This window comes from Drosophila grimshawi, unplaced genomic scaffold (genome assembly GCF_018153295.1).
Source record: "Drosophila grimshawi isolate 15287-2541.00 unplaced genomic scaffold, ASM1815329v1 contig_1377, whole genome shotgun sequence".
Taxonomy (NCBI): domain Eukaryota; kingdom Metazoa; phylum Arthropoda; class Insecta; order Diptera; family Drosophilidae; genus Drosophila; species Drosophila grimshawi.
The window spans coordinates 144945-247197 of record NW_025062900.1 but is presented as its reverse complement, the minus strand read 5'-3'; the positions used below and the strand labels follow the sequence as shown (position 1 = coordinate 247197).

The 102253-nt window shown below is 36.2% G+C and overlaps 9 protein-coding genes across 27 annotated transcripts; 6 read left to right on the top strand and 3 right to left on the bottom strand.

Annotated features, from left to right (window-relative positions):
- The first annotated feature begins 1387 nt into the window (after positions 1 to 1387).
- LOC6562662 (ATP-binding cassette sub-family G member 1) lies at positions 1388 to 10944 on the top strand. The gene is given in 9 exon segments (XM_032735756.2): positions 1388 to 1529; positions 4215 to 4366; positions 6966 to 7083; positions 7718 to 7907; positions 8732 to 9577; positions 9659 to 9776; positions 9779 to 9826; positions 9888 to 9988; positions 10068 to 10944. Coding segments are annotated over 9 exon segments (2118 nt in total). The 5' UTR covers positions 1388 to 1485; the 3' UTR covers positions 10569 to 10944.
- Positions 10945 to 13484: 2540 nt separating this feature from the next.
- Positions 13485 to 20030, top strand: LOC6562663 (ATP-binding cassette sub-family G member 4). Of its 5 annotated transcripts, none has more exons than XM_001989391.3 (10): positions 13485 to 13647; positions 16885 to 17147; positions 17291 to 17414; positions 17473 to 17560; positions 17649 to 17750; positions 17919 to 18064; positions 18138 to 18651; positions 18711 to 18879; positions 18939 to 19195; positions 19256 to 20030. In XM_001989391.3, the coding sequence occupies exons 2-10, from the start codon at positions 16943 to 16945 to the stop codon at positions 19679 to 19681; spliced, it is 2031 nt and encodes a 676-aa protein (XP_001989427.1). In that variant the 5' UTR covers positions 13485 to 13647; positions 16885 to 16942; the 3' UTR covers positions 19682 to 20030. The 5 variants fall into 5 exon arrangements, with proteins under 5 accessions (XP_001989427.1, XP_032591984.1, XP_032591987.1 ...); XM_032736093.2 differs by having other exon boundaries at positions 13485 to 14007; XM_032736092.2 differs by lacking the exon at positions 13485 to 13647 and adding an exon at positions 14931 to 15032.
- An 846-nt stretch (positions 20031 to 20876) lies between these two features.
- LOC6562664 (S-adenosylmethionine synthase) lies at positions 20877 to 28195 on the bottom strand. 6 transcript variants are annotated; one of them, XM_032736017.2, is made up of 7 exons: positions 28095 to 28195; positions 27022 to 27202; positions 25263 to 25340; positions 24631 to 24753; positions 24367 to 24479; positions 21935 to 22614; positions 20877 to 21855 (listed from the first exon to the last, which is right to left on the bottom strand). In XM_032736017.2, exons 2-7 carry the CDS (start codon positions 27161 to 27163, stop codon positions 21750 to 21752), a joined length of 1242 nt encoding a protein of 413 aa, XP_032591908.1. In that variant the 5' UTR covers positions 27164 to 27202; positions 28095 to 28195; the 3' UTR covers positions 20877 to 21749. The 6 variants fall into 6 exon arrangements, with proteins under 6 accessions (XP_032591908.1, XP_032591911.1, XP_032591909.1 ...); XM_032736020.2 differs by lacking the exon at positions 24367 to 24479 and adding an exon at positions 23229 to 23341 and having other exon boundaries at positions 21556 to 21855; positions 28095 to 28155; XM_032736018.2 differs by lacking the exon at positions 28095 to 28195 and adding an exon at positions 27519 to 27750 and having other exon boundaries at positions 21556 to 21855.
- A 762-nt stretch (positions 28196 to 28957) lies between these two features.
- LOC6562665 (sodium/hydrogen exchanger 8) lies at positions 28958 to 31761 on the top strand. The gene is made up of 2 exons (XM_001989393.2): positions 28958 to 29765; positions 29826 to 31761. Exons 1-2 carry the CDS (start codon positions 29068 to 29070, stop codon positions 31087 to 31089), a joined length of 1962 nt encoding a protein of 653 aa, XP_001989429.1. The 5' UTR covers positions 28958 to 29067; the 3' UTR covers positions 31090 to 31761.
- Positions 31762 to 31797: 36 nt separating this feature from the next.
- Positions 31798 to 63982, bottom strand: LOC6562666 (mucin-5AC). Of its 7 annotated transcripts, none has more exons than XM_032735842.2 (13): positions 63759 to 63959; positions 45404 to 45957; positions 45146 to 45342; positions 41271 to 41793; positions 41152 to 41198; positions 40336 to 40821; positions 36779 to 39655; positions 35277 to 35363; positions 35023 to 35216; positions 34219 to 34444; positions 33571 to 34008; positions 33308 to 33506; positions 32774 to 33184 (listed from the first exon to the last, which is right to left on the bottom strand). In XM_032735842.2, exons 1-13 carry the CDS (start codon positions 63847 to 63849, stop codon positions 33017 to 33019), a joined length of 6087 nt encoding a protein of 2028 aa, XP_032591733.1. In that variant the 5' UTR covers positions 63850 to 63959; the 3' UTR covers positions 32774 to 33016. The 7 variants fall into 7 exon arrangements, with proteins under 7 accessions (XP_032591738.1, XP_032591733.1, XP_032591734.1 ...); XM_032735843.2 differs by lacking the exon at positions 34219 to 34444 and adding an exon at positions 34661 to 34889 and having other exon boundaries at positions 41271 to 41502; XM_032735844.2 differs by lacking the exons at positions 34219 to 34444; positions 40336 to 40821 and adding an exon at positions 34661 to 34889.
- Positions 63983 to 72590: 8608 nt separating this feature from the next.
- Positions 72591 to 77626, top strand: LOC6561793. The gene is made up of 5 exons (XM_001989395.2): positions 72591 to 73292; positions 73355 to 73551; positions 74332 to 74463; positions 74534 to 77139; positions 77207 to 77626. The coding sequence occupies exons 2-5, from the start codon at positions 73414 to 73416 to the stop codon at positions 77511 to 77513; spliced, it is 3183 nt and encodes a 1060-aa protein (XP_001989431.1). The 5' UTR covers positions 72591 to 73292; positions 73355 to 73413; the 3' UTR covers positions 77514 to 77626.
- Positions 77627 to 78417: 791 nt separating this feature from the next.
- LOC6561794 (galectin-8) lies at positions 78418 to 82690 on the top strand. 3 transcript variants are annotated; one of them, XM_032736218.2, is made up of 3 exons: positions 78418 to 78887; positions 81458 to 81573; positions 81637 to 82690. In XM_032736218.2, the coding sequence occupies exons 1-3, from the start codon at positions 78801 to 78803 to the stop codon at positions 82658 to 82660; spliced, it is 1227 nt and encodes a 408-aa protein (XP_032592109.1). In that variant the 5' UTR covers positions 78418 to 78800; the 3' UTR covers positions 82661 to 82690. The 3 variants fall into 3 exon arrangements, with proteins under 3 accessions (XP_032592109.1, XP_001989432.1, XP_032592111.1); XM_001989396.3 differs by lacking the exon at positions 78418 to 78887 and adding an exon at positions 79457 to 79875; XM_032736220.2 differs by lacking the exon at positions 78418 to 78887 and adding an exon at positions 80178 to 80775.
- Positions 82691 to 83132: 442 nt separating this feature from the next.
- LOC6561795 (galectin-4) lies at positions 83133 to 84789 on the top strand. Of its 2 annotated transcripts, XM_001989397.3 has the most exons (4): positions 83133 to 83235; positions 83344 to 84529; positions 84587 to 84617; positions 84696 to 84789. In XM_001989397.3, the coding sequence occupies exons 1-3, from the start codon at positions 83206 to 83208 to the stop codon at positions 84604 to 84606; spliced, it is 1236 nt and encodes a 411-aa protein (XP_001989433.2). In that variant the 5' UTR covers positions 83133 to 83205; the 3' UTR covers positions 84607 to 84617; positions 84696 to 84789. The 2 variants fall into 2 exon arrangements, with proteins under 2 accessions (XP_001989433.2, XP_043070475.1); XM_043214540.1 differs by having other exon boundaries at positions 83220 to 83235; positions 83372 to 84529; positions 84587 to 84789.
- Positions 84790 to 93314: 8525 nt separating this feature from the next.
- On the bottom strand, positions 93315 to 98689 carry LOC6561796. The gene is made up of 2 exons (XM_001989398.3): positions 98281 to 98689; positions 93315 to 95129 (listed from the first exon to the last, which is right to left on the bottom strand). Exons 1-2 carry the CDS (start codon positions 98351 to 98353, stop codon positions 94114 to 94116), a joined length of 1089 nt encoding a protein of 362 aa, XP_001989434.1. The 5' UTR covers positions 98354 to 98689; the 3' UTR covers positions 93315 to 94113.
- Between the last annotated feature and the right edge of the window lie 3564 nt (positions 98690 to 102253).

The following is a 102253-nucleotide window of genomic DNA, read 5'->3' as shown; positions in this document are numbered from 1 at the left end:
GATGCGCACGCTCGCTCTCTTCGTTTTGGTGCGAGCAACTACCCCGTTGTCTGGCGCTCTCTCTCTGTGTTTTTTTTTATCAGTGAGAGAATGACCTCTAGCGGGCTGTAAACAATGTGTCGGGTCAAACAAACGACAGCAATAGGGCAATGAGTTCCTGCTGATAGATTAAGCATTAGCATTTTCAGCACATGCGCTCTCTTTTTTTCATACCAAAACAGAGCTAGCTACCTATCATCACACACGTTTGGTACAAAGTCCGCTATCTATTTTTTTGTTGTTGGTTTTTGTTTTGTTTTTGGCCTGTGTTACGTGTTATTAATGCTGTGCCCACAAACAATATTTTAAATGTGCATACATATGTGTGCATTAGTATATATATATGTGTGTGTGGGTGTTTATGTATGTATGTATGGCTGCCTATTTGCCGGCTGAAAGCACTGAGCGCTAAGAACTGTAAAGCCACCATCGTGACACAAATATTAGAAGCACTCTGATAAAAAACTATAAATTCTTTTGTATTTTGTTGCCGATGAAAGTGTGAAAAAAAAACTTTTAAATATTTAGAAATGAGATCAATGTGCTTATATGAAAGTTGAGCATTTTATTATTATTATTATTATCGGAATCGGGTCTATTTTCAATATACTTACACACAAAGATTTTTTAAAGGATAGTTTAATTCTCCCTCTCGCAGTCTACTTTACGGACTAACAAAACTTCAGCACATTATCTCACACAAATTTTAAGTATCATCCCAAAAGTATGCTAAATTGAATTAATATTATATTTGAGTTGCATGAAAACGTCAAATTGAATTTCATACTTTTCGATTTTTCGAAATTGAATTTAGCATTAGCAAAAAAATTTAAACTTAATGTAACTAAATTGATTCCTTGGATAAAATCAGACAGCTGTTGCTATTATTTACATTGTGTATACGTAAATATATGTGTATGTGTGTAAAGTATGAATGCTTACAACTGTATGTATGAATCTGTGAATCTTTGTGTAACTGGTGTTGTACATTAGTTACAGCGACCGCCTGACGTAATTTTGGCTAAGCTTAAACTCGCTTTTGCACACACACACTTACACAGTTTATGGTGGATAACCGGACTAATACAGACGAAAGGCCATCGCCTCAATGTGTGTGAGTGTGTTTGCAATCGCTGCACAATTCGTCGTTACTCGCAAAATGCGTTTCCAGTTGTGTGGCATCGTTTCCAGTGGCTGCCGGTTCGAGTTTTTCTTTCGCAAGCTGCTGTTGTGGAACGCACAAAAAAGTGTATATATCAAACTGACTAAACTTACATATAACTTAATGAAAAAATGCATAACACTTGACAACGCTGCCATAAAATTGAGATTTTTTAGTTAACGCTGCCACCTGTTGCTCTAACAATCCAGTGCGACAGTTTCCCAAAGTGCTCTAAACTGATATTCCATTCCATCAAGTAAAATCATCCAATTATCCATATAACCATGAATAATTATAGTTGGGAACAGTTTTTGGAAAATAACAATCTGTAAGTAGTAATCTTTAAAACCTCAACTCAATATAATGCTTGACTTTTCCTGTTTAAAAAATAAATAAAAATCCATAAATAAATCCTGAGTTCAACATAATAAAATTGTAATTTAATTTGAATTTTCTCCCTATATGCAATATAATAATTCCATAAAAACAAACTGAACTCATTACATTGTAATTTAACTTGAGTTTTCCCTTTTTATACAATATGAACAACTCAGAAATAAAACCTCAACTTAGCATGATACAATTGTAATTCAACTTGACTTTTTCTCCTTTATATATAATATACCTTAATGCATAAATTCTAGTTTTCTTAATCCTAAAAAAAAGATTGACAGCAGCACAAAAACCCAATGGGAAAAACAACAATGTCAATGGGAAACCCACACTTTACTTGGGAAACTTGTTGCTTTGCAAAACTGGAAAACAATAATTATTTATTGGCGTGACGTTTAAATGAACTAAACTCTGTGCAAAGCACGAAAATAGATAAAAACCTTGCGTCAAAGATAGTAGATTGAGATTGCAATATATTTCTTATTGAAGACTGAAAAGTACAAAACCGGCTTGTTTTGACTATTTTTTTGCATTATTGCAAAAATTATGCAGTATGAAAATATGTCAATTATGTCGGTCAATTGAGAAAAATGAAGGGCTTTGTGGGATTCATATAAAAACTTAACTTCCCATTTTTTTAAGATTCTTGATAATTGATTGAGTTTCTATCTGTAGAAAAATTATAGAAAAATTAAAAAAACAAAACTCTACATATTTAAAATAATATTTTATAAGAGATATTTAAGTATTAATAGACTTTATATCTGTCGAAATATTATTGGGAAATTAATAAATATTACATGTATTTAAAATTATTGCAACTGAGTTATTGATTATTCTACGTCGGATTTAAGAAAAAGAGTCTAAAAGGATTTTCTATCTTTAGAAATAACTAGGAAATGTGCAACACAAAACTCTTCATATTTAACATTGTAATTTATTGTAGCTGAGTTGATAATGGTACTATATATTATAATTAAAACACCGCTAATAATTCTTATCAGATAGCGCAGTCATTAAATAACGATCCCATTAACAGTTAGGTGTATATACCTTATCGACAGTATCCAATTATCAAAGTGGACATATAATAAAATAAGCTTCGGTGGTAACTAGCCAGATGATAACTAGTAGCAAAGTCCGTTAATGTCAGTGGTTAGTATTGGAAATGTATATATATATATATATACATATATATCAAAAAAGTTTAGATAACTATGTACACATATATCTTCACTTTTTCATATTTAGAAATTTTCCTAAATCTAATATATATAGGCTTATTATAAATTTTGGATATTTTGCTGATATTATATTTATTTTCAGTTTCCATAAAAACTTCTAAAAATTCTCTGACGCATCACTTGAAGAGAGAGCAGATACGGACTTTGCTCCCTAGAGATAAGCTTACAACTGTGGGAAATATGGAAGTGTCATAATTCCTACAAGTACTAAAACTCGACATCAAAAAAGAACTTTGAATTGAGTTTGTATCAAATTGATAATTTGTTATCAGTTTCCGAAAACGTGTATTTATTATCAGAAAATATATATGTATGTTATATAGGTATATATTTGTGAACTTATGTATAAATACGTATATAGAAGACGTATAATAAATTTGTGTAGTTGTCGCTGATAAGGAAGTTGAATAATCGTTAGAAAAATGCAATGAGAGGAAACAAGATTTTTCCCAATGTGACACAAATGTGTAATTGGTAATTAGACAAAAACCCCGTTAGATATTGCATTTTTGAATTAAATATTTAAAACTTACCCATTTAGTCACATAATAACTTGACTTGTAAATAGATTAAATGTAGCTAAATAACATAACAGCTAAGCTAAAATACCTACCAATATATATGTTTACATTTATGAACATATGTGTATGTATGCATGCATGTGTGTGTGTATGTGTGTTATGTAGTACGTGTAAGTGTCTGTTTTTATGGCATAAAAACAATAAAGCTGTGTGTATACGAAAATGCTCTGAGATTCGATCAATTCAGCGATGAGAATTTATTCCGCAACCGCATCGGCCTATACATTGAACACAGAGAGAGAGGGCGAGAGCGAGAGAGCAGTAAGAACTCAGACAGACTATTGTCGTCGCACTTCTACTCTCAGCTAAGGCATTGGAGCTGCGTCCACTGTACTCGCGTCGCAACTGAGAGAGGTTGCGCTGGTGTGTGTTGTGTGCAAGTCGCTTGATTTCTGGCTTTGTTCCATTACCTCGAATGGTGGCGATTTAGTTGCGATCGCGTCGCGAGTGTGTCAAGTGCTGGAAACTCGAGAAAGCAGAATAGTAACATTTTACGCGTCCAAGCGGGTGGAAAATTTTCTATAGCGACCCCTATGCTGACGGTGGTTGAAACATAAAAAGAGCAGAAGGGGCGGCTAATGTAACCCTATATGCAGCACAGTGGTCCAAGAATACACATACACACATTCAAATAGCATTTTTCTAACTACAAAAATTCAATCACGGATTACACAAAAAAAAAAATTTTAAAAACATACGTGTGGCTGCATTTTGCAGTATTCAAAATATAAATAATTATAAAAACTAAAATAAAATGGTTACGAACGAGAATAAAAATCTATTAAACGACAACAGATTGGGCGTTAGCGGAAATGGTGGCGCCGCACAAGTGAAACCCCAAATTGTGCCCGCCCAGCCGAAGACACTGCAGCATTTACCAAAGCGACCCCCAGTCGATTTGGCGTTCCACAATCTGACATATCGCGTCAAGGAGGGCAATCGCAGTAGTAAGTACAAAATATACCACTTAAATTTACGTTCTAAAGATTACACCAACAAAAAATACATATTTAATGTATAAATTAAGAAATAAATAAAACTAAAAAGGGTATCAACACAGCAGCTGCCGTTTGCTGTTCTTTAGAATTGAATTTCGCATTTATTCAGTCTGAGTCTCTAGCACTTGCTTTTAATTTTATTATCTGCTGTGTCTCTCTCTCTTTTTCTCTCTCTCTTTTTCTCTCTCTTTGAGTATAGTACTTCAGTCCAGTTTTGTTTTTACTTGTGCTCTGTGTGCTTGTTTCTGGTTTCTTTGTTCTCTAGCTACCTATATCAGCAGTTGCCTGAACTGAACACACAGCGTTGCCACATTTTGAGCTAGCTTGGAACTTTGGACTCAGTTGCTTAGTACGACGAAGCTGAGTAATTAACAAACCCATTCCACTTAAAACGCAGATAAACTTCTCTCTGCCTTTGCTTTTGCCCCACTGTAGCCCTCAATACACGACCCCATTAGCAATGTTTTTGTTGAGCATAGAAAACAGTCCAACAACTAAGTAATTCCCAATGCGAATCATGTCTGTCAGCTCTTGCTATTGTACTCGCTTCTATATATGTATATGCAGTATACATATGTATGTACATGTACATAAACTCTTTGCGATGTGCATCCTGTTAATGGAGAGTTTTCTGATAATATTTACGTTCACCCTTAAGTACAATCTTCGCAACTAATTAGACACTATTGATATCAAGTAATGGGAGACATATACATATCTAGATAAGTACGCACCATGTACACATGCTATGTGCATCATGATAATGGAAGAGAGAGTATTCTGATAGTAAGTACATATTTACTCATTTATACTCGTCTTGTTTTACATGCGTCGACGCAACTAATTAGACATTATTGATATCTCTCAATACATACAAACACACAAATCAATAATCAATCAACGCATGCGTATGCGTGTCTAAAGAGAGGGAAATATTTATGAATAATTCCGATAAATGCGATGAATACGTGTTAGCCACAGCTGTTGTTACTCTCAGCTAATTGTTAATTAAAGAAGTTAATTAATTATATATGTATATATAATTGCGAGAAAACCGACTGCAGAATAAGGCATTCAATTTTCGCACTGACTCACAAAACGGCAAGGATTGAATGAGATTACTATGAGTAAATGTTTTTGGACTGCGACCTTTTCAAGTTCGCCCTTTCAAGTGAGTTTTGTAACGTGTCAATCAACGACGAACTTAGTACTCTCGCATTACTGCTTTAAAACTGAAAAAAAAAGTAATACTTGTCTTAAGAGTTGTAGTACTTAATGCAGTTGACAGCCATTTAATACAAAGGTCAAGAAAGCAACTAATTGAAGGTTGTTTTGCACATGTTGCGAGTGATCTTTTTTGCTCACCATTTATAAATTCTTCACACAGCAACTCAGAAATATGTGTGTGTGAGTCTATACACAGAGTATTTCAGTATTTCAACTGCAAATAAATTGCAGAAACTAGGCAAATACTGTTGGCTAAAATGTAAACAATAAAATGCCGAAGGCATGCAAATGATCAGATTTTTAATATTCACAAATTTCTTATGGCTACATTGCTTGAGTACAAGTGAAATGTATTCAACTGAGAACTAGCAATTTATATAATACATATGAACACATATGAAGTACGATACAATTACACAATCTTATGAAAAACTCTGATTCGTATCTCATGTTAATTAACTCGCCTTAAGTAAGATAATTCACATTACTCAATTAAGCTAATCACACTAGTTTGCTGCGTACTAGTTTTTGTTTGCAGCTTGTCCTTGTTTCTTTAAAACAGTTTAATGCGAAGAGATTTCATAATCATAGTGGTTATGTAGTCGTCTTCTAACCGTTTGCTGTTGAGGTTCACCGGCGAAGGCCTAATTTTATCCAGCTCGCTGAAGTGTGTAAAATATTTAATATATATTATATAAGCTGTCGAAAGTAATGCATATTATAGCTGCAAGTTTCAGGTCATGACACGTTGAGCTGTAGTTATAAAACATTTTTTTAATTACGTTGTCTTGCAATGCTTGTCAAACGATGAAACAGTTATATACTTGGCCATAACTGGGAAATAAAACTCAAGCCGACAACAACATATTTAATTTGCAACAAACATATATATTCGCATTTCATTACCGAGTTTCTCGAGTTTCTAGTCGCGTGAAAGACAATTCTAAAACTGCCGACTAATGGACTTTGCTTTGGAATCTTGACAAAACAAGTTTGGTAACATTTTGGGTGCTGTCTGATCAATCTTTTTCACATAGATAGTGCGTAATTTTCATATTGCAATATTCTTATATATGAATGTATATATATATACTTTTTTTATTGATGCACTTAGCTGCTTATTGATATGCACATTGTGATGAGCAGTTATATGTTTCTGTTATGGAGAGTAGTGAAATAAGTACATAAGGGCCATTGAACCCCAAATTGTCTATTATATTTATTTTTGACTTGAATAATTTTCTGTAGAAAATCTAAACAGCTTCTAAAAATACTCTACAAATAACTGCATTTTTAATCGTTTAATAAATTATTTTTACAGATGCCAAAACTATTCTCAAAGGAGTCAGCGGGCGCTTGCGTTCTGGAGAACTTACTGCTATCATGGGACCATCGGGGGCTGGAAAGAGTACTTTACTCAATATTTTGTCGGGCTATAAGTAAGTACACGTAGAATTATTATTGAATTGTAATATAATTTTCTATGTGTAAAAAAATGTACAGAATACATTTTTCTATAAAAATAATTATATTTAAATATTAAAAATTTGTTTTTGCGTGATAGCCATGAAACTATATGAGCGACGAGCTCGATCGCAATGAAGCACGTGTTTCCGGCGTGTAATCTGTTTTTTTTTCAGTCTTACAATTTTGTGAGGTGTGTAACGCATTGAAAAAAACGCCTCCGACCCCATAATGTATACATACTTGTTCATGTCCGTCTCACTATTTAACTGTTTCTATTCCATGGCAAAGAAAACCATTATTTCTTGTATTTTATTATCATTGCATACCAATGTACGTACATTGAGTGTACACACATTCCTAAATGAATATTGATCTAAGCGCTAAGCGTAACTGAACTTCGCACCAACCTTGTACAAGTATATGTATTTATTACTGTGTTTATGAACCGCTTCTCTACTTCGGGTTTATACGTTCTTTATACGTACGAAGATTAAAAGCAAATTTAAGCACAAACACACACATAACCGGTCACTCATATATAAACGGGCAGACATATACAAATAATAATGCATACTAACTGAAAAATCTTAAATTCCATCCCCCCAGAACGTCAAATATTGAAGGCAGCGTCACCATGAATGGTGCAGAACGAAATCTGAGCACCTTTCGGAAATTGTCGGCATACATAATGCAGGATAATCAGCTGCACGGCAATTTAACCGTACAGGAAGCAATGACAGTGGCAACAAATTTAAAGCTGAGCAAAAAGTTCACAAAAGTCGAAAAGAACTCAATGGTAAATATGAACATCATATCAAGTATACATTGTACTTTGGGCTTTGTTTGATTAAAGCACCCACTAGCCGTGTCTAGACAATTGTCAATAATTTTATCAATAGGCTAACCAGGTTCAACAACCAATTCGAAGTGATATATTAAAAGTAGCTTAGAAAATGTTTTTGAGTTTTATTTTTAACATTCAAGACAGTCTGAAAATACAATCTGAAAACCAGTTTTAAGTTAGCTTGTCGTATTTAATGGCGATCCAATGATATGAATAATTGTATACCCTGTGCAAATAAATTGTATGTGTATCGCGGCTATATATATTCGATCATACTCTTACCTGTTTCCAGTGGAAGAAGTTGAAAGTTAAATTTATTAATTTTTTTTTTTTTTAATATGATTTAAGTAGCTTAGAAACTAGTTTGGAATTGTAATGGGAAGTTGTCTTATTTAGAGTGTGTGCTTAATTACATCAGATGTCAATAGAATATGTGTTCCTATTCTTAGTTCATGCTTACATAAGACATAAAATATTCGATATTTATGTAAAATATGGTTTATTTCTGAGGAATATGAACAATTATACAAATTGATTGCGTAAGTGTTGCCTAGTCGATAACTGATTTAGGTTGTCTATTATTAGAAGTAAAAGTTCAATCTTTGATTTGTATTATTTTAAATATAGTTAAACTAATTTAGATTGAGAATTTAGTTTAAAATTGAAGCTATAAATTCATCAGATGTCTAATCGTGAATTCTCAGATAGATCATGCTTACATAAAACTCATAAATTATTCGATATACATGTAAATAAAATATGGTTTATTTTTGCAGATAGATGACATTCTATTGACTCTAAGTTTGAGCGAGCATCGCAACACAATGACTCGCAACTTGTCCGGTGGCCAAAAGAAACGTCTATCGATCGCTCTGGAGTTGGTTAGCAATCCGCCAATTATGTTCTTTGATGAGCCCACTTCGGGGCTGGATAGTTCGACCTGTTTCCAATGTATTCATCTGTTGAAAATGTTGGCCGCTGGTGGACGTACTGTAATCTGTACAATTCATCAGCCATCAGCTCGACTCTTTGAAATGTTTGATCAGCTTTACACGCTTGCGGATGGGCAATGCGTGTATCAGGGTAGCACAAAGCAACTGGTGCCTTTTTTATCCACCCTGAACCTAGAGTGTCCTAGCTACCACAATCCGGCTAGCTATGTGATTGAGGTATCGTGCGGCGAGCACGGTGATCACACCCGGAAACTGGTCGAGGCCATTGACAATGGCAAACGGGACATTCGATCATCGGCCGATTATGCGGGTCTCAAGGCACGCAACGATCTGGTCAAGGTGCAAAATCTGAAAGCTATTCTGGACAAGAACGATCTGTCCAACGTTAGTGGCAGCAAGTACGAGGATAATCTCACTCTGAATAATGGCCTGCTCAATGGCATGGTCAACGACATTGTCAAGGACACGAACGGATTGGCCCCACAGCAAGCTATGGTGGTAACCACCAATGAGAAAGGTGACGCCATGATTGATGTGGACAAATCTGACAATTGTGCCACTGCATTACTTTCCGAGGAAATCACGTCGCCCGAACGCTATCCAACATCGCAATTTCATCAGTTCTGGGTAGTTCTAAAGAGAACACTGCTTTTCAGTTACCGCGATTGGGTACGTTCTGGGAATTATAGCTATTAATACTTAGCTCACTTATGCTATTAAGATTATATGTTTTTTTTTTTTTTGTTTTAGACTTTAATGTACTTGCGTTTGTTTGCTCATCTCTTGGTTGGTTTTCTGATTGGCGCACTGTACTACGATATTGGCAACGATGGCGCCCAAGTGCTAAGTAATTTGGGCTTTCTGTTTTTCACATGTTGTTCTTGATGTACACATCTATGACCATTACGATTTTGTCATGTAAGTCGATCTGTTTGATAGAAATTGTATTCATATAACACAATAATATAAATATTTTTAGTCCCACTTGAAATGCCTGTATTGCTAAAAGAGAACTTTAATCGCTGGTATTCGCTGAAGTCATACTATTTAGCCATCTCAGTTGCTGATCTACCATTCCAGGTGAGTGTTGATAGTTTATAGTATTTATTATTAGTTTAATTATTAACTATTATTCTACACATATATTTTTATTTCACAGGCCATTTTCTGCATCATCTACGTATCCATCGTATATTTTTATACCTCACAACCCTGGGAACTGTTCCGTTTCAGTATGTTCCTCTCGGCCTGTCTGATGATTTCTTTTGTAGCTCAATCTGTGGGTCTGGTCGTCGGCGCTGCCATGAATGTTCAGAATGGTGTTTTCCTGGCTCCCGTGATGTCGGTGCCGTTCCTCCTCTTCTCCGGCTTCTTCGTTTCGTTCGACGCAATACCCGTTTATTTGCGGTGGATCACTTATCTATCGTATATTCGTTATGGGTTCGAGGGTACGGCTTTGGCCACCTATGGATATGCACGAGAAAAACTCAAGTGCTTCCAGACGTATTGTCATTTTAAGTCACCCATAACCACGTTGGAGGAATTAGACATGGTCAATGCGAATTTCACACTTGATATTGTGGCGCTTGTTGTTATTTTTGTAGTGCTGCGGGTATCGGCCTACCTTTTCTTGCGCTGGAAGCTTAAGACCACACGCTAATAAAAGTAATATTATTATTGTTTTTTTATTGTTGGGTTTAAAGCTTTCTGTATGTATATTTATGTACCCCAAATGTATCTACGAACATTTCACTAATCTGTCTTAGAACTGAAACGCTTAGTTTTCGTAAAATAGATTCATTTATGTGTGATAGTACCACAGTGATCTGAATTTAAAAAAAAATTACAAACCAATGAACAATTACATTTATAGTAAAATATCCAATTGAGAAATATATTGGGTTTCGGGAAAGAAAATTACGGATCTACATTTCAAATACAATAAAAATGTATTAGCTTAAAATCAAATGAAAAAATACGAAAATGATAATCGTATAAGGGAGTCTATTCATGAAATAAAAATTGTATCGCCATTTTTTTTTTTTAATTTTGTATATTTACACGAACAAATGTTAGTTTCTTATTTTTTATTGCTTTATAACAGTTTATATTGAATGTTTTTTGTAATAAAGTTTATTACAATTGTAAGTATTTTCTATTTACAGACATTTTCATTTCAAAAGAATATTCATTTATTCAGTTTGTAGCAACGTAGGGAAAGAAACCCTTTAATTTTAAATAAGTACATTTTGTATTTTAATTTGGTAACTGACACGAAACCAAATGAATATGGCATGTAAGTATACCGTTAAGTTCTCTAAAGCCAGGTATAGCAGGTTTGGTTTGGTTCAATTTACAATGGGGTAGACCTACCATTAAATCCGTTGGGCGAGACAGTTTCTGCTGAGTCAGCGCCTTCATGTATATTTGTGTATCTATGTGTATGTGTGTATGTACATACATAATAAGACGGCAGCATTTTGCTGGTGCATTGTAGACTAGTGGTCTGTTGGTCGGCGCTTTAAACTCCATATAGATATGCACAATTGCTCTCAAAATAATAGCATTTTATGATGATCAAATCGAGAAGTCTTCAAAATGTTTGATTTCTTATATGGGCATTTTTTAAAATACTATTCTTTTCCAAATACTTAACGTAGTTAAATATTTGTTTGTTAAATATAACCACCCATCATATCTAGTTCTTTGAAATAATATTTAGCACCAGCCAAAGCTAAAAAAAACTTCACTATTATTCCACTATTATTGTAATGATCCATTTAATAATATAATAATAATATATATGAATAATATATATTTATTATAATATAATCTAATTTTAATTTTTTTGATAATACATTTTAAAGTTATGCCAACTTTTAATGTTGATCTTTACTGATGATTCCTTGTACTTAATTAAAATGTTCATATTTTGTTTACTCTATTTTACGTATTTATTTTTTTAATAATTTTCCAAAATATATTTGTGCACTACTATTATTTTGACCGCAGCTGTTCTGTTATTGGATAAATAGTTTTGCAATACATTTGTAATGATAAAAATGGTTACACATTTTTGTGGCTTGCAACTGACTGGCACACGAAACTTACTTTAAGGGATAGGTAAATGTATTGAAATATGTGGCGAACGAAATTGAATAGAAATTGACCAGAGGCTGTCAACTCTGGACATGTAAATTTTAATTTCGTACCTCGACATAGGTAAATACAAATAAAATATAAGTCCCCATTTATTGTTGCCTCCGTTTTCAGGTTGCTTGGCAACTACTTTATGATTGTTGCCAGACAGAGCTGTAAACACGATGTGTCGACATTAAGAGCGAGAGGCACGGGAACAAGTTATCCAGAGTAATCACCTAAACTAATGAATACCATGTATTTACAATAATAAACACAATATATACTCTGTAACAACATTTGTGGATATAAGGGGTCGTAATATCAAAAATACCTGATATTATAATGATAATAATTAGCAATAGTTGTAGCTTATTTAACGTATCCGAAGTTGTCCACTTCTGCAATTCAATACACATACAGAACTTTATTAATTTTTTTATTAACAGTCTCCGCGCACAGGGTATAAACATATTGCGGTAGGTCGTACCTAAAGAAGGCTAAGAAGAAGACACCAACTAACAAAACGAGAAGATTACATAGAAAAAATGGGGAACTTTATAAATATGATAATGTGCAAAAGAAAAGCCGGTTTTAAGCAATTTGTATAATTAATTACAATTTAGCTTGCCAAATGAATGATCGATTTAACTTCCTGAACATATTTTTGTAGTATTTATATTTCAAAAGCATCATTCTGTCAAAGAGCATCTAGATGAGAGATCCTAAACTCACCCATACAAGTCTTGTTACATTCAGAAAACTAAAAGATTAGCTTTTGCCTACGTTGGAGTCCAAGTAGATCAGCGGAAACACGAATCGCCTTAAAATTTTACGTTTTTTAGATATAAATTATTTGAATTTATAAACTATCTGAAATTTTGGCACATGTCAGATACTAATGTTTATAAATAATATGAGCAACAAAAAACTTATGTTTAGAGTTGCTTGCTGGTGCACATATAAAAAAAAGACTAAAAATTATACATATTTTTTCTAAATTTTAGAAAAATGTAACTTGAAATTAAGAAAAGAGAAACCCTGGTTTTTTGAAATATACTTTCTAAATAACAAAGTTCAAGGTTTAATTGGCGCCGAAAGTAAAGCAACATTCTAAAATTCAGTGTGATCTTTTTCTGAGTGTACAAAAATGAAACTGGATTCCCGAGTAGAGCACAATCGAAGATACTTCTCTTCCCCTAGAAGAATTCTTTGAGTATTTTCTTTGTGTGCTGCGCAGATAGTATGCGTGTTTTTCTCTCAGCTTAAGTGCGCAACACGCTTTCGCGTGCGTACATAATACATATGCATTTTCCCCCCTTTCATGTGTGTGTGTAGGCATACATACACACATCGCTGGTCGTGTATATGTGTGTGTGCTGTGTGTGCCTGTCAGCCCGCAAAACTCTATCATTCTTCCTTCATTTGTTTTCAGTACATTTTCGTTTCTCGGTGCAACAAGTCATTGGTGTCGTCGTCGTTGCCGTCGCCGTCTCTGTCGCTATCCACGCTGTTGCATGCATTTAGCACACCCGCTACGCTATTGTGAAGAGAGTGGAAAACCAGGGAAATAATAAATATATATCCGAATAGAAAGTGGAGTGAGTGTAGCAGAAAAAGCTTTTTAGCCTGTTCCGGCGAACTTTGTAATATCAAAAAGTAAAATAGTGCACATGGGTTCATAGTATTTGAAATCCGTTCAATGAACTTGCTAGTCGACAACGTTGACGACAAGACGAAGTAAATCGTTCGACTTCGTACATATCTATATACACTAGTATTTGTATGCAGAGGCACAGTTATATTAAATTGATGTATGCATTTATTTGATATGCATACCGGTAAGCAGGAAAATTCATTGAATTGCATCCGAAATCAAGAGCTTCGAAGTTGAAAGGGCTCTTTGAGTCTAGTATTTACGTATAGATACATATTGACTCTCACATGAAATACTATATATTGTGAGTCATGCACTGATTTCATTTAATAGTAAGCAAAGTATTTACAACTATATTTGTCATACAAAACCATATCAGATATGCTTCAACATGCGTTGGTTCACTGCACTTGCATGCACCATTAGTCACATTTCAACAAACAATATAATAAAAATCGAATCTGAAATCACGTATACTCTTATTAAACACTTTTGTATACAAGCCTTTAAAGAAATAATTGTGAACAGTGGCACAAAAAGTACGATTTAAATATTCCACCGTACCACAAAAATAAAAATCAAAATAAATGAAATAAATATGTAAGCGCAATTCGGTGCAATGGTCACGCACTTGATCGTATACAAACGTATATTAAGAAAGACGACTGCCCAAATGCCTCAATCGAAAGTAACTGGCACTGGCACTTGTGTATACAATAAAATTGGGTTATATTTTCTTACATGTACATAGCCTATTATCAGTGAATGCAGAGATAAAACGATTAAATAAGCTGACCTTATGTTGTGCTCTAAACTGCGCACCCAACAAGTACGAAGTCGCTGGTACCAGTTAGTGCCACAAATCAGAATACAATTTCCGCTGCAGCTAAATACTGTCTGATAAGTGGATGCTAGATGGCCCCAAATACTGAGCTTATCTGAAGCTAGCACAGCGCAACGTGATAATTGCAAAAGTCTGAGCAAGTCGTGTTTTTTTTTTTTAGAAAGTTCCGAGAAGCAACCCTCAGAAATAATCAGATAGACAGACATTTGCGGTCAGTTGTTCAACTACTTTGAAATCAATTGAAAATCAAAATTCATTTTTGTATTTTTTTTTAAACGAGCTGCGCAGCGTCAGAACTTATTCGCCTCTAGTGCCGAGAGCCGAGAGAAAAAAGTTTCTCAGTGCAAAATTTGATTTCAGAGGGCGAAGGCACATTGTGTAGTTAGTCTCTGGAAGCCGAGAGAAATGTTAAGGCATTTAGCTTTTGTTTAATTGAAGCGGAACATGAGAGCAATTTAGCTCCCACATTTTTATTTCGATCACCAGTGAGTGTTGAGCATTGAAGGGAAACAGCTGAACAATATTTAAGCATATTTTCCATATTATGTGTGTGCAATGATCAAAATTATTATAGATCGGACAAACACGAAGTCACGGAAATAGAATAAAATATTTCTGTGAGCTTTGCTATAAAAAATCAAGCAATTATATGCATATTTATTTCATTTAAAATGATTTGAAAAAGTAAAAACAAAGCCTGTTTAATAAATACAAAACAGATACTACGTATATTAATTTAAACACATTTAGGAATATTGGGTGATTTCATACTTTATTATATATAAATGTATATATATATATATATATTTCTATATATATATATATATATATATATTTCAATTTGAATTTTTAAATGTCAAGCTGTTAAAATATAATTCTGATATTTATTTAATTTGTATAATATTGTGTTGCTGATACATAATTTAATGTGAATTGAATAAGTAAAAACGAAGTTCATTTACTAAATACGTCAACAGAAACAGATTAATCTGTATATAAACTTAATACATTTAAGTATTACAATCCACTCAAATATAATGGACGAAGGCACGTTTTAATTGTGATGCTGATAATTACTCTAATTACAATAGTCTTTTTACAGATTATCTGTCAGGTACACCTATCAATTAAATGTGTGAAATTAACATTGTAATTAATATGTGTGTACTTTAGTCACATATTAATTACACTGTTAATTACTTAAGTCAATCTTCTTTTTTATAAACAAAGTTGTACCCTAGCACAAGATAGTGATTGGACTGAAGCACGCAAAGGTTACCACGTCGATCATATTGTATTTTAACTTAAGTAATTTAATTGTTAAACCTATAAATTTGAAAACATGTAGGAATATTGGATGATTTCATATATATATATATATATATATATATATATATATATATATATATTAATATATATACAGTTCATTTATTAAATACGTAAACAGAAACATATTAATATGTATATAAACTTAATACATTTAAGTATAGCAATCCACTCAAATATAATGGACGAAGGCACGTTTTTTAATTGTGATGCTGATAATTACTCTAATTACAATAGTCTTTTGACAGATTATCTGTCAGGTACACCTATCAATTAAATGTGTGAAATTAATATTGTAATTAATATGTGTGTACTTTAGTCACATATTAATTACACTGTTAATTACTTAAGTCAATCTTCTTTTTTATAAACAAAGTTGTACCCTAGCACAAGATAGTGATTGGACTGAAGCACGCAAAGGTTACCACGTCGATCATATTGTATTTTAACTTAAGTAATTTAATTGTTAAACCTATAAATTTGAAAACATTTAGGAATATTGGGTGATTTCATATATATATATATATATATTAATATATATACAGTTCATTTATTAAATACGTAAACAGAAACAGATTAATATGTATATAAACTTAATACATTTAAGTATAGCAATCCACTCAAATATAATGGACGAAGGCACGTTTTTTAATTGTGATGCTGATAATTACTCTAATTACAATAGTCTTTTGACAGATTATCTGTCAGGTACACCTATCAATTAAATGTGTGACTGAAGTACACACATATTAATTACACTGTTAATTACTTAAGTCAATCTCATTTTTTATAAACAAGGTTGTACCCTAGAACAAGATAGTGATTGGACTGAAAGCACGCTAAGGTTCACGTCGATCATATTGTATATAAAGTTAATTAATTGAATTCTTAAACCTACGTTTAATTATCTATAAGAAAAGGCTGATTTTTTTCTTTTACAGATATTCAAACTATGAGCTTGAATATCGGCCAAATTCACTTGTTCTAATATTCTTTCAATTTTCCACCCAGTTAACTCACTAAACTGAGAATGTCTTTGTTGGGCACCCGGTGAGAAAGAGAAGTCACAATGCAACTTGATCATGGTGTAAAGGGCACCACATGCTCCCAGAGCGGCAGTTCGCTTGACTACAGCAGCGATATAAATGCGATTAGTGTTGAATTAGCTGACACAGAGGACAATCAGTCGAACGGATTAAAGTATTTGCCCATCTGGCCAGCGGTGAATTTGGAATTTGCAGGACTATCATACGACGTGCCTGATCAAAGGAATGGCAAGTTTTATTCGCATACCATTGGCATTTAATTAATGCTTACTGAATTTATTGGCCATAAATAGTAATCCTTATCTTCTACTTGTGGCCGTAAGCTTAGTGTCTATAATTTTTTAATTTACGTGAATTTTCTTTATGAGCAGCACAAAATATTAAACAAGTTTTGCGCGATATTAATGGTGAATTCCGTTCTCATGAGCTCACGGCAATCTTGGGACCCTCTGGTGCAGGCAAAACAACACTGTTAAACTTACTGGCAGGATTTGGGTAAGGCAGTTAACGTTTTAAATTATACTGATATTATCAGTTGAGAACTTTTTTACAGAGCGATTAGTTCAGCTGGTGAGATTCTGGTCAACAACAGTCCGCGGGACATGCGAATCTTTCGCAAAATGTCTCGGTATATTATGCAGGTATGTTGTTAATTAGCAAAATTAATTTGATATAAAAAGATTTACAAAGAATTTCATTTTGTATTTTTCATTTTTAATTAATTACTAGACAGATGTTCTCGACCTGCAATTTACTGTGAGAGAGATGATGCTTCTGGCGGCTAACTTAAAACTGGGAAATGAGTTAAAATTGCAGCAAAAGCTTGAAGTGGTAAGCAGCCCAACAATTCTTATAAATATTCCTTCATTTATAAATTTAATTTAATCTATTTTTACTTTTTGTATAATTTTTGTATTGACTGGTTTTAGTTGACATAAAGTAAATAAATAAATAAGAAAAGTATTAAAAACTACTAACTAGCTCAGTTCTACATTGTAGATTGATGAAATTTTGTGTATGTTGCGCTTAAAAAGTGCTGAGAACACCAAGACAGAAAGGATATCCGGCGGAGAGCGCAAACGGCTGTCAATTGCGCTCGAACTCTTAAACAATCCACCCATATTATTTCTGGATGAGCCGACAACGTAAGTTTAAACCATTGTGTGTGTCTACCGTAAAGAGGAGATAACCAATTATTGTTTCATCTGATGCTTTCAGTGGCCTCGACGATCTGTCTAGTTCCCAATGTATTGCACTTCTCAAAATGTTGGCATCCGGTGGACGAACCATCATCTGCTCAATGCACACCCCATCTGCAAAGATTTTCGAAATGATTGACAAGGTGTACGTGCTCGCTGAGGGTCAGTGCATCTATCAGGGGAGTGGAGAGAACATTGTGCCATATATGAATCACATAGGTCTGTCCTGTCCGCTCACCTACAATCCTGCGGACTTTATAATCGAAGTGGCATGCAACGAGTACGGCAACAATTATCACGATCGCATGGTGCAGGCAACAAGCAATGGCAGAGTCTCCCGCTGGACTCCAGCCGTGGCCAGTGGCAAGGTGACACCAACAAAGTCGGATACAACATCGGGTGCCTCCTCCTACTATGAAATTGAACAATTCGAGGAGGAAATTAATCCAAAGCTCCTGAGCCCGAAGTCCACGTGGTGGATGCAATACAAATTGCTGCTCATGCGAATGATGCTCCAAATGTGGCGCGACAAAGTGAGTAACTTTTTGAAGAAAATCAATCGCTTTTACTAAATAGAACTGATTTTTTGCAGTCGCACATCAAACTTAAGATTTATATGAATATAATTCTGGCCCTGATTGTGGGAGGTATTTACGTCGGCGTGGGAACACATGCTTCAAAGGCCTTATTCAATTTTGGCTTCATGTTCACCATTGTCATTGCTTATTTGTATCTGCCCATGATGCCGGTGTTATTGCAATGTAAATTCATTTCGCTTAAGTATTTATTTTTTTTAAGTGCCCTTTTTTTCTAACTGCAGTTCCCACGGACATCAAGCTGTTGAAGCGTGAATATTTCAATCAGTGGTATCGATTAAGCTCCTATTATGCCGCTATGATCTCTGCCAAGCTGCCGCTAATGTTTGTCCTGGCCGTCATTTATTTGACAATTGTGTACTTAATGTCCAGTCAGCCCCTGGAATGGTTTCGATTCGTCATGCTCTTCACAGTCGCATTTTTAACGGCCCTTACTTCGGACAGTTTTGGCCTTCTCATATCCAGTAGACTTAGCTTGGTGGTAAGTGCGAGAAATACATAATACAGTTTTACTTATTAATAATTATTATTCTCTATTTAGAATAGCATGTTTATGGGACCAGTTCTGGCTGTTCCCCTAATTTTACTTTCGATCTATGGCATTGGTTTTGGCAAGGAAATCTATATATCACCCATAATGCGATTTCTGATGTCGCTCAGTTTTCTACGCCATGGTATGGAGGGTTTAGTGGCTGCTCTATATGACTATGGACGAGGCGATACAATTTGTGATGCCGAAATTTTCTGCATGTTTAAGAAGTCGCAGTTTTTATTGATGTTTCTTGGCTTTGAGAACATTAACTATTTATGGTCTGTGAGCTGTTTACTTGGTTTCTATTTTCTCTTCACGGCTGCGGCCTATATAATGATACGACATAGATTGAAAAACTCGGTGGCAAATCCGATTGCGACTTTTGTCTTGCAACTGCTGGTAAAATATTTCAATTTTACTTCATATAACTTCTAAAATATTTCGTTTGGAAGCCTCAAAACTATTTTGGTCATTGGTTTATCATATTTACGTACAATTAATTGATGTGAACAAGATCTGGGAATGGAAAAATTATAATACACATAAAGAAAACCCTACACACAAAAGCTATGAGCTTAACCAGATAAACCCCTCTGCCGCCCCTCCACAACCCACCTCATTTGCAAACAACTAAGTACGCTCCATTGAGATAAGCATATAAATGAATAGAAATATATATCATAAGCAATAACTTTATTATATTCAATCTTACGCCATTTACTTTAACTAGGATTAAAATGTATAAATATAGAACGGCAGAGCTCGTGATTTATTTTAAACGGCACTTTTATTGTCTAATTGGTGAAAATGTGAAAATGAATTTATTTCCCAACAAAGTAATTTTCGTAAAATAATTAACGGTAATATTTTACTGTCTACTTTGGCTTACTTTTTTTAGGCACCCACGAAATGCGATCGAACAATACGAACTTGTTAAATATATTTATTATTACATTAATTTAATTAAATCTGTTGTGCGAAAACTTCTTGAAATATCATTTGTGCCGCGCTTCTTATAAATTCATTGAGCAGCACTTTATGTTGGCATTTCGAATACTGTTTGTAGCGTGTCGAAAACTGGCTGCTGCAATACTTAGTAGTCAGATGTTATTCACTCTCATAATGGTATCTGTATCAGCCAGACATTTGTCATGGCCTTCTTACGATATTCTTGCCTTTTGACTCTGAAAACGGCTAGATGACGTTTTTGGGTTTTCTTGTCTTGCTTTGATTTACATGGAAAAGTGAACATTTTAAAAATGGTGTGTTTGGGTCAAAAAAAATATACCTATTTCTAGAGTACGTATATATATGTACATATTTATTTATACACATGATGAACTTACTATGCTTAAGCGCAGTCCGAGATTTGTAAGCTCTATGCTTATTACATATTCTTTAAAAACAGACGAGCTAACTTTCTCCTTCAATAATTTTAGAATGTTTCGTAGTTGCCAGATAATCTAATACTTTAAATAATCAAATATCTACTTCTAAGTGTAATATCAGAAATATTTAGACCGAGAGCAGCTTATGCAACATTCTCGCGCCACATCCTCGCCGGTTTGCCGTAATAATATAATAACAAACAACAATAAACAAAAACAAATAACAATTAAAAACTCTATAATTGTATTCAAAAATATATTTTTGTAAAGGAAAATACAGCAAATACAAAACTTGGTAAGTCTAAGTAATGTACACTTAAGTTGATTAAAAGTATTGGTTAAATACCAAAATCGACAAGACAAAATAGCAATTAATGAACAATTAAGAATGCTCTACATGACTACAAGATATCCTGTACCCAAGTCCGGCCTGATCTACACAAACTTGCATATATTACGAATAATTAAATAGACTTAGCAGGATCGATCGACTTTGTTTCTGATGCGTATCAAAATTAATTTATATTTTATAGCATACAATTGCACAACGGTCCAAAGTCTATTTTATGCCCATTTGATGGCACAGGATATTAAAAATTATATTCAAAGCATCCGAAAAGTAAATAATTATTTAAGTGTACAAAAAAATATTTAAAATTTACAGTTCTTAAATGAAAAATTCAAAAAAATTAAATTTAAAATTTTTTCTGATGTGGTAAATAACAAATTGTTGAGATAAAACAGATGCTCTCGAATTGGTAATTGAGCTATATTCGCTGCTACTGACAGATTGTACACATGTATATATATATAGATATATATATATATATATATATATATAGATATACATATAGATAATGAATATGCAGATTTGACCAGTACAACAGAATTGTATAAATGGCTGCATACACACACAATATGTATGAACTATAGAAAGTTTATTTATTATAGCTTAGCAATGAAAAAGCCTAAAAAGCTGTCAAGCCTACTGCTGCCTGACTTACTTTTTAACTAATAACTAAAAATTACGTTGCTGTTGTTGTTGTTTCTTTAAATGTCCTTCGTTTTTTAGTACACGGCGACGACTCCGACGACGAGGCACTGTCAGCGTCTAGTCAATTGATATCTAAAGGCTTTGCCTGCTCCCAGGAGAAGCCATCGCGACCGAAGTGGCCATATGTGCTGGTGCGCTGGTAAATTGGTTGGCGCAGATTTAGGTCTCTGTATGGTAAAAGAAATAAATATATAATTAATATAAGTACATTTTAGATACATGATATAATGTGAATCTTGCACTTACTTTACGATCATACCGGGTCGTAGATCGAAGTTATGTTTGATAATGTGCAGAAGTTCTTTTTGTGACTTATGGGAGGTGCCGTAGTCAAAGACGGTTATGGAAAGCGGCTCGGCCAAACCAATGGCATACGAGACTTGTACCAGGCAGCGCTTACAGAGACCAGCCTTGACCAGAGACTTGGCCACCCAGCGTGCTGCGTATGCCGCCGATCTGTCGACCTTGGTGAAATCTTTGCCAGAGAATGCGCCACCGCCATGTGCACCCCAACCGCCATATGTATCCACAATAATTTTACGGCCAGTCAAACCCGCATCACCCATTGGGCCACCAATAACGAACAGACCGCAGGGATTTATATGCACAATGGTATTGGCATCAAAGTATTTGGCGGGAATAACAACTTTTACAACTTTCTCCATAATCTCGGAGCGAAGAGTGTCCAGCGTAATTTTGTCCGAATGCTGCATGGACACAACAATTGTATGCACACGCTTAGGCACAGCCGATCCCTGATTGAACAGATATTCGCAGGTGACTTGTGTCTTGGAATCGGGACGAGCCCACCAGAACACATCCGAGCGACGCAGCTCGGCGATCTTTTCGTTTAGCTTATGCGCCAGGACCACCGTCAAAGGCATACATTCCTCAGTCTCATCGGTGGCATAGCCAAACATAATACCCTGTAATTAATCGAAAGATCGAATTAGTAATGAAAATTGTGTTATGCAAAAGCACAATAACATTAAAAAGCAATGCTTTAATTTTAGTACATTTAGTTAACTTAAGTAAAATATTAGATAATTTTGATAAAAGGTTAGCAAGCAACAAATATGGAATAGATAATGTAATCGTGGCTGGAGGGAGAGTTACGATTAAATTACAAATTTAAAAATACACCAAAATGAAACCATGACATAAATACAGTACGATGTGTCGATAATGTCTCATAAGATTTGAATATGAAAAGGTCAACTTGGATATCATATACGAGAATATTGTTCAAGCTATAACAGCGATGTGTGCGATATTACACAATTCCGTTTCAAAATAAAACGCATTGATTTAAAAGGAATTTTAGGCATTCTTTTAACATTAGTTACGCATATAAATAAGAAAGAAAAAATATGCAACACAAGTGGTACATGTGATTATTAATTACACTCTTTCCATACGTGTTATTTAAATATACTGATGATAATTTTCCGTAACCGACAAATAGATATTTCTTGGAAAGGGCATATTACACTCGGCCAGCCGAGAAATGAATGAATTTCTACTTGTTCTTAGTTCACACCTGGTCTCCGGCACCGATTTCTTCCTCAGCACGATTAACATGCACACCGGCAGCAATTTCAGGCGATTGTTGGTCCAATGCCAAGAGCACGTTGCATGTTTTATAATCGAAACCTTTTTGTACGACGTTTATAGAACCGTTTGCGAATTAGGTATTATTAGGTATCAATATAAGGTTAATGTATCGTGTGTGTTTTGGTTTTATATGAAACGAAAGAGATAAAAAGTAGAGAGCGCAGCACAAATTGGAAATACATAAGTAATGTTTTAGTTATGAGATTAACCCCTTTTAATACTACAACATATCGCATCAAATTCAATTGCTGGATTGTATATGAAAACATATTTTTAAACAAGCACGACGACGACACCATTCTTTCTGCTCGACAAAGGTTTGCTGCTGCAATCCTAGCTGGGGATTTGATTTGATTATAATAGCCACAAATATCACACTTTTCTCCTTGAGAGTTTAACGCAAAGGGAATTTTCTTTCGCATGCAACTTTTGTATGTAATTAAATGGCATGTTCTCTGAGATGTTGTTAAAATGAAGATTAATGTGTATATAGTTAGAAGTCCCAAAATTTATTTCATAAATGCAGCCCAATCGAAGATAACTTGTTCAATCAACTTCTTCAAATCATCATGAATATGGATATGCATTAAGATCAAATGTCGTTTGAGCCCCTTTAGATGATTATACAAAACAATGATCAATAAATTTTTGTGATGAATATCATTTTTTTAAATATCAAAACAAACTTTTCAATCCATATACAAAGAAGATCGATTTCAAGATTTCCTTTCAACAATTAATACTTTTAAGCAAAAATCTGAATTTTAAAAAATATTTTAAATTTCCTAAAATTATAATTTATAAGTTCTCTTTGCAGTTAATATTTTAAAATAAAAACAAAAGAACATTTTCGACCTAGAGAACAATAACAAGAATATGGGTTTTGGTTTGGCCTTCAAGCGAAAAAGTAACTATGAGATAAATATATGTATGTATATAATAAACGTTATGATTTAGAGAATAATATTAAACGCAATGTGAACATAATAATAATAACAAACAAACGCACACATTCTTCGGCATCACTTAGTCGATAATTAGGGTACGGATATGCTTTGTTATACCTGGTCACCAGCGCCGACATCCTCTTCTTCGCGATTAACATGAACGCCGTTGGCAATATCGGGAGATTGTTGTTCAATAGCTACGAGCAGATTCAACGTCTTCCAATCGAAACCTTTTTGATTTTGGGTTGATTTGGTATGGTATTTCATTTAATTATCATATTTAACATATGTTATAGTATAACACGTAATTGTTGTTCAATTGTTGTTCGCACACCCACCCAAAAAGGAAGAGATTTTCCTCAACTTGTAGGAGATACTTACCCTTCGAAGAGTCGTCATAGCCAATGTGCTGAACCGTCTCACGGACTACCTTCTGATAGTCGACCACCGCCTTCGATGTGATTTCGCCGCAAAGTAAAATCATACCAGTCTTTGCCACAGTTTCTATTTAGAATAAACACAATTTAAAAAGGATTTTAATTAAAGATCTGGCAAATGTGGATTCATATGTGACACTTCGTTGTTTTAGCATTGTTTGCTTTCTTATTTATATTGTTATTACTGTGACTGTTGTTGTTTATTGTTTGAAATTGTCGCAGCATCAAAAACGCACCTATGCTCGGCTTTGTTCCGCTTATTTATTATTCGTTTGCTAGAAATTTTAGCTCTGAGCAGCCTTGTCATGTTTACAATATTTTGTGTTATACTGTTGCGAAAAAAGTAATAGTACCAATTACGCACTTTATAGAAATCGCTTATTTATTTCTAATTTTCTTAACTATAAGTGCACATTTAAAAAACGTTGCTATAATTTTGCGCTAGTTTTCTTCCATTTTCATAAAATAAAAGTTTTAATTTTAAGTTGAGAAAATTTCTTGTGAGAGTTGTGCTATTATTATATATTATTTATCTCATTTAATTGCTTGACTTTTTAAATAATTTTTTATATTTACCACATGCCACCTTGGCGTTGGGATCCTGTCGGAGATGGGCATCCAGGATAGCATCACTGATTTGATCGCACATTTTGTCTGCAAAAGATAAGAGTCGATTTAGAATTAGAAGGGAGGAATTGTTGAAAGAACTGTGCCCAGGCAATGCCACCAACCCCACTGAAAATATAAACCAGACGCAGGAAATTGCTGATAATTTGGATTTTCATTTTGCGAATGACAGCGAAATTCAATGCCACTTGAAATTTTTAACACGAAAATTATGTTTGGGTTTCTGGCGTCAGACAAGAAAAAACCCTGTTTTTTTTTACAAAATGCCAGAATATATATTAATGGTGGCCAAAGATCAAAAAAAAAAGTGTTTAATCATTTAAATGACAATCGCATTATTTTGATTTCGATGAAATCACACATGTTAATGTATGGCATGTATGTGAATATTGTTAATCTAAATAAAAGTAATTAAGTTGAAAGCAATAGGCGCTCCTAGCCCTCGTGGAGATGCTGATAACCCCACATCAGATCACGATGTTTACGGACACGACGATTGAAAAATGGAAAAAAAAATCTCTAAAGAAAGTGCACCATCATGTCCGGTGGATTTTTACAGATCAATATTTAAAAATTTAAGAGTTTCAGAATGCTTTGTTTAATTTGGCCTTAAAAGCTTAATACTTTAAACATATTGATATAGTAGAGATAAAACTGCCATAAAACCTAATCCATCATAATCAGTGGAACTTATTTTATGAACTGTGACATAATCTCTTGTCACATGTATTTTCACCATTTAAGTCGACTTAATTAACTTTACAAATGGTAAGAGCAATCAACGTGTCGGAAAAAAAAGGTCGCTCATCCTTATCGTTAGTCTATAATAATATACAGCATGTGTACCTATATATCTACATATATACATAACAATATTCAATATTCATATACATAACAATATTCAGATATGTATTTCCAGTTGTGTTTGAGAGTTCGTAAATTGGAAATACAAACTACACGCAACAATGCTAGATTTGTGAGAGACGAGTAGCAAAACACGTGTTTCGCAAACTTGAAGTGCGTGCGAAAACAGTCTATATGTATGTATGTATTTATGTACACACATACATAACACGTTGCTGGGTCAGCCTCTCTAAGCGAGAGAAAGGGAGACCAGCTGGTAGTTTGTGTAAAATATATGGCAGCTGATATGTGTATTTTCATATTAGTGCATTCAGTATATACAAATATATATCTGAAATATGTACATAACTAAGAACGCATTTGCACACATTACAAGAACCCTCGCTATTTGGAATATTACCAAAAACCGATGTTCATTTTGGGCTAAATTTGTTGATGATAGCTGGTCACACTATACCGCTGTCTAGCTGCTGCTGCGTAAACAAGCACGTTTTTTCAATGGAAATATCCATGACAAATAATGAATATCATTCATATCAATACGAGTTGAACAATTAAAGCAACAACATTATCGATATATTTTTCATTACAACTGTTATAAGCTGTCATACTCTGCATTCCAATGTAAAAATACATAAATACACACACGCACATACTTATGTATACATACTTGTATGTAGCATGTATGATGCAATAAGGAGGTCGGTTAAACGATTTGTTGCGAATTGAGCTGAGCGAACTGCAGATTGTAGCTAAATATAATAGTCTACCTGCCTGTCTATATGTATATATACATATATATATATATATATGTGTGTGTGTGTGTATAGGCATAGGCACTTACCTGGATGTCCCTCGCCAACGGATTCGGAAGTAAAGAGGAATGTTTGTCCATCTTCCATGTCGTAGGAGTTGCCATTTCCATTGCTGTTGCTATTGAAGCCGTTGCCGGTGGCAGTTGTGTGTCCGTTGGTCTTTTGCGGCATATTTGAAATGTTTCTCTTGGCTTGTCAAATTTGTTGTGACTGCAGCATGAAACAAGAACATATACATTTATCAATATATATTAAATATGTAATCTATCAAATGTGACAGAGAAATTGATTTTCCTAAGCAACAATATAAAAATGCCAGCTGAATCTGAATTTTCGCCTCGTGGTGTTTTGCCTGTTTGCCACTTTTTTCGCGTCTTTTCTTATGCTTTGCATTGAGCATTATTTTTATTTTATTTTTATATAATCAAAACGCATTTTACGATTTATGCTGTTTGTTGGCAAACACACTAACACACATACACTAGCACACGAATAGTTGCATTGCATTTCATATTTATGTACATACATGTATGTTTGTATGTGTGAATGAGAACACACGAGTCAAGGAAAAGACCAACAATTAATGAAAGAATATTCAGGTTTTTTTGGTTTTGTTTTATATTTTAGATTAAAAAATTGATGGCAGTCAGAAAGCAGCACTGTTTTTTTTCTTTTCTATATTTTTTTTAGCCGACGGGCAATCGAAATAGCGCAACTAATACGCACGTCCTATCTCCGTGACGGTATTGTTGAAAAAGAGCGCACAATTTTTGTTTGCGACAGAATTTATAGCCGTGAAGAAGGAGCGCACAACGCGAGAAAAAAGAGAAAGCATATTCTCTTTCGCTTGTTGTCGCAAATGTACACACATGCGCGCATGTGTGTGTGCCTTGCTTGCTTAGGCGCTCTTATTTGGCAGCGCTGCCAACAACTTCCCTACCGTTGTTAGTCTAAAAGAAGCAACATCTCCACGTTTTTCACGATTGTCCGCAAAAACAGCTGTTTTGCACTGTCGTGGGCGGTTGGCGTTGCCACACAGTTAGAACATTTTTTTTGAAAACGGTAATACCAGAAATAAAAAATTCTACAGATCACAACTTACATTACAATACTGCTTATTCACTGTGCAGTTTTTCCTTTTTTTTTTTAATTCGTTGAAACTTTTGCTCTTGACAATCGCTCGAACAGCGTCTTACTGAGCCTGTTTTTCAAAAAATGTAATTATTTATAAATATTTGTGGCTCAATCCGGAAAGATGATTAGGCAAACATTTAGGGTCTTATCTTTAACAAATCCGGAATAAATTTGCTTGATGAAATTTACAAACACCCTGGGTATTTCCTTTAAATACACATAATTTAAAATTAATATATTTAATATATACATACATATATATATATTTTTTTTAACCATTTTTGAAAAATGTTTACATATATTTTAATATTCCTATATAGTCATACATCCGTCAATATAAATGAATGTAAAATTATATATTAAGCTTGTAAAAAGAGATGCGTCATTAATATGCGCTCGACAACAATTTTGGCGATTTTAAATAACAAAAAAACAGAAGAACATCGTGTGATGCTAATCACAAAACAAGGTCAGCCAAGATCAAGGAATAATAAACGCAAAAATCTATTGATAATAGCTGAAATAAGAAGCAGCATTATCTTTCAAATTTTTTTGACCCCCCGGATAGAATTTTTGGCTGAGCGTAAATAAAAAAAACATATTTTGGATTTCTATCACAGCTCTCAATCTATTGTGCTTTTCAAAATGCGCATTTTAAGCTTAATGTTATCAGTACATGACGCTTTGTTATTTGATATGAAGGTTAAGCGAGACATTCCAAGCACACGATTTACACTCATACCATTCCCAATTAAAAGTAATTTACAGGCATACCCCAGTTGTTGAGCCCCGGAACCAGTGTGCTAAAACGACAACAACAGACGTAGCCCAATGATAAAACAGCTGTTCATGACGTGTTTTGCAGTTAAATAGAATAAAATAAAATCGAACAATAAAAAGAACTGCGATTCGTTTGCGAATGTTTGTCATTTAAGTTCAAAATGAACAGGCAACTGGGACCATTGTGGATTATAATTTTACTTGCATTTCAAACATCCGCTTTGGACAAAACAGATGCCACGGGTCAGATTATTGTACAGCCAGAAGCAGCGGAAATAGTGGAAAATAAGACACAAATTGAAAATGCAACAAATATAAATAATATTAGCAATGTCACAGCTAGAATTGAAAGCAATACAAGCGTCAATGCAACGCCAATTGCTGTCGTTCCACAGGAGAGTGTAAATACGACAAAGAATGCAACCACGACTGTTACGGAGCCATCGTTAATTGATCCACATGCTGTAGAACAGGAGCACAATTCATCGTTGTCACTCTTCTTTGTGATCTGTGTAATTATGCTGGGCATTCTCTTGATCCATTCCATGCTGCAAACTGGCTTCCAGTATTTGCCCGAGTCCATTGTGGTGGTGTTCCTTGGCGCATTCATTGGCCTCTCTCTGAATGTGATGTCCGGCGAGAATGGCAGCTGGAAGCGTGAGGAGGTCTTCTCACCGATGGGCTTTTTTCTTGTTCTGCTGCCGCCTATCATCTTTGAGTCGGGATATAATCTGCACAAGGGTAACTTCTTCCAGAACATTGGCTCCATCCTGGTCTTTGCGATTTTCGGCACAACCATTTCTGCTTTGGTAATCGGAGCAGGCATTTACCTGTTGGGCATGGCTGAGGTGGCATATAGGTGTGAATATATTTATTAACATAATTATCAATTATATATTATATTAATTCTTTTTTGTAGGTTAAACTTTTCGGAATCATTTGCCTTTGGCTCACTCATCTCGGCCGTGGATCCTGTGGCAACTGTGGCCATCTTTCATGCTCTCGATGTCGATCCAATTTTGAACATGTTGGTTTTTGGCGAAAGCATCCTCAACGATGCCGTCTCAATTGTGTTGACGGCATCGATTACCATTAATGCTAATGCGGATGCAGGCACCGGCGAGGCCATGATGAGCGCCTTGAAAACATTCTGCGAGATGTTCTTTGCCTCGGCTGGCATTGGCGTAATATTTGCCTTGATATCAGCATTGCTGCTCAAGCACATCGATCTGCGGAAGCATCCCTCTCTGGAGTTTGGCATAATGCTGATGTTTACCTATGCACCATATGTTCTGGCAGAGGGCATCCACTTGAGTGGTATCATGGCGATACTCTTCTGTGGCATTGTCATGTCGCATTATACTCATTTCAATCTGTCGACTGTGACACAGATCACCATGCAGCAGACGATGCGCACATTGGCCTTTATTGCGGAGACCTGTGTATTTGCCTACCTGGGATTGGCAATTTTCTCGTTCAACCATCAGGTGGAATTGTCTTTCGTCATTTGGTCCATTGTACTCTGCCTGATTGGACGTGCGTGTAACATTTTTCCACTCGCTTATGTGGTAAATAAGTTTCGTGAGCACAAAATCAACAACAAGATGCAGTTCATCATGTGGTTTTCCGGCTTGCGCGGTGCTATTTCATATGCACTCTCCCTCCACTTGCATCTGGATAGCCAGGAGAAACGACATGTCATCATTACGACCACGCTAATCATTGTTCTGTTCACAACCCTCGTTTTGGGTGGCTCAACTATGCCACTTTTGAAATATCTGAAACCAGGAAAAAAGCGTCGAACACGTGGATCTTCAAGAGCCTCCAATGGCAGCTCGCTCGCTCATACGACCCGTAAACGCAGCAAGTCCATATCGCTATCGAAGACTCGCGAATGGGGACAGGCCATCGATTCCGAGCACTTGTCAGAACTGACGGAGGAGGAGGATGTCTCCTTTACCCAGGCACGCGATCGTTTCGGTCGCTTGGATCGCAAGTATTTCATTCCATTCTTCACACGTCGCTTCAACAGCCAGGAGCTGCACGAATGCAAATCCCAAATGGCCGATTTGACCAACAAATGGTATCAGGCCATACGTATTAGTCCTTTGGATTCGGATGAGTCGGATGATGAAATTGGACTCTCAGCCACAACAAGTCAAACGAATCTGGCGCGGTCGTAGGTCGAGCCTAGTCTATTATTTAGTTTATATTTGTAATGCGGCGGCGAAGGGGATACTAATCAAATTTTTTTCCCTCTTTTATCGCTGCAATCTATTTATGATATATATTATAATGTGTACATTATTTCCTTTGTGATTTGGTGGTGGTCGTAATTATGTCATACTTATTTGTAATACAGCTTGTTAGATAATTTTTGAATTCGAAAAGGGATTTTCTAGTTTATGGTTGTTGCTTGTTGACGTTTGCGTTTCAAGCAATATTTAATTTAATACTAATTAGTGTTAAAAGTATTAGATTGTGCCATTTCTAAATAGTATATTGGCCTAAGAAGGTATGAGACAGTGGAGGCTATATAAAAATCAGGTATCTTCGTTTTCTGACTTCTAATATTGTTGTACACTTAAAAATGTTATGTGAATACCTTACGAAAACCAAAAATATTTGTATTTTATGCGAAAAAAATTGTGATATAATAAATTGAATACAAATTCGATGCTATTTTCTGTAATCATTTGCTGTAAGTCTCAATCACGACAAAGTTATTATAATATCTGCAGGGGTATACAAATATGAGCTCCTAAAATATAGTTACATAAGATTCAAAATCAACAAAGTCAAAGACATTCAGGGCAGTTTCCTCTTCGAGATTAAATAATAAAAAATAAAATTTTTTCACTTATTAATATATTTTATTTTAAGCATAGATATTATTTTTTATTTTTATTAGCACAAAATACATAATTCACTCGTTGTTTCATTACAATTCTTTTGCTGCGTAAAGTTAAGCAAACATTTTTTTGTATACATATATATACATAAGTTATATAGTCACGCAAGTTAATAATTTCGCATCTTGAGATTGCAAAAAAACAAATCCATCTAATACTTTCGTATGATACTAATAGCTTAGTTATTAAAAATTCGGTGTTTTAGTATTTGCATTTTTTGTTGCTCTTCTCGTTGCAAATGTCCGATCATTAGATTTATGTAAGTATGTAATTTCATGGTCATAACTGAATAGTCAATGACGTAAATTCATATTGCTTAAATATTTTATCTAGTACCGCTAAGCTAAAATGCCATAAATCATGATATAGAATACAATGGTAAGCAGTGGAATGAATTGTGAAACTGGTTTATGAATATATTTTTTATTTGATATTTTATTATTGTATCATGTACAGGAGAGTGGTAGCTTATTACGATTAAGAATGTCATCAAAATTAAATCATATTTAGGAAATATAGAGTGATAAATATACCCAAGAGTACTAAGCTAAAAACCCCTTCACCGGATTCCAATTAATTTGAACTTACATACAAGGTTGGAAATAAAAGAGTATTATGCTACGATGATTGCAAGTGTTAAAAAAATGTTGAAACCTGTTTTGTGCCTGGAGCTCGTTAATTGGTGGAATCTGAAGACACGCACATTTTTTTTTTAGTATTTATCACGTAAAAAAATGCTAGACGGCAATTTTAAAGTATTGTCTGTCAGTTTTTAAATGTACTGAAGCACGCACTTTTCTCTTTTTTGTTGTTGTTAATTTTAAGGTGAATCTACAATTATTAACTTTACATATACAAAAGCTTATGCTAATATTGCATTTGAAGAGTACTTATAAGAATTTCCATATAAGTAGCAAACTATAGGAATATACAGTACACATACATAAGTCTATCATAAGGGAATAAATAATTTTGAGAAACATGCTCGAAGAAGTTAAATAAATTTAGCGATGCCCTTCAACAAATTAGCTAAAATATATAAATATAAAGGTAGATGAAGAACATTTTAACGAGTGAATACCGTATTTTGGGCTATGGTTTATGACAATATCTATCAATGCATCCCAAAACAGTGAAATTTCTTATAACTTAAGCATGGAATTTACTATCATGTTGTTTGGACTGTACAAATTTAGTTTTACGCCGAAGGTTCCTCAACTTCGTTGTCGATGCGTGACGAGCGTATGCCAGATTTCCCAGTCCATGGATAAATGTCCGGACAGGGTTGACACGTCTTCATGTAACGAACGCCAGATTTGTGCCAGAGATTGCAGACTTTTGGATTATTGCAACGCTTTGGTCGATCCTAAGTTGGGGTCAACAACAATTGGGAAGTGTTATTTCCATAAAGATTTATATTTACTTGTATATTTATAATTAATTATTATTTTATTATTATTATTTTGTTTTGAGAGCGATTATCACATACCGAATAATCACACTGGAATGGTTGGAACGAATTGATTCTCGAGGTTGGTGTCGGATCGCGCACCCATTGGAGAGCCTGCCAATTGGTTATGATCCAAACATCTGGCATGCTGTTTATGGCATCAAGGAACTTAATGAAGCCTTCCTTGTGATGCGGCTGTGTAAACCATGCGGCATGATAAAACAGTCCAAAGGGTGCCCTAAAACAATGACCGTTATACCGTTAGACACAATAAGTTGTAAGAGAATTACTGCAATATTGACCTGTTTGTGGTGTAATGTCGCTCAAAATTCTTCATTATCATTTTGGTTACACCTTCAGAGTCACTTGGATTCGAGCAGGCATCACCCATAGAGCAACGTCCGCCATTCAAATCCTGCCACATAACCATCGGCACTTGCCAAACACCCGGATAGCTACGGGTCGGACATGGCGGAATCATACAGTCGTGGAATATCTTATAGTCCAAGGTGTATGGCCATGAGGGCGGCCGGTTCTCATAGACGGGCATCGATGAGTCGTAGGTGAAATTCGAGTCATACAGCATCTTATACATTTTGTTGCCACCAACCGAGAGAAATGGGGCACGCATGCCGCGCACATCGGACAACTTAACACCACCGTAGGCAGCGAGTATTTCCCGCTGTCCCGCTATTTCTCGGGTCCATTTTTTTTGGGAAAACTGCTCGCCAAAGCTGTGACTGTGAAAACAATAGGTAGCACAAATGATAATCATAACTCTTTGATTTTTTTTATAGGTTAGCTTGATTGCAAACATAAGCGTGAATATTTCTTGGTGTGTGTGAGTGATTTAGTGGCAGTGATTCCAAGTTGTGTTTTCTTGTCTTTTGCTGTTGTCTTTAGCAATGTATCGCCATGTGTGATTGTTGTCTCAGTCGAAAGTTACTTACGAAACTGTGTGCGATGCCATTTCATGTCCATCGGCGTAAAGATTCTGTACTTGACTGTAATCGGTCCATTCGTGGGAGACGTAGAATGTTGCCGTGATTGGGCAGCCGTTGGGATTGACGCGCCCCTTCTCAAAGAGGTCCATGTACAATTGCTTATTCAAATCATTCACAGAATCATCGAAGGTCAAGAGTACGATTTGTGGTATGCTTTCAACAGGTAATTCGCCTAGCAACCATGACGATGAATTTGTTGATGAATAGGATTGGTGGGGATGATGGAATGTAGAAAATTAAAAATATAACGTATATGATGTGAATAAACAAACCAAGCAGAAATATGAGGCAAAGAGGAATAAAGAGATAGCAATCGCTACATGTAGTTGATGTTGCCATGGCCCTATATAATAACTGACTGAAGCGAGAAGAACCAATCCCAACTTACGAAACTGTATGCGATGCCATTTCATGGCCATCCGCGTACAAGTCCTGGACCATGCCGTAGTCCGTCCATTCATGGGATAGATAGAAAGTGGCACGCCAAGGACAGCCGTTGGGATTCTTGCGCGACTTGTTATCGAATAGCTCCCGGTAGATGTCAATATTAATCGTATTGATGGCGTCATCGAAAGTAATTAAAATAATTTGCGGTGTATCCGATACATTCAAACCTCCTATATTTTTGTGGGGCAGTGAGTTTTTTTTTTATACATTTTTATAGCGACAAATGGTTCACCAAGCTCGGCGGAACTTGCCCATCCATGTAGTCAATCTTATAATCTAGCGAATTTGATGTTTAGTACTCACCGGGTATATCCTTTCCACCACAATAGCAATCGGGTAGTAAGCACACATCTTTGCGGCACTTGGCAGCCGTCTTATCCGGAGTAGGCTGTGGGTATAGCGGATCAGGTCGAGATGGTGGATTTCTGTAAACGTCCACAAACTCTTGGGCCTTCGATACAATTGTGCCAGATGGTTTGAGCGTTGGACGTGTCCGCCTGAGAAGGGAACATCGTACTTAAATTATGTACTAATATGACTCATCAAAAGTTACTTACGGCGGATGTGTGCCTCTGTTGGGCGTAGTCACCGTATCGCGATCTTGATTGGTGTAGATGGTACTGCCACGGTTTCTATTGTTGCTTCTAAATGTAATTATTGTATACAAATGAGTTTATTTTATTCATTGTGGGGCAGTTACAGCTTTGCTCTTTGCGAAACGCCAACCAATTATTTTTATGGACTATTGCTACACAAATAGGTAATATCATACATATTAAGTTAAACTAAGTGCTCGAAGTGGTTAGTGTTATTTAGTTAGTTAGTATCTTACACAACCCTACACAAAAAGATACAAATATATATGTATTTATGTACACGTGAATAAAGTATCGTTTAATATAAGCAGCCAATTCGTTATAAATTAAGTGAGAACCAAAAATGTATAGTATACTTATGTGTTTGTGTATCGGGATTGGGCTGTAAACCTATGCTGAGAATAATAGATAATAAAACAGTTCCAGTTGATATAGCTTCGATTTGTAGCCCGCTGAGAAATATTCATATTCATTTGCATGTCTTCCTAATAAGACGATTAAGGTTTCTGTAGCATATGTAGGAGTGGATTTGATTGTTTTTAGCTCGAACAAATGCTGAGCTTAATGCGAAACACATACAAATTTTTAGTGCAGATTTACATAAAATGTGTTGACATTTCTACACTCAGAGCTTAGAAATGTTTGCTGTTGAGAAAAATACTTTATTATAGCTCAGTAAAATGTGCAAATGTATATATGCAAATCAAATTAAATTAAATATCATTTTAATTATAAGAAATAATGATTTACCATCAATATATGCACTTAGGAGCCGCAAAACACAAAAGTTGTCAAAAGTGAATTTTTAACTATTCAGCTGTACATACATACATATTGTCAGTATGTATTAATTACGTTTATGTAAAAATAAAAACACAAATAATAATGTCGCTAAAATCAAAATACAGTAAAAAAAAACTAAAAAATGATCAAAATAATAATAATAGACAACAAAAGAATATGAAAAGTTAAACGGGCCACCACCCAACGGTTACTATATATTTACGTACTTATGCTCACCGTTTTGTACATTTTGCAACATTTTACAGAGCAGGTACTAATGTTTAGTATTTATGTATCTTTGCACTAAAAATCAACTAAAAACGTAATAGCGACAATCGTTGTAGTCTTAAGTGAACTGGGTGTTACGGTGGTCAGAAACATAATTTTTTAGACATTGGTCGCCTATTGTTGGTTGTTTTTATTCAATATATACTAAAGGCATACTAGAAAGCCAACAAACAACCAGAGTTATACAGAAGTAGGTGAATGTGGGTAATGAGAAACGAAAACTACATAAGAGTACATAAGATTTGTTGGGTTCGTTTTTTTTTAGGAGACTATATCTGTGTTGAAACAAAATACGGTGAATTTGTATAAAAAGAGAGGAGAGTGATAAATGCAGAGGTAACGGTAACAGCTACTAAGGAGCGTTAAATAGAAATCGCTATTTATTATTATACCTTGAAGGAATTTCGTTGCACTTGGGGCTCAGTGTGCTATCGGAGCATTTCACCGAGACGGCAGCAACAGCGGCATTGTTGTTGTGGTATTGGTGTTGTTGTTGGTTGTTGTTGTTGTTACTGTTGGGTGCAAGGCCATATTGGAATTTGTTGGCTCTACCCCCTGTCATGTGATAGGTGGATGAGGCGGAGCCCGGGCTAGATGATTGAGCGGCAGCAGCGGCAATTGATGACTTTAAGGCATTGTTTACCCTCGAAACTCGTGTTGTTGGTGGGGAAAATATAAATACAGATGACGAGGAGGGGGTGGTTGTTGTTGTCGTTGTTGAAATGGCAGGTGTGCTACCCACATCGGGGGAACTAGTATTTTCTACTGTTGCATCTATGCCTAATATGCTAAACGATGAGGATGGGATGTGGGATTTGGAAGGGCTTCCTATTGTTTTCAGTGCAGAAAGTGGGAAACGTGTGGTTGGTAGTGATGCAGATGCAGAAATAGCAACAGAAGCAGTTGTTGATCTCATTGTCGTTGACGTTGTCGACGTCGTTGTCGTCGATCGGCTTATTGGAACATCTGGTTTAATCTCATTGACGGCGGCTTTTATTTCAAAACCGGCAGTTTCATCGACAAACTGTGGTGATCCACTCTCATCACTGTCGCTAGCGGCGAGAAAATGCTGCAGTTGCTCCAATACATTGTTGGTAGTGCGGAACTTACTTCGACCATTGCCAGTTGCAATATAGCCGGCATTCTGCAGACTCTCCGCCAGAGTACGCTCTGCCGTCTGCTGACGATATTTGTTCGAGTACAGGAACTTGACCGGGGGACGGTCAGTGACAGCAACAACATGTTCTGTAGACGTTGGCAATGTCTCCGTGCTGATGCTCTGCTCAATACTATTATCCTGTTTACCCTCGAGTGGCTGATGTGCAATTAAAGCTTCCGCCCGTGGTGAGTCTGCGATTGTGGCTTCGTTCTCAATGGGATTATTTTTGAGTGTATTTGTTGCCTCAGCAGATATCGATCTCGAAGTGAGCAACGGCAGTTGATACCTATAAACCGTGTCTTTTGCCTGTTGAGCTGCCTTATAAGTTTCATATTTTTCTCGTGACTTAGATGCGGGCTCGGACATCGTTTGCCGATGGCCGCTGACAACTCGAACACGATGGGTCTTCCGTCTGGAATACGGTATAGATGCGGAGTTCCTCAACTCATTGCTGTGGAACAGCTTGGGTGCATAGGTGGTTGGCTCGTCGACACCTTCTAAATTATAGTTAACGGTAGCCGCAGTGTACCGTGATCGACCACGAGGATGGATTGGCATTTCAGACACCAAGATTGCCGACGAAGTTACTACAGCGGATATGATTGGCGCTACAATTGTTGGTGCAAGAGTTGCCTCTGTTGGTATTTTATTTGTGGTTGTAGTTCTGGTTGTCGTTGTAGTTGTTGCTCGCGAAATACTTGGCATTGGTCTCTGTGGACTGAATGTGCTCAAAATTGCGTCGCTTATGCTGAAATTACGACCATTGCTCGTAACCATTGCTTCAATTAGCAGCTCGGACGCATTCTTTTGAGGCGTACTTATAAGAAAGTAATTTCTTAAGGACTTGGGCGTGGTTTGTAGCAACGATGTCTGAGCCGGTGCATTCGCATATCGCGATCTTGCAGTGGTTCTCAGATTGTTATGGGGCAGGCGTTCATCTTGCAGCAGACTTTCAAGACTCTTATAGGGTGACACAAACTGTGTGCCGGAATTGCTGGTAGCACGATTAAGGTTGTCTTTGAAGAGATTGGCACGTGCTGTGAAGCTTTGACCAGAGCTCGTTCGTTCGGTACTAGTGGCTGCCTTTGTTGTGACAGTGGTTTTAATATTCAAACTGTTGGCCACGTCTGTGATGCTCAGGCTCGTTGGCCTGCTAGGTGCTTGTTTAATGGTCGGGCGACCGTTGCGCCAGATACGCAACGGGGCATATGTTGTTGGTACAATATCTTCGTAGTCTGCGCTATTATGATAAGCTTGTGTGGGTGCTGAACGGGATGTCGTTGTCGTTGTCGATGTGGTTGTTGTTGTTGTTGTGTTGGGATTAACATGATGCCCACTGTCAGGTCGCTCAAAGAGTGGTTCAGACACGTTTTCCTCGTTCAATGACTCCTTTGCCCTTAACGTAAATCCATGTGATCCACTTTCTAGACTATATTCGTATGCTTGGTTAGGTCGCGTTGTAGTTGGGCTTGAGCTAATTAACACTGGTCTGAAACTCTGGGGTTTCACATCGGAGAGCAAATAGCTTTGAATACGTTTGCTTTGATTTTGTTCAGTGACAATTGTTGTGTTTTTCTCATATCCATTGTATTTATTACCGTCCCTTATGTATGCGGTCTGAAGTGCCTTCTCGGCGGGTGTACGCACCAGGTTAGCTCCGTAGGCGGCGGCATTGATGAAATCTAGGAACTTGGGCGAAGTGCTTATCTCATAGGAATGACTACTGGGTATCTCTGCTGATTGGACTTGCACGTTCCGACTTTCATTGTAAATCGTTTCAACAATCTTTTGAGTACTACCATTTGCACTGTCATTTACCAACGCCCACGATTCGCTGATTGGAGAAGGTGTGACTGTAGTTGGGACTTGGGTCTGAGTTTTTGTGTTATTTCGATTGCCAGCCACAGCACTAATTAGGGTCTTTGCCAGAAATTGTAACTTGGTTTTGAGAAAGGGATTGGAATTGTATGTAGGGTTTGATGGTTGCATCACTGTGCTTGTCATAGGGGTTGTTATACTGGGTGCTAGTGTGGTACGTGGTGGTGTTGTGGTTGTCTTTAATTTAATTATAACATTTTGCTTAAAGTTTTTATTGGCATGCGCTTTTGAGCTGTTGAAGAAATGTGTATTTATAATAAACAATCACATTAGTGTTAGTAACAAATCCAGTTTCATTATGTGAGTACGTTTTTTTTTTTTTAATAAAAGGTCGCTTCATAATCTTTTGGCTCTCAACACTTGACAACACACAATTAAATATATATACCATAGATTCGGTGAATCAATTTTTGCAATACATCTTATTTAAAAGTACATGCCATGCGAACTTCGCGAAGCCATGCATGAAAAACCTAATAGCTACATTACACACTTGCAGGCATATATAGATGTATCTGTAAGTATGATTGATGATCATGCAATGAGTTTGAGAGCAAGAATCGCATTTTTGAATATTGGTCGTAATCACTAACAGAGAGCAAAATTATGAAAATTGTCTAAATATCGCATATATATAGTTCAGCTAACTTTGGTTGCTTTTCAGTCAGAACAATTAGCTTTAGCGCAGTATAAATGTGTAATCTGTGTAATGTCGAAAATCTTATGGTGTTTTGCAGTTTAAAGTTGACAACTAATGACACACTCATAAATATTTCGTTTGCGAAAGTAAGGCAGACATCATTGCGAAAGTAAGGCAGTCTGGGCCCCGCAGAGAATATAGTAAAAATGCAACTAGATGACGCGTACTAAATATGTGGTACAGAATTTACCAATTTTTGGCTTAGAAAGTACCTTGTTGGTTGAAGTGTGGTTGGTGTTGTTGTTGTCTTTTTTGCAGGAGGTCTTGTGAAGGTTTTTGTGGTAGTTGAAGTGGTTGTTCTGCTTGTACTCCTGCCTGTCACTGGAGATACGTTTGAGATCGGAATGCGTGTGGGTGTCGCCGTCGTGGACTTCCTAGTTGAAAGAATTTTAAAGGCTGATGTTGTCTGCGTCACATCATTGGCGATCAAATAATAATCGCCCGTATCTACTGATTTGGGTGTTTGAGGCTTGGGATAGATATTCTTCACCGTAGTTGTCTCGCTTTGATAGTAATCCGCTGGTGAATTCGGGGCAAACTCTGCTGAACTGGAATAGCTATAATCGGCCTCTTCATAGTTCATATTTGGAGTGGTATAAGTACTGTAGAAGTTGCGCCCATCAGGTCTTGAAGCTGGCCTTGAAGTGGTCGACGCAGTGGCTTGCGCATCCAGCGTTCTGATGGTCACCTCATCCGGTCTGACATACAGATTCATTGTGGGTAGGATTGGTTGTTGGCGTTGGCGTGTTGTAGTTAAGAGATGAAATTGTATGTAAATTTTGGTGTATGTACTCTTGTATGTGTATGCATGTATGTTTTTGTCTTTGGTCTGTGTGTGTATGTGTGTGTTTGACAGGACACGCTAGCTAACTGAACTTAAGTTTAACCACTGACTAGTTTGGGCCACGCACTTAGACTCTTTTGTAAGTAAGATTTAGCTGCGAGCTAGCTAGCTTGTGATGCATGATTTTTAAATGTTTTAACTAGATGCTACCAAACATTGATTAAAAAATTGAGAGAGTACATACCGTTGCGGTGTGGCCGTAGGTTGACTGTACACATTATCCTGCGCGATCTGTTGAAATTTTGTAAATTGTTGCATATTCATGTATGTAAGTGTTGCAGTCATTATTATTAACAGACTTACCTGTCCACTGAGATCATCATCATATTCCGTATTGTAGCTCAATGTGGGTTGGCTGTTAAAGTTTGGCCTTTGTGCTGGTGTCGGTGTAGTCAATATTTCCAACGGTCGATAAGTTGATTGCTGATTTTGATGTTGTTGCTGTTGTTGTTGTTGTTGTTGGCGCACGTTAGGCTGGTAGGACTGAGGTTTCTGCTGATGCCGTTCTTGATGCTGCTGTTGATACTCAATATCCCTGTACAAATCAATATCGTCGTCGTAAACAGAATAGTATGATGAATCATAGGGGTTTGATAAGGCAGGAGCCTGTTGCTGTTGTTGTTGTTGTTGCGGTTGTTGGAATGGTGACGGTTGTTGTTGTTGCGCCTGATGTGGTTTTTGGTAGCCAACCCCATGATTGAATATGGATGTGTTGTAGTAGTTACGATTAGATGCAAACTGTGGCTGTGAAGCTTCTGAGCTTGGTTGTACAAATATGTTATCGGAAGTTTGCGCCGTCAGCGATGACGGTGAAGATGACTCAACTCTTTACACACAATTTTTTGTATGTGGTGAGTATACGGCGCAAAATTATTTACATTAAGAAGTATATAAATTAATTTTAATTATTGATGCCAATTTATAATACATATGTACGTAAGTGTGTAGAGGTAGTGACAGTTTTTACATATATTACAAGGGGAGAGAAATGCAAAACGAAATCAAATTGTAATTAAAACTCAGAATGAGAACACACATATATATATATATGATGAATGTATATTATGAACCAGTTTTAGTTTAGTTTAGTTTCGTTTAGTTTAGTTTAGGTGATGAGCTATAAGATATGAGTTAAGTAGCGATTGAAATTTTGATTACAGCACCCCCGTCCATAAATAATTTATTTTAGTCAACTGTACAACTTTGAGTTCCAAAGCTTTTGGGATCTCTTAATAATGGGTAAGGTCGGAACGTAATCGTATAAACCGTAGCAGCTTTTGGGCAGTGACATTTTATTATTATGTACATGTACTGCTCTCTATTTATGTGTATTTGTGTAGCGGGACCAAATAATTGAACAGCACACTCTTATCGGCGACATTGTATAACTACCTTTGCCTCTCCGTATTTGAAGCGATGTGTATCGAATTCAAGTGCAGGCCGCCCAAATCCACAGCGCCTGCACCGGGCGGTTTGACATGGGCGGCCCCACGTTCGGTTTCATTTGTTGCATGTTGCACGTTCACTAATCCGTCTGGGTGTTTCGCAGCCTGCACAGACTGCCACTTCTGCTGTCCGCGCATTCGATGTGGTCGCACCGTGTAACGGATCCGATTTGTTGGGGCTGTAGGAGTAGTAGGCGTTGTTGTACTTATTGTCGACGTAACCCGAACGCGAGAAGTAGTTTGGCCATCGGCTGTGTTCGTTCCTTGCAACTGGGGTAGCCGTTGCTTCAGCTCCTGAAATATGTCGCTGGGAAAGCTAATAAAGGCTGGAACTCCATTGCCTGCGTTGGGCTGATTAAGTTGTGAGAAATGTGGAAATGGTCGCCTCGTTGTCGTTGCCTGCATGAATCCAGTCTGAAAGTTTGGGCGAACAGTGGGCGGTGCTTCGGTTGTGACCTGTGGCCGTGGTGGTGCCATCGTCTCTGACATGGGCATATAGGGCGGCATGAGAGATGGTGGAAGTCGGACTTCGTCACCTCCATCATCGTAATCCTCATCGTAGTAATCGACAGCACTCTCGGTTGTCGTTGTCCTAACTTGATTGCTTCTCGGCCGTGTAGTTGTCGTCGTTGACTGATTTGCGTTGGAACTTTCCTTACCAATCTGACTTTGTATACTCTTTACGAAAGTTTCATAACCCTTAAGGATGCGTGTAGTTGGCACTGGCGTTGTTGTGGTAATTGGTACTCTTTTCGTTGTCGAATTATATTGCCAAAGAGGTCGGAATGTTATTGGACTTGTCTCCGTCGTTGTAGTCACAGGTCGACGGAGTACTAATGCATTACGAACATTACCACTGCCATCATTGCTTACCTGCTTAAAATACTTGATTAAAGGGTTAACTGCCGGATTAAAGCTCGCTAAGTCACTTGCTTTTAAGTTGGCCATAAATTCATTTATGTTAAATTGAAAATTGGTCAACGGCGGCTTGGCTGTTATCGGAGATTTGGTTGATTCCAGTTTGGGTGCTACAGTGGAGCTGATTGTTGTGGTAAAACTCTGATATGATTCTGGTATAGTTGTATTCGAGGCGTAGCTGATTCCCACTGGCAGGTGCGGCAAATTCTGGAAAGGTATCTGCTGCAGGTTACCTGGCTTACTAAAAGCCAAATTGGGTGCGGAAACGATACTGAAGTTGGGAGTGACATGCAGTGGCGTCACGGGGGGACGCACCTTGCCTGCGGCATGTTCAATTTGATTCAGCTTGGCAGTATTGCTATATACACCCTTCATCTTTTGATTTGCAATCATATTATAATGGAAGTAATTGTTCTCAGTGGTGCTCTGTGGTCCTTGACTTTGAGAAATGCTGTACTGGGATATGAGTTTGCCTGGTGTGTTTGGGGTATACTCCGGTTTGTTATTATTGTAAAATCCACCCATGGTGCTGTATTGGGCGTAGTGACTGTTTGGTGTCACTTGCTGTGTCGGCTTAATTGTGGAATAGTAGTCAAACGAGGGCCGCGGTGTTGTGGTCGGATGCACAGTGGATACAATGGGTTGATTATCTAAATGAAAATAGGCAAAGTTTTCAGTTTGTATTTGTTTCCTTCGTTCCTTCAGCTCCTTTAGCTGTTGTATAAGGTATGGCAATAAATCGAGCTGACTCGTCTGTTGCCGATAGCCACCCGGTGGAGGCCTTGAGCTTGTCGAGCTGGCTGCCCCATAGTAATTGCCTGCAATCGGTCGAAAGTCATCCTCCAAGGAAGGCGGCGGAAGCGCCAAATTATAACCTGTGTAGACCAAGGTGGGCTTTTGTCCGCTTGTCAAAGACGTTTCATGTTGCTGATGCTGCTGCTGATAGGATTTATAGGCAGTGCCTGGGCCCAGTTGATTGTAGTTGTGATTGGTGTGAGTTTGCTGACTGGGTGGCGTAAGATAGGGATTAAAGCTACCAAAACTGTAGCCATTTTTCTGTATGTAGGGCTGGTGAACGGGTGTGTCAATGGAACGATAGTTATGTTGCGGCCATTTCGGTGGCGCATTCGGAAAAGGCCGTAATTGCCGTGAAAGTCGCTTTGATTCTCCCACAGTAGTATCATTGGCGTCTTCAATCAATTCTCTGCAGACAGGCTCTACGTTAGGGGAGCCCATCTCAGCGTGACTGATTTTCGAAGAGTATTTCTCCAGCTGGGCGACAGCTGGCGCTACCTCGTCATACTGCTCTTGTGAGTTATTCGAGATATTTGCCGCTTCACTACTTCCCAATTGGGCACTGCTTTCACTATCTGGCTCCGTGACCTCGCTAGATATATTAGAATCATTATTCGTTAATGTCGTCGCTGCTGTTGCCGCAGGCGTCGTCAACTTTAGTCCACTAACATCCCGTCGTTTGCGTACCCTGTCTAAATCAAGTCGATTATGTGACAGTTCGTGTTTAATTGTTATGTCGTCGTCCAAGCTTTCGCTGTTTGTGTACAGAGTTAAGCCAAAAAGCATTTTCAGTCGGTTGGTTTGTCGTTTGGAGTAAATAATAGAGAGATAGTGCAGTATGCATTGTATGAAATAAGAGTAGTACAATGAGTTGAAGAGAATTTTTAATTAGGTTTGCAATTTTTTCAACAAAAAAACTGACAAAAATAAATTACCATCAATAGAAAACGAATTTGAGTTTTGAAGAGACGGCAGATGAAACACTGGATTTGAATGTTAACCAAACGGCTTATAACTTACCTGTAAGCTGTCCCAAATGTGTAGGACCCGATTTTTCCGTGATTGGGTATGGCATTAATGCTAGCCTGGTGGAGAATACCATCGCGGTCCCGTTGTACTTGGCTAACAGTACTTGGCTGTCCACGATAAACACGTTGCTGGCGATCATTTTCCTCCTCTTCAACTGTTGGCAGTGTTTCCTGCGCCTCGGCATAGAGCTTTAAATAAATAAACGTACAATATTTGTAATCACGCTATTGCCTCCTACCCGTGACTCACCTTGGCGATGTCTTCTTGCGAGTCCAGAAGCGATTTTGGTTGTCCACGTGACGTGACCAACGGATTTGGTGGCGCCGGCAGCTCTGGTGGGGGTGGTATATGCTGCACCTGCGCCTGTATTATCTGTGGCGGAGAACGATGATACTGTGGTGGCACTGTTATTGTCTTTTGTGTAGCTGCTGGGCTGGTAAAGGCGGATCCAAAGCGAACTCGACTGGGAACATGCTGCTGTGGCTTGTTACGTGAAGCGGCACCACCTCCCTCGGTAGAAGTGGCGGACGTGCCACTGTCCACCAGTTCGCAGCCCACGTTTCTGGGCCAGTCACAAGTCTGCAGCTCATGGGAGTACATAAGACCTCCAGTGCAGCTCTCAAGTAGTGCTCCTCCAAACACGCATACATAATACTGTGTACAGTCCGTGGGATGAGGATAATATCCAAACTCTTCGGGGCAATCAAAACTGACACCATTCGAGCTGGTTGACTTAACATTGGTGCCAAAACTGCGTGAGTTGGTGATGCGTGGTGCACGTTTGCCTTGTGCATTTATCGATTCTGCGAATTATAAATTGGAGGTTCATACGAGGATCAGATAAATATATGACGTTTCTTTTGTTGGTTTTGTGCATAACATTGTTAAGTACGACAGTAACCTGAAAACCCCTCCCAAAAAAGTGATCCTGATACCATTAGATCTACTGCATTATCATTGCTTTTGAAAATGGGTTAAATTTTGATAACGGTTTCGAAATGGAAAATTCTATTTGGAAGATATTGCTTACATTTCTCTTTCATTCTATTGTTCTTTTTTATAAATTATATATGTATATTTTGCATCTAGTTATTTTCAGTTTGGAAACGCAGTATAAAAACTCAATCATTAACAGCGCCTGTGCGCTGAAGAGGGTAAACCATTGTGCCTGGTTTTGCCCACAAAATGCAATGCAAAATCAAGAAAAATCTCAACCAATCATTGAAACTGATTAGCAATTCAAACTATTGAAGGTGAATTTGAATTGAAACCAATTTAATGCAATCAAAGTTATTGCAATTCAAAAACAAAGCGAACATAATGCAGACAGCCTCAAGCAATTGGCGCGCCCAATCTATGGGCGCAATATATAATAATTGGGGCGGAAGTTGTTTTGCTCTTATTGCTTGGCATAGCTTTTGGGCATACATCTACTTCGTACTGACAGCTAAAACCACAAACTAATAAATTAAAAAACTTGCAACACATTAAAATTATGCAAGGAGTTAGCTCGAGCACGATATTCGTCAACCTTCGACTTGTATTCTGATTGTGGCTTTAAAAACTTCAGCTTAGAATATGAGCAATAGTAGCAAGCCCGAGTAACAAAGCAGTTTTTCGGCTGTGTGTACCTAATCACTTTTTGACCCACCTACACGCACACACACACACACAGCGAGACAAACATACACATATATTTACAAGGCACGGATTGAAACTGAATATTATTATGCTTCACTTTAATTGTAACGTGAGCATTTTACAAACAATAAGAAGTTAAAAAAAAGAAACGATTCGTTAGTTGCACTTTTGACCAGCCATGAAATGGCACGAGAGGTTCCTTATGTTTTTTAAGTAACATAATGTTAGCTTGTAGAGACACCTTTTCTTAAACAAAATTTACATTTACTTTTTATTGCACCTAAATTAGTTTCTAAGCTAGGTGGGGGTCTGTCAGTCTTAGCTTTTCATCTCTATTATTATTGAGCGTAGATGAATTGTTAATTCATTGTGCACCAGTGGCAACCTGCACTCTAGTAAATACATATAAAGCTAAACTTATCTGACCGGGCCCATAACCGAATATAAAATTTTATGACTTGTGGAACGTTGTGTAACTTAAAATTGTGTAAATGTAGGAAGCAGACAAAAGAAGCGGTCCCAGACCGGTTTAATTTAATGGGTTCCTTATCAGCACCGATAATCAATCTCGAATTATCCTTTATGAACGCTAAGATAAAAAACTGCATTATTAATTATTAATTTTAGTATGCTGAAATGATATACCCTTGTATCTCCATATGTTGAGTTATTGCAATGATTTTTGATACATGCCTGTTTTAGAATGGCTATCCGATAATGATGATGTTAGTGCACTTAAAACCTTAATACTGTCGGCTTCTCAAGAGAGACAAGCGCATTCTTTGTTTTTATAAAAAAGTTTTTTAATCGTGTCAAGGCTGCTGGATAAAATCTATTTAGCATGCCGCACGCACCGCAAATGGTGTAATTATCACACAAAAGCGTCGCAAGTTTCAGTCTCGCCTGACAAATGCAGCACTGACCGACTATCTGAATGAGTGATTTACGCTGGTAGCTGGCAGTAGAGCAAAAAGTAAGCTAATCACGTGCCAATGGCAATTGGCCATGCAAAAGCCTAGAGCCGCCATCGCCTAGGATGACATTTGTCTTAGCCAGTGCCAGTGCCAGCACACTCTTGGCAACACAAATATCAATTCAGTGTGCTGTTTTGTGTACTTTCTGCTCGACTTAACAAAATGTGTACGTGGATTTGGTTAGCCAGAGTTAGAGCGTGGCTGGGTCGTTATGCAATGCTCAGTAATTCGGCCATAAGCCTGATTGGCTTTATTTTTTTTTGTGGATTTCTTCGCCGCTTGTCGATTGTATTGCTTTTTGCTGCTCTACTTGTTCGAAAATAAGTGCAACACATTACGCGACTTTTATTGAAAGTGAAGTACTATACAGTACATAAAAAGGCAGCCCGACAAATACCCAGACAATTTGAATTGTACATAATATCCATTGATACGGTTTTCTGTCACTTGGCGGGAATTTATGTGGCTTTAGTATACTTACGACTTCCGGGCTTTGGTTATTTATTTTTTTTATTTGGGGCAAATGCCTTATTAAAGTATTTTAACTTGCTCAGAGTAAGTACTTATAATTATCAACACAAAAAGGGAAAGTTATTTTGAAGTTTGAACTCTTCGAATTATTTGATTGATAGTATAATATGATAGTAAAATAATACATCAAGGTTTTAATAGCAAATTGCTTTTGGTTGCTGTGGATATTTTAAGAATGTCTACTGAGACTGTTTGTAATTATAAATGGACTATTAAGTCTTTTGAGTCTCACTGTTGTTTCGCTAAAAAACTGTTTCATTAATTTCTCATTGAATGGTATTGTTTTATGTTTTAATTAATTCTTTCAATCTGCACTTGGTCGATCTACAATATTATTATGTTATGGCCTACTATAAAATGTTTGCTGAGTCTCCTGGTTGGCTAGGTGCGGTGTACAATTATTTGCACGAATCATTAATAAACTAATAGCCATTGGTCAGTGTTTAATCTATTGCAAAGCTCAGCGAAAAGGTAAGATTTCAGCTAGTAACCAGATTTTTGCTACATTTTTAGCTCTCGCCGTATCTTTTGTTACAAACAGTGGAGCTGAACAACAATCGCTTTTGCATGGGCACAGGAAGTTTATGATCGTCATTTGGGATTTTCCTTTCTAATAGAGCGCCGTTACAGTCACTTCCTGGGTGTAAAGCCATTGAAAACGCCTTTACACATAATATGATTATCCTAAGAAGCACCCGATTAACTAGTTAGCCAGACATCGTAAATATAAGTTGTAAATAAGTAATAATAAGTAAGCACTTTGATTTAAAATATAATTCAGCGATGCAGAGAGATATATTGTTTATGAAAATGCAATAAATTTCTGAGCTATCGACCGATGGACAATAAATTAAATAATTGATTTGCATCTCGTGGTGGGTTTCGATATAATTAAAGATTTATGGCCTAGTAAATTGTGGTAAACTTGCACAACTTGCAGATGACACCCTTACTGAATATAATTAAGTGTAAATAAATTACTTTAAGCTGTCAAGCCATTATTTTAAGGCAATTGTCACAACAATAATCAAATATACTCTGGATACCTTCGGGCAACAGTATAGTTTGCTTTTGTTTCGATACCTGATATTTAAGCTAATATGCAATGGTATGTAGCAAGCGCAAAAGTGAGAGCTATATATTTTGGAACCCACTATATTATGCACCACAAACAGGAAATATACAGCAATGCAGCAGTCGCCTGGTTTTCGACTCCAGCTGTTGCTCCGGTCAGCTGTGAGCCTCTCTCAAAACATTTGTTACACTAGAGCTGCACAACTTTCGGGAATTACGTAACAAGGCTCTTGGCTAGCATTGAATTACCACATGTAAACAATTTCTTTTTGGCTCTGTTATGCTTTTTACCAACTAATTGAGTATAATATGATTGTGAGCTTGAGAACTGTGTACAGGATGAATTCTGTTTAATCACTTTTACAATTCCACCAGCCATTTTTCATATCTACTTATTATCCCTTATTAAATGTGATACAATAAAATGAACCCATTGGTTTTTCATTGTGCTCCTGATTTTTACTCCATTTTTTAAATATATTTGGCTCAAAAATTCATACTTTTCCATGCCTAAATCGGAAAAATATTTATCACATCGGTATTTACAGTCAAATTTTATTATGGTTTGTCGTTGTTGTTTTGGCTGTGACGGCAATATGACACTTGTGGTACTTGATTTTTTATTACATTTGCAGTTTTAAACAAGAGAGAACGTTGCAGTCGAGCGTAACCGACTGGGAAATACTTTGATACCATAAGTAATACCAGCTGATGACAGGTAGCAAATAACAGAAATACCTTCCAAGTTTGCTTTTCAATATATAAATATATATATCTGTGAATTTTGGGCGCTGGAGTGGGTGTGGCCAAACAAATTGTTGGAAGAGTTTCCTAGTGACCTTTCTTCCAAGTTTGGCAACTATAGCTCTTAAACTACGGGAGATATGGGCTTTTGTAGATTTTGGGGGCTGAAAAAATTCGTAGATAATGTTCTTGGTAATCTTCCTTCGAAGTTTGGTAACTGTAGCTCTTAAGTTACAGGAGATATAGGCTCTTGAAATTTTGAGGCGGGAGTGGGCATGTCTGAAAAACAAAATTATAGGGAAGGTTCCTAGTAATCTGCCTTCTAAGTTTGGTAATTTCAGCTGTTAAATTGCGGGAGAAATAAGCTAAGAAAATATAAAAAGGTAATTGGCAGCCAACTGGAGAATAGCTTAGCTTATTTCTATAGACAAGATTTTGTATATCTAATATTTGATCCTAGTATATATATTGTACTTACAAATACACTCTAAAGTGCTTCGATTAAATTATTTTTGGTCACAGTGAATGTTGCCGAGCAACGCCAACTTCGACCGCAACAAAAAATAAAACACGGCTAGTACGAAAAGTGGGTCAAACTGAGAATATTGCATAAGATGTAGACACAACACTCACCAACATAAATACACACATACAAGAGACAAGCTATTTCAAATCTTGCTGCTAGTTTCAGCAACTAGACCACGCGACGTCGACATTTCTACCAACGACAGCAACCAATGCAAAAAGCGACAACGGCAACAGCAACTGCAATGGCCTAGTGTGGCGCAAGGCTTGCAGAGCGCATTTTAAATGCGGCGAGCCACGCCTGCTTCAAATCGATCACTTTCGCATACTTGTAAATCGACTCAGCCAGCTGGGCTGCCACAGCAATGGCAATGTGACCTGCCTGCTGCAACTTTATACGGTGCAATGCTAGATGAATTGAGCTCGAATGTCGTATTTGCAATGGGTAAGCAACAATGCCTGCTTCGATTTACTTTTTTAGTCCCGATTGGTAGATTGCCATTACGGGAGGCATGCGATAACGAGTGATCTGCTCCATTCTTGTTGACTGAATTTATTATTATATCTATATTTCTCAAAATGAATACGAAGTGGATTAAAAATCTGATTTTTTTGTTCGCAAAATTTGTTATTGAAATGAAAAAATTTGGAAATAAACAAAAATTTGCATGCGAAAATTAATTCGATAGAGCTTCTATGACACTGACGGATTTTTCCGGTCACAATCGAAGCAAAAACTGACTCTTTGCATAATATCAACAGAGGTCATTGTACACAGCATACCACACAAAAATTCTGAAAAACCAGTAAACCATAAATTTCACGAAAAATATAAACCAAAAAGCACCACTAGCATAGATGAAGAAAACACTTATAAACTCGCGGAGTGTGACAACCTAAATTTACATACAGTAAACAATTTCAGCATTTACATACAGAAAACCATTTCTTAGCACGATCCACGGCCATGACGCTCATTTTTCAGTTCAATTAAATTTTGAAAGAAAAACGCCCCATTGACTCCAGCGGTGGAGAGGTCAAGGTGCTCACATCAGTCTGTGGTGAGTGTGGCTTCTTCATTACTGCAGACATAGGTGATGTTGCCAATGGTAGTCCCAACTATTCGTGCAGCTGTATTTTCTGAAACATTTATTATTGAAACTTTTTTGAATCGCCGGATGCTGCTGAATTTCAGAGGTAAATGCATAAGAGATTGTGTTAAAGGTTCATTTTCGTATAAAGATATATTTATACAAATGTTAATATGTACTTATTTTCTTACATATGTATATGCATAAATTCATTTTGGGCAAATGGTATTTCTTGTAATTTATTTTCATTACTTTCCGTAAAGTAACATTAACGCAGGCGTTTGCTAAATATACATTCACCATGGAGAGATAATACCACTGCGAATAATCGTAACATTTAAGCAAATTATCTTAAGAAACCGTTACTCTAATTTGCATATCTGAAAGCGTGTGTGGGTGCGAATGCAGTCATCGCAATTGTTAACAGAAATAAAACACAGGTCTTCCTTGCAGGTGCGCGGAAGTCAGACTGTGTTAAAAATAAATTAATGGTCAAATTGGCGAACATTGGCAAGCTTGCAGTATGAATATCTATATTTATATTAGTAAGAAGGCCGCTGATTCGTCTGCGATCACAATTTAAACATCAACGTAGTCGATACATAAAACAACAGGTGGCATAACTTATTTTAGCTGAACAATTTTTACCAGGGACAATGCTAGAGCCAACAAATTATGAATACATACACATCGTGTTAATTGGGTCACATATAATCTTGATATATTTTCTGTGCATTTTACTTTCCTTCACAAAGCTTTACCGAGCTATAAAATAGGTAAAATATAATGTAAATAAATTACTTAAGTGTATATACTTTCACCATGTGTCTATGTAAAATTTAATGTTTTTGTGATGACAAGGCCCGATTGAGTCCGATTTTGACTCATCTTTCCAAACCCAAATCACTTATGTGCGTCTATACCACGCATGATTACGTATTTTATTTGGAGCACAAATACAAGCATACTTCAATTCAATACAATACAACATGAGCACTAAAGTCAATATTATAAGACTTCCGCATTGAAAATAAAAGATGACCAATAGTTGCTGTAGGTAAAATAATAAAACTTGCGAATCTGTCAAGAGGATGAAAAGCTCGTTTACATGTTATTGTTATTATTATGCATGACAGCAAGACAAATCTGTTTTAGAGATTGGGATACTATAATGACATATATACATGGAATACTTTGTTGTAACTATTATCCACCTTCGTAGCGGTACTGATGTAACACATAATTCGCGTTGTAATGCGTGGTATCGTTTTGCCTACCACAGTCTGTGTCTGGTCCTGTAGGCTAAGATTAAATAGTTTCGGCGTGTTTTAACTTTAAAAATTCGATAGACCGAGCTACAAATCGATGATCTTTTATATAAGCGACGAGCATCAGCAAATGCTGTTACCATTGCACCATATTTAAAATGTAGCTTATAATTAACATTCATCAGTGACTTTTCAGTAGCTGGGTACACGCTTAGGAAAACATATTTGAAATTCAAAGTGTTTCACATTTCGCTCGGTCTGCATTGTATAGGCTAGGTTTTGTGAATATGAGAAATGCTAAATGAATCGTACAGCATTGTAAGTCTACATTTCTCATGCTATGCTTGCATAAAATTTTAGTTACGTTGCCATACATTTTCGTTGCCCTCTTTGAAGTGCGCAATTCGAACACTTCAGTTAATAAGTATATAGTTATGCTTTTAAACTTTTCGTTTCTAAAGCGGAACTGTAAGACATGCACAGCAAGTTGTGTGCTATACCTACAATGCAAGCGGTAACAACAGGTTAATCCACTCCTTATCCCAAATACCAAAAGTCAAACAAAGGCAGCACCCACCCGTTCAGCACCCCAAATCGAGAGAATGATCAAATCGGCTAGCCCACGCCCAACCCGATTATTGCAAGAAACAGAAGTAATTACCTCAAATGTTTGTAAATGCTTCAATTATTCGTATATGTATGTGGTTTGTGAACGGATAGAAAAACTAAAGCTGCTGTTGTCTAACTGTTAGACTGGTTTCCATCAAGCTAAACTGCTTTAGCCTTGTTTTTTTTTATAATATAACATTAGCTTCAAATATAAGTAAGTACATATACCTATTCTTCTTATACATGCATGCATATATATTTCTTTATTTATTTATTTTACATTCAACGAAAAACTGGCTGACTTAGCAAAAGAATTGAAAGTGAGCGGAGTATTTGTTGTTTTTTCGACCATGTCCGGCCTAGCGCTTGTGGGTTTTTGTGGCAACGACGATTTAGGTGTGCCGTCCAAAAACGGTTATAAATCCAATCCATTGTACGTAAATTAAAATATATGGTGCAAACTTTTTTTTTATATTTATGGTGTGCGATTCAAAATCATAATAATCCTATTATATCTGACTCTAAGGCAATGTACTGCCTTTGGGAAAAACTACCAAAATTTTATGTAAGTATCTAGTCCATTAAATTAGACAGAGGTACGTATAGACTTGGGAATGCCGACAAAAGTCAATGATTTGCTTTAAAGCACAAAGTAATCAAGTAATCAGTATCAGAAGGCAAATTTACTCAAAACAACTGCACAGTCAGAATGCCTTTACTGGTCCCAAACCCTGCAAATTAAATGGCATTTTAATTATGTACACTTAGTTTAATTTACGTTCTTAAGCCTCAATCTAGAAAACAATTCAGGGTCACTAGACGCCTTAACAAGGCAGCTGCCGCCTATAAAAGGCGACCCGTCGCGACGGTTGCTGCTATTGCGCAAAAGTTTGACGCCGACAATCAGATAGATACAAATACAATTATTGTTTCTTAGTCGGTCGGCTCGAAGTACACGTCACAAGCTAGGTTGAGATAAAAATCATTATAATAGAAAAAATAATAAAAATTGAAACCAAATCAAAATGAAAAATGGTATTAGAGCTAATTTAAATTTATGTCGTATGCTTCGCCCGGTTATGTTATATGCATTCAAATTCTATTTTCACTCAACTTTGTAATGCCAAAAAAATTGCTTTTAATATATACGTTTCTCAACATGCAAATGACAATTTGTATATGTAAAGAACCATTGAGGAGTACAAAAATAATATAAAAAATGAATGACTCAAGCCACAAAACTTGATTTTTAGCTTTAAAATCAACATAGTGAGACCGAGCTCAGCCAGCAAACTGGTGCATTTAAGTATTTAATATCTTAAGCTAAAGTTGCCAACCTTCACCTTATCGTTAGTTATTTAAACAAAAGGGTGAAACAATAAGTTACGTTAATTTACATCAAATCAAACATGTAATCAAAAGGCTTGGCTGCAAAAAAATCATCTGGGTCACATAAAATAACAAAACATAGATGAACCAAACCTTAAGCACCACTTCCTATGATATTAATACTTCAAAATGATTTTCGAGTAACAAATCTTCATAATGGGAATTTCTCAAAGCAATGAAAGTGGTTGCTTACAGGTTGCGGAAAATGAAGTTGTCTAGAGTACACACGAGTCATCAGTAAAACAAGCCACACCTGTTTGTCGGTGTTGCCGATGAACTTGAATAGACGCCACACATATGGCAAGTAAAAGCAAAAGCAACTTCGAAAAAATGGCAAAAGCACACACAACATTTCTTGAAAAGCTAAAATATCGTAAATAACACTGACGGTATCAAAATTTAACGGTATTCGGTACTCTAGACTTTGCAAAACTCCACATCAGCAATTGTACAATTTCTCTTCAGTTGAAATATCTTTTGTTATTTTCCTGCAATGGCGGCGATTAAGGCGACGATAATGTGCCGATCTAAACCTCCTTTAAACAATGACATGACTGTAATACTGAATTGCTGTGCAATTAACTAATTTGAAGATGCTTTTCGGCACTACTGTGCCTTAAGAAACAAAAGGGGGTTTTTGTAATTCGCTTTGAGGTTTCAAATGATGGCCTTGAAATGAAATTTTGAAAATGTTAAAAAATTGTCACATTTTCATGTTTGCAACAATGTTGACACCTTTGGTTACAAAAACCGGAATGCTTACGAAATATTTCAACAAATTAAGCATTAACCTAATACAATTCACGTTGTCGCACATGTTTACAATCACGCCTCCGTAGACCAGAAAGCCCCATAAACAGCTTTTAATAAAACTGTATAATGGACAAAGCAAATATAATAAAGGTCACAGCTGCGCAGACAACTTAACTGAACAACTAATTAGCGAAGTAAAAAAGCTGAATACAGTGCAAGATAAATTAATAGGAATGGCAACGTTGGGCAAGCGATTCAATCTTTAAATATACAACTTATATATGGAAGTCAAGAGTATACATGCATTAAAATCCCCTGGTTGGATTGATTGAAAGATTTAGCAGACAGGCGTGTGAAAAATCAAAGTCAAGGTTTAGAGAGGTTTCTTTTACAGGATGTAGGGTTAATTTGAGCTTGCGAACTAGAGTTGGTTTCTTTCCGCGAATATGATTGGTGTTTTTGAAAATGCGCACAAGCTTGAGAGTTGATACTTTAAAGAGTTGAATATACCACATACTTCCGATATCTCGTTAGTTATTCTAGTTATTTATAACACCTCTATAGTCTTGTCAATGTTTTTCTTCATAACAACAGGATGTTTCTGTTAGGGCTTTATTTTGTTATTTCGGTTAATAATGCTGTGACTAATAACATGTTTCGCAGCGTGCTCGCTTAAGCGGATATCATTTGTTTAAAATATTGGTTTTTTTATTTTTATCCGGTTTTCATGATTGTATGTGTGAGTCTAAGATTTTTTTTTAAGTTTTTGCTAAGATAAGTGTGTTAAGAAAAGAGTTGCGTTAACTGATTGTTTGATTACAAACAGCTACTGACAAAAAATAAATCGAAGGCCAATTGCTGATTATGCGTCAACCAAAGCTAAGCTTTAAATACCTTTAATATGATTTTTTTGCCTTAGGCTATGGTAGACCTTAGTTTTGGTACTACCCCTTTACTAATAAAGTAACAAAAAATATGAGTATGTATATGAATAAAAAATCATCTGTCTATCCACAACATCAAAACTTATATTTATAAAAATACACACATTATTTTTCAAGTCAGTGTCAGCTAAAAACATTTATTATCCACGTAACATGTACGAGCGACTTATCGGTGTCACATCTATTATTTTGAGCTATGTTAATGTCAGGACATGCCGCATGACAAGGATAGAGAACAATGAACATGCTAAAAATTATTGTTGCCGTGTAATCAGCTGAAAAGCATCTCCTAAAGTGCAAGAAGGCGTGTTGAAGACAACGGCTGCTGAATCTATAGAGTCTGCGTCTGCCTGTAAAAAAATAATGTAGTACATTACCAGTGAATCCTACGCAGTGTTTAAGGCACTCCGGATACCTGTGGCATGTCCAACATTCCCTATACTACGACCGTTCAAATTTATAGCATTTTTAAATAACCTTCGACGTATATGTGTGTACTTTATCACCTATTATATATCATTCAGCGCGACTGCCTGCATATTTGATCATTCAAAGTAAAACTTTGTGGTCTTCTTAGTTCGTAATTGCTGATCATTTTTGTCACAAACAGCCTATAAGACAATTTCTTGAAGTTCAACTGACGTTCTTTGATATTTATTGCATCATGCGCTCTGTATTGGATGACCATGGAAATTACTTATACTGCTTAGATGTTATTAACTTTTTACTAACAACCGCAACAAGCGGGCACACAGTCCAAAGCAATTTATATCGAATGCGCTTCAAAAATATCTTGTGCTTTGTAATTTTTTTTTTTAAGAAAAACAAGTTTCTACTCCTACTGACAGCAGACAGCGTGAGTAACCTTCGAATTGTGCATGAACCCATTGGAGAACAACTAGTGCCAATCGATTTTTATATTGCTATAAAATAAATAATATTACACATAAGTTCAACAAAGATAAGTTGGAAGTTTTGTATTAAATCAATCAAATTGAATTTTTTCAATAAATAAAATTTGTTCAAAAATTGATTTTTGAACGTTCTGTGTACATTACTTTCCAATCGATTAAATAAATAATCGCTTGTCAAATACCGTTAATTTAAATGAACATGTGCCTCTTTGCATTAAACAAAAAATTTAATTGAAAAGAAATAATAAAAAAGGTCAAAGAGCAAACCAAAACATATTATTGAAAACAGTGTTTGACTTACCGAGCTGTAGGTAGGGAAGTGGCGAAATTTTTACAATTTAAATCTTATATCTTTGTGCTGATAAACAAAATAAAAATAAAAAATATATTTACATCTATTTTCGTAGTAGGCAGATATATATTGCCTATGAATTTAACATTTTTTAACGCGCCGAAATAAATTAAGATGTAAATGATTGTCAAAGGCGCCAAAAAAGTTCAATGACTTGGGCTACGTTCGTTAATGTATAAGATACATGAATTGTGCGCCAACATTCACATACAGTTTTTATTGCCAAGTAACATTTGGAAGCTTAGGTGAAGCTTGTCTTGTCGGTGGCTTGAAGTAGTAAAACTGCATCAATAAATTAGTTTTATAACAAATAAAGAAGCGCAAGCCGCTAAAGTTAATGTCATCAAACTGCACATTGTTATTGAAACCAGTTGTTAAGTGATTTTCTTTTTCTTTTTTACGTCTCCCCCATCGTTTTGGCGGCATTGAAAATGTGTGACAGCCACATTCACATCAGGTTCCCGCTGTGATTAACCAAATTGACAGTGTTTTTTGCAATGAACCAAACCACAAACCAAAAACATGAATGGCTTTACCAAGTAACTGACTTATATGGCAACAACAGGAAAATCACAAACTTTAACAAGCTGTGTGCTGATAAAGACCCAGAGTTCAAACATATAGTGTTAATCAACTTTTGTTGACCCAGCATCTGACACAATTTCGATCAATGCGCTGCATAGATACGATCGATTGGCTAACCTGACAGCCCAAGCTATTTGGATGATTAATCGTCTGTTGCATGTAGAAAACAGAAAGGCATTTATGCTTAATCAGTTCAGTCTGTCACTTATAACATTTTCTTCACTTAATAGAGCACCTTACTGACAGACGATCGACAGTCAGTACCTTATGTAATCAACGCTAGCATCATTAATCGATAAATACGTTGTCACTGTGGTGTCTACAGCGCTAAAACAGCGAAACTAGTGTGCTTTACTGCCTAGTGAAAGTGAAAGGTTAACACCATGCACACAGCTGCATAATAAATAAATATTTGAAAATTGTGTGAGAGCTTATAATCAGAAAAGATGCGGTTTCTGCCTGTAACTGAAAAGTTGCCCTTGGTGGCCTTGAATATAACAACTGCCTTCACATCACGTGAGTGAAGATAATAACAACAACGAATAACAGTCATATTCGGACTGCCAATGTAATACCCTAGTATTAAGTCATCCTTATGATATATAATTCTATTTTCTTTAATAAAACTTCAAGTCAAACAAACAGACGGAAATGATTGTACCCGCTCTACTTGTCGTTCTGATGAAGTATGTATTTTAAAATATATATTCGTATTTTGTACATGCACATTCTTTGCTAAAATTGTAATACCCTTTCTAAAGTTTGCAAAAATATACACAGCAAGGTCGTATACATCTGAAGGAATCCAGTTTATCAATTTGCCAACTTACAAAGACCTTAAAGACCTTACACCGCGCCATGCGATTGCAAAATGGTAGCTGAGCTATTACCTCTTGAATGTACACATAAAATAATCAAACAAAAAACGATTCTCGCTCCGCGTTGGTTATGTCGGCCAGAATGCTAATATGTAGTTTTTGGAAACATTACCAATGTTAGCACGATATAACGCGCACCACTTATACTGGACTGTATGTGTCCTTGCCGCAATTGCACACCCAAGACCCATGACGGTGGCATAATTATTTAGCAAAGCCTGCCTTTCAAAATTTTTGTGTCGCAGTTACAACCTTGAATGGCTGGTTCTCATTGTGGCTTCAACATGTGTAGATTGTACCACACAGTTATACTTATATTGTGCACAATGGGTAATGCTAATAAAAAGTCAGAAAATACTGGAATTCCATAATATATATAAGATGTTCGATGTTAAGATGTAACAGTGATTTTATAAAAGAGTAAAATAATATCGCTAACATAAATTTTTACAAAAAAAAAAACAACAGAGATTTGATTTATTACTTTTTTCACTTTTTGAATGTACAAATCACTTTTAAAAATATACATATAGTATGTAAAAATAAGGTTATTATGATAGTTAAAAAGAAAGTAAATAGCTGTAAAGGTATATCTGTCAAAACAGATATGTATGACAATGATGCATGGCATATGTGACTATCTATTAATTATAATTGCCCCATGCTCTCGAACTTATATAAATGTATATACCGTATATGAATGCATATGGATTTGGTAATTAAGAGTAAGTGAATAGAATGTCGGGTACACAGCCTGCTCAATCAATTACAGAGGCCCAGTGTGAAGATACCTTAGTTCACATGTTACTGTTACGGGTGCCCGCCAGTGTCAGTGAGCGTATGTTAAGACCAACGAGCCGTAAATGAACCACGCATAAAATAATCATAAAAATTAACAGTTTTACGCAATCCCAACTGGGCATTCAACCATTAGCTACAAGCCGTGAGTGAAAAAACCTGGATGCAGAGTCTTGGGCAGAGACAAGTGTTAGAGTGTTAAGTAGAGCAGACGTGTCAGTCAAGGCAACTTGCTATTATTTCACGATACGATTTATAGAGATGTCAAAAGATGTTATATATTTTGTTGAACATGTTGAGAGAGCGAAGCCATGCTCTTTGCACATTGAATGTTGTCTGCAGACAGTTAATGTGTACCTGTTGTGTGGACACAATGAAATAAAAAGAAAAGTAATTCAAGGTGAGTTGCGCCATTAAAAATAAATTGCAAACGATCTCATAGGAAATAGGATTGGGAAGTTTTGGAGCAGCGGGGTTTCGTATGTGTGTATGAGTGCTCAAATTTTTTGGCTGATACTCTATTCCACTCATGGTAGCAAGCAAATTGGATTCACTTTTTATCATTGTTCAAAGGTAAAAAGTCATAGACCCTCACCCTTTTCAATATTTGCACTACATAGGCCAATTCAAAAGATTTAATATATACGTGTACGTGTTCAAACTTATGAATATTCGTCGGGCGTTCGCATAGTTTGTTGCCTAAGTCTTTTGTTGCACTCAGCAGTAAGTGGAAAAACGAAAGTGCACACTGACTACTTGCGTTGTAAGCTGTGTTACGCCACATGTGTGTATGCACATATACAGTACTCTCACATTACATTAGTTAAAGAGTAAAAGCAAGTCACGCTTATGGCTTGTGGCTTGTTGCTTGTCAACAGGTCTAATAATTAAATGACGCCCTTCCGGATTTTCAACATTTTCCCACGGTGTGCATTGACGCCATCTTCAGTTGTGTATTATCTGAATACCTGTCACTGAAACGTTTTGTGAACTTTTAGTCTAAGTTTGAATTTGACATTGACATTTATTCCCAAAAAAAAGGATCAGCAATTTTCGAAAAGTTTAAAACTAGATATCCTTGCAAATATATATTTCTATCGGATATCCTGTTGTAAATTTGCAATGGTACTTTATATGATATCGTTAAAAATATTGTTCCGTTTAAATCAAAATTGATATGCAAATAAATTTATTTGTCCGTACAAATGTGCTTACTTTCATAATCATGAAATTGCTGTATACTAATTAGCTGGCAGTGGATTTGGATGTTTTTTTGTGACACCGAAATATTATACTTGTGCTTGGATCGCTTTCTTATTACGGATCGTACATTTTAATTTCAGCGCCAATAAGTAATTATCCGATTGACAATAAACAAAGAAAACTGACAAACTACTTACAATCAACAACACTAAAGTCTTGGAGTCTAGATAACACTAAAATAAAAAAAAACCCCTACACCTAAAAGATTTTTGGAAAATGAAAGTTGAATATGCAGTGCACCACCGCACATACTAGTTCAATAAAGGCAACCAAAACGAAAGAAAGAAAAAAATCAAAACGTGCACATAATTTTAGATTGTTTTTGCTCATTTATTTTTGTCATGCTTCCAATAATATTTATTTATTTATATACAAATCTTTTATTAGATATGTTGTAATATATATATATATATATATATATTATGGTGGTTACATTCTAATTTCTTTTCTGCTATGCCTGTATATTGAAATATATGTATATATTTGCATATATTTACATATGTATGTAAATTTAGTTTTTGCATATTTCTATTAATTGTTAGTTCAGAAAACATTTAAGTGAGCCGTGTTGCAAATTATTAACAGTTATTAAACCCGCAATTTGTTTGGTAACATACACACACTCACTAATAAAAAAAACACTTTCAATTCGTTCATGGCACTCAAGTCGCAGTGTTGTTGTGTGCAATTAATATCTGTGCCATAAGCTGGCAAGCTGATTGGCATAGCTTACATAAGCCTGATATCTTATGTTTCGTTGAGTGGACAACGCAAGCTGACCAATCGCTACGGTTCGTTGTTATGCTTGAAAATTATTATGTTACATATTTTTCATATGTATGTATATATTCATTCATGTTGGGTAAATAGACCAAGTAAGCCAGCATGTCAACGTACATATTTACATTGATATTTATATTTTAGCTTTAAGCGACCTTCAGTGACAAATGATTAATTATATGTTTTATAAACAGCATGTTGTCAGTTTTTCTTGACGCAACAAGTCTAAGGAAATTTCGACAAGTAATATTTTTCCCAATAATTTTTAATTATGGTCCTGCACATATATCATTTCTTTACAGATTTAAAAAATCTGTTTTACAAAAATATTTGGAGCGAAAATCATTTAAATCTAGTTCACTTTGTACTCATATCTTCACGCCTGTTCACATGAACATGTAAAATTTCATCATCTGAAAATTCGAATTAAGGCTGTGGATTTAAATATGTTATGACTGTAAAAGTTGCAATTTCTTAGGAAACAATTTTTAAGTGAGCTTCGACCAAATAAGTACACATCCTATAATACATTCAATCCTTTCAGTCGTGGCGCACCTCTTATCGTTGGGCATTCTTAGCTGAGCCTATTGAACATATTCTGAAATGCTGTACTTAAATATGATAGCCTGTCATCTATACGTAATAAAATACAGGTTATCATTTTGCTATCACGCACATGAATTCAGAATATGCATGTCTTCAAAATAACTCGCTAAATATAACCAAGAACAAAAACATCCCATAAGTAAGTAACAAATATCGTGGTCCCTAACCATTGCAAATGTAGAAAAATCGAAAGCTGGTTTTAAACATTTCAATCGACAACACACTTAATTCAGATTTGGTATATTGTATATTTTATTAATATCAAAACGAGTTTCGTTCCTTCAGCATTTCTGTCTGTGACTAAAATACATTACCATAACAAAATGTCTACAATTTTTAGGCGTCATTTTCCATGTCAAAGATACAATGAATAAAGTCATGGTGAGCTAACTAAGAGTTAAATTATGTATTCGCCAACTTAACATAACATGAGCTGTTTCTTTCATTGACGCCATTTGAGTGATAGTGGTTGTTTTACTAAAAATGCATGTGTTTATTCAATGCTACCCTTTATGATTACGGGCATTTTTTATTTTTTACTCAAAAAAGATTTTCTTAAAAGACTGGTGAATTATTCGACTGCTCGACTGGTGAATTATTCAACACAATTTAAAGGTCAAAATGATTGAGCTTGTGAGATTTATATAAATCTAACAGTGGCTAAGTGTTAATATTAGGCTTAAGAAAAATGCTTTATCTGGTTCAGCTTAAGAACTGTTAGAACAATCTATACTCTTCCAGATAAGGTGACTCAGCTATCTTGCTATTCAAACACAGTTCAGTTGAGAATAACTATCAAGTCGACAATGTCGAAGATTTCTGAGTAACCAGTTTGTGTCTTAAGTCATTTGATTTTTTTGAGCATGATGTCAAATGGCAACTCACCTGTTTCGAATAACAATAGACATAATCCCAGAAGCCAGTACAAACTTCGTCGATGTGTTGAAAACTGCATGTTGCTGCTGTTATTGCGCATCACTGTAACTGTAACTTCAAATTTTCTTGTTGTTGTAGTTGCGTTTTTTAGGTTAATTCACAGAATTTGAAATACCAAAAATGCACAGGCCGACAGTCAAACGGCAGCAGCAGCCAAAAAAAAAAATTCCAGTCTCTACTGCAAACAAAGGCTAGATATATTTTCGTGTGTTTGTAGATATGTAGACACGTAAGTAAATAAGAAGACAATGTTGTAATCTTTCAGTTTAGATTTTTTTCGTTTTCAAGCTTTTGTGTTACAGTTTTCTTTAACTGCTGGCTGGCTTTTTTGTTGGCTGCGACTGCACTTTAATTCAGTTTTGTATCTGCTGCAACTGTTGCTGCTGTAGCTGTTGACTACCCCCTATAATTCGCATATTCGTTAGATTTTAGCACACACAAACTTAAATTTCAACACTTGGTTTTTTCATTAGTTTCAAAAAACAATTTTTCGGATTTCTTCTCTGACACGCTGCAGTGACCAACAGTTTCTAAGAAAACCGTTAAAGATACATATGTATATACGTATATATATATGTATGTGTTATTAAAACTAAAGAAACTAAATCGGTCAGTTAGTAGTCAGATTTTAATTTTGCACAAGCTTTTCACTGTCGCAATACAAAACCGGAGCAGCATGTACAAGCGAACAAGTCAATGTTTGGCGAAGAAAATGTGAACCGAAATAAAATAAACAAACAACAAAACTTCAGAGTTTTTGTTTTTGTTGATGTTTTTCTTGGCAAAACTTTCTTTTTGACGTAAAGCCAGTCTGAATACGTTTGTTGTAGCTTTTTCGCGCACACACGCGCGTTTCTTGAACTATAAAATGCAGTTGTGGCTGCTTTCTATACGTGGGTTAGTTGACTGCAATAGTCACGAATTACGGCTCGTTGCTTGGGAGCTCATTGACACATTGATTGGTTGCATATCTGCATGTGTATGCATATTTATTTAGTGTGTTGAAACTTGGTTTTTGAACTTTGCACAAGTTGTTTTTAGGCATCCAGCTGATTGCAATATTCCAATTTGGAGAGTCAACAAAAACTTCTTACCGTGCGCTCAAGGAAACAACACGTCCTAACTGTAACAACTAAACAACGCGACTGTGCGCAGCAAGTGCTTGAAGTCAGTCAGCTGGGCCATACCAAAGCCAGGTTTCGACGCTAAGCTTGGCATGAGCTCTGGCAAGCTGTTAGTTAACAGTGCCACTGTTATAGTTACTGTTATTGTTGCTGTTGCTGTTGCCATCTAACGGCATGGTGGCTTTGACGGTGTCTCTTAAGCTTTTGAAAGTAAGAGTAAAACCTATCTTACTCACAAAAGCTTTGCTAGACCCATACATAGAAAAAAAATCAACGTAAAATAATAATTATCTGAACTTAATAATTTATTTCAAATTGTGACAAAATTTGACATCGGAATAAACTCTCTGTTTTTAGATTTGAGGGAAACTGGTGTGCTCATCGAGGAAATGAAATAAAATAAGCTGAATATATTATGATGGTTACTTACTGAAATTAATATCAATTCATTTGCTATACCTGTACACGATCAATCTCGTCCTTCTCTTCCACGTCAGTCAGTTACTAACATTATGCGCATAGGCTAACCCTTTGTTAAATTCAACGTCATTGTTAGGCACAGAATTGAAAGTGAAACCGTTGAAAAGCAACGGCAACGGACAAGAACTGGGCCGAACCACTAGACCAAAACCAAATCTCACAAATATTTAAAACGCAAATAGACGACTTGCTAATAAGACTGGTTGTATTTAGATACATACACACAATTAAAATGAAACCCAATGTGATTACATACCCTGTACGAGTAATGGGTGAGCTCGGTTGCGATTAAAGTATTGAAATCTGTGCAGCTGTCAAACTAAGACATATAAATTTATATCTGTGTATATATGGATTTAAATATAGCCGATAGAAATTTCTATAACAACTCTGCCGACTTCCCTTTTTTGGTAAGTACGTATATTTTTTTATAGAGTTATTTATGTCAGGGCGTTACACATTTCGCGATAAAGATATAATAAGGTTATAAATGATTCTTGCAAAAATTTTGCATGGTTTTCGACTTTGGGCTATAAATTAATAAAAATAAAAACAAATGTGCCAGTTCGAATAATCAGCATTTATACCTATTATTATTATTATTACTAGGGGGGAAAACTGCACCGCGACCTATTTGATATATTCCATCAGCCCCCACTCCCGCACGAATACGAGGATTTTTGTTGGGTTGAGGTCTTCTATGTCTTTGCACTTCAAAACAAGCGCCTCTAGAAGGCTGCTTCTTCTTCTAGCTAAGGCGACACACTCTGCCAGGATGTGTGAGGATTCCTCCTCTCTTTCACAACACCTGTACAGGTCGCTACTATATATACCCAGTTTTGCTAGGTGACTCCTTAGTCTACAGTGTCCTGTCAATAGACCGGTGAGTATCCTAAGGCTGTTCTTTCCCATGGTTGTAATTTGTTTAAATCGTACAAAATTATAACCACCTAGGAGACATCTGGCTTGTTGGAGTCCCACTGCCTCCGACCAGCTCTGATGCCGTCTCTGCCTCTCCTCGTTTCTAAGTTCTAGTCGTATAGTGTGTCTCCCTATGCCACAATACGGTTCTGGTCCTGTTAGGGGCCTTCCTGCCCCCATTCTTGCTTGCTTGTCAGCCGCCTTGTTTCCTGCTATGTCCCTGTCGCCCGGGACCCATCGTAGGGTGAGCCTGTTATGAGTCCCGAGTAGGTCTAGCTTTGAACGAACTTCATGGACTACCTTTGATGTTATCTTGGTCCCCATTATAGTTTTCAATGCTGCTTGACTATCGTGCTATATTGAAGTTCGCGCATTTTTAATGAACTTAAGATCATTTTCCTTTGTCTTGCCTCTTCGCAGATTAGTGGAATTTACAATCAATGTGAAATGTCTGAGTTATCCAACTGACCAAAATTTGGAGATACACATTTGGGCCAAATGGTATATGTTGTACCTAAAATCTTTTTGAAATTTCAACAAAATAAGTTAGTCACAATTATCCAAGTATACAAATACGTCACAGTTTCCCCATAAAGATATTATGTTTAATGCCCAATTTCATAAGCGTATTATTATTATTGCGCCCTAATGTCTTAATTACAAAATTCAACTAACAGTTGATGCTCAAAATCGTTGTATCTACTTATAAATGTTTTCGTCAGTTTCGGTTCCATATGCCATTGCAAAAAACAAAATTACTGGCAGTGCCACTTAAACGCTTGAAGTTCGAGTTGCACATAATCGGTAATAATATATTAAGACTTGCCAATCTTGATAATAATGGAAGATAGTATACGTATTTATATATGTTTGTATATGTGTTAATACCCTAAATGTGTGCATGATGTATATTCGCTTATGTATGATTATTCACATATTTTAACATTTTTATGAAGCAATTTTTAACCCAAATAAAATATACACCTTGTCACGCTCCTAGACTACAGATATTCTTACTCTATGGCCTTATTTGTAGAATACTTTATAATAGTGTGATTTTAAAATGAGCGAGCAATAAGGCAATAATTGCTTAACACGGACTGGTGTTATGCGGGGCATGGAAGTCCCTGGTAACTTACTTAAAGCTATACACAATCAATTTAACTACATATTGAGCATTGACAAAAATACCGAAAATATGTGTGTGTGTATATTAAACCGTTAAGTATTTAACCTTGATAACTTCCCTATTAATGTTTTTACTGAACATTGTATTGTAAGCTCAAAAATAAACATACATACGTACACACTTATACTCACATACACACAAATCCAAATTTGTAACGGCCTTCAATGCAAAAATTCATTGTATCTATGTACTTGCTGTGGTCGAAATACTGATCTATTGTACTCATACTTTAGCCAAAAATGGGAGTGTTGCATTTAAGAAAAACTTACCATCGAATGGCCCTGATCATTTAAAAAGCTGTAGTGAAATAAGCTTAATAACTCAGGAACTTGAAGTACATCTCTTTTCTTTAATATTTTGAATTGGTAATTCAATTTTACGTTTTATGAATTTCACATTTTACTTTAAGTCCATCGTATGTATTTTATTGTAAGTTATGCTTCTGAAAATATTAGTACAATGCTAAATAATCCTGCTTCCCTTCAATAAATCTTAAATTGGATGTTTAACATTTCAGAGTCTTACGAAATTAAATTACTATTTTGATTTAAATTAATTAAAAACGTATTTGCGTTATTAGTAGAAACAAGCTGTTTAAAAACTTGGAAAAACTAAATAAATTGGAAATAATGTGCATGTTGTAATATGTATGTAGGTATTTACAGACTAGGAATATACTGCCTGTTTTATTACACGATATTATTACTAGACTAGTAATGTGAGAAAAATATGAACAGTGCTCATATTATGTACATAAACTTGCTTCAAATTCCCGTTTAAAATTAGACTCACCCACTCACCAAGGCAGCAAAGCAGCAAAGTGAGCGTTTCAGCCACAGTTAAACAATTCAAAATCAGAACAGTGTCAGAAACAACAGCAACACCAAAAGCAACAGCAGCAGCAACAATGTGAATGCAACGACAACAAAGGTAGCAACCGACTTGCTGACCTTCTCCACGCCTTGGAGTGACTGTTTCGCAATCAGCGACTGGGCGGCTTCTCAGCGCTACAGTTACTGTATTGGGTCCCATAGAAGTATTGGTGCCGGTAATGCAATTTTTTTATGCATATGGACGCAGGCGAACGAGCACGACCACGCCATTTAAATTGTAGCAAGAAGTAACTAGAATTTACGACAACTTGCTAATACTTTTATACATATTTTCCATAGGAACATATTACGCCAGCTGCACACAAAACCCAGCTGACTAACCAAGCCTTGCTTGGGCACTTTTTATTGTTTCGAATTTAGATAGTATAGTACTGTTCCTGAGACTGACTTGCACTTATTAGTTTCGAGTGCCATAAGTATATTTTGTAGCCTGTATGTACATGAGAAAATAAGTTTTATATATAAGAGAATCAGGAAGCTTGATAATATTGTCACCCACTGTAGCTCAATATAAAAAAACTAAATGCTCAGGAGCACAAGTTAAAACCGGATTGAAAACAAAACTTTACCAAAGTTCAACTACAGTTTGCGACAAAACATTCGACTTTTTCAATTTTAACAAGACACATATGTATTTCTGACTACGCCCTTATTATCTATTATTGAAACATTTATATTCTTTAAACTTGGCCAGTTATTTCTTACGATTAATTCTTAGTAAGGTTTTAAGTTCATATTTTAATTACTTAACTTCTAAGCCTTGATATTAATTATATGCCAACATGCACAAAAAAGGACAAACATATATTTTAAGCACAGTAATTATTCTAACAGGTATTTTGTACATAATACATTTTTCGAGTTTTCTTCTTTATTATGTTACATGCTTAATTAATTTAACTTCAAATTTATTCCATAATACTCACCAATGCACCGTCGATACAGTCGTGAAATTACGATGGAGCTTGGGACACAAAAGGTAATCACTATTTGACTACCAGACATGGCTTCGAAATCACTAACACAATTTAATGACAGCAGTCAATTTCATTGTATATGGAAGCACATAGTAAGATAAAAATATTCAACACGCCTGCTCAGTATATCTTGCTCGTAGATTTATTCAAAATATACTTTCAAATAATAGTTAAATCAAATAAGAGCAAAGCAACATTCGCAAAAAATAAAACAATTTATTATTTTTGCTATACCTAAAAATAGCTGTGCTCTAATGGGCACTTGTAGCACTCACTTTGCCTTTTTTCCTAAAAGTAAAAGTGCTTGAAATGAAAATTTAGCTACTTTTTCAAACAATTAACAATCGACACACGAACTAGAAGTATTCATCGCTGAAGTTAAATGTCAATAAATCGTCAATAGTGCATGCAGCTGTGACCTTAATATTTTCTGCTATAAATTGGCATTTATTATTTGGGAGACACACCTAGGTTATATGGCTTGAGTTGGTTTACGTTTCAAATAATTAACAATGAAACCGCATCATCACAGTCATTTTCATTGCGATTTGAATACATTTAAAAGTACAATAATTAAAAAAGTTTGTTCAACAATTATTGGATCAGCGATACCTCTGCAAATGACTTACGTTCCATAGTTATACAACATTACAATTTTATTTATAAATTAGGATTTATACGTTCTTGTATATACAAATATTTTCGCGTTTCGTTTTGACTTGAGTCATTTGCGTACATGAGTAACTGTGCCAATTCGACAAGCGGTTATCAACGTTATATAACGCCGTTTAATTATCAAATACAATTCGACTTGCCGTGTTTGGCCTAATTGATGCTGCAGTGAATGCAGTTGCGAGAAAGAAATTTTAGTTGCTTTATTTTTCTTCTTCTTATTCTTACGTACATATTATGAATTTTACGAAACAACTTTTCAGTCACGGTGCTCATATTCATGTACGTACATGTATTCTGTAAAATAAAGTGCTTTTAAAACAACTTTTTTTTAAAAACATCTTAAAGAAACTCCTCGCATCCCACCAACCCGTCATTCGTATTATAGTTTCCATTTAAGTGTTAGCCCCAAAGTATGCCATATATTTTGCTAGGGCTTAGATGCGAAGAATGTACTGAATATGCAAACATCTTAATTGGTCGCAGTAGCTGTAGACTTTCTTAGCACTGCTGATAAAATTCAGTAGCTTTTTCCTTAACATTATTAACTTTTATATTTTGCTTTCAAAATATTTTTAATTAATATTGCGAAAGTAATTTGATACTAACTTTCTGCCGAACGATATTCAGTCATATCCAACAAAGATACACAAATACACACGTTTTCTGCTTCGATTGCCAGCAAGTCTACTAAATCATTTTATAAATCGCACCAAATAAAATGAGTAAGAGTACTTTTCAGGAACTGGCAAGATTTGAGTATTGCATACTTTCATGCACCACAATTTAAGCACGTCCAGAAATATTTGAACGTACCGTTTTTCAAAATTTAAAGTTCATTGCTTTCCTGTGCAATCCTAAAACAACTTTAAAAAAATCATACAGGTTCAGATGTTGCCTTCATATTCCTAAAATGTTGTATTGGATTTTTTTATTGTTAGTTTCCTTTTTTTATTGCATACTTTAGAAAGTAATTATTAGCAAAACTGTATTGTCCGTGTATAGGTATATTAAAATCTTACCCTGTTGTGGATGCATACACCATATTTGTACCCATTTTTACAAATGAAATGCACAGAATATTTATACACCTTTGTCTATAAAAAGACACGCACATACACATATACATACAAAGTACCTACATATATACATATGAAAATACATATTAGGTTACTTAATGTCTCTTTGATCCCTAAAATGTCACTATACAAATGTGCAAAATGCTGAACGCAAAACATAATACAGCACCAGATAAATAGATACATATACATATACATATACATAAACATAAGCATATACATATACATATACATATACATATACATATACATATACATATACATATACATATACATATACATATACATATACATAAGCATTTACATACACATATACATATACATATACATATACATATACATATACATATACATATACATATACATATACATATACATATACATATACATATACATATACATATGCATATACATATACATATACATATACATATACATATACATATACATATACATATACATATACATATACATATACATATACATATACATATACATATACATATACATATACATATACATATACATATACATATACATATACATATACATATACATATACATATACATATACATATACATATACATATACATATACATATACATATTACCGTATTTATTAATCACATCAATACATAGACAATGCAGATATACATTCATAAATATGTTAATTTTTTCTTATAAACAAAGATTTTTGGCCAAAAAGAAAAAACGCATGAAAGGAATGCTATACAAAATAATAATTAATATTCGAGTGTGTGTGACTTTGTTAAGTGGTGTTGGTGCGTGTCGGTGAGGCAAGAAAAAACGTAGAGGAGAAACAGAAAGAAAATAATGATCACATACACACACAAACCCATACACACACACACAAATGAACACACAAGCTGATAGTGAATGGTGTGCGCAAGCGAACGCAAAACCTTCTAAAACATACGTTACGAGAGAGAGACGAGAACAAGTTTAATACAAAAATAAAAAACCCCACTAAAATACTACAATTGCAGAGAATAAAACCAAGTATAGCATGTATACATTCATAAATATTCATTATATACATATGTGTAGACGTACATATGTTGTATGTTTGTATATACACACATACACACAAAAAATGTATGTATGTATCAGCACAATTCCACAGACACATCGGAAAACTGGCTGTACGCCATCAAAATGTCTGCAACACAGACACACACCCATATGAGCACACAAAAACAAAATATCATGAACACGACAACGTAGAGTATAAAAAAAAATACGTGTGCATGTATGCGTGAGCGTGTGTGTGTATGAATGTAATAAAAACAACAGACACGCACGCACACAGTGAGCGGAGTCAACGCAAAGCGTTCACAACAAAAACGACGTGGAATTGCAGTGCGAGTGTGTATGTGTGACAAGCCGTCGAAGAGTATATGTATATGTTTTTTTCATTTTTCTTTTAGTTTCTTTTCGCTCGTTCGTCGGAACGCAAGTGTTGGTGAAGCTAACGTTTTATGTAAAAAGGACTGACCACAGAACGAATAAAAACTTTTCGTGTCAAGCAAAATATATTATTTTTATATTCTATAAAGGCAAGAGCTAATAACTAATATTGATAAACAAATCACTCTCTCTCTCTCTCTCTCTCTCTCTGCTATTAAAACAATCGAATGTATGTTACAAGGAGCGAAGAAGAAATCAAAATACGCTCTCAATTTGAATGTGGCTCTCTTTTGATCATTGGTAGCTTCATATTCAATTCTCATTGCAATTGTGTTGTGATTAGTATTGTATTTTGCCATTTTGTGCGGGCTCTCTCTTTTCTCTCTTTCTCTCTTACGCGCTCGCGACTTTCACGAAACTGTAATGGTACTATAAAAATAAAAATAAATATAGTAAACAAGGCAAGCCACATTGTATTGGTGCACGTGTGTGTAAGCGTGCGTGTGTGTCTTGTGATTGTGCTTGTGTGCAAATTGATGACAACGAATCGTGTGTAAAGCGAACAGTGCGTAAATCGAGTGCAATGAAATAAGTTTGACGACTTTGCAGCATTTACAAAAGAGTGCAATTAAAATTAAATATATGTGTATGTGAATGCATATAAAATACACACATCCAAGCAGAATCTGCCAACTATTCATAAATTTTATCTCAAGTCAAGTAAGCTAACTAATAATAAACAAAAAATAAATTTATAGTTGAGTATTTCTTCCCATGTCTAGCATGTCGAATCTAACGGATTAAAACTGAAGTTACGTTTTCATCGATATCATTGATCAAAATGGATGCACAATTCGAACACCTGTGTCGTATTTGTGCGGCCAATACTAAATGCAAAAACAATTCTGTGGTCGAAAGTGTGTTTATTTTCAAAACAAATGGCCTGAAGGACAAAATAGCTCGACATCTCTTTCTGAATGTAAGTTAAACGTTGCATTAAATTAAATTTTGCTTTAATCTAGCTTTTTGATGTACGTGCATACAAAGTGATGTACAATTGTCAATGTTTCGTGTAGAAATACGTAAAGCGAATAATAACGTCACGTAAAGAATTCTAAACTTATGTGTGTATGTATGTACACATGCATACGTTCAAATGTATGTATGTATGTACACATGCTTACGTTTCAATGTATGTTTGTGTGCTTGCGCTCGTGCAAAACAGTTATAAGAAAGAGGCAACTAAAACAAGCCTACACTCAAAGAAAAAAATAGTGTGTGTATGTGTTGATGCATACTAGTGTGTTTGTGTATTATAATCTGGTATTTGCGTGTGGGCGGTTTGAACAAAGTAGGCAAAGAAAATTTTTCTAGCAAAAAGCGAAAAAAGGCAACGCTCGCAAAAGAATCTCGTTTGGCCATTTCAATACAAATGAATGCGGCTCATGTCAGTGTGCGTGCGTGTTTCTACATATATATGTATGGTTATGTGTATGTGCATTTTTGTATGTATATAGGTTTGTATGTGCAATAGCAATTTAAGAAAAAGCTGAAAGGTAAAAAACATGATGCGTGAGTTTTACCTCCTGCATGCATGAAGTGGTTTTCTTCTGCTTCTCACATCGCATGTATAAGCGCACATAATTATACACGTAAATATTTAAATATTTATGGTGTGTGTTAATATATAAACAGATATATTTGATTAGCTAAAGTCTAAGAGATATGCTTAATGCTAATCTATTCTCTACACTTTTAGGTTGCTGAAGAAGATCCCCTGCCAAAAGTGCTCTGCAAATCCTGTTATCGTCAAGTGGAAGCGACTGCCTCGCTTTCTAATATAGCCAAGCACACGCAGCAAGTGTTTCGGGATTTTTTGCTTAGCACAGTGGTATGAAATTAGTTTTATTTGCCTTAATTTTTAGTATATACAAATATATTTATACCTTTTTTCGCCTCAGCCTAAATATGCGCGTCAAGCGACGGAAGCTCTTCATAATGAATCTCCAGTAGCGACAGCATCAACTCAGGACATTAGTGAATCCAACAACAGCAACAGGAACAACAATGCAAAACGCTATTACAGCAACTTGGACAATAATGAAACCTTCCATCCGATATTGCTGACACGTCCGCCGGAGTCGAGCGTCGCACCCAGTTTGCAGCAGAAACACGACGATGTTGTCATCAGTTGGACCAATAAAGACATTGAGCTGCGACAACAACAGCAGAAACAACAACGCAAACAACCAACTGCTGCAACTACGGATCACACCAGCAATCGGAGCAGCATTAAAATGAACAATCTAATGATCCCGGCTCGGCGCAGCAGTGTGTTTGTGGATACGCGTTATAGTTCAGCACCAATGTCGATAGCGCAGCGTTCGATGCAACTGCCGCCATCCTTGGCACCCATTCATCCGGATGTGTCGCTTTCCAAAGTCACGAAAAAATGCAATGAGAAGCGGAATTCACCTGCAGGCGTTATTAACTTTATACAGACCCACGGACGAATCACGGGCAGTGCACCAATTATTTCAAATACTGGCATTAATAAGGGACACCATGATGAACACACCAATAAGGTCATGCATATCAGAAAACCCATGGCTGTTGCTGCTTCTTCTGCTTCTGCCTCACAGACGATTATCAGTGCCGCCGGCGTACCCAATCTGCCCAGAAGCGTGCTTCAACAGAAGCGTCGTAATCTTAAAAACGCTCTAAACAACATCAGTGCCATACGTGACGGGCAAGTGTCCCTTTTGAAATCATCCCATCTGCAACGCCCGATTACAGAGGATATTAATTATCGACCTCTGGTTACGACGACGGTGGTGCCACACCAATCGCTATATGGCGTCGAGCCATCCGTGGAGGAGGCGCTCCCAGAACATATCATAATAGCTGCACCTAAAAAGAAAAAGGAAGAACCAGCTAGTCTGTCCAGTTCAGATCCACCTAAGTTGCAAAAAATTGCAAAATTGGTTCGAGCATCTTATGCATCTGACGGCGGCTGTCCTCCAATCGGAGAAGCTATGCCTGCTTCCAAGTCGAAGACACCACCCAGCATAAGCAGTCTTACCGATGCAATTTCACTGGGCAATGTCATTCGAGATCCCGATCTACTGAAGCTAATACTTAAGGCACTGAAATGGCCAGTCACAACTGGAAATTGTGAAGAACAAATGGCACGACTGAAAAACTCAAAATTTGCTGTGATTATGTCGGACAGCAATCTGTTGCAGGATACCGATCTGACGCAACTATTGGGTCCGTATCTGGGCCCAATGATGGCTGTTGTTCAGCAGCAGCAGAAGCAATCGTCCGCGATAGCTACGACTAAAAGTCCCTCTCCGCCAGCGAGTCCGTCACAAGAAATCGGAGACACACAAACGTTAGGAGACTGTGCGATGCCTTATAAACTGCCACCAGAGACGTCGGTTCAATTGGTGCCCTCCAGTCCGACGGATCTCGAGCAGCATCAGCCAGTAACTATTAAACCAGTGGAGCCAATCGCAAAGCTTTCGCAACGAAAATCGCGGTTAGATGACTTGTATCTTGATGGACAAGCGACCACAGCAGCTACAACATCAAACGCTGCACTTGTAACCAATGAATTGCTCAACATTAACGCCATGTTGATCTCACAATTTGGCACAAATCCCGCTGATGCACTAAACGAGGCGCTAATCTCTATGTTGAGACAACAGCAGGAATCGAAGAATCAGCGATCAAGTCGACGACGCCGCAGTGCTTCAACAACGAGCACTTGCCTCAACTTAGAAGATATTGTTCTTGTGGAGCCGCAACTTTCAGTGCCTGGCTCTGATGTTTCCACTCTCACGATGCCGCCTCAAGAGCTATATGAACCTCCTCCCCCTCCTATCACGCGCCCCATTATCAAACGACGGAAGGTCGTTGTGCAGGCGCTAAAGCAAAGCTGTGCTAAAAACACACATATAATCGAGCTTTCAATGCCCAAAACAGATACAGATAAAGATGCATCTAAAAGTGAGCCGGAACGACTCAAGGTCCCCGAGGAGACTTCCAGTAATGCTAATTGTCATAAAATCTTGGAGGCTTCTACAAGCCAGCAAGCGGTCGAAACACCACAGGCTCCGACAAGCACTGTTCCGGAAATGATTCCCAGCAGTAGACACAAAGCGGAACCTGAATGCGCCACTGATTACAAAGCTGCCGTAAATAACAACCCAACAGAGCCATCTTTGGCAAGTGTTGTACGTCGATCGAATGTGAAATCTGCGTTAGGCCAAAAACTTCTGGAGGCTATAGGCCTGCCGCAACTCGGCAAAAACGTGCCAACGGAAAGTTCCCGTGACACACTGCGCAGTGCGTTAAAGCGATCGCTGAAACAGGCCCAGGAACAGCAACAACAACTGAAGCGCGTCAAGCAAGAGGAACCCGTAAAACAGATGGCGGATTCGACGACGAAGCCGGTTGCCGGCGAGTCTTCAGAGGAACACAAAAAGGCCATCGCAGAGCGAGAACTGGAGTTACTGAAACGCAAGACAAAAAATGCAGAGACAACTACTTTATCGTTCAAGGAGTAAGAATATTACCTACTCAAATTGTGCCCTTTGTTTTTTTTTTTACCAAGTTAAATTTAATTTTAGTGAAAAAACGGAACGTACGGATGTAAGTTCTTCATCGTCACGCAATCGTAGAAATCGTAAGAAATCGAAAACAGATGCCAATGAGGATGACTCTTTTATTGACGAGAGAAAAAGTGAGCGATGGGATGAAGATGATGATTTGCCACTGAAAACAGAACTAGAGAAAAACTCGGAGCATTTCAATCGTCCCACACGCACTAGCAAAACGATGTCCAAGTATTACAAAAGTCCAGGGAGCGAAAAGGCATTGTTGTCAACCCAAAAGTCGCAACATGCTATGGGCAGACGATCTACCAGGCAACGTTAAATTGCTGTTGAAATAATATATTCAATTTGTACTGATCTGACGTCTGGCATATAAAATATGTGCAGATATTGTTAACACTTCTCATATTACATTAATTCGCAGTTTAAACAGTATATACATATGTACTTTATTCATAAATTGTTTAACTATTACTCAGTAAGAGTTGAGCATATGATCTGTCTTCACTGACAATCATATTATATATTTACAAATATTGGATATTTGAATTTTCTTGGCTACCTATCATTTTCAAAGAAATGCAAGTAAGTACACATAACATAGTAAAGCATTTTCAAAGCATATTGACATTTTTGTAGATCAAAAAGGCTTAAGCCATATGGATAGCAATTATAGAACTGCACATTTCAAATGATATGTGTATGCAGAGGGAATTTAAAATTGCTTTACCAAATTTGATACCAGATATCTTAAAAGTGTATATGCTCGTTGGTCTTATCGCCGTATCGTTAGTCTAATAACAGTCAAATGCTATACAATTAAAAAAAACAAAACAGGTAAGAAAGCTCAACTAGGACATACCCTGAATAAAAGTCTTTACCTATCAGTCCATTGAAAAAATGGTTAATTTATACAGATGATCAATTATTACGTACAGGTACCCAAGGTCTCAAAAAATGGTTGCTTTTACTGCTATCGGTAATCGACTTTCATATATGGATAAAGTGAAATAAACTTGATCTACTCATGGCATACAAGACATATATTGCAAATTTTAGTCCCTAGACTATTGAATTCGATCAAAAATATATATATGTTGTGAAATCGGAGACACTTCCTTCTGCCAGTTGCATACTTTGGCACATTATACCTTTGCTAAAAAGCTTTCAATGGTTTCAGCGTATAATAAATGTCTATTAATATGATGTCACACACGCCCAAAAACAACTCAGTACGTTTTCGCTATTTATATGCACACACGTATATTTATATATCTATACTTATGTACAATTTTGTTGATGTATGTATGTGCGATAGATAAAAATTTGAAGAAATCAGTTGAACATTATTCGCGCCGTGCTAAGGTTGAGCAGCGAGAGCCTATTTTGCCCAGATTGCTTTTGGAGATGTGTGAATCGCTGCTACTTCAGAATGCATTCGTCTATACAATTTGAGGAAATCATATGCAAAAAAAATTCCAGTATTCGCACACAATAAGTTATAGGATCTAAAATTGGCCAGATTTCGACGTCTTGTCTCCTGCTATAAGATTGCAGCGATTACCAACCCACTCGAAAAGAATTCTGCTTTATTTTGGGTAACATTACAATGAGTTGCTGCTGCGGGAAACGCAAACGCGCAGCTGACTGTAGCAGTAGTGATGAAGAGAACGTTTTGCATCTTAACACCAATGACGTAAGTATACATCTGTACATACTTACGACGTATTCTGTAAGACCACTGCTATGACAACGTACATATGTAGTAAACACATATCTCTTAGGAGTGTGTGTGTATATATAAATTAGTTACATTTATATATATGTAAACATATCAATGGAAAACTAATTATATAGCCATATATTTATATATATGAAAGCAGAGGTATGCGTTAGTCGATAATTTTATGTGTGTGTGTGTATAAGTTCACCTATACGTGTATTTATATATATTTTATGTATTGATAATATCAATGAAAAACTATTTACTTAGACATTTATTTCTTCATATGAAACCTGAGGTATGCGTTAGTCGGTAAGTTTAATACAAAGTGGCAGCACCTTGTTGGTTACCCGAGCAGTTTCGCTGTGAGAATAATAAAAAACAAACAAAAAGGCACATCGCAAAAACCGCAAGAGAGAGAAATACACATATAGAAAGATACATACATATGTATGAGTGTATGCACTATACATAAACAAACTTATACAAAAAGAAAAGAGAGAGAGAGAGAGAGAGAGAGAGAGAAGCAGAGATAAGCTTGAGAGTAAGCTTTGTAGCACCATCTGAAAGACGAGAAGTTTTGTCGTGTTCGCATCCAACGCAACCGGTTAGTATGACTGCAATAACGTTGCTAATACATGAACTCTGTGATCTGGCGGATGCATTTTGGCACTGTGAATTTAATTTCGTCCGAAGTTTAAAATATTACAACACAAAGCGTCGCTTGTATTTGTTTTCGTTTCTCTGTCGAGAACACTGGTTGCGTCAGTACACGAATAACCTATCGGACAATACAAAACAGCAAAACAGCATGCGACATGCTAAGAAAAATACATCGGCCGATTACATCGATTTTGCCGCTTTTGAGGCTACCGCGGCTTATCGACCCATTGAACATTTCGATCGCCAGCAATTGGATTGCTTGAATGACATCGAAATTGTTGATGGTATGGACTTTAATGTACGTAAATAATGTTATCATTTACTAAATAATACTATTGTGATGTTATCGCCTTCAATTACGTAGTCGCGTAAATACGTTGTACATACACATACATGTGTATGTTCCTAAATATTTACTTTTGCATGCAAGCTTTTTTTTTTAGATATTACGTCTTTATTTTACGTTTAGCGTGCTTTCTGTTACTTATTCTCTTTCTCTTGCGGAGCGCAACTTTGTGAGCTTTTGCTTGGTCAGCTGTTGTGCACAGTCGTGGTAAATAAAACAGTCTTGCCCAGCGTCACAGCCATTACATCTGTTTAACTTTTAGCTGACAACACATCAGAATGTACAATAATTCTGGTGGTCTTTTCATCAGCTGTTTTGCTGTAGCGCTACACCCTGTATATTATATGTAATACTTAACCTAGCATTCAAGTTTTACGCACACGCCTTTGTTCTGGAAGCTTTTCAATACTGCGCCTTTGTTTCAAGTTTTAAGCCTCACTAAAACTTTCAGTAGGTTTTTTTTGTCGTGTGAAATGTGAGATATTGTTATAAGCAGAAGTTATTGCTGTAGAAGTGAACAAAATAGTTTTATGTAGTGGACATTTAATTGCACATAAAAAATAAGGAAAAATAACTGTGATAATATGTATTTGTATACAAATCTATAATTGCTGGCCTCGTTTATTATGCAGAAAGTTGTTTTGCTTCTACACAACTCTGTTTACCGCAAACGGAAAAGCGTCTCCAAGAGTATAAAACATACCTAACCATATATGTATGAGTATATGTACATTATTTATTGGATTTATTCTGAATGCGATTAAACATTTGTGAGAGATGTGCTTTAAGACTTTGTGTAGAAAACTGTTCTGTTGTTGTTGTCATCAAACCAGAGAGGGTGGTCTGAATGAGGTAAGCAGTGAGCCAAGGACTTGTCTTTCAAAAGCCAATGATATATATATATATATATACAGTTGCGGTCAAAATAATAGTAGTGCTCTGCTTCTTAAAGTATTTATTAAATATATGACTCATTTTATGGGGATCAAATCGAGACCTCAAAATCGTCGATATTAAGAGAGATTCAATTCGGCAAAACATCTCATCTGGGAAAGTTCTAAAATACCATTATTTTCCAAATACTAATCGGAGTAAAATATAACCATACATCATATCTTGTTTTTAGAAATTAGAAATATTATTTAGGAGCAGGGAAAGCAGAAAAAACTTTTGTATTCTTTTTTTTGGTAAAAATATAATAGCTATGCCATCTTTTAATGTTTACTTATCTTCAGTATTAACTGCTTGTGTTTAAATCTAATTTTCATAATTTTCGAACTATATCTTAAATATATAAATTGTCTTAACATATGTGTGCACTACTATTATTTTGATCGCAGCGGTATGTATATGTATGTATATACATTGATATTGTCATATTGATCAGGGTGAACACAGTAACCGTATTTTTGGTGTTGTTTGTGTAAATTGTTAAAATGTCGATGCGATATATCTTTAATATATTTAATGAGCACGCTAAGCATCGTAGTAATGTATATGATTAAGATTAAACACAATCTGATAATTACTTTAGGCTGCCTTCTATGAATACTCTGATGCTTTGCTTAAGTACCATAACGATGAAATTGGCCAATTATGCGAAGGAGTCAGTTTTACCATCAGCGGGAAAATTGCGATAAATTGCGAGAGGTGAGTAAATAGATATATTGGTAATCCATATATATTCCATCCAATAAATTGCTCCATTCATAGGTTCTCCATTAATTTCGTGTATAACAATGAAACACGGGATATCGCTCTGCACGTCAATCCACGCCTTCCACAGAACTATATTGTGCGTAACACGAAGGTAAACGATGTTTGGGGTCCTGAGGAAGTTTCTTCAGCGCTCCCATTTTTGCTTCAACGTGGCGACAAATTTGCAATCCAAATTTTCATTACGAATACGTGTTATATGATATCGATAAATGGTCATCACTTTGCTGAGTACGCGCATCGCATTCTCTATAGCGGTATTCGGAGTCTTGAAGTCAAAGGTGATGTTGAGGAGGTGGAAATGCATCGAACCATGGTTGAGTACTATCCACAACGATTGGAAGAATCAGCCGCTCGAGTTATAGAGTCGCATCTAGAAACAGAAGCGGACGAGGTTGATTCCAATGCGAAGGATATTATCAGCATACCTCACGAGTGGTGTCTAATTAGCTCTCCCATAAAACTTTCAAACAAATCAATGAAGAGCAACTACAATGGAACAGATCAGGGACTTACGCTTCCATACTATGGCACACTTTTGCCGAAGTCATTAAAGGAAGGCCGATGCCTTAAGATTGAGGGTCGTGTACGTTTGTTGCCACACTCGTTTTATATAAATTTACAACAAGGTCAACACATTTGGCCACATCCTGTAATTGCATTTCATTTGAATCCACGTTTCTCACAAACAAGCACTGGGGCCATAGGTAAGGCTGTAGTGTGTCGTAATGCTTGGTACAATGGTAGATGGGCAGAAGAGGAGCGCTCTGAGTTAGATACAAACTTCAGACCTGGTCGCACATTTAGTTTAGCTATCGTGTGCTCCAAGGAATCTTTTGAAGTCTATGTTAATCGACAGTTTATTACCAAATTTAAGTACCATTTCAACCCAGATGTTGTGGATACGGTTTACATTCAGGGTGATGTGAAGCTCTGGAATGTGACACTCGAACCCAATCCAATTGTTAAAGGAAAAAATGTGCGCATCTATCACAATCCACTGTATAATGATGAATATTAGTTGATTAAATCTGTATCTGTTTGAATGAAATTTCGAATGTTCATTTTCTTAACATATATGTTTTTACCAGTTGCCTTTAGAGACAATAATCTAATCTTAGACATATTTAAGTTTATTTTCTAGTAACCCAAATAATCCAGGCCAAAAAAAAATTGAGAAAAACAATGTATAATGTAAATTTCGCTTTATATATTTTTCAATATTATTTTCCTATTAAGCAGTAATTGTTACCTTTATCTAAGATTGTAAACTGTCTGTTATGTATAATCTTGTAAGCTTCAGCAATTGCTTGTTAATAATTGTTTAATCATTCCCTTTAACATGGTACTCTAATTTTAAGGATTAAAGAGAAATATAAAGCTTAGGCTAAAGACAAAGCAATGACTGTAGAAGCAAAGTGTTACACATCTGTCTTTATTTTTCGGTTTGAAGTCGGATCTGACATTTTTTATTTAAAAAGACCATATTTTGTGGCGAATTGTGATCTAACTAATCCTAAGGGATAGAATCCATTCATACTGCTTCATACGAGTCCCTTTAAAGATATGAATTTATTTACACAAGTACAAAAAAAGGTTAAGAAAATTATGTTTTTTTCTTCAAAACATCTAACAAAAAAGTATTTCTCTAAATTATTGTACGATTCATAAAATTGTCAAAATTATTTATTATTATTATATTAGGTCGTATTTTTTTTAACATGCATAACAGGCGTTTCCGACTGCAAGGCCATGAATATCTACGAAGGCGCTCGGAGCATTGCCCTGCGGCGCCACTTGGATGCTATGTCGGGATTCTATGAGGAACGCAGCGTTGCCCAACGACGTAAGCAGTGGAGGCTTCTTGAGCCACCAGTGCCCGGGCTTAGTTTCTTTTTTTACGGATTAATTCTTAACGATTGCGAGCACTTTGTGATCGATTTTATGGCTAAACGGAAAAGCCAATTAAACGACGTTGTTCTGCAGATCGGTGCCCGCCTTCCACAAAACTACATTTTGCGCAACTCCCGGCTAATGGGCAAATGGGGTCCCGAGGAAAATTCATCAAGCTTACCTTTTCAGTTAAAACGTGGTGAGAATTTTTGGATGCAGGTGCTGCTCACTGACCACTCATTTTACATATCGGTTAATGGCTATCACTTTGCGCTTTATGAATACCGTATGCCATACCAGTGGCTGACCGGAGTAGATGTTCGCGGTGATGTTTCTGATATGATTATTAACATCTTTTATGTTTCGGAATACCCAATTCGTATAAGTCATTCTGTGGCCAGCTTTTTACCCTATGTCAAGGATTTTTCAGAAAGTGTGGCATATGACCAAACTCACACAATGCCACGGGATTGGCTGCGTATTGAAGTTCCATGTTCATTTCTTGACAACATGGCTCAATATCAAGCCCAGCTCTCCTTGCCCTTCTATGGTCGAATGCAAAAAAAACTGACTGACGGTCGTGAATTGCGTATTGAGGGTCGTGTGCGTCTAATGCCCCAAGGCTTTACTGTCGCTTTACAGAATGGTCAACATGTCTGGCCGCAGCCTACAGTATCGTTCCTATTTAATCCCAGTTTCTTGCGGAGCAAGCGCGCGAAGGTGGGCAAAGCCGTTATAACGAGGAGCGCCTATATAAATGGAATGTGGGTGAGCCGAGAAGTGTCGCGCCTGCATACACATTTGGGACCAGGGAAGCCATTTGTTCTTATAATCGCCTGTCGGCGGCAATGCTATGAGCTATTTATCAATAGCAATTCTGTGCTGACTTTTAAGCATCAGATGAATCCTGCAGACGTCGATATGGTAAATATACGCGGTGACCTCAAGCTCTGGAGTGTTTTGGTGGATAGCGGTAGGCTTCCAGTAAGGCCATCGGGTGAGTTTAAGGAACAATCTTAATATAAATGTAATTAGCTATATCTATTCCGTCCAGGTCATTTCCGATCAAATTAAAGTTAATAGAGGTTCTAAAATACATTGGATAATACGATTTTTAAAATGTTTTGATTATACTTGCCACTCTTTTTGCTCGCCAACTAGAGGTTCTAAAATACATTGGATAATACGATTTTTAAAATGTTTTGATTATACTTGCCACTCTTTTTGCTCGCCAACTTACAAATAAACGTTAGTCGACGATGATCAAAGTATTTTTATATTTTCATCTTTACTTATGACAGACGAATAAAATACATATACATACATATTTTTCAGCAATTAAAATAGCAAAACAGGTCTGTTGCAACTGCAGGGCGCTTCTACTCATAAATGTCAACGTGCTGTCAACTCGACCGCAGTCCATAACAAGAGCGCAGATGGACTGTTGAGGTCTGCTTCAATTGATTATTAAAAATGATAATCGATTAAAGACGCCTCTTGCCAGTTTCTGATGCTTTCTGTCTGTGGGCCTGCTGCGTTTAACTGACGTTTATGTCTGCATGTGTTGAGCAAGACAGTTGACATTGTTTTGGCATGTGCAGCAAAAAGTGGTATCAAAATGGGCAAAGCCGAAAACGTCGCGTAGACGGCAAATATTTTCCAAGGTTGCCAAAGGAAGTCACTTCTGTTACAGGAAGAAAAAACTTAATATTATTTATGGTTCAAGTTCGAACGTGCTACGCATTTTTCGTCTGTTTTGGTAATGAAGTGGATCATTGCCAGTCTACTGAATGCAACAACCAACAGCGATTGCCATCGTCTGTGTTTTATTAGCTTTTATTAAAATTCCAAGTTCTTCGTATCTACCACACATAATATGTATACCGACAAAAACTCAACAAACTCGTTACTTTTCCATCTTGGACTTTTTAAGCATCCGATGTGATTTGAAAGTGATGTTCTGCAAGAGCAGAATACTACTAATATATGGTTTGAATTTGTATTCCTTTTATTTGTATATAGAAAAAATAACAGTACCGTTGCACTGCTCCATATGTATGTAAGTGTATATTCTTTATAAGTAAATTGAAAGGATATTTGGGCACAGGGTATCTGTTAGTCGATTATAGTGGACTATATTGATCTTAGTTGTTTTGATTGCCTCGGAGTTGCTAAGATATTTACTCTCCTCTTTTTGCATAAGTACGGCATATCGATTGCATCCTTACTGACAAACAGCTTGCAAAAGTTTTGACTACAATCGATGGGTTTTTCAGGGATTGAAGTCGACAGGTAGGTTTGATGACTGCATCCAATTTCTGTAAATAATCAAACTCAGAATTAATTATGCGCAGATGGTAGTCTGCGACCAAAAATTTACCCGCTTCTCCCTTTAAAATGTTGTTCATTTCGCTGCCACCACTGCAATTAAAATGTCGTCGCACCGAAAAAATTAAATGCCAAAAGCGTTCAAAGTTCTGTTCGATTTGGAGGTGCTCCTGTATGTCAGGTCGAGACAAATATTTTGCGATGGTCGAAGGTTTGTGCGTATAGCAATTACTGCAGGTATCGCTGGCCAAGTATTGGCTGTACAGCTATTAATGAGGCATTTGCTGCTGTTGTTGTTATTTCCAGATGTTATTAATTATTAATATCATATTTTTTATGCATTTTTTTCATGTTGCTACTGGAAAGAGACATCGTCTGATAGGTTTTCCTGATCCGCTTTCGCATTTTGCGCATAACTTGTTCATCGCTGTAATTTGTCACCATTAATGATGTTATTAAGTGCATTGATTGAAGGTAGGTACTGTGTTAATTTGACGACTCTTTTCAGTCCTTATTGTTATACAGTTTTTGATAATATTTTTCTGTACATTATGTAACTGTCCACTATCCGCATTGGTCTAAATATGATATGATGACGATAATAAAAATTATTTGTTTATTTGTAGTGGAATGATAACTTAAGCTCTTACTATTTTAACGTATTTATAAATACGCGAAATTTAAGGAACTTCACACAATAACATACTGCACAATTAGTAAGATAAAAAAGGTGTTGCAGCACAAAAAATTTGCACCAACATGTTACACTCGTCATTGTGGTCAGAGGCCTCCGATTAGCCAGCCGCAGCCACACAACTTAGTTGGTGTTACCATTGTTTTTGCGTCAAGTGGTTTATCAATATTCTATTTGTGTAGTTCAGGCTCGGCACAATCAATGTCTCCGCAGTGCAGCAGCATCGGCAACATTCTAAATGAAACCTCAATTTAGGTTTCGCTGCCCGTTCTGCCATTGCAGGAGTAGTTGCTTGTGTCAATTGTTTGAAATGGTCAACGGAATGCAACTTGTTTCCCATACAACGCAATATCACAGTCTTAAATAATAGCCGCTTGCCGACCGACCAAATTACAAGCCGTCCAAAAACCAGTCAACGAAATACTGTCTTGCATAGATGCGCAAATATTTGAGGGAAGGTGCAGATATAACCATGATATATCCGAACAAAACAACACGATATCAATCACTTTTTGCAATGCGCTTCTTTTTAGACATTTGTTAATCCTGGAGACTTAACTCTGTCTTCTGTTTTTCATCATCGTGAGTAGAGTTAAGGCACTGCCTGAATCAGTTACTCTTTTCACAAATGCATTTATTGTCGAGTTTATAAGGACGTTTGGGATAGTATTCCATCGGAAAATCTTAGTAATTGTCTAAATTGTTTGATCACCTACACTTGCAAATTATCACACACTTATAACAATTTGTAAAAGCATAATAAACATTTTGCATTGTATTTTCCACTGTAAATCTATTGCAGTGACCTACTGACTTTATTATTTACTAACAATTTCCATTTTGTACGCAGCCACTTCCAAGTTTAGAACACATTCGAGCAATTAGTGCTCTGTTGCCTTTCAATATCAACTCATTCTGCGCCGTGCTTAAAAAAGAGTCATTCTCATAAAATAATGTGTTGGACTGGTAGAGAGTATTCAAAAGTCGATAGTTTCCGACTGGAACGTTCTTAACGTTCAGTAACATTAAATCAGACATAAATTGTGCTGCATCTGAAGCTTGGCGTCCCTTTCTTCCAAGTTGCCCTCTCGTGTAAGCGATAAATTCACAATACTGTCTGAAACTTGTTCCTTACTTTTGACTTTTAAGACTGATCCTGCAACGTTTCAGACTATGTTGAGTAAGTGTGTAGGTCTAAGGGACAGACAGCGTCAACCGCTGCTCAACCTCCCGGTTTCTTGGAATATCGCTCGAGATCAATCTTTCACTCATCTGATTGCATATTTTTATATGGTAGTTGGGCACATCTTTCGCATCCTTTTTCGGCATTCTCGTCCGCCAGCAAATAGTTGCTGTTTCTTTACTTTGCTTTAACACGTGCTCATTTGTTATACCCTTTAAGCATAATATGGATAAGGTGCAAATATATCTACGGAGTTAAATGCAGCAGTTTACAAGCCAATTTATATGTTTTTTTTTTCCTTTTATATAAGCATTTTGATCTAAGTTAATATTTGCATTCCCATTTTTATGAAAGTTTGAATGCCAATTTAGTACATAAGCTCTTGTATAATTTACAAATATGCATTTCATAAGGTATCTTCTAGTCGAACATCTTCGTACTTTAATACTTGTTATACCCATCATTTTTGGTTCACAAATCGAGAAAAATTTCAGTAATTTTAATGCGACAACATTGTTTTATTGATTTTGTTTGCACTTAAATTTTTTAATTTTGAATTTTTTAATACTGAACTATTCTAGACGCATATGAGTTGCGCATCATGTTCATACATTTTCACTTCATTTGTATTCCCCGTAACAATTAAGTTAAATGTATGCAATATGCATAAAACTGCGTTTCCATCAAGTATAGATATTTTTGATAAAAGCGACAAACTATACACATTTTGTAATCTAATTAATTATTTTTAATTTTTTCGATTTGTTAAGAACAAACAGTTTACTTTATCCATACATACATACATATAAGATAGACAAAACTAACGCACTTCTAGCACTTCTAGAAATTACAAAATAGAAGGAACCTGAGTTCCTGAGTTCCTGAGCTCTGTCAAGCCACGCATAATATATTTCATATACAATGTGTGTCTTTCAATGGGAAGACCCAAGTAGTTGGGCATAAGCTAACTTACGTTGCGTGAATACACTGAAGCCGGGCGCCAACTGACTGTGCATGCCTTTTTAGGCTACGAGTTGTATTCACTTTGGGACGGCTGAACGGCTGACCAGGTTCTGACAGTAGCGACTGACCACAGCTGGTAGCGACGCAAACGTGTAAGTTATGGGGCGCTGATAAGTATCTCGTTGTTCAGCTTAGCAATGTTCGTTGCTTATAAGGGCAAAGTTGACACTGTGTGGGTGGACTCTTAATCCACGCAGCGCCTGAATGCTTCAGCATTGTGTTGTGTTGGTCTTGCACAATTAGCAGCAGGCATCGCTTTGGTGTGGCATTGACTGTTGAACAAAATTGATTGCCGGCAGTTCGCGAAGTTGTTGCCACGGTACTGACGTTGTTGCTGGAGTGGCGCCAGCTATGAATTTCTTATAAACATAGCATATATGTATGTATGCAAACGCCGATCAACCTGCATAGTAAGTAATGATCAGTAGTTTCCCTAATAATACAAATACAAATAATAAATAACACTTCATACTTGAGTTAAATAGGAGAAACCCAGCAACATTATGTATGAAATGAAAACACAAATTATTCTGTTTGATATTCTTGAGCAATGATTGTCCTTTTCGATTACAGGTGTCTTTCAATGCGAAATATTGGCGCCAACGATCATTTACGCTTGGTAAGTTGAATTGAAAGTAAATATTGACATAGGAAACCAACTTGAAGACAAGTCTATGACTGCGTTTGCGCCTGCGCAACTATTTAAACAAATGTAAATTGAAATTCCTATGCCACAGAAAGTGGCAACAACCACAGACAGACGGTTCTTATAAAGTATTGACGATGACTTACTAATGGCGGTTTCTTGTGGACGCAATTTTGCTAACTGCTTAGCCTTTGGATTGATTGCGTCACATTTGATTAAATCTAAAGAGGGGTTTATGGCAAACGAAAAAGCCACTCAATAAATAGCAAAACTTACACATTATACATATATATGAATATATTTTATTTTTAGCTACTTCACATACGCAAGTACATAAATTGCAAATACTACATTTTAGGTGAATGACAGTAAAGTAAAATTTCTCCTCGGTTCATGGATATATATATATAATGTAATATATATAATGTACACAATTGAAGTTAATCGCAAAAGACGTAGCGGCGTTAGTTGATTTTTGGATTGGTTGGTCCACAATTGTTTGGCAACGACTGTCATTTGGCCCAGACTGTTTAATACCCAGTACCCATTGAAATGAAGAGAAGGGTGTAAAAGAAATGTTAAAAAAAAATAACTAGAGCATGTTGTGTTCCTTTCATTGAAAGTTCGCTAGGCCTACTGCTTTTTGAAGTGTAACCTAATTGAAGGGTTTTTACATACGATCCCATATATGTATTTATATAAAAGATGATTGCAAGAGTATTGTGAGATTAAGGGTATGGAGTATCTCTTAGTCGATAACTCACGCAAAACAAGAATGCTCACTTGTTTTATTTTAAGAATGTCACTTGTGCATTGCTCGCTGGGCGCCAATGTTTCGTGCGTTCCGATGCACACAGCCAACTCCGTCCCCACTACTGTCTAGCCCCTAGCCAGGCGGCTTTGACTTGGCGAGCAATTTAGCGTCAGCATGCAAATAATTTGGTTTTGAGTTGTTTTTAACCAAGCGACACCAGCTGTTGGGTCTTCATTTATGTATGTGTTTACATATATTTTAACGTATTTATGCCTGTGATCGCACATGTTTACATGAATAAATTCATACATAAATATGTATATGTGCTTTAGGTGCAAACATTCCTCTGAAAATGAATTCAACTAACAAAATATTGTTAAATATCATTTAAGTAATGAAGTAAATCAGTGTCCTTACCGTTTACTTTACGTTCTCATCTCTTTTTGCTTACTGACAGTGTACATCTACTCATATTCGGAATATAACTATGATCGACTTCTTCGTGTTGTCTTGTCAGTAATCGTTAAACTTAATTCTAGTAGACTATAAAAATGTTGTAAGGTTTCTATAATATAATTTTACCAAATCACTCACCATTATTTAAAGTCACATCATATCAACAATAGCCACTAGAAACCACATTAACTATAATAACATATAACGCCCCCGAACTTGTGATGGCGATAGAATTAACGAACAGTAAAACTCAGAAGCCGACGTAAACATCTGCCACAAGTGCGACATACTTTGTTCGCTTCAAGATACTGCAACAGTTGGCAGAGCTATTTTTAGCCAATATTTCGCACAATATTTGTGCCTAATTTTCTTAGCTTGCTGTTACTAAATCAACTTCTCATAACAACCTCAACATGTGATCCGCTGAATTGTAGTTACTGTTTCAATTATTTATACAAATGCTCATTTTTTGAGCTGATAGTGGAAGCAAAGTAACTTTTTTTTTAAGTTCGTTTGCTTCGTTTAAAATACAAGGGTTTGCGAACACGAGAAGTTTTTAATTTGAAAATAAATCTTTTTAATATTGGCAAAAAGCGGCACTCACCTTTGTCTTATGCCATACTTTTTTTATTTTGAGCGTTCTCTGCGTTTTTTCCACTTGTCGCGTTCACAGAATATAAATTAGTATTGCATCATTTAAAATGCGTTCACAAGATTTATTTCATTGATTTTTGATGTCTTTGACGATTGCATCAATTATTTTGATTCCAAATGTTTTCGTGTGTACTTCAGCCACAGAGTCCAGCAGACTCTGTTTAAAACATCACTTAAAGTCTGATAAGAGCGCAATGTTGATGCAGAAGGAACATTCTCATAAAAAACAGAAAACATTTTTAACTTCCTCTTAATTTAATAGATCAAAAGTTAGAAATCGACTTGTGAAATTTAAAAATAAAGACTATCTTCTATAAGGCTAAATATCCATCACACCTTATGGTGGTCAATTAACCAACGTCGTACTTGCTGCAGTTCAATGAACTCATATTTTTTGCATACATTGCAAAAGCGAATGGCTTTGGCAACATTTTGAAGTTCTTACACTTTATTTTATTACGTAGATTGTATATTTACATAATATTTAGATGTAATAATAATAATAAAATATAGAAAATAAAGAATGTAGAAATGAAGCATTTTAAGTCTACAGCTAAGTTAACTGGTACAGCCTCACACTACACGTACGACTTTTTCTCATAAATGAAATTACTAGTAGTTTTATAAGTTTATATTTCCATAACAACCCGATACGACCGCAATCGAATGCCAAAATTACATCAGCCAAACTTGGTATACAAGTTATAAAATCTAGAGTATTCAAATTAAATCAGATGCTGTCCAGAATATGATCAGTTAATTGAACATAGTGACAAGCATTTTTCAAATTACACGATCATTAAAATCATTATTTTTATTAAGAATGTGTACAATAAGTGTTGGTACTTAAAAGTAATTCCAACAAACAGAAACAAAAATTATAACTTTCCAACATAAAACGACAGCAAAAGCAATAACTTAATCGATAGTTTTCTGAATCATTCACTTGATTTCCACAAGGGTGTACCCAGCTTATCGAAAATTAGGTGGCTGATTTTAGTATGGTGGAGAGGCGGTGTGGGGTATGGGGTGGAAATGTACCTATATAATGGTAGGTCATATTTAGTCTTCAGGCAGAGAATGGCACTTGTGTCATATATTCATAGAACGTTCAAATACTCGTAACCGTTTACTTCTGAACACGATTTTCGGTTAGTATAGCTATTAAAGTATGTCTTAGACTTTTCTCAATTTTTTACTAATGAGTATAATATATTTTTCTTACAACAGACTTAGGAGCTTAATTTTTAAATTATACTCTTACCACAGAATTAACGAATATTTCAATTACAGTTATGTCGTTTACAGCTTATGTATATGTGGCGTACAATACAAAATCCGTCCTATTTGATCTGCATGATTTACTTAAAAGAGGTGCCTTAAATTAAAATTTTATCGATTACACAGCTTTATTATACCCTTTTGGGTATTTTAAATGGGTAAAGGGTATAATAAAAGCAATTTTAAAACTACGTTTACGGGAAATACATGCACCGCCCCAAACGTCTGCACTATACATTTCATGAAGCTAGCAACCTGCTCTACTAAACAAGTTTCTTTTCAGCTACAAGCTGATGTAATTTATACCCACTATTACACACTAGGTCAAGTAGATGCTTTGTAAAAATATAAAATATATGCTCTTTACTATTTGATGTCTTAATAAGTGCGCATGCACTAGTTACGCGAATTCAATATCGGTACACCTTCCATGCCGGTGCGATTAAGTGGCAATATTTTTATATACTTATATGACTGATAATAGACGTTCGCTAGCTCGTATGCCCCAAAACAGCTCGAAAGAGCTCGGTGCAGGTAAACCGGGTGTGCGCACCTGTCGTTTTAGCGTTGTCTATATCTCTCTCTCTCTCGCTCGTCTATTATTCCAACGTGTTGTGGTCTGATAAGATTATTTTACGTATAAAAATATATATCCCTTATATGTCTACCTACACAATGCAGCTTTAGCGTTTAAATCCCATTTTTCTGGTACGCTCGCACTAAGGCGAGTAATCGGTCAGTCCCAGCCACACGGAAACACATATTTAATATGATAGTCAATTTTGTATTTCAGCATTCTGCTTTTATGGCACTTAATTATTACTCAAATGAGATTATCGGTTATGTGTTGAGTGTTTACACATGGGATAAATTACTCCAAATATCTTTTATATTTTCATAACATTCCATAATGCATACAAATATAAAGATTTCCTTAATTATGTTCAAATTTATACAATTACATGAGCCGAAGCAGTACAATTGACCTTTGAAGTCTAAAGCGAACATTATTTAAACATAATGATTGACTTAAAAACTATTCTTAAAAACGTACAACACCCTTGTTGGTTTCTGACAAAAGTACAGTTATTGTCATAGGTTTTCTGCATGATTACGCTTATTGTCTTTTAAAAAGTTTTAAATTTAAATTTAAATTTGTATTCTTTGTACTGCAGAGCATGTTTTGGCTTCTGCCTTATCTATTATAGATGTTTACATTAAAAGCAAGTTTAAAATAAGATCACATGGCATATTTCACATCCTAAAAATATAATATTATACATATCCTATATACATATGCAGATATATGAAAATTACCAACAGCGTGTTTGGTTTTCCCTCTTCAACCCAACTTTTTAGCGTAACAAAAAAGCTAATACAACTTATGTGTATTTCCATACTTTATTTGTGCATAACCGCTTTGTCATGTATGGACATAAGTGCCTGCTCAGGAACTATTTTGACAACACTTAAGGACACTCTAAATTAGTAATAAGTGTTAACTCAGTCACATTCAAAGTCTTTAGTAAATTAAGGCTCAGCTTGTTGAAAATAGGTTAATTTTACTCTTCTTTCTTCCGTTTAATTTTTCCCTCGGTTTGAATAGTTGATGTAATGGCCTCAATACAATCAGCAATAGTCGGCTCAGATTGGTCGGAGCTGTAGTCCTTACCAGCCATGCGACTTAACGTAAGTATGTAGGAACAGGCTACGCGCAGTACCGATAGCTTTGATAGTTTTTGGGAACTTGCATATGCTGGTACAGCGTTACGTAATGTCTCATACGCTGCGGAAATAGTGTGAACTCGAGTGCGCTCGCGTGCGTTTGCCTCAATCCTGCGCTCGCGTGTCATATTTTTATAGTTCCTTTGCTGCGGCCTTAATAGGGACCCACTGTGCTGATCTTTGCATATATCATAAATGTTTTGTTCAAGGGGTGCTTCGCTGCAAGTTTTAGATGCATTTTTGGGTGTTATAGTACCCTTGGTATCCTGGAGGCTGGAGTGCAACTGCAGTGCAACGGTTTCATCGTTATGGTATTGCGGCTTCTTTGCTACCAACGCCAACGGTTCTTGCTGTTCCGGCTCCGCTGTCAATGCGATTGCGCGATGTAGCGTTGTGACGCCTGGATGCCGCACGAAAATTTGCGCAGGATTTGACATTATTTCACATGGCAACAATTGACTAGGATCCCAAACTGACGCAGAGAGTAACTTCAGGTTGGTAATGTTTGGTGGGGACAGAAGAGCTGGTGGGGTCAACATCACCGCCGAGTCAGCCGAAGATGTATACCTTATTCGCTTTTTAAGCGGACCCGCCGCTGCGCCGTATGACCTAGTAGCTGCTGGGGAAAAGTGATTCGATGTCAAAGTAGGTTCTACGACTTTTGATGGTTCCATGCTCTTTCGTTTATTGCGGACCAGCACAACTGATTGTTCTTTGAGTGCGCCATAGTCTTCCGTCAGTCCTATATTGGGACTAGCGCTACGTGCATGCTCTAACGTCAAGTCATCGCCGCCTTCGCTTTCCGAACTTGCAGAACAAAAGCCCGCGTCTCGATCGTTGGAATTAGGAGAATCTAAAAGTATTCAATCAAAAGAAATTTCAAGTCTTAGTCAATATAAAAAGTTATTTTGAATTAATAATTTTGTAAATGGAAATAATTATAATTATTGTAATTTTCGATTCACAGTCTGGATAATTTTCACTGCTTAACTTTGTGTGTCAAATCTTTTAAATTTATTAGTCGAGCCTTCTCGACTAAAGCTCCTTGATTTATATGTTTAATATACATGTATTCCTTTATAAAAATATTGTCCGCCTGCAGATGTGCTCCTTTGGAAGTTCCAAAAACTGCCAACAAGTAAAAAATATATACAGCTCAAAAATGTAAATTCAAGTTTATCATCGCAATCGCAAAAATAAAACCAGTTTTCAGCAGTTCGATCGCTCTATCTACCATTGACCTCCACAATGTATTGAAAACACGCTTCAGCACACTTCGCTGCGTGTCTGGGAAGTTTGGAGGAAAAATGCAGTTCAAGTTCGGATGCAACCACGTCGGTAATGCTATTTGTGAAAAGCATAGGATAACTTAATAACGTACGCACAAGTATTTAAAATGTTGAGATTTACTTGCATGGCGCTTCTTAGAAATGAACTCTAAAAATTAGCGAAATTTGGAACGTCCATGGACTCCATTAAGTAATCAAATTACTTAACTGCTTGGATTCCTTAGTCGCCCACTTACACACCCATAGTTAAACACCGTTTATCTTAAAAAGACCAACACGACGAGACGCATGTGACTTTTCATGTTGACACAACTATTTATACTTTTGCTATCTTTTCTAATTTTAGACCAGAAAACGGCAAGGCGAAATTTAAGCAACTGCAAAGACGGGCTGTACAAATAATAGTAGTTAGATAAATATTTAGCATAGTATATGACCGAACGCAAATACACGAGCAGTTTTGCTGTCAAACTACATCAATAATTCACAATACTACAACATACATGTACATATAAATGTTTATCCGAAAGTATAAGCCTAGCTAAAAATACAAATTCGGTGAATAGACTAATTGCTTTTAAATGTAATTAGGTTTGGTAAATATGGTGATGTAGTTTTTTTGACTCTCAATATTTTCGCTTCAAAGGGTTACGTCAAACTTAAGAATTGTTTTATATGAATCCGTTCCGCTAAAAACCATAAGCCACATCGTGCCACTTTTGAAATAAACCTTTAAACAGTTTAGATATAACTCGCCTTTTCTTCCAAGAATAAATAATGCCCAAGTGAAACATATTTAAAAAAGACACATTTAAATTATATGAGACTGCTAATAGCTCTGTACTCATACTGAAAGTCATGCAAAGGTTATCAGACAGAGTCTGCCTGCTTATTGTATTGCTGTTAGATGGCCTGTGTGGGAAGCCTGTGCTTATCACCATAAGTCTAAGCGCCAAGTATAGGCGCATTAGACGATGATCTTGTGTTTGCAGTAGTAATATGACGAGTCATTTTTATGAATGAATCGAAATAACTAAATATATACGCTATGTCTTTGTGTCAATGCTAAACCAAGCAGACAGTTGCACACGTTTATTAAAGTCTCTATGAAAACTAACGAAAAAGTACTGTACGAGTATAATTGTTTAAGTTAACGCTTGCATTACAAACATATCTTGGAGCTAAACTTGGTTGTTAGTTTGCGAATCACCGCTTAGTGCTAAACATACACAATTTTTGCGGTTCCCCAAATCTCACCAGACGATATATGATTTCCAGCTTCAATGCTGTTCAATGACTTTAAGCAGCAATTTTTAGCCATTTCAGCTTACACAAGCATTGACTACCAAACCCTAACTACTGAACAACACATCGGGCCATGAAAAATAAAACAAAATCCACCATATGGCGCCAAACACAGCAACAAATTTTGATGTCCGACACAAAAAAAAAAAAAAAAAACGGTGCACACCAACTGCTCGAATGGACCCCACAGTGTCACAGTGACTTCTAGGGATTCAAAATAAATATGTTGCTAAGAAATACTGCTAGTACTGCTAGCCGAGTCATATTAATTGCTTAAACTATTTGAAATGTATCTAAGGGGCTGCTCTAGCTGCACCATAGTGACGCGTCACGACCCCATTCTGTCGCTTCGCAATCAGCGACTGGTTGACCAAAAAGGGTGGTGGCAAGCAGCTGAATCCCAAAAACTAAATGTGATTGCCAAACGGCGCCGTCTTTGGCTGGCGCCACTGGTTACAGTGATGCTCGTCCGACTCTTACTGGTAAACAATGTCAAACGAAAATATGAAAACGGCACAGTGAGTCCGATTTATTTCCATTACTGGAATTGATAAAAAATAAAAACGAATGCCTTAAATTAAGTCGATACTAGACAGCTTCTTTAGTCGGTGGGCTTAGGTACAAACGTGTCGTTGATACAGAAATGTAATTCGTCGTATTCGAAATTAAAAAACCAACATATAGAAGTAGTTATTTGTTTGCGTGTAAATATGTTGACCTTAGTTTTTAACAACTTATTTAAATTAGGTAGCATTTCATAACTCAATGCAAATTCAAGAAATTGTAATATATATTAAGAGTGATATATAAAAAAAAATCAGAATTCAATTTTGTATTGCTGCTGAGCCCACAGTTTACACGCAATCATGCTGTAATTGTGCTCAGACTATTTCTGGTCAACAGCTTTTATTTACAGCTGGTACCCAGATACATATTTAGCAACCGTTTACCAAATGGTTGTTTTCCTTCTTAAATGTTTTTATTTTACTTATACTGCTTCAGCCACAGTAGAAATCATAATTTGGCAGCTGTTTTTTGCTTTACTTACGTATTACCTATTCAAACCACATATTGTTTGTCAATGTTGTTTTTATCAAAATGTTTAAAATATTGCTTTCTATAAAGATAGCTAATATAAAACATTTAAAAGGAAGGGGCGGAGTCAGCTTAGAACGCAGCTCTAGTGGTTTTTCATATGTTCCCAGTAGCAAAAGAAAGTATCTATTCCAAATCATATGTAGCTTCGAAGCTGAATATTGACTCAATGTCTTACTGACACCGACACCAAATATATATGTGTTTATATGAACTTATAGGTCGAATATTCTTAAGGCAATTTGAATATGACATCAGGTGACATTGTTAAACTATATTCTGACCATATATGGTATATATATATAAATATCTTACCTTTCTTTATAATGGCTTCTAGTTCCGATGAATTTAATTGCATGTAGAGGTGGTCTGTTTTGACGACTTCCATAATTGAAATAAGCGAATTTCGCAATATCTATTTAAGTAAAACGCGTAATCCACAGTGCGGTTTAGAAAATTTCCTTTTTGTTGTAAATAATTTGCTTTTGTTTTGCGGTAACAGTAACTTCACTGAAACTGATAAGATATCGATACCACGTTAAAGATATCTAATATTTATGAATGTAGCCTCTGGGCCCGAAATCATTCTATGTTAAAAATATATCGCACTGAAAATTTCCTGTTTACGTAGAATTATAAATGTTAGTGTTTTTTTTTTTAATTTTCACAAGAATTGAACATTTTAGTGATTTTACACGTATTTAAATTTGTTCACACTTTGTTCCGCGATCTTTCAGAACACGTCCGACAGGCAGCAGCACAGCACGTCTATTAACGATGAGAATTGCTTTCGTTTTGAGAGGACCAAACACGTTCGCTTCATGCTAAATGCAACACGCGGTCGAACCGGTTGTATTGTGATTAGAGATGAGCGCGTGCAAAACTTGTCCATAAGGCTTGTACTATATACACATATAGATTGTTTGCGATATTTCTGTTTATGATTCGCTGGTTAGATATAGATTTCAATTTAATTTTATTGCTGTTTTGATATCTCAGTGCTCCAATAATCTTGCTATCTGAATTAAATGCTAGGCGATTTTCATTAAAAGTAAATTCACTTCATTTTTGTCTTTGGCCTTTTATTAATGTTTCGCTATATTTTTTGTAATTAACTAAACAAGTTGTCAAAAATAAAAATACAAAGAAATAAATTCATAGAATATATTTAAAGTTCAGAAAACTGTAATATCTAATTTGCATTAGAAAAGTAATGACATTGATTTAATTGTGTATTTTTGGTATACGCATGCAGATTTATTTCAGCTATAATATAATAACGGGGTATACAAATTTAAGAATTTACTTAATTTCTTAAATCAAAATGTATTAGTTCGAGTGTGACAGAAAAAAGAGCGTAACACAAGAGATTCAATTAAAAATTTCAATATATTCCGTGAGTCTATCGAACCGTCGAGCATGCTCGATGCGACGCGTTGCGAACCCATTTCATTGACTTTATGAATGAAACTAAAACTGCTAAAATATCTGTTGCTGCATGAAGGTTTAATGTGTATGACAAATTTGTAATAATGACAGGTGGCTTTGGTAGTCCATACATACCATAAGCTACAATACTTATAACATAATTTCTAAACTACACCAATATTATTATTTTATTGAGTTTATTTAATAAAAGTTGAAGTATACGGAAATTGTGGTAAATGCTAAAAATAATATTGGTACATATAAATTTTGAGTTGTTCAGTCTCACTTAAACTTTAATAATACTGTAGAATTGCCTTAGGGACGTACACAAATACGGTAACACAATCATAAAACCGCAGTCAAGTATGTTCGAAGAGCTTACTTGAATGTTAATATCGCCCCTTAGCGATCAGAAGAATTTTACTATTCATATACTATATGTTCGCAAATTGTAATAGCATACATATGTAAGTTCTCCGAGTATTTGAAAAGAGATGTGAGATTGTTGTGGCGCCAGTTGTGTCATATTTTCAACTGACTTTTGTAGTTGCAGCATCTGCAGTTCTATACGCTTATAACGAAGGCACTTTGCAATTGGGAGTGGGACATGCATAAATGCATATATACATGCATACACATATACACTAATACATACATAAGGCACAACTGGCATAACGTCTGGCTTCTGGCCTCGCTCTGGTCGGTTGCTGATGATGATGATGCCACATGCAAACGAGTTGTTGCTGCAACAGCTTTTGCTTCAGTTCTCCGGTTGTCATCGTGGTTTGCGTTGTTGTTTTCTGGTGGTACAACGTAAGTGAAATGAATTCTGTATGCAATAGGCGGTATTCTTTAAACAGATTGAATTGTGCGGATTTCTGCGGCCTCAGCTTCGCCGCCTTAGTCCGAACCAAAAGACAACTCGATCGACCGACCGACCGTTGCAATAATGCGGGTACATTGTGTGCTTAGTGTGAAGTGAATTATAATGACTCAGTGGTACAGATGCTCCGACTATAGATTCTGCCTCTTGAAAATCCAGTCAGTTTTAACGCCGCCTTGTGGAATTCCACACAATTGGTCATTTCCCTACTTATGTACAGCAGTTTTGAAACATTGCCACACAGCCAGAGTCTGTAACAACAGTCGCTTGGACATCCGTGTGCTGTTTACATAAATCTCAAGCGCTAGCAACGGCGGCTTGGCTCTTAATTTTATCATGATGCATGTGAAAGCGTTTGCCATTCGAAGTGAAGTGTGGTCGCGAAGTTGAGGATGCCTCACACAACCAGCCAGAGGCTGTCTGCGTGCTAAAGCCTATGATTGCCTTTTGCGTTGGCGGCGAGGAGACAGTACTGTTACACGGAGCAGGGCCACACGGACGGCTATTCAGCGGAGATGAGAGTGAGGTTTATGCTGTCATTGTCAGCGATCCCGGGATGCTGTTTCATTTTCCCTTTTATTCATCACCTAACACACGCAGTTGGAGGCAACCGCGTCATATCCTAAGCTGATAGGATGATAGTGCGGTGGTGATGAAAACTCCGCGGTGGGTATTGGCGTCATCAACCGCGCTTCAAAAATGATCCATATGTTTCGCTTTCAAAAAAGAACAAGTGATATAGTCGAGATTTGTGAAATGCAAAATTGCTTTGTGCCGAGCAGTAGTGTAGTAGTGCAGGAATAGTAGAATTTCGAAAAAGAATAATAAGTTTTTAAATCACTAGCAGACTAGACTATAAGTTAAGAAACTAAAACCGATATTCAACTTCTTAAAATCCAACTTTCCTTGTTTCTATATTCTTGTTCTACTTTCTTTTGAAACAACTTTTACCAGCTTCAAGCGGATATGTCTTTTTTAAATGTAAATTTTTTTTTCTACTCATATTTTTTTACAAAGGGTACCAAAGCGAAATTTAAAGAGAAAAAGACAAGACTTAAAGTCTGGGAGCAGAAGGCTAACAACAATTTCTTGGAAAATGTTTATTTTTCGCATGATTTTGAGGAGCTCAAACCTAACAAGCCATCGAGATACATAACTATAGAGAAGAGCCATTAATATTGTTAGGGCTCCTTCTGGTTACTAGTCCCATCGGCCAACATCTGAGCAGCGCCGCAAACCCATTCTTTCCAATCAGTTCATGGCAGATGTACAATGTGCGCGAGATTCTCTGTGTAGCACTGAAGAACTTTTATATGGTCACTTTTGCATTCATACCCTATACCCAAAATTAGTATTAGCTATACATGCAGAACAAATATACTTATTTCTCATATGAATCCACATAAAAATGTAGTTGAAGTATAATGAACAAACAATAATATATATTTCAATACCTTATCCATAGGTCAGCTGGTAGTCAGCAATCCAGCCTTGAACTCTTATGTGGCCCTTACGGCGTTGTGCAAAAGTATGCAAGATTCGCTGCAAGCTAACCTGTTTACCTGTTGCTTTACTTCAGACGCCACAGAAGACGCAACCCGCACAACTGTTAAAAATGTGGGCGCGGCGCAGCTTTTTAACTTATTTCTTTTGTCAAGCTGCAAGTTCAAGGATATATCATGGCTGTCTTCCAAAAGTTTATTTGTGTAATTCGATCATCTGTTTTAAAAACTCAATAGTTTCTTTTTAAACCCAGCTAGAATTACCAAAATTTTAATTTGTTATAACAAGCTCTTAACTGTTAAAGTTGAAATTTTTCTTGTGTAGAAAGATCAGCAATTTACTGACTTATTTATTGCAAACTGTGTTGCAAATATTATATCGCAGTTACTATGAACTGGTTGGGGCTTAATATACTAAAGAACAACCGTGGCAGTTTTACGCTTGTACAGTTTGACTTTTGACTATTTTCTCAAC

What these genes read in the sequence shown, in the direction of transcription:
- LOC6562663 (XM_001989391.3), top strand. Translation starts at nt 16,943, where the DNA reads ATGCAACTTGATCATGGTGTAAAGGGCACCACATGCTCCCAGAGCGGC. An exon ending in GATGCCGGTGTTATTGCAAT is followed by an intron (nt 18,880 to 18,938) that starts GTAAATTCATTT and finishes TTCTAACTGCAG; the next exon opens with TTCCCACGGACATCAAGCTG. An exon ending in CCAGTAGACTTAGCTTGGTG is followed by an intron (nt 19,196 to 19,255) that starts GTAAGTGCGAGA and finishes TTCTCTATTTAG; the next exon opens with AATAGCATGTTTATGGGACC.
- LOC6562664 (XM_032736017.2), bottom strand. Translation starts at nt 27,163, where the DNA reads ATGCCGCAAAAGACCAACGGACACACAACTGCCACCGGCAACGGCTTC. An exon ending in CGTTGGCGAGGGACATCCAG is followed by an intron (nt 25,341 to 27,021) that starts GTAAGTGCCTAT and finishes TATCTTTTGCAG; the next exon opens with ACAAAATGTGCGATCAAATC. An exon ending in CGACCCGGTATGATCGTAAA is followed by an intron (nt 21,856 to 21,934) that starts GTAAGTGCAAGA and finishes TTTACCATACAG; the next exon opens with AGACCTAAATCTGCGCCAAC.
- LOC6562665 (XM_001989393.2), top strand. Translation starts at nt 29,068, where the DNA reads ATGAACAGGCAACTGGGACCATTGTGGATTATAATTTTACTTGCATTT. An exon ending in ATGGCTGAGGTGGCATATAG is followed by an intron (nt 29,766 to 29,825) that starts GTGTGAATATAT and finishes TCTTTTTTGTAG; the next exon opens with GTTAAACTTTTCGGAATCAT.
- LOC6562666 (XM_032735842.2), bottom strand. Translation starts at nt 63,849, where the DNA reads ATGCGCAATAACAGCAGCAACATGCAGTTTTCAACACATCGACGAAGT. An exon ending in ACCACACTTCAACCAACAAG is followed by an intron (nt 39,656 to 40,335) that starts GTACTTTCTAAG and finishes TTTCTTCAACAG; the next exon opens with CTCAAAAGCGCATGCCAATA. An exon ending in TGCAACGAAATTCCTTCAAG is followed by an intron (nt 35,364 to 36,778) that starts GTATAATAATAA and finishes AATTACATTTAG; the next exon opens with AAGCAACAATAGAAACCGTG.
- LOC6561793 (XM_001989395.2), top strand. Translation starts at nt 73,414, where the DNA reads ATGGATGCACAATTCGAACACCTGTGTCGTATTTGTGCGGCCAATACT. An exon ending in ATTTTTTGCTTAGCACAGTG is followed by an intron (nt 74,464 to 74,533) that starts GTATGAAATTAG and finishes TTTTCGCCTCAG; the next exon opens with CCTAAATATGCGCGTCAAGC. An exon ending in ACTACTTTATCGTTCAAGGA is followed by an intron (nt 77,140 to 77,206) that starts GTAAGAATATTA and finishes ATTTAATTTTAG; the next exon opens with TGAAAAAACGGAACGTACGG.
- LOC6561794 (XM_001989396.3), top strand. Translation starts at nt 79,528, where the DNA reads ATGACTGCAATAACGTTGCTAATACATGAACTCTGTGATCTGGCGGAT. An exon ending in TTGATGGTATGGACTTTAAT is followed by an intron (nt 79,876 to 81,457) that starts GTACGTAAATAA and finishes TAATTACTTTAG; the next exon opens with GCTGCCTTCTATGAATACTC. An exon ending in ATTGCGATAAATTGCGAGAG is followed by an intron (nt 81,574 to 81,636) that starts GTGAGTAAATAG and finishes CTCCATTCATAG; the next exon opens with GTTCTCCATTAATTTCGTGT.
- LOC6561795 (XM_001989397.3), top strand. Translation starts at nt 83,206, where the DNA reads ATGAATTTATTTACACAAGTACAAAAAAAG. An exon ending in TTACACAAGTACAAAAAAAG is followed by an intron (nt 83,236 to 83,343) that starts GTTAAGAAAATT and finishes TTATTATATTAG; the next exon opens with GTCGTATTTTTTTTAACATG. An exon ending in GCTTCCAGTAAGGCCATCGG is followed by an intron (nt 84,530 to 84,586) that starts GTGAGTTTAAGG and finishes TATTCCGTCCAG; the next exon opens with GTCATTTCCGATCAAATTAA.
- LOC6561796 (XM_001989398.3), bottom strand. Translation starts at nt 98,353, where the DNA reads ATGGAAGTCGTCAAAACAGACCACCTCTACATGCAATTAAATTCATCG. An exon ending in AGAAGCCATTATAAAGAAAG is followed by an intron (nt 95,130 to 98,280) that starts GTAAGATATTTA and finishes GAATACTTTTAG; the next exon opens with ATTCTCCTAATTCCAACGAT.